The sequence below is a fragment of the Equus caballus genome, chromosome 10, assembly GCF_041296265.1.
Source record: "Equus caballus isolate H_3958 breed thoroughbred chromosome 10, TB-T2T, whole genome shotgun sequence".
NCBI classification, from domain to species: Eukaryota; Metazoa; Chordata; class Mammalia; order Perissodactyla; family Equidae; genus Equus; species Equus caballus.
The window spans coordinates 15,690,080-15,826,750 of record NC_091693.1 but is presented as its reverse complement, the minus strand read 5'-3'; the positions used below and the strand labels follow the sequence as shown (position 1 = coordinate 15,826,750).

At 55.2% G+C, this 136,671-nt stretch overlaps 6 protein-coding genes, 3 long non-coding RNA genes and 1 other non-coding gene across 24 annotated transcripts in view; 3 read left to right on the top strand and 7 right to left on the bottom strand.

The window, feature by feature from the left end:
- Positions 1–10,577, bottom strand: part of CBLC (Cbl proto-oncogene C) — a 15,319-nt gene extending 4,742 nt beyond the window's left edge. For 3 of the 6 annotated variants that reach the window (XM_023649871.2, XM_023649870.2, XM_070222999.1), the window contains exons 1-8: positions 9,940–10,507; positions 7,900–8,046; positions 7,474–7,630; positions 7,052–7,173; positions 5,504–5,641; positions 2,246–2,333; positions 1,480–1,611; positions 67–228 (exon numbers count right to left, since the gene is read on the bottom strand). In XM_023649871.2, coding sequence (XP_023505639.1) covers positions 67–228; positions 1,480–1,611; positions 2,246–2,333; positions 5,504–5,641; positions 7,052–7,173; positions 7,474–7,630; positions 7,900–8,046; positions 9,940–10,292 — 1,299 coding nt within the window. In that variant the 5' untranslated portion in view covers positions 10,293–10,507. Of the gene's footprint in view, positions 1–66; positions 229–1,479; positions 1,612–2,245; positions 2,334–5,503; positions 5,642–7,051; positions 7,174–7,473; positions 7,631–7,899; positions 8,047–9,939 lie in introns of all 6 variants that reach the window. The other 3 variants (XR_002810716.2, XR_011421878.1, XM_070222998.1) reach the window with 3 other exon arrangements.
- A 9,649-nt stretch (positions 10,578–20,226) lies between these two features.
- On the bottom strand, positions 20,227–30,213 carry BCL3 (BCL3 transcription coactivator). The gene is made up of 9 exons (XM_070222997.1): positions 29,726–30,213; positions 27,865–28,018; positions 23,558–23,666; positions 22,468–22,672; positions 22,275–22,363; positions 22,057–22,134; positions 21,396–21,563; positions 20,978–21,095; positions 20,227–20,834 (listed from the first exon to the last, which is right to left on the bottom strand). Exons 1-9 carry the CDS (start codon positions 29,979–29,981, stop codon positions 20,647–20,649), a joined length of 1,365 nt encoding a protein of 454 aa, XP_070079098.1. The 5' UTR covers positions 29,982–30,213; the 3' UTR covers positions 20,227–20,646.
- On the bottom strand, positions 27,979–28,123 carry MIR9094 (microRNA mir-9094). Its single transcript, NR_128118.1, has one exon. It is a non-coding gene; the product is annotated as a microRNA mir-9094 (primary transcript).
- Positions 30,214–52,983: 22,770 nt separating the features above from the next.
- Positions 52,984–60,596, bottom strand: CEACAM16 (CEA cell adhesion molecule 16, tectorial membrane component). Of its 2 annotated transcripts, XM_070222996.1 has the most exons (7): positions 60,431–60,596; positions 58,925–59,269; positions 58,342–58,617; positions 57,130–57,408; positions 54,835–55,161; positions 53,300–53,398; positions 52,984–53,204 (listed from the first exon to the last, which is right to left on the bottom strand). In XM_070222996.1, exons 1-6 carry the CDS (start codon positions 60,465–60,467, stop codon positions 53,334–53,336), a joined length of 1,329 nt encoding a protein of 442 aa, XP_070079097.1. In that variant the 5' UTR covers positions 60,468–60,596; the 3' UTR covers positions 52,984–53,204; positions 53,300–53,333. The 2 variants fall into 2 exon arrangements, with proteins under 2 accessions (XP_070079097.1, XP_070079096.1); XM_070222995.1 differs by lacking the exons at positions 52,984–53,204; positions 53,300–53,398 and having other exon boundaries at positions 54,570–55,161; positions 60,431–60,571.
- Positions 60,597–63,478: 2,882 nt separating this feature from the next.
- LOC111775213 (uncharacterized) lies at positions 63,479–67,080 on the top strand. Its single transcript, XR_002810715.2, has 3 exons — positions 63,479–63,875; positions 64,153–64,222; positions 66,886–67,080. It is a non-coding gene; the product is annotated as an uncharacterized lncRNA (long non-coding RNA).
- Positions 67,081–72,557: 5,477 nt separating this feature from the next.
- CEACAM19 (CEA cell adhesion molecule 19) lies at positions 72,558–86,698 on the bottom strand. Of its 3 annotated transcripts, XM_070222994.1 has the most exons (8): positions 86,215–86,692; positions 85,254–85,622; positions 79,042–79,192; positions 76,625–76,747; positions 75,823–75,869; positions 74,783–74,868; positions 74,109–74,162; positions 72,558–73,376 (listed from the first exon to the last, which is right to left on the bottom strand). In XM_070222994.1, exons 1-8 carry the CDS (start codon positions 86,657–86,659, stop codon positions 73,323–73,325), a joined length of 1,329 nt encoding a protein of 442 aa, XP_070079095.1. In that variant the 5' UTR covers positions 86,660–86,692; the 3' UTR covers positions 72,558–73,322. The 3 variants fall into 3 exon arrangements, with proteins under 3 accessions (XP_070079095.1, XP_014583853.3, XP_014583814.3); XM_014728367.3 differs by lacking the exon at positions 76,625–76,747 and having other exon boundaries at positions 86,215–86,681; XM_014728328.3 differs by lacking the exons at positions 72,558–73,376; positions 74,109–74,162; positions 74,783–74,868; positions 75,823–75,869 and having other exon boundaries at positions 76,185–76,747; positions 86,215–86,698.
- Positions 86,699–87,902: 1,204 nt separating this feature from the next.
- Positions 87,903–103,064, bottom strand: LOC100070567 (poliovirus receptor homolog). 6 transcript variants are annotated; one of them, XM_023649868.2, is made up of 8 exons: positions 102,689–103,064; positions 99,999–100,361; positions 97,816–98,124; positions 96,948–97,065; positions 96,093–96,241; positions 95,114–95,242; positions 93,338–93,369; positions 87,903–88,291 (listed from the first exon to the last, which is right to left on the bottom strand). In XM_023649868.2, the coding sequence occupies exons 1-8, from the start codon at positions 103,062–103,064 to the stop codon at positions 88,220–88,222; spliced, it is 1,548 nt and encodes a 515-aa protein (XP_023505636.1). In that variant the 3' UTR covers positions 87,903–88,219. The 6 variants fall into 6 exon arrangements, with proteins under 6 accessions (XP_023505636.1, XP_070080714.1, XP_070080716.1 ...); XM_070224613.1 differs by having other exon boundaries at positions 95,114–95,239; XM_023649867.2 differs by lacking the exon at positions 87,903–88,291 and adding an exon at positions 91,472–93,110.
- On the top strand, positions 103,009–108,089 carry LOC102147479 (uncharacterized). 2 transcript variants are annotated; one of them, XR_001377550.3, is made up of 5 exons: positions 103,009–103,147; positions 105,092–105,147; positions 105,774–105,857; positions 106,474–106,537; positions 107,824–108,089. It is a non-coding gene; the product is annotated as an uncharacterized lncRNA (long non-coding RNA). The 2 variants fall into 2 exon arrangements; XR_287831.4 differs by lacking the exon at positions 107,824–108,089 and having other exon boundaries at positions 106,474–106,704.
- Positions 108,090–114,947: 6,858 nt separating this feature from the next.
- Positions 114,948–115,990, top strand: LOC138915935 (uncharacterized). The gene is made up of 3 exons (XR_011422439.1): positions 114,948–115,083; positions 115,205–115,312; positions 115,653–115,990. It is a non-coding gene; the product is annotated as an uncharacterized lncRNA (long non-coding RNA).
- A 9,039-nt stretch (positions 115,991–125,029) lies between these two features.
- Positions 125,030–128,356, bottom strand: IGSF23 (immunoglobulin superfamily member 23). Its single transcript, XM_005596691.1, has 4 exons — positions 128,336–128,356; positions 127,386–127,563; positions 126,425–126,484; positions 125,030–125,145 (listed from the first exon to the last, which is right to left on the bottom strand). Exons 1-4 carry the CDS (start codon positions 128,354–128,356, stop codon positions 125,030–125,032), a joined length of 375 nt encoding a protein of 124 aa, XP_005596748.1.
- Between the last annotated feature and the right edge of the window lie 8,315 nt (positions 128,357–136,671).

Sequence of the window (136,671 nt, the reverse complement as noted above, 5' to 3'; positions counted from 1 at the left end):
GGAGTCCAGCCCCTCCTCCCTCAGACCCAGGGGTTCCAGTTCCAGCCTGGGCCTGGCCCCGCTCACCTGCCCCTGCGGCTCCTCCCTATCTTCTTGGTCACTGCCAGGCCTGGGGTCCTCAGCAGGGAGCCTGGCTTCCACTGGCCTCCCCTGGAACTGGTGGATACTCACAGCCTCTCGGCCCTTGATCTCGCTGCGGCAGAAGGGGCAGGTCTGGCTGTCCGAGTGCTGGGGGAGGTGAGGGTCGGTCAGGGTCTCCCTGTTCTCCACCATGCCCCACCCAACAGAGTGATCCCCAACCAACAGACGGAGGGAGGGGGATGGGGAGAGAGATGTTGAATGGGAAGCGGGGGTGGACCAGAGCCGAGGTCAGGAGGGGTTCACAAACGGGGAGCCCAGGGGAGCCCGGTGTCACGGGGGTCTCGGCCTATCTACAGTGACACCATGGGCTAGGAGTACCCGAGGCACCTGCTCGGGCCGTGCGCATTGTGGCCAGCCCCGCAGAACTTCCCCCAACCAGCGGGGCCAGTGCTGTGGCTGGACCGGCCCTGGTGGTTCTTATGATGACAGGACGCCGCTCAGCAACGGCCATCAGGGAATTGTGAGGAGCAAGATTTTTACTCACGGGGTCTGGAGGGGACACGCCCCATCCAGGCCACACGGCAGCCTCAGGCGGGGTCGCAGGGAGAGAGAGGAAGGGAGCACGGACTTGGGGCTCGGCCTCATCAGGGGCCGAGGGTGGTGCTTAGGGTTTCCTGGCTTTGCTCTTTATTGGCAAATTTAAGGCGTACGGAGCAGAACCAGGGTGCAGGAAAGGAAAATGGGGTCACCTAAGGGGCCAGTTTTCTAGTCCCCCAGGGCTTTCTCAAGGGGACCATCATGGGTGTGTGTGTCCTGGTTCCTTATCCCGCTGCTGCGTTAGGAGCCATGTCAGACCGCCGGCAATATGTTTATTGGAGATGGATGTCTTTGAAATGGAGGCCTTGCCAATCCAAAGCTTAATGTCCAACACTCACTTTACAGTGAAAAAGTTTCATGTCGGGTACCCACCCTGCACAGGGCAACAGCCCCCCTTTCCCAGGGGCCTTTGCTGAGGGCTTCGTGGGCGTGGATCCTCACTATGGCCCACGGGAAGTTACCACCATCAGCCCCATTCGCCAAGAAGGCAGCTAAGGCCCAGAGACGTGAAGCCACTGACCCTGGATCGCCCAGTGAGGGGAGGAAGGAGGCCTTGCCACACTCATATGTAGCTGGAGGAGGAGAAGCAGAGGTGACAGCTGCAGAGCGAGATGGAGACAGAGGCACAGACACAGACAGGCGGGCTGCCGGTCCTCACTCCTGTGTGACCCTGAGCAAGTCTCTTCTCTCCCCGGGCCTCAGTTTCCCTATCTGATGGATGAGGCATATGGGAGCTCCTTCTGGATTTTTACCGTCAGGAGGGGGAGACCGGGTGGGAAGGTGGGGTGGAGTCGGACCCACCTGCCAGGCGGCCAGGCAGCGACTACAAAGCAGGTGCCCGCACGGCTCGATCTTCACATCCTTGTTGCTCTCGGCACAGATCTTACAGAGTTCGAACGTGGAGTCCATGGCCCAGTACAGCCGCAGCTGCTCCTGGCCGGCACAGAGGTGGGGAGGATGGGAAGGGGAGGTGTCAGCCCGGGGGGGACCAGTTGGGCCCCAGGAAGCAAGTCCCAAACCTTTGCGCCAGCCCCAAACCCTCTCCCAGCTCAAGGCCCGTGGGTCCAGCTGCCCCTACATGAACACTTTGCTATGAGGCTTGTTCTCTGGGTGGCCTAACTCTGGGCTGCCAGATTTAGCAACTAAAAATACAGGAGGTCTTGTTAAATTTGATTTTCAGATAAACAAGGAATAAATTTTTAGGCATAAGTATATCCCAAATACCACGTGGGCTATACTTATACTAAAAAATTTATTTGTGGATTCTCTCTCACCCACGGGGCGGCTGTGGAGAGTAAGAGCTGGCACGGGGGCTGCCACTGGTGGATACCCAAGTGCATTAGTTGTTCTGATGACCTCAGCGGTATCGTTTCCTAGTTTAATCCCCACGAAAACAGCTGAGTAGGAGGCAGGAGGGGCCGTATTTTCCAGAAGAGGAACAGAGGCTCGGAGAGACTACGTGATTTATCCCAGGTCCCATGGCCACCAAGCGGGCACAGAACCTGAGGCTTCAGAAGCCGGGGTGGCGGGGGCTGCGGGCAGGGTGGGGGCACAGGCCAGGGCTCACCTCCGACACGTGGATGTGCTGCTGGGGTTCCATCTGGCGGAGTTCGGTCAGGTCCGGGTTGTGGTTCTTCCCGTCTGGGTAGAGGTAGCTGGGGGAGGGAAGAGAGGGTGCTAGGGGCCAGCCAGCACCCCCGACTCTAGACTGACAAGCACCCCCACACTGCCACGGGGCTGGGCTTCTGGGATGAGCATCTGGCCCAAATCCACTGCTGGCCTGGGGGTATTTTCCCTTCCCTCTCCTCAAATTGGGATTCTCCAGGGCAGGGCTGCGTCCTCTCAGTCCCAATAGAAGGACCATGTCCCCTAAGACCCCACATAAGAGCACATTAGACCTAAATGACTCAAGCTCTAGAAACGGAGGTCAGATGCGTGAGAACCAGGAAACCTCAGACTGAGCCCTCCCAAAGTGTCGCCGTCCTGGAGTCCTCAGGCCCGAGCAGAGGAGCATCTGAGAGTCACAGATGGCTGCCGGGACCAGATCCTAGCGTCTTAGACTAGCAGATCTAGAAGGACCCTCCCAGACAGTCTACTTGGCGCTTCCCAGATGGTGACGAGGTTCTGCACGGGCAAGGCGACTGCCCAGGGTCACACAGCAAGGCTTGGAGGGACCCAGACCCTGGGCTGTGCGCGAGGTCTGAGCACCGAGCTCTGAGAAGTGCTCTGCAACCCCCGGGGGACTCTCACCCAGGTCAGAACGGCACCCTCGGACCAACGGCAGGGCTGCAAGTCCCCCGAGGCTGGTGGCTCTGCCTTGGCCAGCCAGCTAGAGCAGTGCAGGAGCCCTGGCCTGGGCCCCCACGCGGCTCTCCCACAGACACACTGTGTGACCTGGGCCGGGCAGCTCTACTTCTCTGGCCTCAATTTTCCCTTCTGTAAAATGGGCATAATGCCGGCTGGGGCCAAGATGGGTGGTGAGGATTAAATGAGAGAGCGCTCGTAAAATTGCAGTGTGTGCCCTCCACAGTAAGAGAGAAGGCTGGGGTTGATGTTAGACCCAGAAAGTCGCCTTGCTGCGTGGTGGAAAGACCTTGGAGTCCCTTCCAGTCTCTCAGGGCCCGATCTTCCCATCTATAAAATGCTGGGTGTGTGTGTGTGTGTGTATGTGTGTGTGTGTGTGTGTGTGTATGGGTGTCTGGGGAGGGGGGCAGGCGGGTTAAGCCAGACTGATGGTGTTCACACTTATCTTAACTCTGGAATCCTCTTCTCCAATGAACTCTGACCCAGAACTCAGGACATTACGGTGGGTAAGGGTCCCTATTCTGAGCCTGGCTGCCTTAGCTCAGGAGCTGTGTGACCTGAGGAGCAGGCTCTGTCTCTGTGCCCCAGCTGTCCAATAGGGCTGGAACCGTCTGCCTCATTCAACAGCTCTTCGTTATTTGTGGATCCCATATTCGCAAATTTGCCTGCTCGCTAAAATCTATTTGTAACCCCAAATCAATACTCGCGGCATTTTTGTGCTCACTCATGGACATGCACGTAGAGGCAAAAAATTTGTGTTGCCCGACGGGCACGTTCCAGCGGAGGTCGAACAAGGCGACCGTTGGCCCTCTCGTTCCAGCTCCCGCACTGGAAACAAGTGTCCTTTTCGCAATGGTTGGGGTGCCAGGTTTTTCCCATTCTTATGCTTTTTGTCGGGGACGCAGCTGTTTAAAACGCCCCCTGGCACAAGCCGTGGTGCCATCCAGTGTCCTAAGCACAAGGAGGCTGTGACGCGCCTCATGGAGAAAATGCGTGTGTTACAGCAGCTTTGTTTGGGCACAGGTTACAGCGCGCTGGCCGTGAGTTGGGTGTGAATGAACCACCAGTACATGTTAAAGAGGTGTCTCTGACAGAAACACACGTAAAGGTTCCTGTGTAGTGACTGGTTGGCAAAAATGCGACCAGAGTCTTGCAAGAACCTAAACTTTTATTTCCTCTGGGAGCGATGTCAGTGTGCTAATTCAGTGTTTATAAAGACTTCATAGGACGTAACTGTCCTGAATAATGGAGACGGATTGCATATGTGTCTTGCTTCTATCTGTCTGTCTGTCTACCTACCTACCTACCTATCATCTATCCATCTACGCATCTATCATCTATCAATCTATACATCTATCATCTATCACTTATCTATCTATCCATCTATCTACCATCTATCATCTATCATCTATGCATCTATCATAATCCATCTACAAATCTATCATCTATGTATCCATCTATCTACCAATCTATCCATCTATGCGTCTATCATCTATCTATCCATCCATCCATGAATCTATCATTTATCTGTCCATCTATCGTCTATCTATCTATGCCTCTATCATCTATTTATCTATCAATCATCTATCCATCTATGCATCTATCTATCATCTATCCACCCACCCATCCATCTATGCATCTATCATCTATCTACCCATCTATCTATTGATCTATCATCTATCCATTTATGCATCTATCATTTACCTATCTATCCATCTATCTACTCATCTATCATCTATCTACCTATCATCCATGCATCTATTTATCATTTATCTATCATCTATATACCTATCTATCCATCTATCTGCCTATCTATCATCTATCTTCCTAGTATGCCTCTATCTATCTATTATCTATTTATCTATCTATCCATCCATCTATGCCTCTACCTACCTCTCTATCTATCATCTATCTTTTATTTATCTATCCATCTATCTACCTATCTATCCATCCAATGCACGTATCTACCTGTCTATCAACTGTCTATCTATCCATCTATCTCATATCGTATCACACAGTTATGACTGACAAGAAGTCTCTGGTTAAAGGTCCAGGTGAGTGGGGACCCTCACCTGCCTTTTTTCTTCCCTCCCCTCCTACCCAAGGCTCCTTCTGAAAGAGGGTCCCCGGGGAGCCAAGGTTACAGGTTGGAAACCCCAGGCTAGCCGTTCGCCCAGTTCTCTTTCTGCTTTAACGGTCAGATTCTGGAACAGGATATGGATATCTAGAAGCAAAAGCTCTTGAGTGCAATTCCAAGAATGGAGCCGTCGGGCTTGTGGGCAGCTCCACACACACCTCTCCCGGGGTTGCCTGCGCTTAGGGCAGCTTTGTGGGAACTAGAAAAGGCACCCCCTCCGAGCCTTGTCTGCCACCTGCTGGAATGCAGCGGTATTGCAAGTTTGTGAAGTCCGCTCTGTGAGCTGCGTGTCCTCACGTAGGGGTCTGGGGCAGTACTCAACATGGGCCACCTTTGGAGGTGTGTCCTGCTGACCCCCTACCCCTGGCCAGGGTGGGAACTCACAAGCCTTCCTTTTGTCCTTCCAGGAGGGCCTGGAACAGGGGTTGATTGGGAGGGATGGTCTGCAGGATGCTGCCGTCTGTGCTCACGTATCCAATGGCCCACTGTCCCAGGCGAGTGCAGCTGGGCCGGAAGATGTAGCTGGAGGAAGGGGAGGAAGAGGAAGGTAGGATGGGGTGAGGGAGCGGTCACCGCTGTCCATTCTGAGACCTCTCAGCCCCTCACCCTGTCGAGGATCCAGGTGTCCTTGCCCCCTTAGCTCCCAGCTTCTCACTCTTTTAGGTCCTTGTGGCCCACTAGGGGGGATGTCTATTGTTTTCACCTGATGGGCTCCTCCGCCTCCTTCACTGAGGTTTAGACAAGGCTGATTCTGGCTTGCATTTCAGGACCCCTGACCACAATAATGGGAGTCAACCCTGAGAATTTTGCTGAAAATATCCGGAGCTAGGTACCCCATTTCTGCAGAGGTGGCTAAGCCAGTAGGATGTACAGCTGGGGCATCTAGAAACCATTTGCTACCATGAAGAGAGACCATGTCTGAGGACAAAGCTGACACAGAGGAAAGCAGAGACAGGGACACACAGGAACCGATTCCTGACAACAGCACTTGAGTGCCTGGATCCTGCCACACCTGAAACCCCTTACCTGGTCTTTTCCATTATGGGAATAAATTCATCCCTTTTTCTTTCCCTTTAAACCAGTTTGCAGTGTAACTGGAAGAGCACTAACACACTTGCTGTCCTGGGGGTCCTGTACCTCAGCCCTGCAAAGACTCATGAATCTGACCTCCTATTCCCTTAACCTCTTGGTCTTCCAGGTAGCTCAGCCCCTCAATTCTCAGCCCTTTGGGGGCATCTAACAGCTCAAAACTCCTGGTTTATGGGGCCAGCCCTGTGGCTGAGTGGTTAAGTTCACGTGCTCTGCTTTGGCGGCCCAGGGTTCGCAGGTTCAGATCCTGGGTGTGGACCTACACATGGCTCATCAGGCCAGGCTGTGGTGGTGTCCCACATAGAGGAGCTAGAATGACTTACAACTAGGATATACAACTACGCTCTGGGGCTTTGGGAAGGAAAAAAAAAAAAAAGGAAGATTGGCACCTGATATTAGGTCAGGGCTAATCTTCCTCACCAAAAAACAAAAACAAAAACAAAAACACCACCTCCTGGCTTAAAATCATTTAATGACTCAGGTGTCTGGTTTCCCCATCTCCTGCCTCAGCAGGTGGGGGGGTCATATTCAAACTATTTAACAGATGGGACAGCATAGGCTCTGACCGATCAGAAATGGATCTTATCCTGGGGCAGCGTCTTCAGGCCCTCTGCCAGACTAGGTATTGTCCCTTTAGCTGCGAGTCTGTAGGAAGGTCCAGGAGGTCCCCGGAGAAGAGGCAGGAGGCAGGGGTACCCAGCATCTGACTCCCTGGGGTCCTGGGCGCCTCAGCACTTCAGTTCTCACTCTCTGAAGGGTGTCTGGGCTTCCCCCCGATCCCGGCCCAGGACTCAGGGCCCTGAGCCACCCCCCAGCCTCCCCTCCTGAGCCTGGTCCTCTTACCTGCCCGGCTTGTCTCTGCAGGCCTGCAGACGCGCTCCGACCTCGTCATAGGTGAGGAAGGCCATGTAGCCCGGGTGGTTGACCGCCAGGAGCTGCCAGTTCTTGAGGAGGGTTGGCCAGGGCTGGGGGGGCATGGCCTCGTCAGGGAGGGGCCACACCCCCAACGCCTCCCAGGGCCTAAGAGTCAGGCTCCTCAACACACCCAGAGGAGACCTCAGGGAGAACTCCGGACACACAAGATTCCAGACCCTTCCTTCCTCAGGTTCCCAACCCCCTCCTCCCTCAGACCCAGGGGTCCAGGCCCCAGCCCCTCCTCCCTCAGACCCAGGAGTCCAGGCCCCCAGCCCCTCCCCCCTCAGACCCAGGAATCTGTGCCCCCAACCTCTCCTTCCCCGGGGATTCCAGCCTTGGCCTTCCCTGACCTGGAAGAGCCTGGTGAAGATGTCAAACTCAAAGACGGACACGTGGCCGCTGCAGGTGAGGTCGATGGTGGAGCGCAAGGCCAGGGCAGTGGCGCCCGATTCCACAGGGTGGCAGGTGCACAAGATGGACTCAAACTCGGCCCAGGGCAGCACACACCTGGGTGGAGCAGGGTGGGGGATGCAGTTGAGGCCCCTGGGAGCCTAGGATGGGAAGACCTCTAGGAAGGAGGTAGCAGGGGCGGGATATTTCGGTCTGAGGGAGGAGGGGCTGGGGATGGACCCCTGGGTCTGAGGGAGGAGGGGCTGGGGGCCTGGACCCCTGGGTCTGAGGGAGGAGGGGCGGGGGGCCTGGACTCCTGGGTCCCTGGGCAGGGGCGGGATGAGGCTCCAGGAGCTGAGGGCCCCCGGGGCCAAGTGCCCACTCACCGGGCTCCGCAGCGCTCCCTCCAGAAGGCGTGGGCAGGGGCCTTGGTGAGCTGGTACGTGTGTCCACAGTACTTTCCCTGGGGGAAGAGCGCGCCCAGCTCTGCGTGCATGTGGCTGAAGATGAGAGCCAGCTTGGCCAGCTGTCGCCTGCAGGGAGGGACTCTGAGGACCTGGCTGGACTTGGAGCTCCCACCGACACCTCCACCCACAGGGACACGGCCCCGGACTCTCTCTCTCGTCTCAGTGTAGGGTAAAAGTCGACTCCAGCCCTGCCTGTTGCAACCCTGACGCCTATCCTCCCAGAACCTCGGTTTCTTCATCTAGGAAGGAAGGAGGTGCTGCCCAACAGCCAGGCCATCCTCCAGAAGACAAGTCCCACCCTCCGCCTGCAGTCCCCCGGGGGCTGGAGGAGAAGCCTTGCCGAGTGAGACGTGGGACCACTAGAGCTGATGGCATCGAGGGCGGTCTGCACACAGTTCACGCTCCAGCCTTCCTCTTGGTTTTAGCAGCGCTGGGTGGTGGACCCCCGTGCCCTCTCCTGCCATCCCTGAGGCACAGATCAGGATGGGGAGCAGCAGAGGGCAGCTCTGGCGATTAACTGTGTGATTTTTGACAAGTTCTTTTTTTTCCCCCTAAGTCTCAGTCTCCTTAGCTGTGAAATGGGCATAAAGACCCCCTGCCCCATAGGGGGAGCGACGAGGATGCTTCCCAGCCTTACAAGCATGTAAAATGCCTAGCACGCCCAGCGGACATCCGCGCTCAGGGCGTGTCCATTATTATTACTGTTCTTCTTATTTTATATGAGTAGTCTCCTTGGGCCAGGTCTGTAGGGTTCTGGGACCTTCTAGAAGGCCACCCCTGGCCGTTGCTAAGCACCCTCCCTCCCCAGAGTCTAATCTGCAGCCACTATCCAAACGGCGGGGCTGGTCCCAACTGAGGGGTCCTCTAAATGTGAAACACACCAGATTTCAGAAACTCGGTGCAAAAGAAAAAAAGTGAATGATCTCGTTCATCATGGCTTTCTACCGATTACAAGTCAAGAAGATAGTTTGGATACAAGGAATTCAAGAAAATGTTATTAAAACTCAATAGAGTGACTTTTGAAAAATTATGACTAGGCAGGTTATTGACCCTATGCAGTCCATTTCAGGATGAATTTAAGGAGATGCTATGAAATATTTGCTATAAGGAAGGGGCATGGGGTGTGGCAGGGTTGAGAGCCGCTGGTCCAGACCTCGCTCTGAGCTCTCAGCCTCAAACCTCATCTGTCCGTCACACGGCAGCCCCCTCCCCAGAGCTCAGAACCAGAGCCGGCAGCCGGCACCCAGCCCCAGCTCCTGAGCTGGCTGTTCCTCAGGAACCAGACAGGGGGTGCCGGGGAATCCCTGGGGCAGGGGCGTGATGCGGGTGTCAATCCACCCCGCCTCCTGCAGGAAGCTCCCTGGGGTCCCCACGATCCCAGGATGTGTCTCTAAGCCTCTGGGAGGGTGGGCCGAGGAAGCCGCTGCTGAGGGCCCAAGGAAGGGGGTTTGAAATGGGGGCCGAGGGCGCAGGTGTCCAAGGAAGGGAAAAGCTGGGTGGCCCAGTTTTCCAGGTTCCCTCAGGAAGAAGGGGTTGGGACCCTGACTTCCTGGTCTGAGGGAGGAGGGGCTGGGGGATGGACCCCTGGGTCTGAGGGAGGAGGGGCTGGGGGCCCAGATTCCTGGGTCTGAGGGAGGAGGGGCTGGGGGCTGGACCCCTGGGTCTGAGGGAGGAGGGGCTGGGGGCTGGACCCCTGGGTCTGAGGGAGGAGGGGCTGGGGGATGGACTCCTGGGTCTGAGGGAGGAGGGGCTGGGGGCCCAGATTCCTGGGTCTGAGGGAGGAGGGGCTGGGGGCTGGACCCCTGGGTCTGAGGGAGGAGGGGCTGGGGGATGGACTCCTGGGTCTGAGGGAGGAGGGGCTGGGGGCCCAGATTCCTGGGTCTGAGGGAGGAGGGGCTGGGGGCCGGACCTGGGCCTCACCGGTGGTCCCTCCCTGTTGGGGCCAGGGGCCCCGCTCACCTGAGCCTCGAGCCCTCCCGGAAGAGCTCGTCGTTGGCGCTCCTCCGGCCCCGCGGTGGCAGCAGTTCCGCCACCTGCCTGCTCTTGGCCTCCAGGTTGGCGAGGTAGACGACGAGGAAGTCCCCCGCGCCCCCGGGTCCCTCGGGGTCGCCTCCGCCGGCCGTCCTCCGGGTTTGGGCCACGTCGCGCAGCAGCTGCGCGGTGCGGGGCAGCAGGTCCCGCAGCGAGGGCGGGCTCGAGGAGAGTCGCGGGTCCCCGCACCGCTCCTCCAGGCGCTGCAGCAACCTCACCGCCCGGCCGAGCGCGCGAGGCTCTCCCCGCTGTCGCCCCCGCGGGGCCGCTGCCGCAGCCATGGTCCCTCGGGTGCCCTGGGTGCCGGGCGCGTTGGGAAAGGCACGGAGGGCCCCGCCCAGCCCGGGGAAGGGGCGGGAGAGGCGAGGGCGGGCCCGGGAGAAGGGGAGGGGACAGCAGGTAGCTGTGTCTCCAAAGGGGGCAGGGGTTGGGGGCTCTGCGACCTGACTTCCCGGGAGATGGGGTTCCGAAGTCTGATCCCCCAAGGGGAGCTGGATGGAGTGCCTTCGGGGAGTGGCGACAGGTGAGGGGCATGCCCTGCCCGTTCTGGGCGGGGCTGAGGACTGGGTCCAAGGTTGCAGTGGAGGAGAGGTTGGGGAGCTCTGGGACTTTTGTTGGGGGCAGGGGTCGGACTGGGAGCTTAGCTATCCAGACCCTGCAGGGAGGAGGGGCTGGGACGTAGCACGCCCGCGTCAAGGCTCAAGGTCCAGATCTTTTGTCGTGGCATAGGATTAGAGGCGAGCTGAACTTTCAAAGAGGAAAGGGCAGGGAAATAGGGCGACGTCTTTGTCCCTGAGAAGGAAGGCAGAACGTGACCAGACCCCGAGGTCCCCTAGGAGCGGAGTTGGGGAGGACGGTGCGTGAGGGAACAGGGATTTGGTGACCCCATTCTGGGTCTCCACGGCAGGGGCATGCGGGACATCACGCTGGAGATGAGACACCCAGATTTGCAAAGGAAGTGAGTCCCTGGGTCCCCAGGGGATGAGGCTGGAAGATGGGCTTCAAGAATGCAGGGCTCGAGGCACGGCTTGGGGGCGCAGGGCTGGAGAGCGGTGGTTTTCTCCCCCACCTGCGCGACCTGTAGCATCCGCCCAGCCCGGGCTGCCCGCCCGGCAGCCACCTGAGGGCGCTGTGTGCCCGGCGGTCCCTCCACCAGATGGCACCCAGGCCCCGCCCCACGGCATCCAGGCCCCGCCCCACAGCATCCAGGCCCCGCCCCACGGCATCCAGGCCCCGCCCCACGGCATCCAGGCCCCGCCGCAAGGCATCCAGGCCCCGCCCCACGGCATCCAGGCCCCGCCGCAAGACATCCTGTGCACCTAACTGGAAAATTTCGAATCAGAGAGGCACGAATAGCTGACATTTGTTGAACGCTCGCTCTCTGTGGGCCCTACGTGTCAGGCTTTACATTTTCTCCCTGAATTCTCAAAAACTCTTTGAGGCGGGGGGAGGGGGCGAGGGTTTAAGACCAGAACTTTCTTCCCTTCGCACCCCCTCCCCTCCTCAGCCCTCAACACCCATCGCTCAGAACTCAGAATCCTTAACTTACGGAATCTTGCACGTTGCAACTCAGACTAAGGGGAGAGCAGGTCTGTGCAGTCTGGATGGCGGGCTCTGCCTCCCAGCTCCTTGCAGTTCCTGCCCTTTCTGAGCCTCAGTTTCCTCCACTGGAAAATCAGATGAAAAGCCATTGGCCTGGCAAAAATTCAAATTTTGGGGTACGCCAAGTGTTGACGAGGAGCCGATGGGAGCGTGAACGGACAAATGATGTTGGAGAGCAGTTTGACCGCATCCGTCGAATCTTCGACGGGGCAAGCCCATTGCCAGCTCCATCCTTCAGAGCCGTGGCCTGTAAACACTTCAGCTCGCATTGGAACTTCATGCACCCAGAACAAAGTTTCCCAGGGCAATCCTTACCCCGACTATACGCATGCGCTCTAATATCTCCTGTCTAATAGGGTTTCATTGAAGGGAAGAATATGCTTGCAACCTCGAAATTGATTTCACAACCCGCTAATGGACGTTCGGACAGTTTGAAGAATACTCCGGGACACGTTTAGGGATGTGAAGTGCAGCCTTGTCGGAAAGGGACAAACCTGGAAACAAGGTGAGCGTCCATTAGCAGGAAGAGGGATGAATAAATTGCGGTCTTCCCTCAGCAAGGACGCCCACGCAGCAGTTCAAATGAATGAACTGGAGGAACATACCAAGGGCGTGAATGGTGAAAACGTGATGATGAGTCTGCTGGGTTCAACAGTGCCTCCTTCCACCCCCCGCCCCATTCATGTGTGCTGCACCTGTGAATGTGGCCTTATTTAGAAATAGTTTCACAGGTGTGACCAAGTTAAGATGAGGTCATGCCGAAGGAGGGTGGGCCCTAAATTCAATAGGAATGGGAATTTGGACACAGATGCAGGAACGCCCACAGGGGAGAAAGCCATGTGATGGCGGAGGCAGCGACGGGAGTGATGCCTCCGGAAGCTGAGGAGTGCCAAGGATTCCTGGCAAAGCCTGGAAGCTGGGAGAAGCGAGGAAGGATTCTCTCCCAGAGCCTTCCAGGAGAGCACAGCCCTGCCCACACTTTGTGGTTGGGCTCCTAGTCTCCAGGGTTGTGAGAAAGAATTTTCTTTGTTTTAAGCCACTCGGTTTGTGGTCCTTGGTTACATCAGCCACAAGAAACAAACACAATGAGCTCAAAAGGCAAGGACAGAAGGATTAGAACAGCACAAAGCCGTTTATACCAAGTTTGCAAACCTGCAGACCCAATGCTCTGTTATTTGGGGATGCATCTGCATAGGATAATAGGATAAACACACGGGTGGTCATGCTGAGGGTTAAATGCGGATGTGGAGGAGGAAAAGGACTCTGAAGAGGATACACTGGGACTTGAACAATGGCCTTAATGCTTTAATTTTAAAAATCTGGATCAAATACAGCAAAATGGTTAAAAGTTCCAATAGTTGCATACAAAAGAAGTGGATGAGGCCAGCCCTGGTGGCCTAGTGGTTAAGTTCAGTGTGCTCCACTCCCACAGCCTGGGTTCAGTTCCCGGGTGTGGACCTGCACCGCTCATCTGTCAGGGGTCATGCTGCGGTGGTGGCTCACATACAAAAAGAGGAAGATTAGCAGTGGATGTTAGCTCAGGGCGAATCTTCCTCAGCAAAAAAATAAAAAATAAAAAAAGTGGATAATCTGAAAAGATACTCAACATCATTATCAGATAGGGAAATGAAAATCAAAACCACAATAAGACCTTACTTCACACCCACTAGGATGGCTATAACCAAAAAGAGAGACAATAACAAGTGCTGGAGAGGCTGTGGAGAAATTGGAACCCTCATACACTGCTGGTGGGAATGTGAAATGGTGCAGCTGCTTTGGAAAACAGTGTCCAGGTCCTCGAAATGTTAAACATAGAGTTGCCATATGACCCAGCAATTCCACTCCTATGAATGGATATCCCAGAGAATTGAAAACATATATCCATGCAAATAGTTGTGGAAAAAACCTAAATGTCCATCAGTTGATGAATGGATAAATTCAATGCAGTATGCCCAGACAGTGGAATATTATTCAGCCACAAAAAGGAATGCAGTACTAGGGCTGCCCCACAGCTGAGTGGGTTAAGTTTGCACGTTCCGCTTTGGTGGCCCAGGGGTTCACAGGTTCGGATCCTGGGCGTGGACCTAGCACTGCTCATTAGGCCATGCTGTGGTGGCATCCCACACAGCAGAGCCAGAAGGACCTACAACTAGAATATACAACTATGGACTGGGGGGTCTGGGGAGAAGAAGAAAAAAACAAAAGATTGGCAACAGATGTTAGCTCAGGGCCGATCTTTAAAAAAAAAAATGAAGTACTGATCCATGCTGTGACTGAGTGAACCCCAAAAACATTATGCTGAGTGAAAGAAGCCAGTCACAAAAGACCACATATTGTAAGATTCCATTTATAAAAAATGTCCAGAATTGGGGCTGGCCCCGTGGCCAAGTGGTTAAGTTCGCGCGCTCCGCTGCAGGTGGCCCACTGTCTCGTTGGTTCGAATCCTGGGCGCGGACATGGCACTGCTCATCAAGCCACGCTGGGGCAGCGTCCCACATGCCACAACTAGAAGGACCCACACGAAGAATATACAACTATGTACCAGGGGGCTTTGGGGAGAAAAAGGAAAAAAATAAAATCTTAAAAAAAAAAAAAGTCCAGAATAGGCAAATCTATAGAGATAGAAAGTATATTAGGGATTATCTAGGGTTGAAGGGAGCTGGAACAAAATAGGAGTGGCTGCTAATGGGTAGAGGGTTTCTTTTTGGGGTTAGGGAATTTTTTTAAGCTGTTTTGGTTTTATTGTCAGTCAGGGTTTTTTGTTTTTGTTTTTAATTTTTTCCCGCCAAGGAAGATTCGCCCTGAGCTTACGTCCCTTGCGAATCCTCCTTTTTTTGCTGAGGAAGACTGGCCCTGAGCTAACACCCATGCCCATCTTCCTCTATTTTATATGTGGGACACCTACCACAGCCTGGCTTGATAAGCAGTGCATAGGTCCGTGCCCGGGATCCAAACTGCTGAAACCCTGGGCCGCGAAAGCAGAGCGTGCGAACTTAACCACTACGCCACTGGGGCCGGCCCCGTGAAATGTTTTAAAATTGACTATGGCGATGATTGCACTTTGAATTTAATAAAACCGTTGAATGACACACTAAATAGTTGAATTGTAGGATATATGCATTATAACTCAATAGAGCTATTTTTTTAAAAAGAAAGTGGACGCCAGGCCCCAGGGTGACCACGAGAGGGCGCTCTAAGCACAGACTTACCTCCTCCCTTGGGAACAGAATTTCTCAGGCCCCGTCCCAGACCCTGGCCACGCCCCAGGCTCTGACCACGCCCCCAGAACCTGGCCACGCCCCGGCTCTGGCCACGCCCCCACACCCTGGCCACGCCCCCGGCTCTGGCCACGCCCCCAGAACCTGGCCACGCCCAGGACATGGCCTGCCCCTCATCCCAGCCACGCCTCTAAGACTCCGGCCACACCCCCAAGGCCCCTGGCCTCTCTCCTGGGCCTTTACGACACCCTAGGGCCCTGGTCACACCCTGAGGCAGCGTCCTCAGCCGCTTCCCAACTTCCCAAACTCTGACTTCAGCGGCATGCACAGACTGACACCCTTACAGACACAGGGCCTCAAACCCATAGACTTTGAAACCACGCTTTTCGTTTGCAATCGTTTTTTTTCTTTTTTGAAATCCTTTTAAACTTACAGAAAAGGTGCAAGAATAGGACACAGACTTCTTGGATACCCCTCATGCGGGTTCCCCAACTGTGAAGCAAATCTTCCAATTGGCTTTATTGGGGGCTCTCTCTGGCTTCCACTCTCCCCCAACCCTCTGACAGTAGGTTCCAGACATTATGCTCCTGCGCCCCCGAACGTTTTGGTGTGTATCTCCACATAGAAGGACAGTGTCTTACTCGGTCACAGGACAGGCATCAAAATCAGGACATTTAGCAGTGACACAAAACTAGTATCCAACAGTGCAGTCTATAGTCAAATCACGCACTGTCTCCAAACTACTTTTAAAATTTTTTTTGGTGAGGAAGATTGGCCGTGAGCTGTCATCTGTTGCCAATCCTCCTCTTTTTGCTTGAGGAAAATTGGCCCTGAGCTAACCTCTGTGCCAGTCCTCCTCTGATTTGTATGTGGGACGCGTCCACGGCGTGGCATTCTGAGCCGTGTGAAGGTCTGTACCTGGGATGGGAACCAGCAAACCCCAGTACTCTTGCTCACCCTTTCTTTGCGTCTCACGAAGTTGACATATTTGAACCTCCCAGGCCAGTTCCTTTGTAAGACGTCCCCCTAGATTTGGGTTTGTCTGCGATTTCCTTGAGATTGGATCCCGGTGGAGGAATATCACAGAAGTGATGTCTTGTCCTTCTCGGTGCATCGGATCAGAAGTCGCACGATGGTGGTCGTCCCGTCGTTGCTGAATTCCATCCTGGGGTTCAGGTCCGTCATGGAATCCCGGACTCAGAGACTCACCAGGTGAGTTTCTTCCCTTTCTGGGTCTCAGTCTCCCTGTCTGTAAAATGGGGGCGTGGCTCTCATGAGGGTGCGCAAACACACTTAACGGGGGGTGTGTCCTGTTTGGGACTCATACTTTTAAAACCATTTTTTTGGGGGGGAGGAAGGGCACCCATGGTTACGACTGGGCGGGTTCTGTGCGTGCACCTGGGAGAGAGGTTCTCTGACTGGGTGTCTGGTTCACCCAGGGCGGTGAAGACTAGGGAAACTTTGCAACGGGGGCGGGGGCCCCGAGAAATGCAATGGGAGGGTGACTTCTGGCTTCAGAGCGCCAGGACTGTTGCAAACGAGGCAGTGGGGGAGAGATGCGTGTTGAATCTGCAAGGCCTTGTTGTGGGGGGGGGCGGAGACCCTGTGGCTGGCCCTCCTCCCCCTCCTCGGAGTCTGTCTCTCCGGGGGGAGGGGTGCGTGTGGAGGCGCACGCGCCCAGTCCCAAGGTCAGGAGCCTGAGAGGGGATTTCCATGTGTGGAGAAGCCAGATCCTTTGTTTTAGAGAAGTGACTTACCAGGGTCAGGGCCGCGTTCAGCTCTCGAACTCGGCGGTAGTTTCTCACACACGGAGAGGGACATCACCCACGGCCTGGACCCACAGGTCTGAGAAGACCCCCAGCACACACTCCAGCCTGCTAAGGGGCCAGGCCCGGTGCTCAGCGCCCGACACTGACACTCTCATTAAACCCTCATCAACCCCAAGAGGTGGGTATTATTCCCATTATACAGATGGGGAAACTGAGGCTCAGGGCGGCAACATCACTTTGCACAAGGATCACCTAGCCATTTGGCAACAGAGCCCCGGTGTGACAGATATACTCATTGCCCCACAATAACCTTTCCCACCTCCTACTTTTGTAGTGGAACCTTAGAGTTTTAGCTGGGTACGTGCTGCCCAGATCAAACTACATTTTCCAGCCTCCCTCATGGCAGGTGTGGCCACATGACTAAATTCCAACCAACTGAATGTGATGGATAGGACTTCTGAGTTGTAGCCTTAAAGGGCAGAGGCACACATTTGACTCTTACATTTTGTCTTCTTCCCAGTGGTTGCAAGGTGGATGTGATGGTGGGAGCTGGAGCAGCCATTTTGGACCATGTGGCAAGAGCAAAAGGCAACAGAGCAACTAGGTAGAAGGAACCTGGGTCTCTGACATTTTTAAGCTGTTGTTCTAGTCCTGAGCGTTAACTGGACCATTTTTACCGATGAAAAAACTGAGGCTCAGGGCCGTGAAGTCACTGGATCAAAGTCACACAGCTAGGAAGCGGAAGGGCAGGACTCGAACTCAGTTCTGATGCCAGGGCCGTGCTCTTAATGACACACCCGTTGTCTTACACCCTCTCCAGAAGCACAGATGTATGCACACGCACACACTCAAAATAACAGACACAACCACACACGACTTTCCTGCGAGGTAAGAGGGGGCCCCGCAATTATGAGCACGGGCTTTGGGAACAGCAGACCTGGGCTAGGACAGGAGACCCGCTCCCTCTGAGGCTCAGTTTTCTCATCCGGAATATGGGCGCCGTCATGTCGATAAATGACTGCTAAAATTTGTATCTCTCTTCATACCTTCCAGTCGCTCAGGCAGTGTAACACGAGACCAGACGCAGCCACAACGAATCGCAGACACCCTAACACAAGGGGGAGTAGCGAGGCTCCCTCACTCCCCCATCACTTCTCGGCGGTCTGCTCCGTGCCAGGTGGCGCGCTGGCTGCTGTGGGAAGGGTGGTGAGGGGGCCTGGCCGTCCCTGAGCTCTCAATCCACTGGGGAGACAGTCATCGTACACGACCTCACACGTGTGGCAGGATTTTCACATGGGAGGTTAGTACACAAGGCCGATTGCAGTGCCCAACGGTCACCCTCTGTAGAGGGTTGAACGGTGGCCCCCCAATGAAGACACATCCCCATCTGAACCCCCAGAACCAGTGAATGTGGCCTTATTTGGAAAAAGGGTCTTTGCACGTGTGATTAAGTTAAGGATCTTGAGATGAGGTCATCCTGGTCTATTTGGAGGGCCCTAAACCCGACGACTATTGTCCTTATAAGAGACAGAAGAGAAGAAATGGACACACAGAAGAGAAGGTGAAGACAGGCAGAGATCGGAGCGAGGCAGCCGGGGCCAAGTGCCACCAGAAGGTGGGAGAGGAAGGGAAGAGTTGTCCCTTAGAGGCTTCAGAGCGAGTGTGGCCCTGTCGACACCTTGCTGTGGATTTCCAGCCTCCAGAGCTGGAGAGTACACATTTCTGCCTTAAGCCACCTCATTTGTGGCTGTCGATGATGGCAGCTTTCGGAAACCAACGTCCTCTCCATGTCAGGCAGCTACAGGGACTCCGTAGCCCAGAGGCAGGTCAGAAACACTGGCACACGGTCACAGACATGCACAAAGACACATGGCCGCCTTGGAGGATGGCCAGGCGAAGACGGGTCACCCAGTCCGAGGTCGCAGGAAGAGCGTGTGCATGGATGTGTGCACGTGCACACGCACGCCTAGACCCCCAGCCATTCACGGAACCAACAGTGTCCCCCAGGAAGACATTAAGGCAGTGGCCCCACAGGCACAACATGTCACGGAGTGGTGGCAGCAGAAACGACCCCAATTGCCAAGACATTCGAAGACCCAGAGGCCGAGGGAGGCACACACAGATTCAGAAACCAGCCTTTACTTACCGTCCCTCAGAAACACAGGAACACGTGGTCCCTCATGAGGACCTGTAGTATGGAACCAAGGTCGCCAGCTGCTCCCGCAGGACGCCCTTCCGTCACGGCTGGAGGCGATGGGCACCAACGTGGGTCCCAGTCCTTCCTCGGGGGTTCCAGCTTGTCCTTGCTCTCCTGCACTCCGCCCATCATCCCTTCCTGAGACTCAAGTCCCTGTGACATCTCTCTTCTCCATGCGCCTCCTCCTAGTGCTGTTGCTTCTTGGATGGAAGCCTGGGGTGGGCTGAACAGAGGCTCCCACGGGTACCCGCATCCTCGTCTCCAGAACTCGAGAATGTTACTTTGTATGGCAAAGGGGACTTTGCAGCTGTGATGAAGGCAAGCATCTTGAGATGGACAGATGGTGCTGGATTATCCAGGTGGGCCCTGTGTGACCTCAGGGTCCTTCCAGGAAGGAGGCAAGAGATGAGAATAGGAGATGAGCAGATGGAAGAGGTTGGAGAGATGATACAGGGGCCACGAGCCAAGGGATACAGGCGGCCTCTAGAAGCTGGAAAGTCCAAGGGAACAGATGCTCCACCAGAGCTTCCAGAAGGAACCAGCCCTGCTGACGCCTTGACTTTGGCCCCAGGGAAACTGATTTCAGACTTCTGATCTCCAGAACTATAACAGGATAAAACAGGTCGCTTTAAGCCATTGACTTTCTAGAGCTTTGTTACAGTGGCAATAGGAAGGGAATGCAAACCCTGATCCATACATAAGAGTCAAAACACAGACGTTGTTTGTCAGGGGAACCTGGAGGCACTGAGTAAAATGTGACACCCTGGGGCCGGCCCGGTGGTGTAGTGGTTAAGTTTGGGCACGCTGCTTCAGTGGCTCAGGGTTCGTGGGTTTGCATCCTGGTTGTGAACCTACACACTGCTCATCAAACTATGCTGTGTCGGCCTCCCATATATGAAATAGAGGAAGATTGGCACACATGTTAGCTCAGGGCCAATCTTCCTCACCAAAAAAAAAAAAGGGGGACATGCCAAGTGAGACAGTCACAAAGAAACAATCACAATGACTGTGGGTCTCCATATTAGGAACACTCACAAGTGTTATCCACACATTGACCCAGAGACAATCGCAGCCACACATCGGTCAGCCATGGTACCACAGGGACCCAAACACCACAGAACCCCCCAGAAACACAGACACAGGTGCACACACTCAGGGTCACTAGGGAATCCCACAGGGCCCCCTGGAAAGATGTCATACACCACGTCATCCCTGGGAACAACAGCACGGTGACACAGTGACAGAACATTTATCACCAAACACAGTGGAAGTCCCAGGGTCACCCACACGTCCTTGTCAGTGTGAGACCCTCAGGCCACTCATGGAGTCAGCTGGATACAGCGTACAGGTGTGCACACGCGCGTGCACACACACACACACGAACACGCTCCCTCCAGGACTCACGAAAGAGATGCAGCCAAGCCAGGAATATGGTACAAAAATAGTTTATTACAAAAGAAATCCAACCAAAATGCCAATAATTTACATTGTTTTCAGTGTCCGGCTACAGCCGTCTCTCCCCGCTCGGCGATGGGGCAGAGGGAATGGCTATTTCCTGGTTCCACCTGCTCCGGCAGAGGAGAAGGAAGGAGACATTGGGGGACAATTCCAGACAGGGACCGGGGCCTGAGGGTAACGAGAGGAAGAGCCCTGCGTGGGGCTGAGGGGGGGGCCTATCTGTTCCGAAGAGGGGACTTCTTGGGGGACTTGTGCGCGGCTGTGCAAATCCTGGTCCCAAAGATTTGGGGGGGGGGGGCAGAGTGAGGTCTTCACAGTTTCCAGGAGGGCTGACCCCACAGGGCAGGGAGGTCTCTCCTCATGAGTCCAAGATCTGCCCCCCCCATCCCTCTCAGCTGCCTCCTGGAGCTGGAGAGGGGGGCACGGGCCGGCCAGGGGCTCGGAGGACCCCCGCAAAGGGCAGGAAGGCAGGTGGAGAGGAGGGAGGAAGGAAGAAACTGGGGGGAGCCATGGGGAATCCTGGGGGGTCCTTGGGGGGAGATTGGGAGGGTGAGGAGGATGGCGATGCAGAAAGAAGACCTGTGGAAAAAGAGGGAGGAGGGCGGAGCAGTGAGGGGCCAGATCTCGAGATGGGGGGTGGGGGGGCTGGGGGCTCCCCTTGGCCCCTCCCCTTGGCCCCGAGGGGATCTGACGGAGGAGAGGGCTGAGAGCCAGCTTCTCACCATTGGAGCTGAGGCGGCTGCTGCTTTCGGGGGACGTGGTGGCACTCCGGTCCGGGGAGGGCTCTGGCTGGGACGCAGGAGCAGGCCGCGTGGCCTTGCCCCTCAGGATGTCGATGACCTGGAGGAAGATTGCGGGGGGGGGGGGGGGCTCACCAGAGGCCACTAGGGCCCACACCGGCCTCCCTCTCTCCATCTCTCCTTGCTCATGGGGTCTGTCTCAGTGTGTGAAGGTGGGCGAGTCACTTCCTTTCTCTGTGCCTCAGTTTCTCCTCCTGTCTAGAATCCACGCACCCGGAGGCTCACCCGCTCCCCTCCCCGCCCTGGCACAGACACGCACGCCCTCACCTGTCACACCCCAGCGCGCCGGCGGTCCAGGACCGCCCCCATCCCCACAGCCCGCGCGCGCGCGCACACTCACCCGGCGGCTGCGCGCCACCATGAGCGGCGTGTCGTTGTGACAGTTCTTGAGGCCGCTGTCGGCGCCGCTGCGGACCAGCGTGCGCACGAGCGGGAGGAGCCCGCGGCCCGACGCCGAGTGCAGCGCCGAGCTGCCTGAGTACATCTGGGCGTTCACGTTGGCGCCGTGCTGAGGGGCGGGAGGGCGGGTCAGGGCCGGACCGGGGCAAGGTCCGGGGGATGGGGGTGGGGGGGCCCGCGGGACAGAGGCCAGAAGCTGGGACGGGACCAGATCCCGCCTCTGGGGTGGGGTGATCGAAGGGTGGGAGCTAGAACCAAGGGCGGGCGGCGTAGAAGCCACGGGACCTGGACTCCACGGCCCCGGCTGGAGCAGGGGCAGAGCCAGACAAGGGGAGGGTCCGGGGTCGCGTGGGGCGGAAGGCCAGCGCCGGGACAGGGCCAAAGCCGGAAGGCAGAGTCAGCCAGGCTATCTTGGGGCGGGAAAGGAATGGGAGAGGGCCCTGGATGAGTTCGAAGCCTGGAGGGTGAAGTCACAAAAGGGGTCAGAGCTGGAAGAGGGGCGAGAGCTGGAAGGCAGCGTCCGAGCCAGGGCCGGCGGGAGGTAGCTGGTTGGTGCCAGGGGCCAGGGTGGGCGAGAGGCGGGGGGCAGGGGCCGGACCCACCTGCAGCAGCAGCTGCACCATGCTGAGACTGTTGCTTTCCACGGCGTGGATGAGCGGGGAGCGGCCACTCTTGATGTCCTGCGGCAGCGAGGCAAGGGCTTGGGTCTCCCCGCTGGGCCCAAACAGCCGGCGCCCGCATCGCATCCCGCGGGATACCTCAAGCCCCACCCACTTGCCCATCCCGCAGGGCCCGCCCTCTTTGGCCCCCCGCCGCTCACCACCGCGTCGATGTCGGCACCGCGCTCCAGCAGGAGCAGCACGGCCTCGTGGCACTCGGTGTTCACGGCCACGTGCAGGGCAGTGAGCCCTGGAGGGAGAGAGCTCAGTTAGACCCGGGCCCGGGGCGCTGCAGCCCCAGAAGGATCCAGGTCCCGCCAAACAACCCCGCCCTGGGCCCGGACAGGTGCTCACCGTCGTAATTGCGGGCCTCCAGGTCCACCGTGCCAGGGGCCGCGCTGTCCAGCAGGGCCCGCAGGCAGGTGGGGCTGCGGTGCTCGCACGCCAGGTGGGCTGCCGTCTGGCCATGGCGGTCCAGGGCCATGGGGCTGGCACCAGCCATCACCAGGAGACGGACCACAGAAGGCAATGTGGTGATCACGGCCAGGTGGAGCGGGGTCTGGGGAACAGAGACCTTGAGGGACCCTGCTCTGTGTCCCAGTCCTGCCTCCCTCGGAGATTCCCACTCCTGACCCCCGCTGCAGTCCAACTCAAGAACCGGAAATCTGGGTCACCTCCTCCCTCAGATTCAGGAGTCCAGGCCCCCAGCCCCTCCTCCCTCAGACCCAGGGGTCCAGGCCCAGCCCCTCCTCCCTCAGACTCAGGAGTCCAGGCTCCCAGCCCCTCCTCCCTCAGACCAGGGGTCCAGGCTCCCAGCCCCTCCTCCCTCAGACCCAGGGGTCCAGGCCCAGCCCCTCCTCCCTCAGACTCAGGGGTCCAGGCTCCCAGCCCCTCCTCCCTCAGATCCAGGGATCCAGGCTCCCAGCTCCTCCTCCCTCAGACCAGGAGTCCAGGCCCCCAGCCCCTCCTCCCCCAGACCCAGGAGCCCAGCCCCTCCTCCCTCAGACCCAGGGGTCCAGGCCCCCAGCCCCTCCTCCCTCAGACCCAGGGGTCCAGGCCCCCAGCCCCTCCTCCCTCAGACCAGGGGTCCAGGCTCCCAGCCCCTCCTCCCTCAGACCCAGGGATCCAGGCTCCCAGCTCCTCCTCCCTCAGACCCAGGGGTCCAGGCTCCCAGCCCCTCCTCCCTCAGACCCAGGGGTCCAGGCCCCCAGCCCCTCCTCCCTCAGACCCAGGGGTCCAGGCCCCCAGCCCCTCCTCCCTCAGACCAGGAGTCCAGGCTCCCAGCCCCTCCTCCCTCAGACCCAGGGGTCCAGGCTCCCAGCCCCTCCTCCCTCAGATCCAGGGATCCAGGCTCCCAGCTCCTCCTCCCTCAGACCCAGGGGTCCAGGCCCCCAGCCCCTCCTCCCTCAGTCCCAGGGCTCCTGGCGCCTAGGCCCAGCCTCACCTGCCGGAGGTTGTTGTAGATGTCCAGCTCCCGGCCCCCATGCTGGAAGAGGTTGACTAGCCGATGCACAGCGGGCAGGTTGGCCTGCACCACGGCGATGTGGAGTGGCCTGGGGATGGGGGTCAGAGGCATTAGGGGCTGGTCACCTCTCACGCACTCTCTTAGCATCCCTAACTCCCATATGTGCTGGATACTCTGGAAGGATCTCCAGGATCCAGCCACTTCTCCCCACCCCCACTCCTTCCCTCCTGGTTCGGCCACCATCACCTCCCTCCTGGACTGTGTCCTCTCCGCTGGCCTGCTTGCTCCCACCCCCACCCCACTCTCTCCCCGCCCCACAGCAGCCTGAAGGACTCCTCAGGGCCAAAGTCCTCCCCACAGCTCACGGGCCCTAGGGGACCTTGTCTCCCCCTCTTCCACCCCTTTTGACCTCATCCCCGCCTACTCTCCTCACTCCGCTCTGGCCACTGGCCTCCTTGCTGTTCCTCGCACATACAGAGCCTGCTTGCCGCCTGTGCATGGGCTGTTCCCTGGGCCTGGAACAGCCTCCCGCCAGATGGCTGTGGGGCTCGCTCCCCTCACCCAGGCGCTGCGAAAGTGGTACTGCCTCCCCTGCTCCTCCCCCTGCTTTCTTTCCCTCCACATCATCACCTGATGTCATGCAGTTACTTGTTTCCTGTCTGAATCTCCCTGCTAGCACATAGTCTCCACCAGGGCAGGGCATTTGTCTGACTGACCACTGCCCCGTGTGTGGACAGGGCTGGCGCTGGGCAAGCACTCCCCAAATATACACCGAATAAATGACGCCATCTCTATGATCCCTGGCCATCCTTGAAGCTGGTGACCATGTCACCCACCCCCCCCCCCCCGGCCCCGCCACGGGCCAGTTTCTTATCTGTGGCATGAGGGGGCATGAACTAGATGCCCTTAGGCTCTCCATCCATTATGACTGTACGTCACGTTCAGCCTCTAACCCCAGAGAGCCACGGGTGGGGTACCTACGTGGAGAGAGTTTTGCCTGAAGGCAGGCGGGATAACCTGGAATGGGGGTCATTGTTCTGGACAACACAGATCCCCCTGCTCCCAGACTGGAGGACACATTCCCCCAGCTTCTGGGGAGGTTGCCAGCCCTCAGCTCTCTCTGGGGATCACCCTCGCTGAAAAGAGCAGCTGGTCCAGGTCATGAGCGGGGCCGTCGCCAACCAACCAACGGCAGCCAGTGACTGGTCAGGATGGGCATCGAAGGCCCAGCCTTCTGGCCCCAACTCTGAAGGCCACTGCAGCTTCAAGGTTCCCCGTGGGACAGCTGAGGCCCTGCAGAGACCACCCAGCAGCCCAGCTCCTCCCTCTGCCTGGTCCTGCTTCCTCCGTCCCCACAGGCCTTGATCCCAGAGCACACTGCAATAAACTTCCTGCCTGCTTCCCAGGGCCCCTAACCTGGAGGAGCCACTTAGAGCTCAGGGCCACGTGGGGTGACTGTCCCGGGTCAGGGGACTTTAGCACTGAGCACAAAGTTGACTGCATGGACCCAGGCGGCACAACCTTTCCTTCAATCCATTTATTTGCAAGGGCAACCAGGTTCCCACCCACGCCCGTCTGCTCGAAAACTGGGCCTTGCTAAGGCAGGCGAACAGCAGGTCTCCCAATCCTGGAATGTGCATCAGAATCCACATTTTAAACCAGCTCCCTAAGTGCTGCGGGCGGAGGCAGAGAAATCCTGCAGCCCACGAGGCTTTGGGGGCGCTGAGCAGGCCAGGGTTGCAAATTGGGCTGCAATCCCGCTAGCGGTGCGCGCCAGGGCAAAGTCATGTGGCCCCCTCGGGGCCTCGGTTTTTTCCTTTATAGTGCCCCCAATAACGCCCACCTCCCAGGAGGAGACTATGCAGGCGAAACCCGGCTCCTGAGCCGCGAAAGCCCAATTTAAAAAGCCAGTGTTGGGGGAGGGGAGGGACCTGGGCAGGAGGCCCCTGAGACGGGCTCCCCTCTCGCCCCGCGCCTCTCTGGACGCCCAGCCCAGGTCCCTCTCTCAGGCCGAGCGGGGTTAAGTGAGGGCAGAGGGAGCGATGATTTCAGAGAAACCGTCCAGGCCTGAGTTCCCATAAACGCGCGGGCCGCAGGGGGTGGGGCGGGGCTGGAGGAAGTGGGGACGGGAGGGGCGGCCCAGCCCTCGGACTTCCAGTAACAGGTCTGCGGGGCGGGGCTCCGCTTCCTGCTCCCGGGGGAGGGAAGCCGGTCCCGCCGGGGATCTACCCCGGCCACCCCCGGCACCCCAACTTCCATCCTCGAATGGGGCGGGGGAGGAGGGAGCCCAGCGCCAGAAGACCTAGCTTTCCTGGGAGGAGGGGGCGGGGGCGGGAAGGACCCCAAGTCCTCCAGCCCGGGGCCCCTCTGGAACTCCACGGCGCAGACTCCAGCTGGCTCCCTATCCACCCCCCATATCCCGGCATCCACTCCCAGGATCTCATGGGACCCACGAATACGGTGCCCTAACTCTGCACAGAGCGACCTCTCCGGTCCCTCTAAGTTCTAGATCCCCAAACGGCCCTGCGCCCTGTTCCTTACCCCCTCGTGGGTCAAGGAATGCAGGACCCCAACGTCTGCTCTCTGGGAGCCAGAATACGTTCCCCCCTCTCTTAGAGACCCAGATTCCAGCTCCCCAGTGCCCGAACTCTTGGGGGAGAGGGGGTCCAGGTGCCCTGGGGTTCTTGCTCCCCTGGGACCCTAGAAGTCCAGCCTCCCCACCCAGCTTTGCTGCTCTGGGGACTTGGCGTGTCCCCCTCCCCCGCCCCCAGGCTGCGCCGCTGCCCCATTCCGGTAAAGTCGGCCCCCAGCGGAAGGGGTTAAGGTTGGAGGGAGCGCCAGGAGGGGGAGGCTGCGAGTGAGTGACGGCTGCTGACGTGGGGGAGGCAGAGCAGCTGGGCTGCGGTCAAGTTTTGCGGGAAGGGATTTCCCCCACAGGCAGCTGAGGCAGAAGTGTTTGCTTTGGGGGAGAGGGGGGCGGCGCGGGGGAGGGCGGGTGGGGCGCGGGGCTGGAGGCCGGGGTGCCGCGTCGCCTTCTGCACCCTGCTCGCACAGGCTGCAAACAGCTCACCCCTGGGGACAGACACAAATGAAATCGATTTCACAGATGACCCCTGAGCTACCCAGGGCGGGAGGGAACTAGCTCGATCGAGCCTTTTAGACGTCTCGGGCACTTTCTCCTGTTTGGGCTCACACCCGTGGCCCATAACCACTCGGGAGGCAAGCTCTGTTCCAACACCGCCCCCCCCCCATTCCTGTGTATTGAGCACCGACTATATGCCCAGCCCTGTTCTAGGCACCATATGTGTGCAGATCATTGCACTGAATCCTCATTGTGATAGGTGCTATTCCAAGCCTCGATTTCCATATAGGGAAACTGAGGCTCGGGGATGCGAAGTCATCCAGCTGGTGGTCAGGCCTGTTTATCCCACCCCTCCCTGTGCTTTCCAGTCCCCAGTCCCGCAGATAAGCGCTTTACGGAAATCATCTCATTTCTGCCTCAGAGACCCTGGCAAACTGTGTGGTTCCTGTTTTTACAGGGGAAACTGAGGCAGAGAGGGGTGAGAAGCTGGCCAGCTGAGAGTCAGACCGAGGTGGACAGAATCATCGTAATCGTGATGGTCCAGCGTGTTGAGCGCTTCCCCACGTGCTGGACACGGGGCTAGACCCCTGGGGCAGGATTTCTCAGCAGCTTCAAGAGAATTTTCTTCAAACTGCAGATCAACCGTCGGATTTGCGAAATCAATTTACGGGATCCTGAAATTAACTGAGTGTGCTATGATCATGGAACGAGGAAACAGGCTCGAAAACACCAAAGTGGACCCCAGGTAGTAAGGATATTGTTTTGTTATGTGCAATTTTTATTTAAAGTTTCTAACTCTGTCTATGTGCTGGGCTTAATATAAAGTAGTAATGATAATAGTTAATCCTTATTGAGCACTTATAATCTGCCAGGCTCAGGGTTAGGAGCTTAGCGTGTATCATTCATATAATCAACCAATCAATGAAATTGGTTGCTCATTTTGGGATTGTGAGAAAAAACTTGAAGCCCCCAAAACAGTCCTAGGAGGTAGGTTCTCTCAGGGTGCCCATTTTTCAGAAGAGGAAACTGAGGCTCAGAGAGGGAAAGGACCTTGCTCAAAGTCACACAGCTGGCGGTGGAGACAGGATTCTAACTGGGGTGGATGGAACTCAAAAGCCCAAGCTGAGTGCCCCTGTGTGGTGGTGGGCGAGGTGGGGGGAGGGCTGGCTTCCCCACCCGCCATCAGTGGGGGCCTGTTACTCACGTGTCTCCGTCCTCATCTGCACGGGTTGCCATGGCGATGTCAGCCGACAGGGGATGTTCCATGGGGCACACCATGGGGTACAGGGGTGTAGGCAGGTTCAGCAGAGGAAAGGGGGGGCCCATGGCTTGGGTGGGGTACAGGGGCAGTATAGGTCCTAGGCAGAGAAAGGACACGGGTGAGGCCAAGCCCACAGACCCTCAACCCGCCCACCCTGCCTCCAGGTCTTTGCTCCTGCCGTGTCACCTGCTCTTTTTCCACGTCCCTTTTGCATCTCATACTGGGTCCTCAAGGGCCAGGATAATCTCCCTTCCACATCTATCATCTGGGCTCTAGCAGCTTCCCCCCCACCCCATCCCCTGCAGCCCTGGTCACTCTCACTGTCATTTAGCTTTTCTTGCATCCGACCCCATCTCCTACCAGGCCAAGAGACCCCCATTATCCCGCAGCAGGGGACCCCAGGGCCTGTTTGCTGAGTGAATTTGTGGCTGAGCGAGGTAAGAATGGATGAAGCACTGGGTGTAGGGTGTGGGGTGCATGCATAGAGAGTCCAGGGCGAAGGGTGGGACAGAAGGTGAGCGGGGCTAGTGCCAGGAACCTGCTCAGATCAAACTGCTGGAGGAGACCCTGGCGGCCATCCCATTCGTATCCACCCATCACAGGGATGGGAAAACTGAGGCCAGGTTCTCACCCAGGGAACGGGAGGGGGAGGAGGCAGTGGCAGCCCCTGATGCACAGCTCGGGGGCTCTCCAGCTCTGCTCTGATGGGCTGGAAGGGGCAGAAACTGAGCAGGGGTCTGCAGGCCCTGGGCATGGGCGCTCTGCAGCTCTGCAGCTCTGGGGGTCACTCGGGGTTGGTGAGGTGGGCACAACTGTGGGATGGAATGCCCCCTCCTTGAGATCAGGGGTGAAGATAGGATGGCAGGAGGTGTTTGGCCTTTGCTGTCATCTCCTGATCTTTGGGGGACCCCCTTCCTGAACCCCCAAGTTGCCAGGTCCCTGGATGGGCCTTCTGTTTGGAGACCCCTGAATCCTTCATCCTGGCCCCAAATCCTTGAGTCCTAGAACCCCCTAGTCCTGGCCACCATCCCTTTAACCCTCAGTCCCCAAGCCCCCTAGGGCCACCCGAGTTTGTGACCTCAGATGAGACCCTGACCCCCTGGGGCCACACATAGCCAGCTCTGTCCCGCTGGCTCCTCAGGACTCCCAGTACCTGGGTCTATTTCCTTGGATCCTGTGACCCTGGATATTGGGGTGCTCAGAACTCCAACTCTGTTCTCATTCCCACTGTTCCCCAATATCTTGGTTCCTGAGATCTTGACATCCTGAGGTCCCTATTATCTATCTCCTTAGAACCCCGGTCTCTCTTCCCCTGTCTCCTTGACCCCTCATATCTGGATGCCGAGAACCCCAGTTTCTTGGGCCCAAGTGCTAATTGCTCATAACCCTGGATATCTGGGTCCTTAGGAGCTTATAATTCTGGGTTCCTGGACTACGGCCTCTGCTCCCTTAATCCCATGAGACCCCATATCTATCCTGCTGGGCACTGACCCCTGGGTCCTCATATCTGTGGCATTCGGACCCTGGGCTCTGTCCCCACGGCCTCCTAATGCCCACTGCCTAGGACCCCCATCCCAAGACACCACTCTCCTCAATGCTCCCATATTTGGGCCCCTGGGACCTCAGCCTCTGCCCCTAGCTCCCCAGGAACCCCATATCTGTGTCCTTGGGACCTTGGATTCTGTCCCCGTGCCCCTCAGCTCCCTGTGACACCATATATTTGTGTCTGATCTTTGCCCCGGGCACTGGTAACCCTGTGCCCTGTCCGGCCCCCACCTGGCCCTGACCCGCAGGAGCCACTCACCCTGGTAGTAAAGCGCCTCTGGCCGGGCCAGGCCATGCGGGGGCGCGGGGACGGCCGGCGCGTCGGAGCCGCCGCGCAGGGGATCCGGGGGATCGAGCGGGCCCGCGGCGCCGCGGGGGGCGGCGGGCTCCGGGGAGGGCGCGCGGAGCGGGCGCTTGCGGAGCGGCAGCGCGGCGCCCGGGGGTGCGGCGGCCTTGGGCCGGGTGCGCAGGTCCACGGGCCCCTCGTCCATGGCCCCCGCGGGGCATCGGGGCATGGGGCCGCCGGGGACGGCGGCCGAGCGGGCGGCCGGAGCGCGGCTCGGCTCGGCGCACGGGCGGGTGGTTGCGCAGGGCGCCGGGACTTCCCCTGCCGCCGGCTGAACTGAAGGGACTTTTGTCGGCCGGGGCGGTGCCGGCCGCCCGCCTCCCCGCCCCCGGCCCCCCCGGGGCCACCCGTCCGCCCCAGGGGTTTCCTGGACCCGCCGCCGCTGCCGCCGCCGTGCGCCCCGCCCGCCCCGCGCCCCGCGCGCCCCCTCCCGCCCCGAGCGCCCGGGCGCCTGGGCCTCTGCGGGGGGCGGGGGCGGGGTGGGAAGGAGGCGGGGTCGGGGAGGGGGTCCCACCCCTGCGGTGCGGCCTCTCTCGGTCGCTGTCTGTTTTTCTGGCTCTGTCTCTACCTCTGAGTTTCCAACTTTGTCTCTGAGCCTGCTGTCTGGATGGATGTCTCTCTGAACCTGTCTCTGTGTCTCTGTTCTCACGGTCTCTGTATTGTCTCTGTGTGTCTCTCCATGTCTCTGTCTCTCGAATGCTGTCTGCTTCTCAGCCTCTCCCCCAGGGAGGCACTTCCAGGAAGCCCTGGGGTCGCTGGGACGCGGGGTCGAGTCCCGACTCCCACTTCCTCGCCGGGTGACCTTGACCAGGCACTTCCCTTCTCGGAGCCGCTTCCTCCAGTGCGAGGGCAGGGACTGCCCTGGCAGGCGCCCTGGCACCGTCCCTCTGCCTGCCCTGCCCCCACCTCTGCCCCCTCCGTGTGCCTCCAGCGTGGCCCGAACTTCGCTGGGGTGGGGGGCGGTGGGGAGTGCGCGGAGGAGCCGAGCGTGTCTCCCCGCGCGGGGTCCCTGCGCCACCGGGTGGGTGCTCTGTGCATCTTGGATGCACCGAGAGAAAGAGACGTGGCGACACAGCCATGCAGATCGTGAGAGACCAAGGACAAGAGAGACGGAGAGATAGCAAGAGACGCAGAGACACAGATCAGAGCCGGGCGACAGGAGCCTGGGCCGGGGGGGGGCGGTGCGCAGTGTGGCTCCCCCCGCTTCCCCCTCCCCTCCCGGGCGGGGTTGAGGGTGGGGAACAGGCCGGGCGGGTTAGGGGCATGACTCAGAGGCGGGCTGGAGCTGGAGGGGGGCGGCTGGAGGGGCAGAGGCGGGCCTCTCGCCGGCCCCTCCCCTCGCGCCCCTCTCCCCGCCCCGGGGAGGGGCGCCGGCGCGCGGGGCTTTCCCGGATTTCCCTGGAGGCGGGGCTGTCGCTGGGGTTGAGTCCCGGTCACCGAGTTACCGGAGGCGGAGGGGGAGGCTTTGGGGCCCTCGGGGATCGGGGGCTTGGGGGCTGCACCCCGGGTCTGTCCAGGCGGCGCGCAGTGTCTCCCTGGTCCTCTCTCTGCGTCGCCCCGGCCTCTGTCCCTCCATCCCTGGCCTCCCTCTCGTCGTCTCCGGCCCCGCCCCCTTTCTCGTTGGTCTCCCGCTCTCTGTGTGTCTGTCTCCCCGGCAGCGTCTCTCCGGGACCCTGAAAGTGGGTGTGGGACCCAGGTCCCCAGGAAGGGACTTTGCCCCGGGCTCGGGCCCCACCCCAGTGGATCGTTAACCCGGGATGTGGGCAGAAAGAGGCCTTACCCCTTTCCCCCCAAGCTCTCCTTTCTGCCTCTCCCCTGCAGCCCCCTGGATGGGGAAGTCGCTGGGGGCACACCCGGGTTCGAGTCCCGCCTGCACCCCTTGCTCCCTGCGGGACCTCAGACAAGTCTTCTCTCTGGAGACTCAGTTTGTTCTTCTGGCCAGTGGGGCTGCTGTCCACCCGTGTCCCAGCGCCGTGAGGAAGACGAGCAGGAATCCGGGTGGGAAGTCTGGGTGCCCGGCCTCTGGGGACAGTGACCACAGGGGAGGGGAGGGGTGGGACGCCGAGCGCCCGCTGTACAGAGAAGGAAGCTGAGCCTCAGGGGCTTGTCCAGGCCGGGACCCTGGGAGGTAGCGTTGGGAGGACACCGAGGTCCTCCCTCTCCCCATCTCCTCGTGGCGGGTGGAGCAATGGCTGTGGGCCCGGGCAGCACCAGGGAGGGGGAGTCTGCACTTGGCCCAGAGGGGACTTGGAAGGACTGAGGGAGAGGGCATGGTGGTTCCAAGTCCGAGCATGGAGGAGGGATGAAATTCTGAAGGAGGAGGATCTGAAAGAGGAAGACAGGTCTGAGAGGGAAGTAGACGGTCTGAGGGAGGAGGTGAGGGCCTGAGGGAGGAGGTGAAGGCCTGAGGGAGGAGGTGAGGGCCTGAGGGAGGAGGTGAAGGCCTGAGGGAGGAGGTGAGGGTCTGAGACAGAAGTAGATAGTCTGAGGGAAGGAAGAAGGTCTGAGGGAGATGAACAGGTCTGAGGAAGGAGGTGGGGGCCTGAGGGAGGAGGTGAGGGTCTGAGGGTGGAGGTGAGGGCCTGAGGGAGGAGAGAGGGCCTGAGGGAGGAGGTGAGGGCCTGAGGGAGGAGAGAGGGTCTGAGGGAGGAGGTGAGGGCCTGAGGGAGGAGAGAGGGTCTGAGGGAGGAGGTGAGGGCCTGAGGGAGGAGGTGAGGGTCTGAGGGAGGAGAGAGGGTCTGAGGGAGGAGGAGAGGGCCTGAGGGAGGAGGTGAGGGCCTGAGGGAGGAGGTGAGGGTCTGAGGGTGGAGGTGAGGGCCTGAGGGAGGAGGTGAGGGCCTGAGGGAGGAGGTGAGGGTCTGAGGGAGGAGGTGAGGGCCTGAGGGAGGAGGTGAGGGCCTGAGGGAGGAGGTGAGGGTCTGAGGGAGGAGAGAGGGTCTGAGGGAGGAGGAGAGGGCCTGAGGGAGGAGGTGAGGGCCTGAGGGAGGAGGTGAGGGTCTGAGGGTGGAGGTGAGGGCCTGAGGGAGGAGGTGAGGGCCTGAGGGAGGAGGTGAGGGCCTGAGGGAGGAGGTGAGGGTCTGAGGGAGGAGAGAGGGTCTGAGGGAGGAGGAGAGGGCCTGAGGGAGGAGAGAGGATCTGAGGGAGGAGGAGAGGGCCTGAGGGAGGAGGTGAGGGCCTGAGGGAGGAGGTGAGGGCCTGAGGGAGGAGGTGAGGGTCTGAGGGAGGAAGTGAGGGCGGAGTTGAGCATCTGAGGGTGGAGGTGAGGATCTGAGGGAGGAGGTGAGGGCCTGAGGGAGGATGTGAGGGCTTGAGGGAGGAGGTGAGCATCTGAGGGAGGGAGGAGAAAGTTGGGGGGAAAAGAAGGGCCTGAGGGAAGAGGAGTTTTGGAAAGGGTCTGAGAGTGGGGGTGAATTCTGAGGGGGGAGGAGACTTGAGGGAGAAGATCCGAGGGTCTGAGGGCGGAGGGCATGGTCTGAGGGAGGAGGAGCAGTGGGAGGAGGCTTCCTTGGGGTTGAGGGGAGAGAGGCTGCCAGGGAAGCAGCGGGGCCTGAGGGAGGGGAGAGAAGGGAGGCCTGGAGTCAGCCCCGCCCCACAGCTGCCTCTAATTTCCCAGAATCTCCTGCTGCCCAGGAAAGTCCCAGCTCCCACAGCCGCCTCCCTCGAGTGTCGGGAACGGAGGATGTGGAACCAGGATGGCTGCCCCCTCCCTCCCCCCGGCTCCCTGTGCCCCGGCCAGGAGCACCAGGGTCTCTCCTCTCTGGGCCCTGAGCGCTGGAGGCCCCTGCCGGCCGGGGCAGCCCCTGGATGAGTCCCAGAAACTTCCCAGAGAAGGCCCGGAAGGCCTGCCTGGTGTCTAGCCACTTTCCCTCGCGCAGGCCGCCCTTGGTACCTGCTCACGTCTTCTCCCTTCCACTGCTTCTCCCCCCCTCACCCCCAAACCCCCTGGGGAAGGAAGGGCCAAGATTGGACCCGTTCAAGGTCCTGAGAGGGAAATGGAGTCCTGGCTAGAAGGCTGTGGGCCTCCGGCAGCTTTCTTGCTTTGGGGGGCCTCAGTTTCCCCTTCTTAGAGATGATAGGGCTGGTCAGACCCTGAGCCCCATCGGCTTCACTCCTGGTTCCTCGTCCTGCTTTGCTTCCGGCTGAGGCCTCGGTGCCATCCTGTCTCCCGCTTTGTGACTTGCAGGCAGGTTTCTTAACTTCGTGGATCCCCAGCTTCCTCACCGATGAAACAGACTAAATCAAGAACATCACGCTTCCAGCACAGAGGGGCCTGCTGTATAGAAAGTGCCCGATGCAATGTGGCTGCTATTATTAGCATTCCTATTATAACCATAGGAATCATCATAATTACCATGGTCATCAATTAACCCCAATTTCCAGCAGTGGGACCCATTTCATTGAGGAAATTAGGATTCGACATGCTGGGCTTAGAGATGTGGCTTTGAGCCCTGGCTCTGCCGTGTGTTAGCTGTGTGACACTGGGGAGGTGGCTTTCCCTCTCTGTGCCTTGGTTGCAACATTAGCGTTGGGGATGGTGACAGCTCCTGCCTCGCAGCGTTGCTGAGCAGATTAAGTGAGAAGTGTGCAGAACGAAAGAAGGAAGGAATGAATGATGCCCATTCTTGTCTCCATAATGCCTGCTTTAACCCATCAGGCCAGGCCGTCCTCGTCACTCTTTTCCCCACAGGCACGAGACGGGACAGGCCCATTCACTCCGAGCCGAGCTTCCACTGGAAATTAGCCCACTTGATGCTCTTGACACCTTGTGAGGAAAAATTCAACTAAAAATCCCCATTTTACAGAGAAGGAAATAGGCACAGAGGAGTGGGGTCACTGCCCAGGGTCATATGATGAGGAACAGTGGGAGTCAAGATTTTAACCCAGGTCCCCTGGTTGCTGGACCCACTGCCCTGGGAAGGGTGGTCATCAGTCCCAGAGACCCCAGACCCCCCCTCAGCTCTAAGCTAGACCCTTACTCCCTGGGAAGGAATGGTGTCGATGGGGAAACTGAGGCACAGAGTCGCAAAGTCCTGCAGCCAAGGGCACCCGGGCGGATGAGCACAGTTTCCACTGTCTGCCATTCTCCAGCACAGGGAGGGTGGAGCCGATGGAGAGAAGGTCGCCTTGCAGCAGGAAGGAATCAAGTTAGCTTTCAAAGAGGCTCAGGGAGAGCGAGTGAATTTTGCAGACGGAGGAAAACAGGCTGTGAGCACGAGAAGGGACTTGCCCAAGGTCACGCCGCCTGGCGGGGCTCTGGGCTGGAAGTCCATGCTGGGTCTGCAGACGGCTCTGCTCCCCGAGGCTGCCCGGCCCCCCCCCCCCAACCCCAGGGCTGAATGCAGGCCAGCTTCCTGAAGCACGGTTGGCACCTCTTTGTCCCTCCCCACCCTGGAGCCTTGGCAGCTGCTGGAACCCCTGGCACCGGGCGGGATCAGCCCATCCGGGGCCTAGGCCAAGACTTAATCTTCCCCTTTCTCCCTCTTGCTGGGTCTGCACGCACGACGCTGAGTCAGAGGATTGCGACATTCCCTCTTGGCAGGCTGGACAGCCTCCCCCCAGCCCCGTGCCCTGCCTTCACCAGACGGCCTGAGTGGCTGGGAGGGCTCTGTGGACGTCAGCATCTGCCCTGGGGTATCTGGGAAGGTCAGGTGTAGGGCAGAGGGGCCCTAGCGAGGTGATGGGGGATGGTCAGGCAGTGCATTGCTGAGCTTCAGTGTCCTCATCTGTAAATGGAGCTCACTGTCTGGTTGTTTGAGGTTGCATCCCAGCTTTGCCACTTAGAGGCTGTGTGACCCTGAGCAAGTGACTTACTGTCTCTGAGCCTCAGTTTCCTCCTATATAAAATGGGGGCCAAAAAAGTGCCTGGCACACGGGATGGTTGTGAGGGTCGAAGGAGCCAACGCATGTTGGCACAGGCCAGCACAGAGCAAGTTCCCAGTAAATGCAAGATATTATTTTTAAGTGACAGCTATTATTAATAGAGATTATGGGAGTGGCTGCCACAGAGACATGCTGCCTGGATCCCCCTTCAAGAGAAGACCAGTGGCCCAGCTGGGGATGGCGGACAGCCGCCCACGGTTGTCTCCATCGAGGTCCCTCTCAGCTTGCCAGTCGGGGACACGGCCTCCTGGGCAGCCTCCAGCCATTGACCGAGCAGGCGGGGTGGGAGGTTCTGGCCATTTCTGGCCACTGTGGGATCCCTCTCATGGGCAGTCTTTGCTTCAGGGGCTCCCCCTGGGGCTGGCATCATGGCCGAATGGTTCCCCCTACCCAATCCTGCCCCCTTTCTCATGTGTGGTCCCCCCTAAACCTTTTGCCCTCCTGACTCAAAGTTTCTGCTTTCTGGGGGACCCACTGCGTGACACCGGGCTCTGGAATCAGACGCCCTGAGTGTGGGTCTCTCGGCTCTGCCTTTGTGGCTTTGGAGTGGCCTCTGATCTCTCTGGGCCTCGGTTTCCCCCTGTGAGTCATGAGAGGCAGAAAGGACCCGATGAGTCAGCTGTGAAGCCTCTGGCACAGTTGCCTGGCATGGGTCCCTCGTCCTCATCCATCAGGAGCGAGTCGAATCTGGGTCTACCTGCCAGGGGGCCAGTTTCCGGCTGTGTGGCCGCCAGCAAGAGCTTTGCCCCAGGGGAGCCTGGGCTGTAAGGTGGGGACGCGCCCCTCCCTCCTTCCTAGGGTGGGGCCCTGGTGAGGTCAGGCCTGGAAAATCCCCCAGGAGCCTGGCACCCAGGGATGCTCAGGAGCCAGGTTTGTCACCACTGTGACCTCCTGGTCAGGGGTGGGAGGTGAGCCTGGGGGTGGGGGGGGTGGGGTGGGATCTGCAGGGCAGGAGCGAGGCTGCATGTGTCCCTGGTCTTGAGCGGACAAAGAAAGGGAAGTCCTGGGCTGGGAAACCGTGGTGCCCTGTAGCAGTTGCCTGATTCTAGAACGCACCGCAGAGGTGCCCGGGGAAGCCCCTCGTCCTGCTCGCTCAGTCAGCAGGAAGGAGGGAGGATGGGCGAGAAAGAAGGCTGGTGGTCCGGGGCGGGGCGGGGGGAGGGGCGACGCGCGTGGGGGGCTGCCTCCCTCATCAGACTAGAGGCCCCAAGAGTGTGAAGAAGGCCTCTGCCATCAGACTGGGAGGTCCCCAGGGGTGGGAACAGGTTCTCCATCCGTGTGGGAGTGCCTTGCGGGTTTGAACGGCACACTTCCTCCTCCATCAGATCAGGGTGTCCCTGGGAACCAGGGTGTGACTTGTTCGCAGACGCTGTCTCTCCAAGAGTGGGCGAAGCCTCTCCCGTCAGACTCGGAACTCCGTCCCGGGGTGAGTGGCTGGGGCGCACCTCCTGTGAGACTAGGAGTTCCCTGGAGGTGAGGTGGGCGTGCCTCCCTCCTCTGCGTAGGACAGGGGTTCTCCATCGGGCTGGGGGGCGGTTTTGCCCCCTCCCAGGGGACCCTTGGATGAATATTAGACTGAAGATAGTGGGCATGCCTCCACCATCAGACTAGAGCTCCCCGAGGCTGGGGCTGGGTCCGCCCTCCTCCATCAGACCAGCTCACCGAGTTGGGTACCTTGAATGGGTCATGGTGCTGGAAGTGCGTGTGAGTGAGATTGTCTTGTCCCCAGAATTAAACTACGACTTATGAGTTACCATAACTGCCTCCGCCATCAGCCTAGCCACTCCTGGAGGTGGATGAGCTAGGAGGCCCCCTTCCCAGGCAGCCCCCTGCTCCGGGCAGCGCCCTGAGCCCAGCCAGCAGGACACGGGGACAGCCCCTTCCCTGAAAAGCCAACCTTATCCCTGGAAGTCGGCACCTCCCTAGCTTGAGGCCACCACATCCCCTGCAACCACCGGGACCTCAAAATACAGATGCAAAAGTCCCCAGGGCTCCTGGGAAAGCTGAGGTCAAGCCAAGCCCTTCCTCCTTGAGCCGTGGATTCACCTCCCTTGTCCCCAACCGCCGTCCCAGTCGGGGCCGCCCCAGCCCTCCCACACTTTCCCAGGAGAGTCAGGACTGGGAGGGTGTGTCCCCACCACCGCACCCCATGGAATCAGGTCACCAGGGAGCAGAGCCCTCCGCTGCAGCGTGCCAGCTGTGCAACCCTGGGCAGGCCAGTTTCCACCTCTGAGAACCGTGGGGCTGGGGAGAGCCGGGAGAAATGGGACGGCTTACTGTCACACTCTGCAGGAGGTGGGGGTGGGGAGGGGGTTGGCTGGTGGCACTTACTTTGGACATTACCCACCTCTGGACTTGTCACTTCAGTCTCCTGTGGTCACACACAGTCACAGTACTTTTTTTTTTTTGCTGAGGAAGATTAGCCCTGAGCTAACATCCACCGCCAATCCTCCTCTTTTTGCTGAGGAAGACTGGCCCTGAGCTAACATCCGTGCCTATCTTCCTCTACTTTATATCTGGGACGCCTACCACAGCATGGCTTGATGAGCAATGCATTGGCACCCAGATCCAAACCGAACTTAACCGCTGTGCCACTGGGCCGGCCCCTCTTACACTCAATTTTAAGTCTGCGAGGTTCATTCATATTCTTACGTCTATTGGCATGCCTTCATTTGCATTGCTGTGTACTATTCTCTTGAGTGGATATACCACAATTCATTAATCCATTCTCCTGTTGGTGGGCCTGCGAGTGGTCTTCAGTTTCCTACTCTTTTTTTTAATGCTTTTTGTTGAGGAAGATTGGCTCTGAGCTAACATCTGTTGCCAATCTTCCTCTTTTTTTTTCCTCCCCAAAGCCCCAGTACATAGTTGTATATTCTAGTTGTAGATCCTTCTAGTTCTTCTATGTGAGACGCCACCACAGCATGGCTTGATGAGTAGTGTGTAGGTCCACACCCAGGATCTGAACCAGTGAACCCCAGGCCACTGAAGCGGAGCTTGCAAACTCAACCACTCGGCCGCGGGGCTGGCCCCCCTCTGGCTCTTTTGACCAATGCTACATGCGTCTCCCGGTGCCCATGAGCACACGTGTTTTTGCCTTATCCAAGAGTGGGGTGGTCGGGGGGTGTGCCTACGTCCAGCCCTGGATCCCGCCAGACTCATAAAATACAAATCATCCTGGTGTGCGTCTGTGTGTGCACGTGTGTGCGTGTGTGAATCTCACAGTGGTCCTCATTTGCGGTTCCCGGCTCAATAACCAGGTTGAGCACTTTTTCCCGTGTCCATTGTGCACTTGAGTCCTGGCAGAACAGAATCTTCAGGACAGAATATTCTAGAGCCCTAGAATCTTAGGGACAATCAGTTCTAGAGTCCCAGACTTTTAGGAACGAGGTGTTCCAGGATCTGGGCCCCGGCTTCCTCAGTTTGCACTGGCGATCCCGCAGGTCTCTAACTCCCAGGGTTGCTGGCCCGACGGCATGAAACCGCCTGTTCACAGTGAGCGCTCAGTAAGTGTGCTTTCCCCTAAGGCAGGAATTTCATCCATTTTGTTGCCTTCTGTGCCCTTGGCACCTCCAACAGGATAGAGGCTTAATAAATATTTACTGAACAAATGAATTCTAGACTCAAAGGATCAAAGGATCAAAGAACTTGCAATTGTATGACTTTAGGAGCAACGACGAACAGAATGGCAGGGATGAAGTTTAGCAGAGCATCTTAGGGAGTCAAGAAGGAGGACAATGCCTCCTTGGCAAAGCCGAGACCCACTGGCTTCAAGTTTTAGAGACAAGGAAGCTCCATGGGCAAAGGCCTCCTCGCTCAGGGTCCGAAAGGTCCCTCCCTCTGCTTGTTGCCCCTTCGCCACGTGCCTCTCACCACCATCCCTTGCTCCCCTTGCTTTCCCTCGGCCTCCTGGCCTCCTCCCATCTCATCCTCCCCGCACCGCAGATGGATGCTGAGGAAGCCACTCCCACCAGGGTCATCAGCAGGAGAAAGTCCAGGGTCCCGCCGTGAAGGCCCCGCCACCAGGCACCACCTCCCTCCCGCCTTATCTTCCACCACTCTGCCCTTCCTCCCCACACCCCTGCTTTTAGTGGCCTCTCCCTCCTCCTTCCTGCCCACACAGGTCCCTTTCACAACGGCCTCAAGCGTGTGCTTCTTCCTCTAAGATTCAAACCAGGGCACACAGTAGGCATTCAATAAACACATCAGGGGTCAGCGCCTGCAACCTCTCCTCCAGGAAGCCCTCTCTGATTTCTCTCCATAGGCTGGGTCAGAAGCCCCTACCAAAGCCCCAACCATCCTGGGATGTCACTGTCTGGGGGCAGCCTAGTCCCCCTCTGGGAGTGTGCTGTGTGGACCCCAACGCTGTCCCCAACAGCCGAGACTTCAGGGAGCAGGTCTGCCAGGCCCACATGACTGTTGAAAAAGACTTTTAACAAACTCTGAATTGTGTCCCTGTGATGCCATCGCTCTGGGCCCTGGGGATGGCTCTACTCACTTTTCTAGGTCAACAAAGGAGTGTCCAGTGGTTCAAAGGGACTCAGGTAAGGCCTGACAGTGCAGCCAGGACCTGGCCTCCCGGGACACAGCAGCCATTGTCACCCGCCCAGGTCTCTGTTGCCAGTTCCACCCTAAAGGCTCATAAAGCCCTTCTGTTTTGTTTGTAAACGTTTCTTGCGTGTACCCAACGGTGAGATCTGAGGCCTCAGCATCCACCCCGGGCGCGCTTTCCTCTGTTCCCCATCTCCCTCTTCCTCCACTGGAAGCACAGAGAGGTTAGGGACTTTCCCTGAGGTCACACAGCCAGGGAAGGCGAAGGGAAGATAAGGTGTTTAAAATCAACTTTATTGAGGTGTAGTTTACACACAATAAAACGCACCCATTTTAAGTGTACACACTGGATGGCTTCTGATTAAAGTTTATAGCCGTATAATCATATCACCATCAGGATATAGAAGATTGCCAGTGACCTCAGACTATCCCTGTGCCCCTTTGCCATCATTCCTCCCTTCATCCCCAGGCCCCGGCAGCCACTGATGTGTTTTTAATCCCAATCGTTTTGCTTTCCCAGAGCGTCGTATCAGTGGGATCCTACAACATGTAGCCTTTAACAAAAATTCATTGAAAATTTGCACACGGTGAAATTCGCTCGCTTGGGTGCACGGTCCTAGAAGCTTTGTGACATGCATGTAGTCGGGTGGCCGCCACCAGAATGGAAAATACAGATGATTTCCATCAGCCCCAGGTCCCCTCATGCTGGCCCTCTGTGATCACACCCTCCCCCCACAACGCCCCCGGCAGCCACCTGTCTGTTTTCTGTCCCCATTGTGCAGCCTTTTTCATAAAGTCTTAAAAATGGAATCACAGAGCCTTTGGCTCTAGCTTCGTCCCCTCCGCTCAATGCCGTTTGAGATTCACTCGTGGAACGTGTCGCCCTTCTGAGCCGCGTGCTACTCCACGGCGTGGCTGGACCACAGGTTGCTTTTCCATCTCCGGCGAAGGCCATCTGGGTTGTGTCCCGTCGCCGGCGGTCGTAAACCGAGCTGCTATAAACAGGCACAGACAGGTTTGGGAGCGACCGTCAGTTTCCATTTCTCTTGGGTAAACACTCAGGACTGAAATCGCTGGGTCATCTCCGAAGTGTGTACTTAGCCTCAGGGCGAGATGGGCCGACCGTTTTCTGAGGTGGCCGCTGGGGCCGCCTTCCCACCAGCGCGACCCAGCAAATCCGGGGCTGGGAGACGAGGCCGCTCTTGAGCACCGAGCCACCAGCCTCCCGAAAAGTCACGATGGCGCCCAAAGTCCTCTCTGCCTTGGGCACCGTGCATATAGGGGCTTAAAAAAAAAAAAAAAGAACCAGGAAGCCTTTTCTGAGCGGATGCGGTGTGACCTCCCAGCTGTATCGCTCGGGGGAAAACAGAACCGGGATCGGTGCTCGCGCCCTGGGCGCGGAGAGGGGACGGGGAGAGACATGTAGGTACATATTTTCTTGGCGCACAGACTATCAAAGAAACCGGTAAAAGCGAAACTGGGAGGCGGGAACAAGACTCGGGGAAGGGGACGGGGTCACGGTGGGTGAGCGACTTCTCACTTCCATCTTGTGCCTTTTGGATTTTGAAACTTGGAATGTCTTACCTTTTGAAAACAAACACACGCAGCACATTCACTCCACCAACAGGTATTTTGGGCCTTGCTCGGGTCCGAAGCAAATAACTTCCAGGCCTTGGGGAGTCAGTCTAGGCCCCAAGATGGAGTGTCAATAAGACAGGGAGGATAGAGGCAATGGCAGGTATTTGCTGTAGAGAAAAATAAAGCTGGCAAGGGCTGGGGGGAGGTTAGGGGGTGGTTTAAAGTGTTTTTAAGTCCAGAGGCCAAGGGAGGCCCCTATAAGGACTGATATTTGGGCAACGACCTGAAGGAGCCACGTGGGAACATCTGGGGAAGAGTGTTCCAGGCCGAGGGCACAGCTAGTGCAAAGGCCCTGAGGTAGTCTGTACTGTGTTTGAGACCAGAGAGGCTGGAGCAGAGTGAGCGAGGGCGAGACAGTGGAAGTGAGTGGCGGGGGCTGGGGAGACAGGGGCATGTCAAGCAGGTGGCTTGGGTCTGGTGGGCGACGACAAGGACTCTGGCTTTTACTCAGAGGGAGATGGGAGCCGTGGGAGGGTTCTGAGCAGGTGGGACGTGAACTGACTTAGGTTTCAACAGGGTCCCTCTGGCTGCATGTTGGGGCGAAGGACGGAGGCAGGGAGCCCAGCAAGGTGTAGACTGTGATGGTCCAGGCGGGAGGTGATGCGATAGAGGCTGGACCAGGAAGGGGGCGTCGAGATGGGGAGAAGGGGCGGGAGTCAGAGGCTGTTTTGAAGGTGCCCCCCCCCACCCCCGTCCATCCTACTTCTCCCTGTGGTCGGGGCTGTGCAGAGCGGTACAGGGAACCGTGAGAGGGAGGAAGAGCACATTCTGGGGCCTGGATGTTTCAGCTGAGACCTTAAGCGGGTGGGGAGATGTCTGGAGGAAAAGAGCACAAGGATCTTTTAGAGAAACAGACAGGAGAGCGGAGATGAGCAGAGGTCAGGTCACACAGCGCCCAGTGGGCCTGTAGCCCTGGTGCAGCCCTGGGGCATTCTCCCGAGGGCACTGGGGAGCCATAGCAGGTTCTGAGCAGGGGGCAGCATTGGGTTTGGAAAGACCCCTCTGGCGGCGGTGGGGACCAGCCCTGGCTGTGGGGAGACAGCTGTGCTGCTGAACAGCAGGTGGCTGGGGTTAGGAGGGCGGGTGAGGGAGGAGCGAAGAGGATCAAGTCCACAGATTTAGGAGGAAACCTGGCAAAGAGGGATGGGGGGGGGGGCATCCAGGCTGCCTTCCGGTGCCACTCTTGGCCACGGTGGCAGAGGTTTCTCGGGCATGAACTCAAGAGTCTTCACCACCACCCAGACAAGGCTCCCCTTTCACAGCTGGGGAAACTGAGGCTGGGAGAGGCTGCAAAGGTCCCGGGCCGAGGTCGCCTGGTCGGAAACTACAGCGGAGAGATTTGAACCCACCGCCCACCTCCCTCTGCGAGGACGGACGCAGCCCTGTCCATCCCCCACCCTCCCCGCCTGAGGTCTCGACCTCCCGGGGAGTCCCGGGGTGGGGCCAGCCGCCATCCCTCCCTCTGGACTTTAACCCCAGGCCGCCACCCTGCCGATTAAGGCTGGCCGGCGGGCGAAATTCCCCTGCTCCCTGTGCCAGGGGAGTTACCCAGGGCGCGGGGAGGGCGGAGGGCGGGTGTGGAGAAGGGGGCAGACGGGGGAGGGAGCATCCGCAGCCCCACAGGGCCGTGCTGCTCCGTGCCTCAGTTTCCCCCTTGGTAAAACTGGCGCAGCTGCTTCTAGGCACGGAAGAAGGGCCTTCGAAAGCTTTGCAAGGGCCGAGGAATCTTCCCCTCGGGTCTGATGGGGAGACAAAGGTTCCCCCAGGCTGAGGGGGAGACAAGGGGCTCCAGCCCGACGGGGAAAGTAAGGACCCCTCCTCAAGTCTGAGGAGGGAGGCAGGATTTCCCGCATCCCGTAGAGATGATGCATGCGGGTTCCGCGGATGGAGGACCAGTGTCTGGTCTGGACTTCCGGTCTGTTGGGGGAGGTGCAAAGGAACCAGGCCGGGGTGTGAGATGAGTTTCTGATCTGACGGAGGAGACAGTGGCCCCAGTCTGTTGGTGGAGGTCAGACACACACACACACACACACACACACGTGCGCGCACACACACACCCCAGCTTCCGATGGGATGGGAGAGCTCAGCCGGCTCTTTCCCGAGCCTGGGAGTCTGAGCAAGCCCCGTCCCCTTGAAACCCCACCGTTGCATGTTCCAGCCCTGGAGGGGCCGGGACCCAGGGACAGAGGGCACAGGGCGCTGGGACGTGCATCCGGGCCCAGGGGCAGCTCTGCGGAGCTCCGTCCAGCCTGCCTCCCCTTGGCCGGCTCAGCCCGGGCTGGCGGTGTGTGGGCACCACCTAGCGGTGGCTCTGGATCAGGCCTCCCATCCGGGGCTGGAGGAGAGCTGAGATCCGCCCCGGACAATCTGGACCCTCTCTCCAGGACCTGGGCACCAGTCCCAAGCCCTCCCACCAAAAAAAAAAAAAAAAAAAAAAAAAAATCCACAAAAACCAAAGCCTGTGCTTCTGTGGCTTCACTACGTTCATCCTTCATGTGGCAGCCAGGAGAGATCCTCGTGACTTCCAAGCCCACCCCTGCCTCTCCTCTGCTCACAACTTTTCCGTGGCTCCCCAGTGCCTTGGAAGGAAGGCACACATGGGCTGCCAGGCTGGCCTCTCCAGGCTCTCCACAACCGCCCTATGCTTCACGAGCCATGAGCAGCTTCTGGAGCATGTCATACTCAGAACATACCTCCTGGCCTTTGCACAGGCTGTTCCCTCTGCCTGGAACACTGTTCCCTGCCTCTTGCCTAGCATCTCTCGTACTCCTCCTTCAGGTCGTGGAGCTGATGTCTCCTCCTCCAGGAGCCCCTCGCCAACCTCCTAGGTCACGGTTGCAGTCCCGCGGGGTTGTGTGGTCCCTGCTATGTCCCCACAGGGCCTGACACTAACTACATCCCCTTGGGAATGTTTGAATGAATGAATGAATGAATGAATGAATGAATGAATGCCAGGCTAAAGAGTTGGCGAGGGCAGCCACAGGAAAGTTTGCTCAGGGGAGGGACACAGTCACATTTGGAAGCCTGCAGGTTCCCTCTTCACCCCGGGCCTTTGCACATGCTGTTCCTGCTCCCTGGAATATTTGCACCGTTGCCTCCTGCTCATCCTTCAGGTCTCGATGAGCTGCCCCTCCTGCAGGAAGCCCTTCTTAACCCCCACTGGGTCGGGCCTCCTGGGGTCCCCCATCGCAGCCCTGACCAGTGCTGGGATGTCACCGTCTGTGACAGCTCCGTCTCCACCACTGGGCCCTGGAGGACGGGGCTGGGTTCTGTTCGCCCTTCGCCGTCTCCTCAGACCTTTCAACAGAGACGTCCTTCTGTCAGGACCTGGGTTTAAGGCCCGGCTCCCCGGTTCTCGGAGGTGAGAGTTCTTAGGGGAGCGGGGTCTCTCCTGGACCCTCGGTTTTCTCCTGTGAACCGTGGCGAGAGTTGGCGCTTCCTCCCCCAGCCTCCCAGGGCCGCGGTGTGGGGCATCAGGGAGATGAGCGCCTGGAGTGCTGAGGGGACCGCATGCCGGGTGACTGCGGGTGACCCACTTCCCCTTTCGGGGCCCATCTGGGCTGGATGAATGGGTGGCAGGGGCCCCGTCCTGCCGGGACATTTTAGGAGGCTGGCCCGGGGCTTCCCGAGGCGGGAGGGTCAGGGACGGGCAGAGGGAAGAGGTGTCTGCTGGGTTCGGGGAAAACCAGGCTTCCCCATCCTCTAACGGATGACAAGAGGGAAACAAACACGGCTGGCTCCACCCGGGCGTGAGGGGAAGTTGGGGAGAGGATGAGGGCCCCTCGAGGCGGGTGGAAACCACAGTCCGCAACTGGTTCCGACTTCCCTCCCGGGGCCGCCGGGCCTCGGGGTCCAGGCCGGCTCCCCACGCGCTGGCCTCTTTCCAGCCTCCCATCCCACTCCCCCCGCGGCCTTCCAGCCTTGAGCCCGGCAGATCCGTCCTCCGCCTGCTCGGGCCCCGAGCTCCGAGACCCCTCAGGTCCTCGCTTCCCTCACCCCACGTCCAGTCCCTCGGCAAATGCTGCCCCTGCCACTTTCAATGTCTCTCCCCACCTCCACGGCCACCACCCTGGTCCAGCTGCCATCACCTCCCGTCATCACTATCTGCCTCCAACCGTCTCTTCTAACATGTGGCCAGAGGGACTCAGCTAGGACCGAGACAGAGTCTGTCCAGCCTCTGCTCAGCGCCCTCCTGGGGCTCCTACCTCGCTCAAGGTGCCAGGCGAAGTCCTGGCTGTGGCCCACAAGGCCCTGCGCCATCCCTGTTCCCCTTCCACCGTCTCCTCCTCCGCTCTCCCCTCACTTACTCCGCTCCCGCCACGCTGGCCTGAACCCGCTCTCCTGCCTCCTGGCCTTTGCACGTTCTGTGCCCTCTGTTGGAAATGCTTTTCCCTGCCAACTTTGCATGCAGCTCCTCTGATGTTTCAGGTCTCACTCCCACCCCCCAAAGGTATCCAGGTCTGAATTCCTGGAAACTGCGGCTGTTACAACGTATGACGAAAGGGACCTCACAGCCATGATGAAGTTCTGGATCGCGTGACTGGGAGATCAACCTGCATGATCTGGGTGGGCCCTATGGGGGTCGCGGCATCCTTACGAGGAGGCAGAGGGAGGTCTGACTGCTCAAGACAAGGGGAGGTGAAGATAGAAGCAGAGCCCAGAGATGCGGCCCCGAGCAAGGAAGGCTGGCAGCCACCAGAAACCGGAGGAGGCAAGGGATGGATTTTTTCCTGGAGCCTCCGGAAGGAACCAGCCCTGTTGACACCTGAGTTTAGCCCTGTAAGACTCATTTCGGACTTCCGACCTCCAGAACAGAGAATGCATTTCTGCTGTTTTAAGCTGCTAAATTTGTGGCAATTTGTTATAGCAGCTGCAGGAAACTAATACACACTGTAAATGTCACCCCTCCGGGAGGCTGGTTGGAGCCTCCACCAAAATTACAGCCTCTGGTGTTTCTCTCCCAGAACGCACACTTTTCTGTCAGAGCTGCATGACACTTTTTTTTTTTTTTTTTTTTTGGTGAGGAAGATTGGCCCTGAGCTAACATCTGTGCCAATCTTCCTCTCTTTTGTATGTGGGATGCTGCCACAGCCTGGCTGGACAAGCGGTATGTAGGTTCATACCAGGATCTGAATCTGCCAATCCCGGACCGCCAAAGTATTCTGGCAAATAGAATATGGCAGAAGGGACGGCGTGTGATTTCCGAGACCAAGTCATAACAGGGATGTGGCTTCCTCCTTGCCCCCCCCCCCATTGGATCCCCTGCTCTGGGACGACCCAGCCACCACGTCATGAGTTCTCCGTGGAGGGGTCCATGTGGAAGGAGCTGAGGCCTCCTGCCAACAGCCACGTGAGCGAGCCGGGAAGCAGACCCTCCAGCCCCAGTCGAGCCCTCGGATGACTGAAGCCCAGACAACGTCTGAACGGTACCCTCACGAGACCCTGAGGCAGAACCGTCCGGCCGAGCCACCCGCAGCGTCTCGACTCACAGAAGTTGTGAGATAATAAAGCTGCTGAGTGTTGGGGCCATTTCTTACACAGCGATGAATGTGTAGTACAGGTCTCCTTATCATTACTACCACGGCTCCTGTTTATTGAGCACCCACTGTATGCCAAGCACTGACTGAGGTGACAGACACACCATAGTGAACAAAAGAGAGAAAGTTCTTGCCTCCTAGAGCTCACAGTCTGCTGGGGAAGACAGATAGTGAACAAGATAATGAACAAAGAAATACGTAGCATAAAGTTGGGTGTGTGTGTCGTAAAGGCCATGGAGAACAAAGCTAGACAACACCGGGTGTTCTGGGGGTCCCTCTGAGGAGGAGACATTTGAGCAGACACCTGCGTGGAGTGTGATTCAGGTATCTGGGGGGAAGAACATTCCTGGGCGGGGGCAAGGCCAGTGCAAAGGCCCTGAGGCAGGATGTTGTATGGTTTGTTCAAACAATAGCCAGGAGGCCAGAATGGCCAGAGCGGAGTGAGAGGCGGAGAGTATGGACTGTGATCCCAAGGGGAGATGATTCCAGAAATGTGACCTTACCTCTAGGGGCCCCTGTTTCCTCTTCTGAGGAATGGGCCGGCTGACACCTGCTTCTGACGGTCCCTGTGGGAGCTCAGGGAGCTCCTGCCTGTGGCTGCTCTGATCCTGTGCAACCTCGGAGGGCCAGAATGCCCTCTCTAGACTTTGCATTGGGCTTCAGGATGGGCTGGAGCCGACCAGACCTTTTGCTCAGTTCCCAAAGTCGGGGTGCCGAGGCACCCCCCCTTCCTCCTCCCCCTCTCCCTCCTCCCCCCTCCCTCTCACCCACCTCCCCTCTCTCCATCCAGAGTCAACATTCCAGCCCAGGGGAGAAAAATAGGGCAGGTTTCCTTCCTCCCCCTGGCGGGCCTCCAGGCAGTGACTGGGCCATTGTGTGTTCTGGCCTCAAGGTCATTCCGCCCCCACCCCTGCCCTCCCCACCGCAGAAAGGTTACTTGAGAAAAGGCTTCTTGGGGGATGGGAGAGGAATTCAGGCAGAGAAAGGCCGAGGCTGCCCTGGAGGCCGGCCCTGGCCCTCCACCACCCCCCCACCCCCCCCACCCCCCCCTCCCGTCCGCGGCTGGTGGAGCACTGTCCACCCCATCCGGGATTTGTGGCTCTGTTGGGGAGCTGGGGAGCCGCATTCAACCTCCTGGGGCAAAGGAGGGCCCCAGCCTCAGCCTTCAGTCTGAAACCTGCTGTGTGATCCTGGGCTGGTTCCTGCCCCTCTCTGGGCTAATTCCTGGCCCTGCTCCTGGAGTAACTTTGAGCAAATCTCCTCCATCTCTTGGTGCCTCGCTTCCTTTTTTTGGTCAAACAGTCCTCGCATCTGGATCCCCCAACTTCCCAGCTGACAAAAATCACCCCGGCTATTGATTTAAAAAATTCAGCTTCCAGGTCCCTTTCCCGGAGACGCAGATTTCCCGGGCCCAGGCGGGGGCCTGGGATGTGTATTTTTAACAAACAGCCAGGAGATTGGGGAAACGTGGTCCCATTTCCAAGGGGGCCTGTGAGGAGCGGATCGGAGAACCTGTGCTGAGGGCATGTCACCCCGGAACCCACGACCACCAGCGTCGCGACTCTCCAAGCTCATACGCATTTAGGATATTTTCTTATAAGCCATTTTCAGTGCTTCCAGTTTTCAAGAGCATCACGTGGAACAAGGCAAACCCGTGCAGCAGGGTGACTTAAGTGCCCCACGACGAAGGCATTGCAGAAAAACGGCTATTGGCGGCTTTTCCAACTGCCTCTTGCCAAAAGCTAACACCTTCGTGGGGGCCGAAAGTATTGATCAAGAACTTACGTACCACAGGCTGAAATCCTATCGACTCATTTAATCTTTTCAGCCATCCGAGGAGGGGGACACTGTTATTTTCTCCATTTTACACGGCGGGAGAAGCAACGTGCCCACAGCCCGCAGCTCAAAGCGGCCGACTGACTCTGTTCGAGCCCTCGACCTGCTGAGGACGGGAGGGGACTCACCAGCCAGCGCCCCCACCCCGCAGCCATGGGAACTGCAGGACCCCAAGCCGGGTTTCCGGTTGTCTCCCTGCCTCAGTTTCCCCACCTGTAAACTGGAGGGACTGGCAGGCACCCCTCATCAGGGTTGTCGGAGGAATTCATCGGGCGTGCATGCAAAAGGGCAAAAACGGGAGCTATTATTATTTTCTGGTCATCGTTGTTGTTGGTCTTTCTCCGGCTGTTAAAGAAGGCAATTGGACTGCGTAGAGGATGCAGTCAATGAGCCCAGAGATGCCGAAAAGGACGAAAGACTTGGTCCTGGGGACATCTGAGCCCCCACGCCCTGAGGATATGGGATCTGGCTTGACCTAAAAACCTGAGCTGCCTCCTCCCCACCTACCCCTCCCGCTGGCCTCATTCTGCTTCGCACAAAGGCAGCCCGAGTGGAACACAACCCCAGTCTTTCCCAAACTCTTGCTACTGTGGCTCTTTCCTTTGGGGGCTTAAGTGAGAGAGGCCATTCTGTCCAGCTCGGGCGGTCGTAGTTCCAAGTCCTGGTGTGGCAGAGCCCGCCAGCTGCCCACCTGGAACCCACTCTCCCTCTCTTCCTTGAGACCAGAAGCCTGATGTTCTCTCTGGGGCAGCAATATGCCGGGGAAAAGACTACGCATCCCAGCGTCCCTTGCAGCTAGAGTGGTCACATGACTAAGAGCCAGCCAATCAGCTATATGTGAAAGTCACAGGATGGGACTTTGGGGGAGGCTTCCTTAAAAAGGGACACAATCCATTAAGTGGTATGGGGCTGTTTTTGCCCTTTGTCCCCTTCTTTCTGCTTCCTGCCTGGAAGATGGATGAGGCAGCTGCTGCTCCAGCAGCCATCTTGGACCACGAGGTGATTGAGAGGATGGAAGCCCCAAGCTGAGAATGATGGAGCAGAAAGAGCTGTGTCCCTGAAGACACGTGGAGCCACCATTGCAGCTCTGAACAATCTGCTAATGGGCGCTTTTGATGTGAGAGAGAAATAATCTTCTCTCCGTGTAAGCTACTCTTACACATGCCAGTTTCTCTATCACATATGTTAGGCTCTTCTCTCTTTGTTTTTTTGTATTTTTTATGTTATTTCTGGTCTCTCTTACTAGCCTCTGAAGAGAAATTCTAACCAATATACTGAAGCTCTAACCCTATCTATGTCACTGACTCTTATGTGACTTGGAGGGGTGGGGAGAATATGGATGCCATTTCTCCTTTTGGGGCTGGATAGTGTTGGGGTTAACAGTATGGGCTCAAATCCACCCTCACTTCCTAGCTGTGCCATTGCCCAGAAATCTCGTACTGATGCCGCTGATTTAGGTAATGGCTTTGAAACTCTGTGGAGCTCTCTGAGCAGCCCCTCAGGTGGGGCGGAGTCAGTGGCCACGACTTTTGGGTTATATCTTTGGTTCATTGGCGAGAATGGGTCGCAGGGCCACCTGTAGCTGCAAAGCAGTCTGGGAAAGTGATTACTTGACATTTTCAGCTCCTTTCCTGGGAGGCATTTCCCACCACCATGGAAGAGGAGAGGGGAGTGGCTGCTGACGAGCTATCCACAGGGTCCACCACACCCTCTTCCCTCAAAATAGAAATTTATTGAGCATCTGACTCAGGATGAACCCTCTACTTCAATCGGACCAGTTTCTCTTTTATTTTATATATTGGTCTCCTCTGTCACTCGTTTGCAAAAACTTATCTATTTCATTGGCATTTTCAAAGAGCCAGCTTTAGGTTTTATCGACTAACTCTATTTTTGTTTTGTATTTCATCTATTTCTGCTTTTACCTTTCTTAATTCCTTACCTTTTTCCTTTAGTTTATTTTGTGGGCTTTTTCTAGTTTCTTGAGTGGAAAGCTGGTTTTGCTCATCTTCAGATCTTTTCTTTCCCTACTTTCAATGCGTCTAAGCCTTTAAGGCTATTATTCTCCCTTCAAGTGCGGCTTTGGCCATATCCCGCAGATTTCTATACATGGTGTTTTCATTTTCCTTTGATTCTGGTTGGTATTTTGCATTTTCATTGCCTCTGTAATCCAAGCATTATTTAAATTTAAGGAATTTTTTTTTTCAAGTGTGTAGACATATCGGGGGAGAGAAGGCTATAGCTTTTTTTTGAATTGATATCTACTTTGGTTGCATTGCTATTTAAAATAATACATTGGCCTGCCACATAAGCTTGCATTTGAAGAAAAGGGCTCTGAGGCTAATGAAACTGAGGCTGGGTACCTGAGGGTTACAGTAAATATTCAATAAGATTACCTTTCAACCTTGTTATGAAAAGAAGTTGATCTTGTGGATTTGCTATTTTCCTGTTCAACCTGAGGGGTGACTCAAGAGTCACAAGGGTTTAAGAGCTTGTTTCACAGAAAAAAGAGAACGCCTTCAAGGAAGTCACCATCAACAGACAACCAGCCCCCAGCTGCCCTTGACGCCCAGAAGTCAGACTGCCCGGGGACTTACCAGGAGTGAGAGAAACATGGATTATGCCTTTGTTTCTCAGAAACTCCTCCTGCCACACCCCTTAGCTTTATAAAACCCCCTGCTTTCTTCTCTTGTTAAGGCAGGTTGGAGAGAAACCATGCTGCCACCTTCTCGTCTTGGCCAATCCAAATAAACTTCTTGCCATCTGCAAGCGCTGATGTCTCAGTGTTTGGCTCACTGGGCATTGGGCACACAAACTTGAGATTAAGAGGTTTGGTATCAAAATGGTTTGGAAAACTCTAGTCTACTCTAAATCCAAACCTTGTTACCGAAGGTCTAGTCAATCCAAGGCAAATATAGGATTATAACCCAGCTTTTATAACCTTTCACCACCCATCAATCCCAACTCAACATGGCCATGCCAAGGAAGGCTCTATGTTGAAAGTTTCTGGGAAATCTCTCTTTCTACCCCAAGCCTGGAATTTGCCATCACCACTGCTGACCAACACCAAGAGTCTCTCTCTGGTAGGGTACCTGGGCTGGGTGGGGCCTGTGGCTCAGACTCTGCTAGTGAGAGGAATTAGAAGACTCATTCTCTCTGAGTCCCACCCCTCCGCTCTCCACCCCTCACCCACACCCCTGCTCCATTTGCATTCATTTATTCCCAGGGCCTTTTCTGTGGCCAGAGGAGGAGGGAGATATTTTTAAGGTTGTGCAGATCATGTTTGCGAGAGACCCAGGCTAGGGGGGAAATCCCAGGACAGTGGAGGACACACAGGGGCATCTGTGGTTAAATGGATGAGGGCCAGAAGTGCTGGAACTCTTCTTGAGAAATTTGGTCATTCCCTGTCCTATGTACAAGCAACTTTGCTTCAGGGCTCCAGGGATGGCATGAGGGGCTGCGTAGGGGTGGGCCACGTCCCACAGCTGTTTGGTGCCCCAGGGAGGGCACCACTTGACCCACTGGAATCAGGACCTCAGATGTAAGCTGGGGAGACGTGGGAGGGTCCAGGCCCTGACATTAGGCAGTGGGGGCTTGCAGCACTGTGATTTGGGTGTCCCTGTGCATGCTCGCACCCAGACTGAGAATAGCCTTGGGTGGGAAATGAAGCAAACGTGGCCGCTAGGAAACGGCAGGGCTGGCGGTCGGGGAAGGAGAGGCTGACACACAGGTGTGTTAACCAGGATGTTTATGGCCTCTGACGCTCCGACAGCTCAGCCAAGCAGTAGGGCCCTGTCATCTCTAAGTCTAGCGAGGAAGCAGGAGCACAGCAGACCACGGTCCAGCATCCTCGCCGGAAGCCAGTGGTCCTCCACTCGGGAGGAGGAGACGGGGAGGAGGGCGTGAAGAGCTCGTCTCTCTGGAGGGCTCCGGGGCACGCTGCTGCTCCAGGGCTGTGGGGAGGATGGGGCAGAGGGGTGGGGGAGGCCGTCAGGCAGGTGGAGGACCAACTCCCCAGTACCCCCACCCCTTCTGCTCCCCCACCCACCCCCGGCCTCCAGGCGGGCCCACCCGCCCCACGCTCAGCCTGTGCCAGGGTCAGGATCAGGAAGCTGGCGTTCGTCCTCACGCGAGGGAGGGAGCTGGACTGTGAGAAGAGAGACAGGGTGAAAAGGAATTCCGAGGGGTCTTCGGGGGCGGCCTGCTGTCATTGAACACCCCTCTCCCCCCGACGCTGACCCAGAAAACCAGGGTTTGATGAGTGAAGAGCTGAAGGACAGTATCTAGGGGTGGCTGGCAGTGATAGGGCCCCTGATTCTGGAAGCTTCAAGTCTGAGGGAGGAGGACACTGTCCTTGCCTCAGGGACATGACCTCTCAGATCTCTGGGGATGCTCAGTCTGATGGAGGAGACATGGTCCCTGACTCTGGGCACCCCCAGTCTGATGGAGGAGACATGGTCCCTGACTCTGGGAGCTCCCAGTCTGATGGAGGAGACATGGTCCCTGACTCTGGGAGCTCCCAGTCTGATGGAGGAGACATGGTCCCTGACTCTGGGAGCTCCCAGTCTGATGGAGGAGACATGGTCCCTGACTCTGGGAGCCCCCAGTCTGATGGAGGAGACATGGTCCCTGACTCTGGGCACCCCCAGTCTGATGGAGGAGACATGGTCCCTGACTCTGGGAGCTCCCAGTCTGATGGAGGAGACATGGTCCCTGACTCTGGGAGCTCCCAGTCTGGTGGAGGAGACATGGTCCCTGACTCTGGGAGCTCCCAGTCTGATGGAGGAGACATGGTCCCTGACTCTGGGAGCTCCCAGTCTGATGGAGGAGACATGGTCCCTGACTCTGGGAGCTCCCAGTCTGGTGGAGGAGACATGGTCCCTGACTCTGGGAGCTCCCAGTCTGATGGAGGAGACATGGTCCCTGACTCTGGGAGTTCCCAGTCTGATGGAGGAGACATGGTCCCTGACTCTGGGAGCTCCCAGTCTGGTGGAGGAGACATGGTCCCTGACTCTGGGAGCTCCCAATCTGGTGGAGGAGACATGGTCCCTGACTCTGGGAGCTCCCAGTCTGGTGGAGGAGACACAATTCCCACCACCTAGAAACCTTCATCCTATTGGAGGAGATTGTCTCTATTTCAATTTGAGAGAGAAATTACAGCCTCTGATGGTAGAAATTCTGTCCTCACTCTTACTGGGATGCACCCCCATTGTCTGGGATGACAGTGTGAAGAGAGGGGAGTGATCCACCCTCACTCTATACCTCTAGTCTGATGGGGGAGGTCAGCTCCCCTCGTTAGCCCATTCCCCCAATATGGTAGCAGGGGGAAATCTCCTGCGTCTCAGGGTCCACCCATCTGCATGGAAAAGGATGCCCTACCCTCACACTATGTGTCCTTGTCTAAAATGTTCAGTCTGGTGGACCCCATATGGTCCCATCTTGGGACCCCCTAGTCAGATGGAGGAGGCAAGGCTGATGGGTAGGCATATCCATCCTTGATCTGTGTCTCCTGGGAGGAGGCAGAGCCCCTTGGGGAGCCCCTGTCTGAACCAAGGCGCACGCCCCCGGCCCCTGCATACTCACGGGCCACCTGCAGCTCCACTTCCAGCGTCTCGGTCTTTCCCTGCAGGGTGACCGTCTTGAGAGTGTAGCGGCCGGCGTCGGTGACATTCAGCTTCTGCACCAGCAGCGAGCAGTTGGGGAAGCCCGCCTCCCGGCCTGTGTGTGCCGGGCCTGCAATCCAGGTCCCCGATGGCAGCTGGCTCAGCAGCCGGTTGGGCTCGGAGGCGGGCCCGCGGTACCAGGCATAGACCAGCAGATCCTTGGGGTAGCCCAGGACGGTCAGTGTCACGTCCTGGCCCTCCATTGGCCTGGCAGGCACGGGCACGATGGTCATGGCCACAGCTGCCGCTGGGGAGAGCATGAGGGAGCTGGGTCAGCTGGACCTGCCTGGGGCATAGCGTCCCCCTGCCACCCCCAGCCAGCTTGTCTATGCCTCCCACCAACCGGCTGGTGCTCCCCTGTGCAGGCTGCTGGGGAGGAGACAGAGGAAGGAGGTGACTTGAGTGGCCGTGGACGTGGGTTTTGTGTCCTGACAATACTTGCCAGAGAGCTGTGTGTCCCCCTGTTAGACGGGGAGATCCCAGGGGCTGGGGGCCATCTCTCCCCCACTAGACTAGGAATTTCCAGCTGTTGGGGGCTATCTCTCTCATGAAACTGGAAGACCCTAGAGAGTCAAGTCATGTCTCCTCCATCAGATTGGAAATTTCCAAAATATAGGGGCAATGTCTCCCCCATCAGATTGGAAATTCTACAATATGGGGGCCTTGTTTCCCCCATCAGATTGGAAATTCTGGATAATTGGGCTGGGTCTTTCCAATCAGGCTTGGGACCTCAGAAGTTGGATGGGGGCGTGTTTAACCCATCAGACTGGAAATTCCTAGAAAGTAGGGGGCTGGTACTCCCCCATCAGATTGGGAGTACTCCAAAGGTGGTAACTGTGTCTCCCCCATTAGGCTAGGAATTCTCAAAAAAAAAATGGGGGGGCCATATCTCCTGAAGACCATGTCTCCTCCATCAGAACAGAAATCTCCCCAAGTATAGCCGGAGGCTCCTCCATCTGACTGGAAGCTCTCTAAGGGTGGGTGTCATGTCTCCTCCATCACTGCTTGGAAGTCCATGGAGTAGGAGGTGTTGCCTCTTCTCTCTGACTGGCAGCTCCTTGAGTAAGGGGGCCAGGCTTCCCTGTTCCAGGACCCTCTCTCCAAGGGCAGAGACGTATCTACACCATCGGATCAGAGTCTCCCCTGGGGGGGGGGTCTCCTTTTCCTCTGTCTCTCCCCTGACACCTGCCCCAGGGTTGCTGACAGTTCAGGAGGCCCTGGGGGGCGCTGTCCGCACTCTCTGCACATACCTGCAGACCTCGGACACCCCCCATGTCGGCCTGCACAGGCAGTGGGTCACCTGGTCCACTCCCGCGTCTCCTGCCAAGACCAGCTGCCACGGCCCCCGGTGGGGTGGGGCAGGAGGTACACTTACCTCTGGGCATGCCATTTCTGCTTTGGGTGAAAGAGTGTCCACCCTTTTAGGATGAGACCCAGCCTGTTAGTAGGAGGGAGGGTGGAGGAGGGGAGGGAAGGACTGATGCCTCTGTCCCCAGGGGATGGTGACCACTTGGGAAGAAACCAAGGCAGAGTTAATGAGGCCCTCATGTTCAAAGCCACCATCCCCAGGGGACCAGAGAATGTCCCCTGAGGATCCTGACGGCTCTGAAAACACCAGCTGTGTCTGCACTGCCCCCGCCCCTGGGTCGTTCAAGGACAGAGGCAAGACAATGCTTTCCTGGCTGTGTTTTTCCACTTGCCAAAAATTGGCTGTGGTTTCCCGCGTATGTGTGCACTCGTGTGTGCGCAGGGACACGCCGTCATCCGGGCCAGATAACCGGGTAATCTAGTGGGTGGCACAGAAGCTCAGCTGTCTGCGTGGCAAGGAACGGGTCAAGCCCCTGGGCAGCTGGTGACCAAATTTAGAACAGGGGCACCCACGTGGAGGACCATCTCAACGCTCTCCCACTCTGCTGCCACACGACGTGGGACACGGGACCCGTTTCTCACTCTGCCACCCCTCAAGGAAGAGAGTCTGATTTGTTGTTTGTTTTCCAGGTGACATGGTATGGACTGTCTCCCTTTGCCACCCGGATGAAGAGGGGTCCACCCAATACGCCATTGGCCCTTGGCCGATCAATGGATCGAGAATCTTTGACCTTCCCCTTATCTGTTGGGCAGAGGGTGACCTAACTGGTGATGGAGCAGCCAAACCATCACGGTCCGACTGGGCCTCCAAGGGGAGGGGGTGGTGGCCAGGGTCGGGGCAACTCACCAGAGAGCTTGACCACCACTGAGGCGGACCCAGAAAGCAGGGTCTTGGGGTTCTTAGCAATACACGTGTACGTGCCCTCCTGGGCCGCCGTCATGCTGCTGATGTTTAGGTGGTCTTGCCCGTTCTTTAGGGCCCGCCCGTTGAAGGCCCACATGTACTCGGGCTCCGGGCAGGAGCGGGACGCGCACCACAGGGTGAGGGACGTGTTGAAGTCCACTTTGATGGTGCAGCCCGTGCGGGTGGTGGAATCCTGGAGGATGGCCACGCGTTCTGGGCCAACTGTGGGGCAGGAGGGAGAGAAGCGGGGTGGTCGAGGGAGAGGAGAGGCGAGGTGGGGGGGAACCCCGGGCTTTCTCTCCATCAGGCTGGGGGCCCTGAGAACATCTGGACCCAGCAGAGGGAGAGACAGCTCTGGCCTTTTCGAATCCCACATGGATCTCTAACTCGATCTAAGATCTTGAGAGTCACTTTCCCTTCTCACGGGATCTGTTTTTCTCTTCTGCAAAAAGAGGGTGTTGGGCCAGACAAGACTTCAAGCTATTTTTGAAATCTATGGCCCCGTTAAAGAAAAAGAAAAAAGAAGTCTAAACGATTGGTTTCTAACAAGCTGTTCTAAGAGTCTAGAATTCTAGGGCTCCGAGAGTCTAGGTTCTAGGAGTCTAAGATTCTAGAAAGCTATGGTTCTAAGATTCTAGAGTTGAGCAGCTCTAAGATTTTAGAATTACATTCTAGGATTCTAAGAATCTCTGCTTCTAGAGCTCCTAGGATTCTCAGTCTAGAATTCGGTGCTTCCTAAAGCCAGAATTCTCTGGCGGGAGGATTCTAGGCTCTAAGTTTTTCTACGTTGCCAGCCCTCGCGTACCTCTGCTTTATTTCCCCGGCTTCCACACTGCGTGTCTGCTGCCCCTGGGAGTGACTCCACGCTTTGGTTAATGGCTTTTATTGTGTCTCCCCTCCCAGTCCGCCTCTCGCTTCCAGCCAGTCCCGTGTCCCTTCCCTGTAGGTTTTGCTTCAAACCGAAGGATTATTCCATTTCGAAGGTGGTCTTTAGTCCTTAGGAGATGGGCCCCGTGCATTTAAAGAGGGATCCCTGGTTCCTAACCCCAGCTCGCCTATGATTCCCTGGGTGCCCTTGGGTGACCTCTCCCGGCCTCAGTTTCCCCATCTATGAGGTTTGGGCGCTGAGTATCTGGCGGGACCAGGAGGACTCACAGTACACCGTCAGGTTGACGGGCTCGCTGCGGCTGACACTGACCGGGTTCCAGACCTCACACTGGTAGGCTCCGGCCTCTTCCCTACGGATGCCGTGCCGGGTCAGCACCCGGCCGTCGGGGGACAGGCCGAGGCGCACGGCGATGGGCAGTGCATTGCCGTTGAAGAACCAGCGGACCTCGGCGGGGCTGGGGCTGCTGCACGTCAGGCGCAGAGTGTCCCGTCGCTCCACCAGCGCCGTGTCATTGGCCATGACCACAGGCTGGGTCAGGATCTCTGTGGGGCAAGAGGCAGAGGGGAGGGGGCCGGGCACCACCTGCTCCCGGGGCCTCCCTCTCCCCAGGCCAGGGGCACGGCTGGATCGTGGCGGTGCCCTTGTACCCTCAGCCGGAGGGGCTAACGAATGGAATAGGAGGCAGGTCTAATCCTGGAAGCCACCCTGAAGGAGGTGACCCCTTTAATGTTATTTTAGGTCTTTTGGAGGATGGTTTCAAAATATTTTAGTTGTTTTTTTTTAAGAGGGATGGGAAGGGAGGTGGAACAGCCCAATTGGGGTCGAGGGGGTTTCAGGGGGTTCTCTCACCATAGACCTGCAGGTGTCCGTAGCCCACCTCCGTCTGGAACTGCCTGTTGAGAGTCTGCAGGATGTAGGTGCCCGAGTGCCCGGGCACGACGCCCCAGATGTCCAGGCTGCCGTCGGGGCGCACAGCCTCCCGTCCCGAGTGGGCCGGGCCGGGGGTCTCGTCACCCGTGCTGACGATGTAGCTGACCACCAGGTAAGTCAGGCTGAGCGTGGGCCCCGCGTACCAGTTGTAAGCAAGCAGCTCCCCCGCGAGCCCCTGGACAGCCAGGGTGACGTTGTCGCCCTCGGCGGGCTTGGCGGGCTGGGGGGTGATGGAGATCTCGGCCCCTGCGCTCAGGAACGTGGCTGAGGACAAGGAGCCAGAGTGGGTGGGATGAGTAGGGCCTGACTGCTGCCCCCACTGGTGGAGGGGAATACGTGGGCCCCTGGCATACGTGTTCCTGGTATACAGTAAGTTCTCAATACATGTTAGCCAGGTGCAGGGTCTCAGTCTGGGGAGGGCAGGGGGTGTTCCAAGGGTCAAATCAGTGGGCTGTGCCAAAGATCTACATAAGGCCTTGCACGTAAGGTCCCGTGGGACCTCGGGATTTCGTGGGACCTGGAGGGTTTTCTGTGTGTTATAGTCACCAATCGACGCTCACAGAGCAGGCTGGCCCGTCCAGCCCCTGAGCCCGGCTCCCAGTCCAGTGCTCCTCCTCGGCCCCCGCAGCTCGACCACAGCAGTGAGGAGCATCATGACTAAGACACCCTACCCCTTTTCTTTGCAACCCCACAGATGAGCCCCAAACCTGATGAGCTGGTCGGGGCTGCCGGGGTTGACTCGAGTGTGGTTGCCTAGAATGGGTGGCCGTGGCCGCGCTCACGTAAGAAGCACTTACATGCCTGGCCCAGTTTCCGGTACTTTCCAGGCTGACAGAGCACCGCCGGGAGTGAGGGCTCTGGGGCTAGCCCTCAGCCCTGCCACTTTCTGGCTGTGTGACCCAGGCCAGAGACTTCACCTCTCTGGGCCTCAGGTTTCTCGTCTATGAAGTGGGGGTCGGGAGTGGTGGGTGACACACAGAGAGCACTAAGGCCGGCTCCCGGGGCACAGGAAGAGCTGCTTATTACTGGCTTTCCGACAGCCGTGGGGGTTCGGCCCATTTCATAGATGAGGAAACTGAGGCTGAGAAGGGGGAGGTCAAGACGTGGCCCTAGGCCACATCCTCAGGGAGGGGGAGAGCTGCTGGTCAGAATGAAGGAGCAGCAGTGGCTCCCTCGCCCCAGCCCACACCCTGGTCTTAGAAATCTCTGCGGTCTACCCCACAGAACTTTCTGGAAGGCTGTCCCCAGCCCGACACACGCTGGTACCTCTTGCAGGAGCAAACGATGTCAGCGTGAGACACATCTGCCCTCTCTACACAGCCTGCTGGACCTCTGGCTCACACCTTCCCTCCCCGGGCTGGGGGGTCCCCCTTCCCTGCGGCCATGGGGGGCTGAGGTTCCCAGGGGGGCACCATTCTCGCTCACCGCTGAGGAGGAGCCAGCCGCACCGGGCCAGTGCCATCTTTCGCCCCAAGCCCGGGTCTCGGGGACAGCGGCGTTGGCGTCCCGACGCTCCGAGGCGCTCCCTGGTCGGGACCCGGCTCTGTCTGGCGCGGGAACTGAGAGGGTTCAGCGATCTGGAGCGGGGGGAGATCACCTGAATTTGGAGGGATCGGGTCACCGAGGATCTGGGGCCCAGAGCGGGTGTGGCAGGCACGGGCCAGGGGCCACGACCCGGTCAGGCCTCCTGGGGCGCTGCCTAACCTTCTTTGTGCCGAGGGCCCAGGTTTGGTACCAGGAGGAGAACCAGGTCGCGGGGGAGGAGGGAGGAGGGCGGGGGGAGGTTCGAGGGCTTGGGCCCCCTGGTCAGCTTGGGGTCACGGAGGAATAAAACCCATAAGCAACCATCGCCCTTTCCCAGCCTCAACGAGGGGGGTGACCTTCGGGTGTCATCTCCATGGACGTCCTGTGAGGTGGGCACTGTCAGAACCCCCGTTCGCAGATGGGGAAACTGAGGCACCAGCAGGAGCTCTGACTTGCCCGAGTTCCTGCAGTGGGAGGGGATCCCCAGACCTGTTTCCAGAGCCACAGGGAAGGGAAGGAGGCAGGGGCTGCACGCCTTCATCGGGCTCCGCTCCTTGTTGGCCCCGTGCACCGGCCAAGAAAGCCACGATCTCTGTCGTGCCCTCTCAAGGCCTCGTTTCTCCCGTCTGCCAAATGGGCGCGTGCGAACAGTTCGCGGCCAGAGGGAGTCCAGCGTGGACCTTGGCTCTGCACTGCCCCGCAGTGGGGCCGGGGACGGCTCCTTGCTGAGTCTCCATTCACTGCTCTGGAGAACCCAGATGGTGTAGACCTACCCTGGGTCGTGAGGCAGGGGGATGCCACGTGTTAGGAACCCAGACAGCGCCGGGCAGAGCTGGGCCCCAAAAGCCCGGCCTGGTGGGTGTTACTCTTGTTAAAAGTGAAAGCACCGGACCGCGCTCCACTGTTCCTTACTTCCGTGACCCTGGGCAAGGGTCGGAGCCCGCTGGGCCACCGTTTCCTCATTTGCGAAATGGAAACGATGGGGGTACCCACCTCGTGGGGCTGTTGTAAGGCTTAAATGAGTAACTTGTGTGACATTCTTACAACAATGCCTGGCACGGAGTGAAGGCTCCGTAAGTCACTCATTCATCTATTCAACAAGTAGGGAATGAGCATCTACTACCTGCCAGGTGCGGTTCTCGGGGCTGGTAAATAAAATCCGTGCTCTTGAGGGGCTGACAGCTGACATTCAGAGGGAGATAAATACTGTTGGAGGGAAAAAATAAAGCCAGGAAGGGCGTTTGGGAATTTTAAATTGGGGGTGGGGGAGGGCCTCAGGGGAGGCGAGGGGGGCTCTGGGTGAACAATGGTCCTGACAGACGTGTGATTCTCGCCTTCTTACTGGTTTCTGGGTCCTGGTCCCTGTGAGGCCCTGGCAGCCTGCTTCTGGGCAGGAAGCCATAGCTGTGGCTCACCTGTCCTCGTTTGCTCCTCAGCACCGTGTCCTGAGCTGCCCTGGCAGGGCGGGGCTCTGAGCGGGGGTGGTGAGGAGGGGCTCAGGTGGCCTGGGGCTTGCTGCTCCCCACACCCCGCTTTCGACCTCACCTCACTCTCCTCCATCCTGGCCCAGCCCTCCCCTGGGAGCCCTGGGACCTTGCCCAGTGTCAGCAGGATGCCACCCCGGATGGCCCTGCTCAATCACCTCGTCCCAAACTGACCTGGGCATCTTCCCCCAGCCCCGCTCCTCCTCCTGGTCCTCTTATCAGGGATGGCACCACCATCCACCCGTCACTGAGACTGAGAGACCCAGGCCTCGTCCCCGACTGACGCCTCCCCGGCTCCCAGCACACAGCACCCGGTGGCGTCTGCCTCTTAGCTGTCTCTTCTGCGAGTGCCTTTCTCTCCCTCCCTGGGGCCCCCACCGTGGTCCAGGTGCCCCCCTGCCCCATGTCTAGATGCTCTCACAACTCCTCCTGGTCTCTGGCCCTGGTCTCGTCCCTCCGCCACTCATGGCATCCAGAACCTGCCATGGCTCCCAAGTGCCCTCAGGAGACAGCCCAGCTCCCCACAGTTGGCCCACGAGGCCCTGCCGGCTGGCCCGGCCTCAACGACTCCCTTTCCTCCTGGGAACCCTCGGCTCCAGTCATTCTGTCTCCCTTACACTCACTCCGCCCAGCGTATCCCCTGCTCCCCTCTGCTCTGTTTCATCACCGGTCCAACAACTCCTCCTCCTTTAGGAAGCCCTCCTGGACTCTCAGGCTGGGTTCCACGTGCCCTGGGGTCCCCAGTCCCAGCCCTGGCCACCCTGGGTCCTCACTGGCAGGGAGTGGGTCTGTCTCCCCGTGACCATGAGTCCTGGGAGGGCAGCACCAGGGCATCTGTGGTCACCACCGTGTCCCCAGCACCGGGGCCCAGAGGGTGTTTGTGGAACTGGACACCGGGTGTGGATGACACAGAAAGAGGAGTCTCCAGGGAGGGCCTGTGATTTGCTGTCCGGCTGAGGAGCGGGCTGGGCTGGGGCTCCAAGGGGTGTAGGGGTGGGGGTGGGGGCAGATCCCGGCTCTTGTCCGGACCCCGAGGGGGCTCCACCCCCACAGTGTCACACTGTCCCTTCTCTGTTGTCCTTGCGCTTCCCCGTCCGCCCCCATCCCTCCCGCCCCTCCTCTGGTGCTCCCCGATCCTGGGTCCCATCGACACCTCCAGTTCCTCAAGCACCTACTGTGCGCTGAGCGCTGTGCTCGGTGCTGGGTGACCACCGTGAATGGGACAAAACCCCCTGCCCCAGGGAGCTGGCCTTTCATTTGGGGAGACGGTCAATAGGCGCATGAACACAGACACGCACAGTATGACAGCAGGTGGACAATGCTGGGGGAAGATAAAGCAGGGGAGGAACGGAGGCCCCGGGGCGGCGACAGTGGAGTAGAGACTCAGGAAGGGAGCTGTGCTGACTCCGGGGGAAGAGTATTCCAGGAGAGGGAACAGAGAGTGCAGAGGCCCCGAGGCAGCCGTGTTTTGGTGAATTAGAGAAGGAGCAAAGGGGCCAGCGTGGCCGGAACAGAGTCAGCGAGGGCAGAGAGGGGAGAGGGGCGGGTCCAGCAGGGCCTCCTGGTCCTCGGAGGGCTGTGGCTTTTCCTCTGAGAGGGGAGCCAGGGGTGGGCCTCGCTCGAGCTGAGACTGGATGGGATCTGACAGTGTTAACAGGATCTCCTGGCCGCGGGTGGGGAACAGACGTGGGAAGGGAGGGTAGATGCTGGGCGGCTGTGAGGAGGCGGCTGCGATGGCTTACTGTGCTGCCCAGCACGGTCGCCGCGAGCCACTGGCGTGTCCGAACTGAGATGAGCTGTGAGGGAAAAACACACCAAATATTGAAGACTGACTGCAGCCCCCCAAAAAGAATGCAAAACAGGTCATTCATCTTTTCTATCAATTCCACGTTGAGACAGCATGTGTGGGGTTAGACACATTCCTTGCACCTGCTTCTCTTTACTTTTCTCCATGTGATTCTAGAACATTTGGAACTGTAGACACGGCTCCCATCACATTTTTACGGGCTGGCGCTGGGCCCGCAGGAGGGGGCGGTGGCTGGACCAGGGAGGAGAGAAGACCTTGGACGGGGGATGTATTTTACCAATGACGCTGCGATGCATTTTGACATTGTCGGCTTTACCTGTTTTCTCATCCAGCACCACCTCCCTCCCCGAGGACCCATTTTGCAGACGGGGAAACTGAGGCACGGGGCCATTGTCTGGGGAGGTAAGAGGGGGTGAGTCTTATCTTCTCTGCACAGCTAGCCGAGGGCAGGGGTCTCTGATCTTGTTTTGTCTGCTCTGTCCCCCACCGCCAGCCCTGTTATTTCACCAGCCACGTGGTTTGCCACTAGGGAGCAGCTCTTTCTGTCTCATTGCTAAGACCCTGCCCGCTACTGACCTAATGGGCATTTGTTAGATGGGAACCTTGGCCTGGGCCCCGTGGCTGAGACCTCGAAGCTGAGGGGCTGGCCAGAGGGAATTGCTTCCTGGGCTGAAGCAGGTTTGTGACCGACCCCCCTCCCCGCCCCCCACCACCACCCTGACCTTTATCTCGCTGGGCGAGGCCAAGGGTGCTGCAGTATTTACTCATGGGATCAGCAGGGTGTGGCTTCCTGTGGCAGTGTGGCCAGCCCTGGGCTCGGCCCTGGGAAGGCTGTTCCTGGGGAGAAAGTACCCCGTGTCCCCTTAATGCCTCACCCTGGGAAAAGGACCTGGGCTACCGTGCAGGAGGGGACGGCCGATCGGAGGAGGGAGCCTCAGACCTTCACACAGCCTGTTTCCTTTGCCTGGATACTCCACCCCACTCATTCATCTGGGTTTTTCCAAGCCATTGAGTCATTTAACAAATATTTGTTGAGCACTGACTATCTGCCAGGCTACGTTGGGGATACAGGCAACGTCCCTTCCCTGGTGGGGCTAAATCCTGTTGGAGGGAGATGAGCTGTAATCAAAAAACTGATATAGCAGGAGAGATAAGTGCTACCAAAACCCAAAACAGCGTGAGAGGAGAGGGAGGGACAGGGGCTTCAGCTGGGGAGGTCGAGGAGGGTCTTTCTGACAAGGTGACGTTGGGGCTGAGACCTGAAGGAGGCGACCCAGGGGGTGTGTGAACATCTGAGGGAGGAGTGTTTTTTGCAGAAGGCACAGCAAGTGCAAAGGCCCTGAGGCAGGAAGATCTTTGATGAGTGCGAGGACAGCAAGGAGGCTGGTGTGGCTGGAACCAAGTGAGGGAGGGGATGGGGGAGGAGGTGGTCGCAGAGGGGTCAGAGGACCCAGAGGGCAGGGCTTTGGAGACAAGATGACCCATTATAGACATTCGGGTGATAGTAAGGCCAAGCTTGGGGGAGCCAGTGAGGGAGAGAAAGGAAGGGTCTAGATAGGAGCTGCAGGGGCTGGGTTGGTGAGTGTGAGGGGCTGGGCTTTTTCTGGAAAGTGGTCCACGGGCAGGAATTGAAGGGAGCTAGGGAGATGGAGGGGCACAGAGAGAGTGCCAGGCTTCTTTGGGGACCCCAGGAGGTCCAGAAGGGTCTGGGAGGGGGGACCTGGCTAAGTGCCCTTCCTTCTCTGGGCCCCTTTTTATCCATCAGGAATATGCAAAGGGGTTAGACTTGGATTTAGAACTATGGTTCAAAACAATTCAAAACCTGCTTTGCCTTCGGGGAAACTGGCAAATTTCACACACTGGTCAAAAGCAGAGGGAAAAGCAGCGTCCTCTCCCGTCCCCACCGCCCAGCTTGGGGCCCCCCAAGCCCTCTCCCATATCATTTGAAAGCAAATTCCAGCCACCATACCACTGTGTTCATAGATGCTTCAGCCTGTCTTTCCCAAAGACGAGGACTCATTAAAAAAAGTACAATGTCATTATTTCACAGTTAATGAGAGTAAAATGAACAACCAAAAATTCCTCAGTATCTTCAAACACCCAGTGTTCAAATTCCTCATCATCCCAGAAATGTCATAAGCTCTTTCTCAGCTCCACTGGGGCATACAGTGGTCCCTCGGGATCCGGGGCATTGGCTCCAGGACCCCCTTCTATCAAGTCCCTTATAGAAAATGGCCTAGGATTTGCATATAACCTATACATCTCTTTCCGTATTCTTTTTTTTTTTTTGAGGAAGGTTAGCCCTGAGCTAACATCTGCTGCCAATCCTCCTCTTTTTGCTGAGGAAGACTGGCCCTGAGCTAACATCCGTGCCCATCTTCCTCTGCTTTATACATGGGACGCCTCCCACAGCATGGCTTTTGCCAAGGGGTGCCATGAAATTTTTGCTGTGACGGTGGACCGCTTTCCTACAGCTGAATCTCCCGTGACACCGCGCTGCAGACTCGTCCCCTCCTGCAGGCTCGGGCAAACGCCTGCACCCCGTCAATGGCATGGAGGGGTGGGGAGGGAGCACCTCCACCTCTCCTGCCCATCTACCCTGCGACCTGCCACTTTTCGGGAGAGTGAAGACCTTTGGTGCGTCAAGGAGCTGCAGTGCGGAGGGAAGGGTTTTCCCCATGAATCATAATCACTCTTGGTCGCGGCCCAGCACACTTCCTTCCACGGGCAGCCACTTCCTCGTTGGCGCTGCAGGCAGCCCTGAGAACCCGGGGTGGGGGGGCGGTGCTGGGCTGGACTGTAGGGAGCAGGTGGTGGTGGCAGGCAGTGACCCCTGCTGAGCAGAGTTTAGGACGATAGAGCAACGGAGCCTGGGGGGCCTCCTCCCAAGGATATTAGTCTCTTCCAAATTGGGCTGAACACTGGACCTGGTGCCCAAGATTCCACCATCAGCAACACTCGGGTGATAGTAAGGCGGAGCTTGATAGTAAGGCAGACCCCTCTGTTTGACTGCACAGACCCCACCATCCTCGTCAGCGTGGATTTCATCTCCTTCTTCCTTTCAGACTGGAACGAGCAGAGGAGAAAGTCTGGCTGTTGGAAAGACTTCGGTTCCTTTCCCAGTGGCCCATTTAGGCCCCGTGTGACCCGACCGGTCTTAGTCTCGGGTTCCTCATCTGTAAACCGGATGTAACCACAGAACTCCCCTCACGACACTGTTGTGAGGATGAAAGAAGTGAATAAATGCAAACTTCTGGTTTATCTTCCCGTCTCCGGTGCCCAGTTGAGTTCATTCAATGGAGCTTGGTATACAGTAGTTGCTCAATAAATGTCTGTCAATGGATGAATGGAGACTGTTAGTACAGGAAGGGGAGGATACGTATTATGAGAATCCGCATACATTCCCTGAGCCCCTGCCCTGTGCCTGCCCCATGCTGGGTGGTGGTGGGACCTGTCGGTGACCAAGACAGCCCGCGTCCTGCCCTCCTGGGGCTCAGGGTCCAGCGGGGAGAGAAACCCGTCTCCAGACAGTGATGACCCAGAGTGGGCAGGGCTGAGGTGGATGAAGCCAGAGGGGGACATGACCCAGCTTGAGGTCAGGGAGGGCTTCCTGGAGGAAGAGGTGTGTGAGCTGAGACCCGGAGGGTGGATGCGGGTGAGGGAGGTACAGTGAGGCATGCTCCAGGCAGAGAGAACAGAACGTGCAAGGGCCTGGCAGAAGTTCAGGCCAGTGGACCATAGACCACGGGGGGCAGGGGCGGGGGAGGGGGGACTGCTGAGAGACCCTCAGGAGCCAGACCTCTCAGGGTATTGAAGACTATGGTGAGGAGCCTGGACGTCAAGGGCACTAGGGAGCCATAGATGGTTTTGAGCAGGGAGAGGCAGCATGAGTCTGGGCTTCGGAAGCTCCCTTGGGCTGTCTTTTGGTGGGAGGATGGGAGGGGGTTGGAGAGCAGGTGGGAGGCTGGGGAGGCAGGGGGAGAAAAAGCCCAGCTGGGACCCAGGGCTGGGCTGTAGAGACCAGGCAAGGGGGAGCTCAAGAGACCTAGGCGGCGGGTTCCTGAGCCTGCCCCAGTGAGGCCGGGGCGGGGGGAGAGGCACCCACGGACACTCTGGGTGCCCCGAATGGTAACGACAGGGGCAGGTGCAGAGGCAGGTGCATGAGGCAGGTGCACGGAGCAGGTGCAGTGCGCAGCCCGGGCGCCTGCCGGCGGGTCTGCGCGGTCCTCTGCTGCCCCCTGCTGGCGCCGCGTTGACTCCCGTCCAGCCTGCGAGTCTGGTCAAAAGGTCGGACCGGAGAAGCCCAACCCCAACCAGGGATAAAAGATGACATTTCTGGGGCGACCACGCTGCAGGGGGCACTCACGTTCGCTGTCCCCACTCCCTTACCCCCGACAGGGGTCTCCAGCCGCCTTCTCCTGCCAACGCGGCTGAACCCAACTCAAGACTGGCCTCCCAAACTCTACCCTCTTTTTTCTTTTCTTTCTTTTTTTTTCCCCCATTAATGGGAATTTCTTTAAAAATTTTTTTAAATTAATTTATTTTATCAAAAAAATTTTTTATTGAGATAACATTGGTTTATAACATATATAAATTTCGGGTGTAGATCATATATATTTCAGTTGCTGTGTGGATTACATCATGTTCACCACCCAAAGTCCAATTACAGCCCATCACCACACACGTGTGCTGATCACCCCTTTCCCCCTCCTCCCTTCCCCTCTGGGAACCACCAATCCAATCTCTGTTGCTATGTGTTTGTGCGTCATTGTTTCCATCTTCTACTTGTGAGTGAGATCATACGGTATTAGACACTCTCCCTCTGACTTATTTCACTCAGCATAATCCCCTCAAGGTCCATCCATGTTGTCACAAATGGCTGGATTTCATCATTTCTTATGGCTGGGTAGTATTCCGTTGTGTATAGACACCACATCTTCTTTATCCATTCGTCCCTTGATGGGCACCTAGGTTGCTTCCAAGTCTTGGCTATTGTGGATAATGCTGCGATGAACATAGGGGTGCAGGTATCTTTATGCCTTTGTGTTTTCAAGTTCTTTGGAGAAATACCCAGCAGTGGGATAGCTGGATCATATGGTAGATCTATCCTTAATTTTCTGAGGAAACGCCATACTGTTTTTCGCAGTGGCTGCACCAGTTTACACTCCCACCAGCAGTGTATGAGGGTTCCCTTCCCTCCACATCCTCTCCAACATTTGTTGTTTCCTGTCTTGTTATTTATAGCCATTCTGATGTGAGGGAGGTGATATCTCATTGTAGTTTTGATTTGCGTTTCCCTGATAGTTAATCATGTTGAGCATCTTTTCATGTGCCTGTTGGCCATCTGTATATCTTCTTTGGAGAAACGTCTGTTCAGACCTTTTGCCCATTTTTTAAATTGGGTTGTTAGCTTTTTTGCTGTTGAGATGTATGAATTCTTTATGTATTTTGGATATTAACCCCTTATCAGATATATGGTTTGCAAATATCTTCTCCCAATTGCTAGATTGTCTTTTCATCTTGTGATGGTTTTCTTTGCTGTGCAGAAGATTTTTAGTTTGATGTAGTCCCATTAGTTTATCTTTTCTATTGTTTCCCTTGCCTGGTCAGACATGGGACTTGAAAATATGCTGCTAAGAGAGATGTCAAAAAGCGTGCTGCCTATGTTTTCTTCTAGAAGTTTCATGGTTTCAGGTCTTACATTCAAGTCTGTAATGTATTCTGAGCTAATTTTTGTGCATGGTGTAAGATGACGGTCTCCTTTCATTCTTTGGCATGTGGCTGTCCGGTTTTCCCAACGCCATTTACTGAGGAGACTTTCCTTTCTCCATTTTATGCTCTTGGATCTCTTGTTGAAAATTAACTGTCCATCGATGGGTGGGTTTTTTCTTGCTTTTTTACAAAACAGCTTTATTGAGATACAATTCACATACCATACAACTCAGCCATTGAAGTGCACAATTCACTGGTTTTTAGTATATTCACAGAGTTGTGCGGCCATCACCTCCACCAATTTTAGAGCCTATTCTTCATTCCTAAAAGAAACCCTGCATCTTTTGGCCGTCGCTCCTTAATTCCTCTCTCCAGCCCCCGGCAACCACGAATCTGCTTTCCGTCTCTATGAGAGTGCGGGCTCTGGTCTGAATCTTGGTGTGTCGATGGAGCTGTTCATACATATTTCGGTTCTCTCTAGTCTGGGTACCTGGTGGGATTGGACCCACGCAGCCCTCTTGACATCAGATTGTGCCATGTGACTTGCTTTGACCAATGAAACACAAGTGGGAGTGTCACGTCCCAGCCGAAGTCTTTAAAAGCCAGAGCTGGCTTTGCCCTGTTGCCTCCCTTTGCCCTGACAGTGACCGGCTCTGTCAGCCCGGCTCCTGAATGAGGAGATGTGAAGCAGAGCTCTCCTGACATTGGCCTGGAACTAGTCACCCGACCACACCCAGCTGCAAGGGAAGCTGGGAAATGTAGTTTTTTATGCAGGGCAGCCATATGCCTGGTTAAAAATCCTATTACTGAAAAAAAGGACAGGATGGATATTAGGGTTTGACAAGCAGTCGCTGGTATAGAGGAGAAGAAGGCAGGCTTGTGGGTCCTCCTCGTCTAAGTTGGGGATGCCTAACTGAGATGGACATGTAGCATGAACAAGAAATAAACCTTTCGAGGTTTTAAGACACCAAGACTGTGGGGTTGTTTGTTACTGCAGCACAACCCAGCCCATCCTGACCACGACGTTGGCCCTTCCTTGTACTTGGTGTGTGACCCTGGGACAGTCACTTCTAAATGGGAGATGATAGTTCCAGGCTCCAAGGCTATTCTGAGAATTCAGGAAGTTCACATGTGCAAAGGCACAAAGAACAGCCTCTATTCACTGGAGCTCCTGTTATTATTACTATATCATCTTGTGCCGCACAACAACGTTTCAGTCAACGATGGATGGCATATACAACTGTGGCCCCAAAGGATCAGTACCACAGAGGCGTGCAGTGGGCTCTACCATCCAGCTTTGTGTAAGTACGCTCTATGACATTTGCACAACAAAATCGCCTAATGACGCATTTCTCAGAATATATCCCCATCATTAAGCAATGCACGACCGTATTCGAATCTGGTTTTGTCGTGGTGGAGGGAGAAGACCCCTTTGGCACCCCCATTTCCTAGGGCTGGAGTAGGAGGAGCCTATATTAACGCGCTGGGGCTGCCATAACAAAATACCACACACTGGGTGTCTCAAACAACAGAAATTCATTTCTCACGGTTCTGGAGGCGGGAAGCCCAAGATCAAGGTCTCGGCAGGGCTGGTTTCTCCTGAGGCCTCTCTCTTCGGCTTTAAGACGGCTGCCTCCTCTTTGTGTCTTCCTGTGACTTCTTCCCCGTGCACGTGCATCCCTGGTGTCTCTTCCTCTTCTTATAAGGACACCAGTCCTATGGGATTAGGGCCCCACCTTTGAGCTCATTTAATCCCATTACCCCTTTAAGGGCCCTGCCTCTGAAGACAGACACATGGGGGGCCAGACTTCAACAGACAACAGTGGAGGGACACAATTCAGTCTGTATCGGTCACAGCCGGTGTCAGGTGAGCTAGAAAGCGTGCCTCTCTCTAACCTGGCTCTGTGCTGCCCTCCTCGGCGTAAGCCCACATGGCTCCCGCCACCACATCTTTTCTCCAGCCCAAGGGGAGGGCGAACCAGAAGAAGGAGGATCCTTCCCCTTTAAGGGCGTGACCTGAGGGTTGTGTCTATCACTTCTGCTCACACCCATTGGCCAGGAATCAGTCACATGACCATACCCAGCTGCAAAGGCAGCTGGGAAATGTAGTTTTTATGCTGGGTAGCCATATGGTTGGTTCAAAATCGTGTTACTAAGGAAAAGGAGAGAATGGATATTGGGGGTTGAACAGAGTCCCCCCCACCCTGCACTCTGCAGCCAGTGCTGGGGCTGAGCCCTGCCCATGTGGCTGGCCTGATTGACTTTCTCGGCAGGCAGGAGGTCAGAGGACCCTGGCCTGGGGTGTCCTGAGAGGTCTGGGGATGGCCAAATCCCTCACAGTGAGTATTTGCATCCTGAATTTCGAGAGAGGCAACTTCTCTTCCTGCCAATTCTTCCTCAGCCTCTCTAATAATTTCCTTTGGCTGCTGTAACAAATGGTCACGAACTGAGTGGCTTAAAACAACACGGATTTATTCTCTTACATGCTGGAGGTCAGAAGTCCCAAATAGGTCTCCCCGGGCCCACATCAAGGTGTCAGCCGGGCTGCATGGCTTTCTGGAGGTTCCCTGGGGACAATCTGTTTTCTTGCCTTCTCCAGCTTCTAGAAGCTTCTGCTCCTGGCCCCTTTCTGTCTTCAAAGCCAGCGAGGGCCAGTGGAATCTCTCTCACACCAGATCCCTCTGACTCTGTGCTGCCTCTGCTTCTGGTCCCTTCCTCCATCCACCCCGCCCCATCTCCCTCCCTTTCCCCTTTCCTTCCTCTGCTCTCTACCACCTTGGCCTCCTTGAACACACCAGGCACACCCCTACCCCAGGGCCTTTGCACTTGCCATTCTCTTTGCCCAGAATGCTCTCCCTGGATCCCCACATGGCTTCCTCCTCTCCTCCTTCAGGTCTTGGCTCATTGTCCCCTTCTCAGTGAGGCCTTCTCTGCCCTCCCTATTTAATAACCTCCATCCCCCAACACTCCCACCCACCTCCTCTCTTTATTTGCCCAGTGCACTTATCACTACACAACACACCACGAAGGTTATTGATTTATTTCGTTTCCTGACTCTCTCTCCTGCCAGAGTGTCCGTCTGGGAGAGCAGGAGGTTTTGTCCATTTCCTTCCCCGGCTAAGCTGTGGGATCTAGAATAGTGTGTGGCCCACAGCCTCTTTGTTGCTGACTGAATGAATAAAGTAAGGGGTGGCAGACTGGGCCCGCATTTGGGAGCAGGGGTGGGGGGAGTAGAGAAGGGATGGATCTGCCCAAGAGGGGAAGGGGTCTGGCAGCCGGGGTCACTGGCGGACCTTGACCTCTGGGGCGTGTGTGGTGGGGGCGGGGGCTGCCTCGTCCCTGGGGAAGGGGCTCTGAGGGCAACCGGCAGAGTCGGGGTGGAGTGTTGTGGGCCAACAGTCGGGAGCCCAGCCAGGTGGGCGCCTGTGAGGCCCGGCTGGAGGCAGGCCCAAGACTACCCTCCCCGCCCCGAAATAGCTGGATGCGGGGCTTTGGGGCGGGGGCGGTAAGAGCTGGCTTTTTGCAGGCACGCGGCCCAGGCCAGGGTGCTGGCAGGACCAGTCTGAAGGGCGAGTCGCACACTCAGAGGGGGAGCGAGGAGCTGGGCCCGTCACGGTCTCCTGTCCCTCACCCAGGACGCCTGCCCAGTGCCACACTGAGTCTCTGGCCGGGTCCACCTTGTCAGCCCCACAGCCCCGATGGCCTGGTCCTGTTGGGTCTGCAGTGTCACTTTTCTGCAGGTACGAGGCCACCAGGGGATGGCCGAGGCTTTGCCTGGCCCGGGACCCCTTCAGGGGGCTGGCACCAGCTGGCAGTAAGGGGCAGGGTCGGGGTTCAGCAGGTCCTGGGGGGAGAGGGAGGGGAAAGAGAGAGAGGGATTGTTACTGCGAGGGGAGAGACGGAGAGGACCCAGGTAGAGACAGGGAGAGAAACACACACCGAGGGAATGGAAGATCCAGGTGGAAAGCGAGAGGGACACTCGGAAGGACCGACAAGCCAGACAAAGGGGTGGACGCAGAGGGACAGAGATGAAGAGACAGCAGAGACAGAGACACAGAAAGGGAGACAGGATGAGAGAGACAAAGAAACAGAGATGGGAAGAGATGCAGAGAAAGAGAGAGAGAGAGAGGCGAGAGGACCTAGGGAGCCAGAGAGAGAGAGAGACCCCAGAGGGGAAGAGAGACCCACAGAGACAGGTGGACAGTGACAGACAGGGACACTGAGAGGGAGGCAGAGATCCAGGGGCAGACAGGAGGGGCGAAGCAGGGCTGAGACCCAGGCCCAGGAACGGGCCCCTGTGGTGTGATGGGGTTCAACTCGGGCCCTGACCTGCTGTGTGACCCTGGGCCCCCCCCCCTCTGGGCTTCGTTTCCTGCTGTGCAAATGCACAGCCTTGGCATCCCTTTACGAGGAGGAAAGTGCATCCCCAAGAGGGGAAAGGACTTGCCCAGGGTCCCTCAGCGAGGCTGGGATGGCTCCCCGGGGAGCTGCAGACCCCGAGGGGGGTCAGTGACGACCCCTCCCGCCCCGGCTCCAAGGGGTCCCCCACCCGTCCTCCCGCCTCCCAGCTCCACACCTGGTAGTGGTGGCTCTCTGGCTCCGGTGGTGGGGGCAGGGGGACGGCTGGGGGCTGTAAAGGAAAAACACAGGTGAGCCAGGCCCCTGGCACCCCGACACCCGCCAACCTTTGACCTTTGAGGTCAGGACAGACCCGCACTCCAAGTCCCCATGGTCCATCCCTGCCCGGGAGGCCTCTGGTCAAAGGGACTTAACCTCCCTGTGCCTCAGTTTTCTCTTCGGAGAAATGGGTCTGCGGGCGCTGCATTGTGGGAGGCGCGGCCCGGGGTCAGACAGTCACTCCATTATCGCCCCACCTGCCGTCAACGCCTGTGGCTCTAAGCTTGTAGTCTCAGCTTCTTAAATTTCTCTTCTGATTTAATTCTTATTTTTATCCACCCTTGATATTATACCCCGATGATAAGGGGAATATCTGCTCAATGCAGAACGTGCGGACACGGACAAGAGGGAAATTAAAGCCGAGATGTCTGCCGCCGCACCCAGACACAAAGGCTCTTCCTGGTGTGCTGGTCCCTTCCAGATCTTTTCCTGATGGTTTTTTGAAATAGAGAGCATCCTCGAGAGAGAGTCGGTTCCCAAACTGTGTGACAAGGCACCCTGGGGCGCCCCAGCCACCTCGGAGGGGAGGCCCAGGGTGGAAGTGGGATGTAGGGCAGAGGGCCGGGGGCTCACCGTGGCCATGTTCATGAGCCCCGTGTCACTGAGGGGGGACACCAGGAGGACCGGAGACGGCATCACTTCATAGATGTTGTTGTCACCTGAAGCAGAGGACAGGAACTGGCTGACAGGTGGCTCACTGGCCCACTCTGGCTGCTGTCAACATTCACTTATTCATTCAACTAACATTTGTGCAAAGCCCTCTTCTCGGCCAGCCCCATGCTGGGCACACAGCAGGGACTGAGGGGGCGCTGGCCCTGTCATCCTGGGGCTCGCCGTCCAGGGGGGAGACAGACCCATCCCCAGGTAGGGACGGCCCAGAGTGGGCAGGGCTGGGACGGGGGAGCCCAGGAGGCTGCTGGAGAGAGTCAGGGAGGGCTTTCTGGAGGAGGGGACATCTGAGACTGGAAGGAAGTGAGAGCTGTGCAAAAGCAGGAGTGGGTGCATCCAGGGGCCTGGCGGCGGGAGAGCCGGCCGCATTTGAGGAACCATAACTTGTCGTCTGGTCTGTCCGAATCTCGTATATATAAAAGTTTCGTTTCCCAGGGTGGGAGTGTTACGTGGGAGAGATGAAGCCGGGAAAGACAGTGGGGACTAGCGGACGGGGGGGCCCTCAAGAGCCGCGTTAAGGAGCCTGCACTTTGTCCTAAGGGCGCTGGGGAGCCATGGAGGGCCTTTGAGCAGAGGAGGGCCAGGGTCAGAGCTTTAGAAGCACCGTGCCCAGGGATGGGTGGGAGGCCAGCCTGGGGGCTGAGAGATGGGCAGGCAGCTGGGTGTGGGGATCCAGCTGAGATGGAGCCTGGGGTGGGTTGTGGCCTGTTGGTGGACAAATGTCACCTGTGACTGGGGACGGGAGTGCCAGCCACTGAGAAAAGGAGGAACTGTAGGTTTGGGGTAAGCGCTGACATGCCCGCAATCTGTGGGCAAGGCCTGGGTGGGGCGGGAGATGGGGAGGCCCGGAGTGGGAGGCACCAGGGGGTCTGTGGCTTGTGGGGGGAAGAGGAGGGAGCCCCCGGGGAGGGGGCTGGGTAGTGAGACGGGGAGCGCGGGCTTACCAGGGTTACGACGGGGGCCCAGCTCCCGCTTCTCCGTTGTCGTCATCCTGGGGGCAGATGGAGGGGCCGACGTCAGGCGGGTGGAGAGAGACCGGAGCAGCTGAAAGCCCCTCAGACCCCAGAGCAAGAGATGGCCCCTGCCCTCCCATCTCCGCCTCTTCTCCCATCACGCCAGCCAGACGGCCCTTCCTCAGTTTCCCCGGCCGTCGCCTTACGCCACCTTACGTTTCCCTGCCATCACCGTTTACACAGACCATCCAGATTCTGCTCCATCCACCCGTTTCATGATTCCCTTCCTATTTCTCTTCAAGTCGGCTCTTTTGAACCCTTATTTTAAAAGGACAGAACAGCACTACAGCAAATTCGTTAATTCAGTAAATAAATATTTACGGAACCCCGACCGTGGGCATCGTTGAAGGCACTGGGGGCACAGCCGGGAACAAGGCCGACAAAGACCCCTGGGCTCCAGGAGCGGATGCTCTACTGGGGGGAGACAGAGAGAATTCGAATAAACGATGGGATGTTTATTCGAGCATCCCCGGGAAGGTGATGTTCAAGCAAAGGCCAGAAGCAGCCAAGGGGACCAGCCGTGCAGAAATCATGGAAGAGAATTCCAGACAGAGGGAACAGCCTGTGCAAAGGCCCTGAGGCAGGAGTGGGAATAGCAAGGAGAGGAGTGTGGCTGAGGCGGAGAGTGTGAGGGGGAGAGTGGGAAGAGGTGAGGTCAGGCAGGTGGAGGGGGCAGTAGACTGAGCCGGGTCTGGTGTCCACGGTGAGGACCGTGCCCTTGCCTCGGAGGGACCTGAGCTGACTGATTTTCACAGGATCTCTCCGGCTGCTGAACAGGGAAAGACTGTGGTGGCAGGAGCTGAATCCGGAGACCCACCGGAAGCTGTTACATTGTAAATGGAAAGAGGACTCCTTCCTACAAGACATAAGCAGAAAGTCTCCGGGAAATTCAAGGAAAGTCAAACAATGGTTTCAATTTGTAACTCGATACTCTTGCCGATTTTCTCTTGGCAAAAGCTGGCGAGTCTTCAAACCTCCTTACAGGCTGGCTAGGACCAGCTGGAGACTTTCGTTTGCCACAATCAGCATAATACCAAGAGAATAAAAAAAAGGAATTTTTGCATCAGGTGATTCAAAGACTTGAAAAATATCATAACCATTAAAAAAACCTTTCTATTTGGAAGTAATTCAAACTTATAGAAACATTGCCAAAATGGTACAAAGAACATCTGTATAATATTTACTCATTGTTTTTCTTGCCCATCGTTTTTATTCCATTTACTTTATCGTTTGCTGGCTCGCTCCTTCTTTCTTTCTCCCATGCATATGTATTATTATGATTATGATTATGATTATGATTATTGTTTCGTGTGTGAGGAAGATTGTCCCTAGCTAACATCTGTGCCCATCTTTCTCTATTTTACGTGGGACGCCGACACAGCATGGCTTGATGAGCGGTGCCAGGTCCGCGCCCAGGATCTGAACCCGTGAACCCTGGGTGGCTGAAGTGGAGCCCACGAACTGAACCATTGCACCACAGGGCCGGCCCCCATATTGTTTTCCCTGAACCGTGTGAGGGTAAGTTGCGCGCATCACGGCCCTTCACCCCTAAATACTCCCACAGATTTAAATACTTCCATTTTGTGTTTTTTACACCCCAGGGCCCAGAATGCCACAGTAGGTGGCCTCCGGCTCCATCCGTGCTCGAGAATCTTCGAGATTCTTGGAGAACCCCTGGCTGCAGTGGGAAGGAAGCTGGTCAGAGGGGCGGGACACATGGAGTCTAGCTCTGGCTCTGGAGCTTACAAGTCACTCAGGTCTGGGCTTCTATCCCGGGAACCCCTTGCCATTCACGGGCCAGTTCTATGCCATCTGGCAAATGACTTCATGTCTCTAAGCCTTAGTTTTTTCTAGAGACCATGGCAAACTATGGCCTGAGGGCCAAATCCACCCCAGCACCTCTTGTTGCACCACCTGTGAGCTAAGAAGGACGTCTACCAGGGATGGCTTACGTGCCTCCACTACCTTTGATATGACCATGGCAGACATTACTAATCAATCACAGCATCTTCTCCCACCGAACTTGGACGTGACCTCCAACTCCTTTCTCACCAAGCTCTCTAGCGCCTAGAACGGTGCCTGGCACATAGTAGGCCCTCAACCAAGATGTGTTGACTGCTTTACTGATCAGAATTGGGCTGGGAGGCGGAAGCTGTTTGCCACCCCTACAACAGAGCATGTCGGGAGAAAGACAAGGAGAATGATGAAGGTCAAGAAACCACCACACAAGAGCTGAAAGGAGGAGACAGGATTGCTGCCTTCATTTTCCGGGGATGATGGAGTGGCAGAAAAATTAGACATCTTTTTTGCAACAGGCTCCGAACCAAGGTCAGGAGAGAACGTTCTGAAGAGGCTGGTCTCATGAGGAAGGAATTTTTCTTGAGTGGACTGTCCCTTGGGGAAACAGAGCCCCCCAATCTCCCCCCACACAGAAGTGGGCACCATCTGATGGCTCTGCCTGCCCACCATCCACCCCACTTCTTTGGGAATAGCATCTGGCTTTCCTTTGGGGAATCCCTCCCCACTCTCAATCCCTTTGGTCATGAGGAGCTGGGTCTATTTCTAGCCCCGGGGCTGCACAAATAGCCCAAGTTTGGCCAATCAGAGAATCCCAGCACCCAGCCACAGTGATTGATCCATGTGAGGACATGTGATTTAAGTTAATCCAGGGAGAGGCAGCCCCTGGGCTTTTGTTGGAATGATCAGGAACAAGGTGTAGTCTTTCCTCTGCTGTGGTAAGCTGGTGGGATAGAAGCCTGGAGGCCCTGGGAGCTATCTTGTCATATCACAAGGGGAGAACCTGCCCAAGGATGAAGCCACCATAGAGAAAAGCAGAGTTGAGAGGTGCATGGAGGACTTTCTTGATAAAATCGAGTCCCTGGATCCAGCCATACCTGAAGCTCATGCAGGATCAAAAGAACTTCCTAATTTTTTTGTCAGCCAGGTCATGGGTAGGGTTTCTGTCCCTTGAAATGCAGAATGCTGTCTAATACAGGACAGAAATATTCTTTTCATCTCAGGAGTTCCAAGATTTGATGAGATTGTGTATGAATCAGATGATGTGACTCGTGGAAGAATCAATCAAGGAGACCCAAGACAGGAGGGGGAGGAGAAAGAAGGGAAGGAGAGAGAGGCCTGGGGCCCCTGTACCTGTGGCTCTGGCTCCTCCAGCCTCTTGTCACCAGGATGTAGGCAATGATGCCAATGAAGAGGGACCCGGCAGCAAGAGATCCAATGATGATGGCGGCCATGATCCCAGCACTCATAGGCAGTTGTGTAATGGGCAGTTCCTGATGCTTTTCTGAGGGGTACGAAAGAGAGAGAGAGAGAGAGGACTATGTGATGTCTTGGGGGCCTTGGTGAGGAAGACTGGCTCTGAGCTAACACTTTTGTTGCCAATTTTCCTCTTTTTGCTTGAGGAAGACTGGCCCTGAGCTAACATCTATGCCCATCTTCCTCTATTTTGTATGTGGGACGCCTACCACAGCGTGGCTTGATGAGCAGTGTGTAGGTCCACACCTGGGATCCAAACCCGCAAACCCTGGGCCGCCAAAGCAGAGTGCACAAACTTAACCACTGCGCCCCCAGGCCCGCCCCTCAACATATCTTTTTTGAGGGGACACCATTCAACATACAACACCTCCCAGGCCTGGTTCCCTGTCGTCCTGGAGAGTCTTTGAGCTCCTCAGCATCCTTTGGTCTGTTCCTTTTCTGCTTAAATCAGCCAGAAGCAGCTTCTGCTGTGGCAGCAAGAACTCTTCCAATTTACACGATTAAGCATCCTCTTTTGAGGACTTGTTACATTTTCTGCTCCTTATGATAGACGGCGAGCTTGTAAAGATGGGGCCTGTCAGTCACTGCATTTTGCAAAGTTGACCTCAACAGAATCTCCCTCCCCACACGCTCCTCTGTGACGTGATCTGTCCTTCTCTGATCCAGCAGACGGGTCCGGTCCCCTCCATCGAACCTGGGCCAACCTTACTGACTCACTTGTAATCCAAAGAATGCAGTGTAGGCGACACGGTGTGACGTCCAAGACCAGGTCGGGAGAAGCCATACAGTTTTTGCCTTGGTCTTTTGGGACATTCGCTCTCCACCGGCTCTCCCTCGGAACCCGGCCGCCACGTTGTGAGGAAGCCCAAACGGTCCCACTGGCGAGGCCATGTGACAATGGTCCCGTCACAGCGCCGGCCGACAGCCAGCACGAGCCGCTGGACGTGTGAGCGGAGACGCCTCTGGACGTCTGCAGCCTCCGGCATTCGAGCCAAACTCAGCCTTTCAGTCTTCTCCTCGGGGACCCCAGACATCACGAAACAGGCCAACCATCCCTGCCGTGCCCTGTCTGAATTCCTGATCCCAGAAATCCTGAATGGAGTAAAAATTGTTGTTTTCTATCACCGAGTTTGTTCCGCGGCAAGAAGTGACTAGAACAGAGCCCCAGCTTCTGTTTCTTCTTCCAGGATTGACGGTTTTCTTTCTGGCTCTTCTCTTCGCCCGTCTCTGGGGCTGCCGACACTCAGTTCGACTAATAAGCCATCCTCCGGGCTTGACCAGATTTATCCCTGTGGATCTTTGATGGGACGCAGCCACATGTGAAAAGTGCCAGACCGTGTACAAAAATAGAATTCTGACCCGCGGCCTGCAGCCAGCTGCCTGGGAAACCAACCCTCCGACACAGCGCAGGAAGCCAGGCTGCTGTAGGAAGCCAGGTGTATTTCTAGTTCAACCCAGGAAGCTAAAGGGTAATTTTGGTGACAATCAGCACCAAATGGCCAGGACTTGGTTAATAACTGATAGCTCCCCTAATTCTTGTCCCTGCTTCTAACTTAGGGCCAACCAGAGGCGGCTAAACGTGGACCCTCACGGATCACACAGGACGCCCGGCTTCTAGGCAGCCCACCTGCCCCTTCCCCACGCCGACAGCCTCCGATCAGGGCACATCTGAGCCTCCCCTTTCCCACCGTGATGATCCCATTCCCCTGCCTGCATTTAAGTCTCTCGACAACCTGCTTTGCTTTTCTCATTTGCTCGTCTTTGTCCATCTCCACAGCTTCAAAGGCAGCAGCTCCCACAGATTTGTCAAAGCCACGTGCACAACGAGCCTGTGGTGGGAGGTGTCGCTGGGGCCCCCATTTCACAGACGTGGAAACGGGGGCTCTGGGAGGTGTGGTCTTCTGCTGAAGGTTGTATTGCTGGCAAGGATGAAACCCCGCGACACCATCTAGGATGAGTTACTTAAACGCTCTGTGCCTCAGTTTCCCCACCTGTATAGTGGGGATCGTCACGCCGTGGCTGGTAGGATGCAGAAGGTAAATGCGTGTGAAGCATTCCGCACATGGTCAGTAAAGGGGAGTCGGGCTCTGTAATTAGCCGCCTTGGGTGTCAGAGGGCCCAGAAGGATTTGAGGAGCCCGTGCAGGTTGCTTGAAGGCCCCAAATCTCCCAGACCAGATTTACAGGACAATAGCCACCCGCTGTGAATGACTGCCAGGGCAGTTCCCCGCCCCCATAGCTTGCTGTTCTCCACGGGGACCCCTCGGTGCTCCCCTGGGCGTCCCTGTGAGGATCTGAGGAACAGCCAGGTGGCAGAGGGGCCAGGGGCCCAGTCCCGGCTGGAGCCTCGGCTCCCCCGGCCCAGCGGCTGCCTGCAGGGTTCCTGTGGGGATGGAACGAGGTGAGGTTGGCAAGGTGCGTAGCCTGGAGGTGCCTGGCATGTCATTCGTGCTCCCCGGATGGGAGACGGCGGGACGGACACTTAGGACGAGCACCCTGCACCGGGCACCAGGGGATTCCTGGTGAACAAAATGAGAATGAAGATCTGTTGTGGTTATAAAATAGAGACGGCAGGTGCTGAGTGCTGGCTCGTCTTCCCAGCCCTGATCCCCAGGCCCCAGCTCCCCATCCTGTGTGTCCTGCGTCCCATCCCAGTGGACAAGGGGTGGACGCTTGACACCAGGGGAGGCAAACCTCAGGCCAGGCTGGGCCAACCGGATCCTCTCTCCTTCTGTCTGTCTGTCTGCCTCTCTCTCCCTCCAGCTCCCTTTCTTTCTGTCTCTGCCTTTGGAAGAAGACATTCAGAATAGGCAAAGAATCAGCAACAATCTTCCTCAAGGACAAAGAGGAAGATTGGCAATGGATGTTAGCTCAGGGCCAATCTTCCTCACCAAGAAAAAAAGAAAAAAAAAGGAATATGCAAAGAAGCCTTGGCTGGCACCCTGCTTAGTATGGGCCTCTGAGGGTCCACAAGGTGCCCCCCACTTGGAGCCAGTTGTAAGCCAGTCCTTACAGTCTGAGCCTGTGGTGCCGGCCTCCTGGGGTGCTCCTGCTTGCTCTCCTGCCTCACTCACGCTGGCCTCCTACCAGCTCAGCTCATAGGCCCCACAGCTTCCTGCCACAGGCCCTTTGCACAGGCTGGGCCCTCAGCCCGAACACCTCCCAGACCTCCTTTCCCCTCAACTTAGCACTGCTGTCATTCAGGCTCGGTTGAAGGATCGCTTTTCCAGGGCACCCTCCCTGATTCCCCGGACGGCTCTGCTATTTACAATCTCATAATCCTGTGCTTTCCTTTCCTCCACAGTCCTGTCACTGGTCACAGTGATCTATTTTTGCGTGTGTGGTTATTTAGTTAATATCCATCTCCCCCCCTGGGCCGTGAGCCCCTGGAGGGCAGAGTCAGGGCTGCCTGGGTCCCCGCTGTGTCCCCAGCCCTGCTCAGTCCAGGCCGGACTCAGAGGAGGCTTGAGGAGGAGGCCCTTGGGGAGCATTTGCTGAAAAAATGAGTAAATGAGCAATTTAGCACCTGCAGAGCCCAGCTCTGCCACGGGTCGATGAGGCGCCGCCTGACATTCAGGAGGTGCCTTAACCACCGAGCCTCAGGTTCCTCCTGGATAAAATGGAGACTCTGCCCGTCCTGCGCCCCGTGGGTGTTAGGCTGTGAATCAGATCCTGCCCCGTTTTAAACCCTCTAGTGCCTTCTTGTTAGCTTCTCCACAGCCTACAGGCCTGGCCCCTGTGTGCCTCTCAGACCCTCCTCCTAATACCCACCTTGCTCACTGCCTGACAGCCATGGCGTCCTTCTTTCTACGCTTTGAACACATCGAGCTAATCCTGCCTCAGGGCCTTTGCACTTGCTATTTCCTCTGAAAGGAGCTCTTGCCTCACTGAAATCTGCAGGGCTCCCTTCCCTCCCTCGGCTCAGATGTCACTTCTTCAGCGAGGCCTCCTTGATGACCTTCCATCCCAGATCACATCATCCTGGTTAAATTTTTTTTTTTACTGGGCAAGTCATAACCTTCCTGTGCCTCAGTTTCCTCATCTGTAAAATGGGTCTAATAATATCACTCACCCCCGCCAAGCCTGCAATAAGGATTAAATGAGTCACTATAGGTAAAGCTGGCACATGACAAGCAGTGAATAATGTTAGCTATGACTATTATTGTCACTGTCTCTCTCTCTGAAACACGGTCTTAATTTATGATTTGCATGTTCATTGTCAGCAGCCCACATCGGAATGAAGGGAGGGAGATTTTTTCCCCCTTTCTCTGCTTTGAAAGGAAGTGGTCAAGCTCCCAGACTCTGGCACGGTGATTTCATGGCTCAAATCCCAGCTCTACCCCTTCCTTTGCCTCAGTTTCCCCATCTGTAAAATGGGGATGATGATGGCGTTTGTGTCGTGGAGCGTTTTTGTTTTTTTTAAGTTTTCATTATTTACAGTATTTGTTTATTCAACAAACATGGCTTGAGAATGTATCATGTCTCACACTGTGGCTGATGAAAGGATGTCGTTAGTTCCATGGAGTCAATTCCGACTCCTGGTGACCCGTGGACAGCAGAGCGGAGCCTGCCTGGTCCTTCTGGGCCACCCTCTCCCCTTCCAGCGCTCGATCAGACACTCCCTGCTGCTGTTTATAGGGTTTTCATGGTCAATTTTTTCGGGAGTGAGTGGCCAGGTCCTTCTTCCTGGTCCATCTTAGTCTGGAAGCTCCACTGAGACCTGTTACCACGGGGGACCCTGCTGGTGTTTGAAATCCTGGTGACACAGCTTCCAGCATCGCAGCCACACGCGGCTGCCACAGCGTGACAACCGACCGACAGAAGGGTGGTGTGGTTCCCTGACCGGGAGACGAACCCAGGTCGTGGTGGTGAGAGCCCCAAATCTGAACCACGAGCCCCCCAGGGCTGGTGATAAAAGGATGACCATGTTCTATTTCTCTCACTTTGAAGAAATACTGTTCTCATGAGACCGAACTGTGAACTGATGACTTAGATCACACTGTGGACATCACACAGGTCAAGGGCGAGCAGAGTCCTCGGGGCACAGACGCGCTGAGTGACAGGTCAGCGGGGGGCGTTGAGAAGTGATGGCTCCCCCCTCGGCTTATCAAGATATAATTGGCACGTAACGTTTCATGGAGTTTGTAAAGATACAGATGAGTTCACAGAGGGCAGGGGTGACATTTGGCAACGTCTGGAGACATTTTTAGTTGTCACGACTGGGAGGGACCCTGCCAGCCTCTAGAGGGCAGAGGCCAAGGATGCCGCTAAACATCCCACGGTGCACGGAACGGCCCCCTACTCAGAGGATGAGCCAGTCCAAAACGTCAATAGTGCCCGGTGGAGAAACTATGCTCCAGGGCCAGTGTTCAGAACACTTGCTAGGGGGGCCAGCCCGGTGGTACAGCAGTTAAGTTTGCACACTCTGCTTCGGTGGCTCAGGGTTCACCGGTTTGGATCCTGGGTGGGGACTACACAACGCTCATCAGGCCATGCTGTGGTGGCGTCCCACATAGAAGAACTAGAATGACCTACAACTAGAATATACAACTATGTACTGGGACTTCGGGGAGAAAAAAAAAAAAAGGAAGACCATTGGCAATTGATGTTAGCTCAGAGCCAATCTTCCTCAGCAAAAAACAAAAACAAACAAAAAAAACCACTCCCTGGTCCAAGAGATGTTGACTATTGTTCTTGTCCACCCCCTCATCTCTAGTTTCTGCCCAAAGTGGATTCATCAATAAATACTTGACTTATGAACATAAAGATTGAATGATGCAGGACCAGGCACAGCATAGGGGCTCAATAAATATTTCATTAATTAATGCAGGCAAGGAGTAAATGAGACGGCACCTTCTCCAGGGCCGGTTTGGTGTCTGGCTCAAGGTAGGCATTCAATAACATATCATGAGTTAATGCCGGTGAGGAGTAAATGATGTCCCCGGGGCCGGCACGCAGGAAGTCCTCAAGCAAGGTGTGTTGGGGGGACGAAGGAGAGGATGGAATGGGGTGTTTGCACAGGGTCCGGCATGTCGTAGCTGCTTGCGATACGTCAGCCGCCCCACTGCCTCCCCCAGCGCCCACACTCACCGGCCACCTGAACCTCAGTCTTGGCCCGCATGGTCCAGGCGGGGTTGACGGTGACAGCGACCTGGTAGGTGCCGCTGTCACCGGGCTGGATGCGACGCAGCAGCATGGAGCCGTTGGGGAAGCCGACGATGTCTCGTTGCCCCATGGCGCTGCCGTCCCTCTGGGGCCGCTGCAGCCCCGGGATGTAGGTGAAGAGCCTCGTGCCGCCGTAGGCGTCCTCCCCCAGGTACCAGTTGAAGTCCTGGAAGGTTTCTGGGACGCCCTGGACAGACAGGAGAAGATCCTGGTTCTTTTGAGGGTGCTCTGGAATCTTCTGGATGTGGAGGGCAGCCCAGGAGCCTTGGGGGGCCCAGAGGACCAAGATGGAGGCTGCGAGGAGTTACAGGGGAGGCCTGAGATCAGAGATGTCAGACGGGGACCACGGTGTTCTCCTCCCTATAGGTTCTCATCTGGGGGCAAGGACTCTGCATGCTGAGATTGATTAGTGATGTCTGCCCTGGGTACAGGAGTGGGAACCCAGGCACAAATGCCACAGATTTGCCATCCCCTTCCTTCAGAAGGTTTTTCTGCCCTGAGATGCCATGTGGCCCGCTTCTAAATACATGGACTCTCTGAATTCATCCATCCATTCATTCATCTAACCAACGATTATATGCATATTTATTATTTATGCCATAATATCAATTGTGTATATGATATGTCTAAAGTTTTCCAGATTTCTAGGCACTGGGGATACAGCAGGCAATCAAATACAAATAAATTCCTGCCCTCATGGTCCTTACATTCTAGAACATTCCGTAGGTAAAATGGGGATGGGATTGTGATTCTGCTGCCCCCCCTCCCCCCGCCATCTTACTCTCATAATTTTGTCTTTCCTGACAGTCCCTCTCCTCTTCCAAGAGGAGACCTCAGCGTCCTGGCTAAGTCCCACCTTCTCTCGGAGGGTAGGTTTCCTCCTTACCTGAGAGCAGGAGGCCCTTTGAGAAGCAGCACTGGGCCCCCACGGGAGTCTCCATCTTGGCGTCCTGTGGAGATACCAAGGGGTCACCTGCTGGGCACGGAGGGGGCCCGAGGGCTGGGCCCTGGCTGTCTGCAGTGGGCCAGCTCAGCGGGAACCTTGGGGGTCCCTTGGAGACATGGCCGAGGCCGGCCGAGCCCCAGCGCCCACTTTCCACAGGCTCCCGAGCTTCGCCCGTGCTGCCCGGGACGGACTCAGACACCGGCTGGACCAGTTTTCCAGGGTGGCTGTGAACTCCTTGGGGCTTCCTGGACTCCCTCAGCCTCTCCTTCCCACTCGGATGACTGGCAGTAGCAACAGCAGTAATTAGGACAACAGTCCGGGCGGCGTCTGGTTGAGCAACCCCCACAGGGCAGGCAGGCCCGACACGTGCCACCTTGTCCAGCATCCACCGTGCAGAACTGTTCCCACTTCACAGATGGGGAAGCTGAGGCTCAAGGAAAGAGGCAAGTCTCCCAGTAGGTGGAGATGGAAGTTGACCTGCGGTGGGCTCCCTCCAAAGCCCTTAGCATAGTTTTTCAAAAGCATCCCTTCATTCATTCATTCATTCATTCAGTCAGTCATTTCAACACACACTCCCTATGCGTAGCCCTGAGCTGGGAGGTGCTGGGGAGACAGTGATGATTGGGACAGCTCCATCTGGGCCCTCAGGACACAGTGGGGCTCACAGTTCTCTGTGCGGTGGTGGGGGACAGACCCATCCCCAGATAATGATGATCCAGGGTGACCAGCGCTGGGAGGGAGGAGGTGGGGGGGGCGGGGCCTGGGAGGTGTCTCACTCAGCCTGAGGGCAGGGAGGGCTTCCTGGAGGAGGGGATGTCTGAGACCTGGAGTAGGATGAGGCAGATGGTGGGGTGGGGTGGGGTGGGGTGTTCCGGGCAGCGTCAGCAGCACATGCAAAGGCCTGGAGGCAGAGACGGCCATTGAGGGGCGTTGAAGAAGCTGCAAACTCCTGGCCGAGTGGGAGGGGATGTGCGGGGGTGAGGCTGGAGAAGCAGGAGGGCTCCATTGCGGTTTTGTTGAGCCGGGGCCTGGGTGATGGAGGGTCCAAGGTTTTGCCAGTACCATAGCCATGAGCCATGTACGCCTATTAAAATACAAATTTAAGTTAATTAAAAGTCAATGCCTTAAAAACACTGACTTCCTCAAACTAGCCACTTGTGAGTGCTCAACGGGCCCCCCGTCTCGGGACCCTGCTCGAGGTTATTTTCCCCGGAGGTGTTTCCCATCCCCCACTTCCGAATGGTCCCTAACGCCTGGAAGGTTCCATGGCGGTGTTCACGGGGTCAGAATCCCTCCAGGATCTACCCTCAGTCCTTCTTGCTGCAGTTTTCAGACTTCCTCTGTCTGTCTGCCGAAGAGAGGCTGTTGCCAACCCTGCAATTATTTCCAAGAGTAGCCGCCCAGGGGAGAGAGCCTCAGTTTCCCCACACGGTCCTCGTTCTGATGGGAATTCCGTATGCGGCAGGAGCGGAGTTCAGCCCTCAAAGGGATTCTGATGGGATTCTGATGAACCCCAGGAGCAAAGGCTTTGCCAGCAGCGCGAGGCAGGGCATGGAGCAAAGCCGGTTATTCTGGATTTTCCAGTTCCTAAAGCTTCTCTCCCTCTCTCTCAAATAATGACTGATTCCTTTTGCGTTACTAAAAGAAAAGTCGAGGTTTATTAGAGAAAATTTAGACAGTGTGGACTCAAAGTAAGAGCGTAAAATTCAACCCTGTTCCAACCACGCAGAGAGAGTCACGGCTCATACCAGAGAGCCGGGCTCGCATCCTCCGACCTGCAGCCTTCTTCCTCCCCAGCCCCAGAGGGCAGCTCTGATTGGTCCAGGCCTCCCAGGCGGTCCCACTCTTCTGGCCAGGGATTGGTTGAGCGATGGGCGGTGCTGGCCAATGAGACGCGAGGAGAGGCTGCTGGGGAAGCTCCCCGGGGATGCAGCGGGCTGTTTCTCTAGGTCTGGATCCGGCTGTGATGCTCAGCACGCAGCAGCCGTCTTGGCACCAGCCTGAGGAGGATGCCAACCTGTGGAGGAAAACAGAACAGCAGAGAACCAGAACCAGACCATCCAGTTTTTGGTTTTTAATCCCAGCCTGGGGAGTGGGGGTGGGAGGGGCTTTCTGCTCTTGGCCCCTGAAGCATCCTCGCCACCACGTTTTTATATACTGACGGATTCTCTCATTGACTGGACCCTGCTCAGGTTCTTCTGAATTGTTTTCCCACTACCCCCGCCTTTGAGATTTCTGTGCTCACCTCTGCGTTGTTCGATTTTAGCAAGAATCCTCCTGAGCCAGTTTAACCAGAACCCCCTACCCTTGATATGGAATCATCCTCCATATCTGATGGGATTCCTGACCCTCCACCAGGCCCCGGATGATGTCTGATCACCCTGGCCTGCCTCCAGCAAGATCCTGTTAGGTTGGTTTAGCCAGAATCCCCCCTTATCTTTGATGTGTCATCTTAGTAATTTTCCATCGACTGACTCCACTCTGCTCCTTGGCTAGACATCCCCACGCGCCCGTGCCTCTTCAGAGCTGAGCCCCAGCTCGCTCCCTCGCCCCAAGACCCCACTGTGGTGGTCCCTATACTCTGGCAATGCCCCTCCCCTCGAATAAAGCCTGCCGTCTCGTGCTTCAACAGGTGCCATTGAGTAATTTTTGTCTTTACCACTTAGAATATTATTTTTTCCTTTAACAATTCACCCATTCGTCCCTTCATGAATTTAACTGGTTCCTGAAAATCCTGCCACAGAGAGTTGGGGAAATGAAAACACTTTTTTTCTATAAAAATCTTAAATTATTTTTTTTCGTGGTGAAACACACATGCATTTACCATTTCAACCATTTTAAAGTGCACGGTTTAGTGACATTTAATACGCTCATGGTGTTGTGCAACCATCACCTCTGTCTAGTTCCAGAACATTCTTATCACGCCAAAGGGAACTTTGAACCCATTAAACAGTCACTCCCCACTCCCCCTCCCCCCAGGCCCTGGCCACGACTAGTCTGCTTTCTGTTCTATGGATTTACCTATTCTGGACATTTCATGTAAATGGACTCCTACAGTATGTGGTCTTTTGTGTCTGGCTTCTTTCACTCAGCAAAATGTTTTCAAGGCTCTTCCACATTGGAGCCTGGAGCAGCACCTCGTTCCTTTTTATGGCTGTATAATATTCCATTGAATGCACACACCCCATTTGATTTATCCGTTCACAGTGGATGGACATTTGGGTTGTTCCCACTTTTTGGTGAATTGGGCTGCCCTGAGCATTCGGGTCAAGTCTGTCCGAGTTCCTGTTTTCTGATTATCTACCAGGGAGGGGACTCCTGGCCCACTTCTTCATTTTTTACTAAGCTGGATTTCAGTAGCACAGGCATCTCCACCCCCCCAGAGCAATCTGTGGCCCGGAGGTTTCTGAGATGTTGCAGCAACTCAAGGTGGCTTGCGCCCCCCTTACTCTGGACAGCAGTGCAGGGGGAGGGTTTGGGGTGGTTTTAGCCCCTCCACCATCTCCATCAGAGCCTCCCTCCCCATTCTCCCATATGGGTAATGGTGGTTTTCTCCACCTTATGTGAAATTTATACAACACTTGTACCAAAACTCTGTCTCCTCGCTTGGCTCCCAGCGCCATGGAATTCACAGATCCGTCCCCCCCAGACAGCTCGTCGCACCCATGGCTGGTAGGAACCGAGATGGCCAGGACTTCTCTGGGGGACCGTCTGTCAATATCCACCACAACGACAGGGGAACACGCTCTCTGATCCAGCGGCTGCACCTCCAGAGTGTGTCCCGATACCGAGGCTGAGTGTGCAAGGTCATTCACCATCACACCGTCACAGGAAAAGGGCAGAAACGGTACAGAAGTGCGTCCACAGGGACCTGGTCAAAAACGTCCTGGACGTCCCCCTCTGGAGTACCACGTGGCTCTAAAAAGACTAAAGAGACTCTCTCTGAATTTCCAGAAACCTTCAGTAACGAAAGCAAGGTGCAGAACAGTGTGTATATGTTACCTACCATGGGAGAAAAAAAATATATATATATATTTGGTGTCTGCGTCAATAAACTTGCCCGAAAGTAGTGCCACAGTTCTCCTCGGTGGAGCAGGAGCCCAGGATGGGAGAGGCAGGTGGAAGAATGGGTCCCCTAAGACATCCAGGTCCTACTCCTGGAACCTGTGAATATGTTCCCTTACATGGCAAAAGGGACTTTGCAGGCATGGTTAAGTTAAGGATCTTGAGTTGGGAGGTTACCCTGCACGGTCCCGGTGGGCCCTAAATGTAATCACGTGTCCTCAAAAGGGAAAGAGGGAGGCAAGGAGGTCAAAGGAGGAACGAGGCCCTGGGATGCTGGGCTGTGAGCCAAGCAATGCAGGCAGCTTCGAGAAGCTGGAAAAGGCCAGAAAGGATTTTCCGCTGGGGCCTCCAGAAGGAACACAGTCCTGCCCACACCTTAAGTTTAGCCCTGGAAGACTCACTTCAGATTTCTTTCTTTCTTTTTTGGTGAGGAAGATTGGCCCTGAGTGACCATCTGTGCCCATCTTCTTCTATTTTGTATGTGGGATGCGACCACAGCGTGGCTTGATGAGCCGTGTGTAGGTCCGCGCTCGAGATTTGAACCCGCAAACCCCAGCCCGTGGGAGCGGAGGGCGAGAACTTAACCACCACGCCACTGGGTGGGCCCCTCACTTCCGATTTCTGATCTCCAGAACTGGAAGAGATTAATTTTGTGTTTTTCAAGCCACTAAGTTCGTGGTAGTACAATTCCCCCATCGAAAGCGTACCTTCTAATGGTTTTTGGTGTATTACATTATTAATTTTTAAAAATTGTGGGGAAACAGAGATGACAAAAAATTTGCCATCTTAGCCCATTTTTAAGTGCACAACCTAGTGGCATTAATTCCACTCAGATGCTGTGCAATTATCCCCTTGCAAAAGAACGGCGCTGGACCCTTAGCTCATATCCGATGTGCAAAGCAACTCAAAATGGGCCCCTGACAATTTTTCCTAACTTTTGACTCGGGGATGCTTATCTATTACCTAGTTAAAAAAATGAAAAAGAGAGAGAAAAATAAGATGCGCTGGGGACTCGTGTTCTCCTTGCCTTCTTGATTCAGGTTCCTGCCTCCACGGCTCTGATTCTGATCCATGAGGTGGCCAATCAGCCTCTCCCCAATTCCCCCCAAAAGACCCCCTCGCACGCAACCACTGGAGGTGTAATAAATAAAGTTTAATGGGGCGTTTGGGGGCTGAGAACAGACAAACGGTCGATGCGGCAGCTATGGTAAGTAGTACCCCCACTCATCTCCCTTGGCCTCCCGACCCCGAGGAGACCCACCGGCCTTGGCGCCCCTCCCTCCTCCTTCCCATCTCTTCCCTGTCCTTTCTGGGATCCGCAGTCTCTCATCTCTGTCCAGAGCGCATCCCAAATCCTTCTTTTTCTTGCAGAACAGCTCCTGCCTGGCTCTCCTGTCTGGCATCGTGGCCACAGCTCTTATCTTCCTAAGGCATTTCCTCCAGCAGACAGCTGTGTGAGCGGAATTCTGGCGCCTGCCCCCAAGCTCGCAGGCCGTCTTAAAGGGAACACATCAGGTGTATCTGAGCGGCTCAGCCTCCGGGTCCGGGGCCGCACCCATCCTGGTCTGAGGGCACCGTGTCCCCCACACAGCATCGCTTCCTCCTTGTTTCGGAGACGACGTCTTCCTTTCCTTGGCAGGTCCCGGCCCCCACTCTCCAGCATCGTCTCGGTCCCAGGACACTGCAGATGCTCTCCTGGGGCCCCGAGTCTCGGTGGGAGGAGGTGTCTGGAACTGACAGCCTCCAGGAGCTGCTCCTGTTCCTCCGATGGCCCTAGGCAGCTGAGTTCCAGCCTCTGGTTCTCTTTTAGTGACAAATCTCGTGACCACAGAGATTTGACAGATACAGAGATTTAGACGCTCGAAGGCCAGAGCTCAAATTCTTACAAAACTTCTCCGGCAGTTGGAACATCCCGTGTGGCCCCCACTATGCAGGAGAGGATTAACTTTTGCCCAAAGAGAGATTTCGTCCTTTGCCCCTGGCTCCCGGGAAGTAACCTTGAAGTCCCTAGAATGTTCTGGCTGCCGGGAGTCTTTGTTTACTGGGGCCATGGACCACACCAAACAGTTTACACCAACAGTGCAATTGATGGTGGTGACCTTGGGCCACACAATATCGGCTCAACCCCTGGAGATGCCGGACACTAAGGTCAGCTACGTGAATGGTCAGCCGAGTCTACCTGATTGACCCCAATGACAACTCCCGAGACTGAGGCTCAGCGGGGCTTCCCTGGCCGCTAGCAAGTCGGCAATACTCTGTGTGCTGTCACACGTCACTGCCGGGAGAAGTGAGCGCTGCCCGTATGACACCACTGGGAGTGGACACCTGGGAGCTCACGCCAGTGTCTCCTGGACCCTGCGGCCCTATGTTGGGGCCAATGAGTCGTTTTCCCCTTGCCGATCTTAATCTCATCCTTTCATTTTAATAAACCTAAATGTGTGTGTAACAGCTTTTCTGAATTCTGGGAGGCCTTCTAAGGAGGGACAGAAGCCGAGGGTGGTCTTGGGGACCCCTGAACTTGCACCCGCTCACTGCGTCGTGAGGTAGAGGGGACGTTCCTGAGGTCTGGCACTGGGAGAGTGGCCAGTGTCTTTCAAGGGAGTGAGGCTGCATCCACTGGCGTGGGGGGGTGGGTTCTCCAGCTGTGAGGCCCACGTCCCCACCAGCTCCAGTCTCTCTCCCACTCAGGCCCGATGCTGTCACCTTGTGCCCTCTGTCGGGGTTTCCTGGGGAGAGCTGGCACCACAGTTCACAGCTGAATAGGAGACAGTCTGGAAGGGGGACATTCAAACCTTAGCCTCCGGATCCTTTGGAACACAATCTTCCTGAGAAGCCCAGGGTGCAGAGAGCGCAGGCCCGGCCCCTCCCCATCCCTAGAAGCCAAGGCAGCACTTCCCAAGGTGCGGGGGGCGTGAGTGGGGGGAATGCAGACCCCCAGGCCCCAGGGCGGACTCCCCCCCACCCCACACACCCTCCTCAGCTCCACCATCACACTTACGCCATTAGCGGAAGGGTTGTAACTGGCCTGACCTGCGGAGACAGGAGGAGGCGTTGTCAGGAATGATGACAATACTCAGAGGCACAGGAGGAAGACACACGGGGGTGTCAGGGCCCCTCGAGCTCTAAGTCCCCACTCTGCTCCCGACGTGGGGAGCCACTTCCCTTGGTGGTTTATACACGTGTCAGACAGGACCGGGGTCTCTTCTTCCCCCACTTATTCATTCAGTTATTAAGTATAAATAAATAGTTATTGGGCACAGGCTTTGGAACCAGATGGAAGGGTTCAGGTCCCAGCTCTGTCTTTCGGGAGCTGTGTGACCTTGGCCAACTGACTTAACCTCTCTGTGCCTCAGTTTCCTCAACCATCAAACAGGGATTGATTCAGCAAACAGGGAATGTCTACTTGGCCCCGGGGGCGTTCTACGTGCTGTGGACACAGCTGTGAACACGACAGACGCAGACTCTGCTCTCATGGAGCTCATGTTCATCATCATCATCATCGTCGTCATCGTAACAACAGCAATAATAATTACAGCTGATATAGATCCAGCAAGTGTGGCTTAGAAGGTGCCAAAGGCTGCACCTGTATCACCAGGCACAGTTATTCCCCTTGCACAGATGGGGAAACTGAGTCACAGAGCGTAAGTCACCCGCCCATAGCGACATAATTAATAAGGCAGCAGAGCAGGGGCCCACATCCCCCGGAGATGACACATTCAGCAAACACTTCCTCCAGCGCCTCCTTCGAGACCGGCCCAGCGCCCCATGGTGCTGGGGACGCAGCTGTGACTGTGACGGCCGCAGCTGTACCCTCCTGGGGCTCCCAGCCCACTCGGGAGACGGGCAAGTCCCCACGTGGTGACGACCCAGAGTGGGCAAGGCTGGGGTGGGGGAGCCCAGAGTGGGCGCTTGGCTCATCCTGGGGGGTCGGGGTGGGCTTCCTGGAGGAAGGGGTCTGCAGCTGGGATGTGATGGGGCAGTTCCGTGTAGCAGGTGAGGGAACAAGCTTTGAGGTCAACAGAACTGCCTTCCACTTCTGCCTGCCCAGCTGTGCACTGGCAGGCAGGGAACTTCACCTCTCTGAGCACACACTTCCTCATGTGTAAAATGGGGTCATGTCGGGACCCGCCTTGCAGGGGGGCTAGGAGCCTTGGAAGAGCTGTGCACAGACCGTGCTGGCCTGCAGGAAGGGCTCAGCAAAATACGGCTCTTTGGGTTACAGAATGAGCCGGATGACTTCGCCAGAAGGAGCCACGGGAAGGGTGTTCCAGGCAGGGGAACAGCCTGTGCAAAGCCCCAGAGATAAGAGACCATCAGGCTCTTTTCGAGTCGGGGATCAGGGTCCCAGTCCCCACCCCGTCCTCCTTCCCGTGAGAGCAGCTGAGCGGTTACTCCCGAGCCGGGCAGGCGGAGGAGGGCTGGGCGGCTACGCTCACTCCGCCCTCCATCCATCCCGCGGGGGCATCTGTGTCGCCTGAATTAAAAGCCAAAGTCCCCACTGTGCCCTTAAGCCCTGCAGGATCCGCCCCCACTCCCTAAATATTTATAAAATGAATCAAGGATCCAAAGGACAAGACTCCCCGGTCTTGGTGTCCTCGTCTGTGAACGGGGAACCTCATGGTGTGGGGGTGAGGAGGTGGGGAGAGGCTGCCACCTGAAGGGCTTGGCACAGAGCCTGGCGCATAGTAGGTGTTCAATGATGGCGACTGTGGGGATGCTCATTCAGGACAGCCACGGGGGTGGGGGGAGATGTGCCAAAGAGGAGGGGACTCACGGGAGTTTCTGGACCACAGGAAATAAATGAGGAATGCGAGCAGGGCCACCCCAGCCACGATTACCACAGTCAGGACGGCGATTGTCGTTGGGGACCAGCTTGCTGCTGACGGCTCCCCGGAAGGTCCTGCTGGAAGAGAGGGAAGCAGGACTCAGGTTCTGAGACTTTTGGGGTTTTTCACCTGCCTCACAAACATTATCCCTCATTCCTTTACGAAGCTGCCATTCTGCCTCCCTTAGTCCCTGTGATGGACGTGTCCCCACTCTCTGGTTCCTCAGATGGGACTTTGACCCGGGTGTGGCCAGTCGGAGCACTCCATTCTCCCCGGCTGCTGTGATTGGTTCATAAGGGGCTGTGACCTAAGTTGAGCCAATGAGAGCCAGCCTTGGGACTTTGGCTAGAGCTTTTGAAAGTGGTATATTCTTTCCCCTCGGATTACTAAACTGGTGGGATGTGAGTCTGCAGATGTGGAGGGCTAGCCTGCCTTCCTGAGGGGAGAGTCTGCCTGAGAAGAAAGGCAGCTTAGAGAAAAGCAAAGACAAGAGAGGTAAAGAAAAGTTCTCGGGTTACACAGTCGGAGCACCTGGATCTAACCATACCTGAAGGTGAATTTTCAATAAAATATTGCTCTTGCTTGGACTATTTTGAGTTGTGTTTCTATCAATTGCAACTGACAGAGTTCTGTCTAATGCACTTAGAAAGGCCTTTCTGAGTCCCAGGGAAAGAGGCATTGCACAACTACCCCAGCCTGGCTTTGCAGGGGGGTGCATCCAGGCAGCTGTTCCAATGGTACAGATGTTGAGTTAACAGAGAGTAAAGCTGACCCCATGGGTCCTTTCATGAGGGGGCCTAGGGGAAGGATGGGAGTAGAGAGCATTCCTGTGGCTGAGGGACCTCCTTCACCAGGGACCTCAGACGAAATCCTGCTGCGACCTCCTCCTTTGGTCCCTCTGTTCTCCCCACCCAGGTGGCTCCTCACCTCTAACCAGGACAGTCAGTTCTGCCTGGCTAGTCCCCAGGGTGTTGGTGACACGGCAGATGAAAGTCGTGTTGATCAAATCATCCACTGTATGAATCAGGAGCCGGCTGCCCTGGGCCACAGCAGAGGGTGGCAGGGGACCCCTGGTCCTGAAAGAGACAAATGGGTGAGAAGTATCCTCTGCTGGAGGCCTAGAGTGACAGGGGGGTTGAGCAGTCACCAGATGCCAGGAACTCAGGCACCCTCACAGCACTTGCTCCATCAGAGACGACTGAGCAGGTTGTGCAAGGTGACCAAGGAGGCGGCACAGCCCAGAGGTTAAGGGGACCCAGTGTGGGGCCAGATGCTGATTCGAGAGCTGCCTGTGTGGCCTCGTGTGACCTGGGAAAATGACGGCACCTGTGTGGGCCCAACTGATCTTTGACCCGGGTGTGGCGAGAATGTTGACTGTGCCCAAGTGTGGGGACCACACGGGATGAAGGTAAGTCCTGGGCACTCAGCAGGCACATTGCAAAGAGCAGGCGTGGGCACTCGGACTAAACCACCTTGGAAACCATGTGTGCGGGTTGGGAATTTTGCTGGAGCCCAAAGACGACTACTCTCTTTCTTTCCACTTTCCTGTGCACCCCTCCTCCCTCAGACCCAGGGGTCCAGCCCCCAGCCCCTCCTCCCTCAGACCCAGGGGTCCAGGCCCCCAGCCCCTCCTCCCTCAGACCCAGGGGTCCAGGCCCCCAGCCCCTCCTCCCTCAGACCCAGGAGTCCAGGCCCCCAGCCCCTCCTCCCTCAGACCCAGGGGTCCAGGCCCCCAGCCCCTCCTCCCTCAGACCCAGGAGTCCAGGTCCACCCGGGACTCACGTGCTCCAGTCATAGCCTGTGGGCTCCGGGTTGCTGCGGACGTCACAGCTCAGGGTGGCCTCACTACGGCCGAGGTACCAGTTGTCATCATAGCCAGAGATGGAGACTTCAGGGGGGTCTGGGGGAAACAGATGCAGGGGCTCAGAGACTGGGAGCCTTCAGAGCCACCTAAAGATGTGTGAGATTCCTGTCACAGCAGGGAAAGGCCTCAGCGGGTTTCTGGAACAGCCTGAGCTGGAGAGGCCTGTGCGGCGTCTGCAGCAACGGGTTCACTCCAGGAACAGAAGCCTGGGCAGCTCGGCAGAGTGGGAGACAGCGGGGCAGAGACGGCTTCTCAGGACCTGGCTCTCTCTACTTTTCCCGGGTAGCCAGGGCCTGGTGTTCTGGGAATGTCCTCTGAGAAAAGGCCTCTTGGACCCCCGTAACACACAGGAGAACATTCAAGGCTCTTACAAGTCCCGCAGGAAAGAATTCCTGATGACCCCGCCTCAGCCTGCTGCTTAGCCATCCCAAACATGATTGACAAGGAAGACTTTCCAAAGCCCAGAGGGGGAAGGCCAGTGAGACAGTGTTTTTTTGTGGGGGGGAACCAGTGTACATCCCCTCCTCCCTCAGACCCACTGGCAATGTTGAGGGGGTCCAGTGTAGACAGTGCCTGAGGGGATCAGGGAGGGAGTATTCAGTACAGACAATGATAGGAGGACAGAGCCCCAGACAAGCCAGAGTAGACAATATTGTGGCAGAGGGGGGTGTAGACTGCATGGTGGGGACAGTGTAGACAGTTCTCCAGGGGGATCAGTGTAGACAATGAGGGGCGGAGGCAGTCTAGGAGCGGGTCCCGTCCTCGCTCACACTTTGGCACACTCACGGAGCACGGTGAGTTTCACCGGCAGCTGGACGGGCTCCTCGAAACTCTCGTGTTCCACCTGGCAGGTGACATTCTTGCCGTCCTCCTGGCTTGAGGATGTCAGGGTTAAGAGGCTGATGACAGTGGTTGTGCCGGGCAGGGGTCCCGGCACCTGGCTCTCGTTGGCCTTCTCGTTGAGGGGTGAGGGCCAGGAGATGCGGGCGGGCGGGCGGCCCCCTTTGGAGATGCAACGGGCCACGGGCACGGGCTCCGGGCTGAGCCACCGGCTGAGGGGGACCTCCAGGCTCTCAGCCTCGTTCTGGGGCTGGGCTGGGAGAGGAGCAAAAGGGACGGGTCACTCCTGGCCTGCAGTCACTCAACAAACATCTTGGCAGCCGAGGAAGGCAGCGAACGGAGGGGATGGGACGGCTAGGTTCAAACCCCAGCTCCGTCCCTGAGTGGTGGGGTGGCCTTGGGCAAGTCCGTGCCTCGGTCTCCTTGTCTATCCACTGGGGATCATGAGAGGATCCCAGGCAACGAGAAGATGCAGGCAAAGCTCTGAAAATGGGACTTGGCACAAAATAAGTCCTCACTAAATATTAGTCTTATTGGTTAATTGACAACATTGCCTGGCTCTGGGATGGGCAACGTGGGGGACCCAGGGAGGACTGAGACAGCCCAGCCCTGCCTTCACGGGGTGCACAGGCCAAGCGGAAGACAGACTTCCCCAAACAGTGATGACCCAGAGTGGGCGAGGCTGGGATGGGGGAACCCAGATGGGGTGCCTGAGTCTGGGGGTGTCAGGGAGGGCTTCACGGAGGAGAGGATGGCCGAGCCATGCCCCGGAGGTTGAGGGGGAAGTGACGGGCTCAAGGTCACAGTCATAGACGATGGAGTTGGGTTTTCACACAAGATCTGTCTGACTCGAAAACCATCTTGAGGGGCCGACACCGTGGCCGAGTGGTTAAGTTTGCCCGCTCCGCTTTGGGGGCCCAGGGTTTCACCGGTTCAGATCCTAGGCGCGGACATGGCACCGCTCGCCAGGCCATGCTGAGGTGGCGTCCCACATGCCACAACTAGAAGGACCTACAACTAAAATATACAACTATGCACTGGGGGGCTTTGGGGAGGAAAAAAAAGGAGGAGGATTGGCAACAGATTTTAGCTCGGGGCCAATCTTTCTCACCAAAAAGCACACTTTAAAAAAAAAAAAAAAGATGATGTAATCTAATTCTTAAAGAAAAAAAAAAAACCAAAACCATCTTGACCATCTCTTGTCCACCATTCTGGGGATTCCCTTCCCCGTTATCACCTGGGCTACCGTTTACTGAAGATTTCTCTGTAACTTGACTCACTCCTTCTGTTTTCCTCTCACCCTAAACCGGAAGTCCCAGATTTGCCGAAATGACAAGAGCCGCCTCTGCTTGGGCCCCAGGTGCCCGGCACCAACCCAAGGATCCAACGTTGCGCGAGTGCCTCCCGCAGGGCCTGGAGTAGCTCTGGGCACAAGAGCAAAAGATAGATGCCAGCTCTCAGGAATCCTCGGAGTGGTCTCCATTTCACAGATGAGGAAACTGAGGCACAGAGACTTCTTAGTCTCCCAGAGGAGGGCCTGTCCCGTTCTGCCAGGATTCCGTGACAACGCCAGAGCGCATCTGGGCTCCCGGGGATCAGCGCGGCTCTCCTTCCAGCCTCAACTCTCGCTTCCTCCCCGAGGTCCCACCGACAGCCCACAGCTAGGAGGAGCCCACGCGCCCTCTGCTCCAGGCGCGTCCCCTGGATCAACCCCAGGGAGGCCCCGGACCACGTTCCCAGGGCTGCAGGTTCTTCCTGACGCTCTGATGGAGATGGGGGAACGCGGATCCGAAATGAAGCCACCTGCCCGAGCTGGGAGTGAGTGGCGGAGCTGGGATGCAAACTGCGGTGGCCCCACTTTCCAGGCGCCCCCTCATACTCAGCGCCCCCCTCGCCCCCGGGATGTCCTGCCCTCGGGCTCCAGGGTCTTTACCTCCCTCCACCATCTTCCGGGCCTCCAGCCCCTCCTCCTCTGCACCCCACGCCCCATCACTGCTCTCCCTCCTTCTTTCGTCCCCATCTCTGCAGGGCGCCCCCTCTCTCCCTCCCGGGCGCGCCCCCCTCTCGGCTCGCCCGTCCTCCCCCCACCCCCTGCGCCCTCCCCGCGCCCTCCCCGCCCCCTAGCTCACCGAGTACGCGGAGCCGGGTGCTCGCGCTCCGGCTGCCCTCCGGGAACATCGCGAACTGGCAGGTGTAGTTGGCCTCGTCCTCCGCGCGCAAGTCGCGCACGGCCAGCGACGCGTTCCGCAGCTTCTCGCCCGGCCTGGCGGCCACGAACTCCAGCCGCCCGGGCTCGGGGAAGCTGGGGCCCTGCGTGGGGTGGAAGACGGCCACGCTGCGCGCGCCCCCCGCCGGCTCCCGCCGCAGCCACGTCACCAGCGTCACCAGCGCGTCCTGCTCGGGCGGCGGCTGCAGGTGGCACGGCAGCGTCGCGGTGTCGCCCAGGAAACCGCGCACCTGCGCCGGGGCCAGCACGCCCACCGTCCCGGTCCCTGCGGGGAAGGCGAGGCCGGTCACCCCCGGGCGTCCCCGGGGCGGATGGGGCTGGGCTGGGTCTGCACTGGGGTCGCCCCCCTTCACTGGCCTGTTAGCACCCTATTTCCTCCATCTCAGCATCATCGATTTTTTTTTTTTTTACGCGGTGGTAAATATTGTGGTTTAAAAAAAAGGAATTTGCCATTTGAACCATTTTAAAGTGCGCGGTTCAGTGGCATTAAGGACATTCACGAGGCTGTGCAACCATCTGTCTAGTTCCAGAACTTTTTCATCACAGTGGGGAGGGGGGGAGATTATAGCTCAAGGATTTTGGGTCCCTTCGGCTCTGCTGTGAAGCGTCAGGCAGGCTCCTTAACCTCTCTGATTCTTGTTCCTAGTTTGTAAAATCACACATCTCTCAGCATCTGGTCCTTAAACAGCTCCTGAAGGCCTCACTTTATAGATGGGGAAACTGAGGCACAGAGTCGTTCGCTCCAGGTCACCCAGAGGGGAAATGGCAGAGGTGGCATTTGAACCCCGGGCAGTCTGCAGCCCAGAGTCCTGACATCGGCTCCACCGGCTCCACGTGAAATCCTCCTGCCTAGAGCCCAGGCGCAGAGTAGGCCTCCATACGGGTTGGCTCTTAGTGGCGTCAATAAACACGATGCTGTGCACCCCTATTAGTAACAATAAGGGTAATGGAGAAGGTGGGAGGGGCCAAGCTCATTGAACCCAGGCCTGCCACTCACTGGCTGTGTGCCTTCAGGCAGGTGGCTTCACCCCTCTGAGCCTCAGTTTCCTCATCTGTAAAGTGGGGTGGTTGTAATTTAACAGCGTTGTTGGGAGGACTAAATGATGAAATCTAGGTGAACAGATTCCCACACGCCAGGCACTCGATATAGACGAATGATTCCTGTCCTTACGGGGAAGAGGAAGCTGGGGGGCAGCGGGCAGGGGTGCCGCGTGGCAGGAAGGCACAGTCGGCACAGGGGACTGGGGAATGGTGAACGGTGTAATCTGGGTTCGAATGCCACCTCTACCGTTGATGTGCTGTGCAGCTCTGGGCAAGTGAATCTCCTTCTCTGGTGGTTTCCTCCACAGAGGGCAAGGTCCCCTCCCAGGCAAGGCTGCCATGAGGATGAAATTGGATGAAGTGGCCTTTCTCTTGGTGGCGTGTTCCCCATGGAATAACCACACCAGGCACTGAGCTGTCCCTTATGTGTGGCCTCCTCCGACCCTCCCCACGGCCCCATGAGATCTGCACCCACATTTTCATCCCCCTTGGACACAGGGGCCAAGGGAGCCTCGGAGGGGCAAGCCACCGGCCTGGGCTAACCAGCAAGCGAGCGGCAGAGCCCGGGGTGAGCCCCAGGCCTGAGCCACTCTGTGCCCAGGCTCTCCTGCCCTGGTAGAGGGCGCTCTGCTACCGCTTCCTGCTGGGCGCCCTGGGCCAGTTACTTCCCCTCTCTGTGCCTCGGTCTCCTGGTCTGTCACAATCGGACCCAGGATGGGGATGTCCTTAAAGGGCTTTAGATTGGTGGCTCTCGGTGACCTCCTCAGCCTCGGCACCCTCTTTTCTGGAGAAGTGCCCAGCGTTCTGATGATGGCCTTTGGGGGAAGGCTGAGATGAGGGGCTCCGGCTTCATCTGGTATGGTTATCGCTCCCTTGAATTAGCACTATTATCGTCGTTGCCAAGGGCATCTGACGTTACTCAGCATCTTCCCAAGACACGGTCTTCCAAGGTAGGCAGGATCCCCACCCCCACCCCCACCCCCAGCACTTGTTACAGAACAGAGAGTTTAGGGAACTTTCCTGACCTCACACAGGAATTACAGGCTGAAAGCAGTTCTGAACCCCGGGGCCTTCTGACCTCAGAGCTGGATCCCCAGTACTCAGAACCCTGCCTGACACACAGAAGATGCTCCACAAAGTGTCTGGGATGAATGCATGCATGAATGAATAAATGAATGAATGAATGACCACGCCCTTAGGGCCAGACATTTGGGGTCAGCAGGTGAGCTGGGTTTTGTACCACTGCCCCCTTTTCCCCCCCATCCAGCGCCCTCCGTGCCACAGCAGGAGGACGAGGGGAGCAGCATGAGTCAGCCTCCGCGACGTTTTTCTTGGAGCCTGACTCATCCTTCGAAAATGTCCCCAGAGAGGTTTCCAGGAGACCGACGGGAGAGTCGGTGTCCCAGGTCCTTCAACCCTGGGGCGGGGGAGGGGGGGGCAGTGGGGGAGCGAAGGGCAGTGCGCCCGGCCTTGGGGAGGCCGAGGCCGAGCACGCGGCTGGCGGGGAGGGAGCGGCGAGCAGGGGCCGCCCTGGGGCGCGGGGTCACTCACCGGCTCCCGGGGTCGCCCAGCACAGCGGCGACAGCAGCGACAGCAGCAGCGGCGGCCACGCCGGGCGAGCGCGCAGGGCCATGCTCGCGGTGCTCCGCGCGCTGGGCGGCCGGGCAGGGGCGCGCCGCCGCCGCCTCCTCTTGGCTCCTGAACTTGGCTGCACGAATCCCTGTCCCCCCGGGGGCCGCGCGCCGCCGCCGCCAGAGCCCGAGGGCGGGGAGGGGACGCCCAGCTCCTCCGCCTCCTGGCTGATGGCGAAGCAGGAAGGCACCCGGCGGGAGTCCCCGGTGGTGTCTGCGCGCCCTCTGCGCCTGCGCTGGCACCTGCCTCTGACGCCGCCGCCGCCGCCGCCCCGCAGAGCTTTGTGTGTGGGCATCCCGGTTTGATGGGCGAGGAAACTGAGGCACGCGACTGAGAGAGGCGGCGACTTTCTAAAGCTCGCGGCTGGAAGTGACAGAGGTGAGATTCGAACCCAGGATGGGGGACAGATGCTGCGTTCTCAGCCACCGGGCTGTCCTTCCCCTCAGTTTAAACCTCCGGGCTCGCCATAAGAAATGACGAAATCCGGCTATTTGTGACAACATGGACTGACCTGGAGGGGATTATGTTGAGTGAAATAAGTCAGAGAGAGAGAGTCAAATACCATATGATCTCAATCATAAGTAGAAGATAAAAAACAATGACAAAAAAACCACACATAGCATTGGAGATTGGACTGGTGGTTACCATAGGGGAAGGGGGGAGGGCTAAAGGAGTGATTAGGGTCACATGTGAGGGGATGCACTATAATTAGTGTTCGGGTGGTGAACATGATGTAATGTACACAGAATTCAAAATATGATGTACATCCGGGAAAAAAAAACCAAAAAAAAACCTCCGGACTTTGGAGCCAGACAATGGCTGGACTCATATGGGGCAAGTTGCTCATCCTCTTGGGGGGGAGCTCAGTTTCCTCATCTGAAGAAGAGACGTAATCATAGGACTCACCTCACAGGCTTAAACAAGCCGCCGCTTAGCCAATGCTGGGTGTACGGTTTCTACTCAATAAACAGCAGCTGCGACAATAACAACACTAACAGCTACTATGGCGGCTTTACAGTTATCCTCAAGTAAGGAGGTTGATGAGAATGGTGGTCCATTCAGTCTTCATTCAACACACAGTTAGGGAGCCTGGTGGTATCGCAGGCACAGGGGATGCGGCAGAAAATAATACAGACAGAGGTCCCTGCCTTCACGAAGCGGTGTTCTATCCGAGGGAGATGGGCCATGAATAGATTAATACGCAGAATGCCATCGTGTTGGGAGGTGATAATGGTTAGGGAGCAACATAGAGCAGCAAGAAGGATGAGAGACAGGGAGAGACAGAGAAATGAGAGAGCAATGGAGAGAGACACACACTCAGAGATAGTGCCTGGGAGATAGAGAGAAATAGACACCAAGATGAGAGAGACAGAAACACAAAGATAGAGCGAGATGAGAGGGACACGAGAAGTGACAGATCCGGAGAACTGTAGGCTCAGGTATAAGCCTGGGAGACTTCCTGGTCCCCAGCCTTGGCCATCCTGGCTGTGCCCCCCACCTCGACCCACTAGTAGCATCCCCCTATCTTTCTAGAAAATTCCTCCTTTGGATACTGGCCAGTTTGGAGCGTCCTGTGCCCTGCTGCCCCCTCTGACATGGACCCGAGGCCCACTCAAGGCACACAGCATGGGTGCCCTGCTCTGATCTTGGCGTCTCTTGTCCTGGGTGTGTGTAGGTGGATTTCTGAATGGAAACATGGAGGCCGGTCTCTGGGAAACCTCAGAATTTTCTGGCACCCTTGTTCTGGGCAACTGAGTTCTCTGTAAATCTGGAACCTGCGGTTGCTGCTATGTTCCTCTTCTGGACCATGCCGTCACCCTCCGGGGTTTCCCCCTCTTCCCAGGGCTTCCCAGCCTCCGTGACTCCAGCAGCCTCCTCTGAGAGCTCTGGATGGTCAGAGGCTGCCCCCCTTCCCTGTTGATGCTTGGGCTTCAGATTTGGGGTCCGCCTCACCCCATACTCTGGGCATCTGACTCCTCGGTGATGGGAACAGAGCCTCTGTCTGAAAACAAACCATTGGAGCCTTGGCCCTGAACAATTTCACGTCACGGGAATGATACAGGCTGCCTGCCGCTGAAGCTCCAAAGCGGGGGTCAAGGCAGGGCCAAGGGTCAGGGATGGGGTGAAGGTTAGGGATGGAGACTGAGATGGGATTCAGAAAAGGGAGGGTCTCAGAGATGGAGCTAGGATGAGGAGAGGGTCAGAGGGAGGGGAAGGACTTCAGTGGTTGGCATTCCCGGGCCAAAAAAACCCCAAAGTTGAGTCAATAAATACTTGGGATGCTGTCAAAATTGCTGAATTAAACAAAGTGTCTTCACTCAGGTCTGCTGAGGCTGGGTGAGGACGCGATGGAAGGAGATTGGTGCCAGCTGGAAGAGGTGGGTTGAGCCAAGGTGTTGTCTGGTTCCCCTGGCATCCCCTCCGCCGGCCCTCCCCGCCTCTGAGCCCTGCTGGGTGGCCTGGGGTCTCATTGAAACCGCCCTCCTCTGGTTCCCACAGCTCCCCGGGCTCCTGCACGTGGCCCTTCGCTGCTTGTATTCATTCCATCCATGTTGAGGGGCGTTGAGCGCCCACGAGGGTCTAGGCTCTGTCCCTGGTGCTGAAGATACAGCCGTGAGCCAGAGAAAAGTTCCCTTCCCGCCTGGGGGTCCTGTGCGGGATGGGAGTTGGGGAGAGAAAGATAACAAACACGTAGACAGGTGCGATGCCGGGGGATGGTAAGAGCTAGGGAGAAAAATAAGACAGGGCGAGGAGACGAGGAAGAATTTCTCCAAAATCCCACCTTTGGGGCTGCCCAACACTTCTGACTCTCCCTCTCTTTCTTCCCCAAGGCAGAAACCAAAAAACTCACCATCTTAGGGTTTCTTGCAGCACGTGCAAGAACTGGGTTTCACTAACCGACTTGCATTTGGAGGGGACAATGCGTCTGAGCAGATGTTTTACAACGGTGGCCTGGTTCATCCCATTGTTCTTCGTCTTTGGTCCCCATAACTTCCCGTCCCAGATGGAGCTGCTCCTTCAGCCATGATCGCAAAATGAAGATGATGTGTGAAGAAGAGCCACAGCCGACCTGTGGTCAATGTGTAAGGTGAGTGAGAAATTGACGATGCGAGTCCCCAAGATTGGGGGGTTGTTTGTTATCGGATCAAAATCTACTGAAAGCTGACTGATAGAAGAATCATCTCTGAGGTGGTGAGTTTCAGCAGGGACCTAAATGAAGGCAGCTCTGCAAATGCATGGGGATACATCTTTCGGGCATGGGGAAACAGCAGTGCAAAGGCCCTGAGGCAGAAACCTGCTTGATGACTTGAGGACCAGCAAAGGGGCCAGTGTGGCTAGAGTGGAGTGATGGGATGTATAAGGAATAGTTCAGAGAGGCGTGAAGGGGCCAGATATCATTGGGACATGGTTAAGTTTCCATCTTATGGAGATGGGAAGACTTTAGAGGGTTTCCAGCTGAGGATGTGACTGGACTTGTGTTGAACAGGATCCCTCTGGCTGCCGCGGGGGAACAAGCTATAGGGGGGCGAGGGTTGACGCAGGGAGCACAGTGATGAGCGACTGTAGTGAGCCAGGGGAGGTGACAGAGAAACGTTCCAGGGTGGTGGGAGGGGAGGAGAGAGCAAGTGGTTGGATTTGAATGCATTTTGAAGATTGGATGTGGGGCATGAGAGAAACTTCTCTTTCTCCCCGATGACCCCAAGGACCTGGCCTGAGGGAAGGAGGAGGCACCTTTGACTGAAACAGGACCAACAGCAGGAGCAGCAGGTTTGGATGGAGAAGCAAGTCTGGGTCCGGACCTAATTGCTCGCTTCTGTGTGTCTCGCGGTCAACACACTAAATTTCTTGAGAGTTGGGACCAGTTCTAGGCACTTTTTTTCACTCAAGGGCTGAAATATCTGTTGAAAGAATAAATAAGTGAATGGATAACTCCAGTAGGCCTGTTACATTTCCTTGGAGTTCATCCCATTGATGCTACGGTTTTCCAACTTCTGGATCCAAAAGAATCACCCGGAAGCTGGTATAATTCAGCCAATCTGAGTCTGTTCCTTGTTCTTCCCTCCCCCACTGAAAACATAAATAGTAGCATTGTTCTGCCTCCTTCCTGTTTTTTTTACTTTGCAAGATATCCTGGTGATCTTTCCACAGAAGGACATAGCAAGCTTCCCCACTCATTCATTCATTCATTCATTCATTCCTTCATTTATTCACAGCCGCGCAGCATTCCATTGCATGCACACACCATGAATTTTGAACCTGTCCTCAGGGCATGGGCCTTTACAGTGTTTTCACCTCTTTCTTGCAAACTGTACTGCCCTGAGTGGCTGTGTCCGTGCCACTCCCCACGTCTGTGATGGTATCAGTTCCATACATTCCTAGAAGCTGACGTGCGAGGCCAAAGGGCATGCACATTTGTGCTTTTAGGGGATGTTGCCAAATGGTCATCCAGCGCTCTTGCCAGCAAAGGAGGGTGGTGGCCGTGCTTCCTGCCCACAGACGTTCGTGGTAGTGACCTGAAGCCTTTAACATTTCAGATGCGAAGCTTTGTCCAAAAGGGTCTGATGTAGGAACCTGGGGTCTGGGGGTGGGGTGGGGAGAGGAGGGAGGGAGGGAGGGAGGGAGGTAGAAAGAGGGAGAGAGAGAAAGAAGAAGAAGCAGGAGGAGAAAAAAGAAGAGGAGAGGAGAGAAGACAGAGAGGCGAGAGGGAGGGAGAGGGAGGTTGGGAATGGTGGGGTGGGGGTGGGGGCTCCATCGTGTGACTCCCTTGGGTCAAATTCCAGTTTCACCAATTAATAGCTGGTGATTCTCAGCAACCTGCATGGATACTCTTGCCTCCTTCTTCTCATCTGTAAGATGAGGAATCATAAAAACGTGGTGATGGTTACACAAGTTATTTAGAAATAAGTTATATGGCTAAAAGTTATTTATTTTGCTACTCAACAAATGGTAGCTATTATTATTATTATTATTATCATTTTTTGGTGAGGAAGATTGGCCCTGAGCTAACATCTGTGCCCATCTTCCTCTATTTTGTATGTGGGATGCCGCCACAGCATGGCTTGATGCGTGATGTGTAGGTCTGTGCCCAGGATCCGAACCTGCAAACCCCAGGCTGCCAAAGTGGAGCACGCAAACTTACCCACTATGCCACCAGGTCCGCCCCTATTATTACTTTTTTATTGAATAAATTTGATGTGTAACATTGTGTAAGTTTAAGGTGTATAACGTGTTACTTTGATACATTGATATATTGTAATATAATTGCCGATGTAGCGAACTTTATCACATTACATCATTGTAATACAATATTATGTCTATATTCATTATACTGTGTGTTAGAGCTCTGTGGCTCATTTACTACTTGTTACAAGTTGTACCCTTAAACACCATCACTCCTATCCCCTCCCCCATCCCCTGGTGACCCCCATTTTACTCTCTGTTTTTCATAGATTTAACTTCTTTAGATTTCACATATAAGTGAGATCACACAGTACTAGTCATTCTCTCTCTGACTTATCTGGCTTAGCAGAAAGCACTCAACGTCCATCCCTCTTGTCACAAATGGGAGGATATCTTCCTTTCTCATGGCTGAATAATATTCCATTGTATATATATATAGACCACATCTTCTTTATCCATTCCTCCGTTGATGGACACGTAGGTTGTTTCCATATCTTGGCTATTGGGAATAATGCTGCGATGAACGTGGGGGTCCAGGGATCTCATTGAAATCCTGTTTTCATTTGCTTTGGATATAAACCCAGAAGTGGAATTGCTGGATCGTATGGTAGATCTATTTTTAATTTTCTGAGGAGCCTCCATATTGTTTTCCATAGCAGTTGGACCAATTTACAGTCCCACCAACAGTGCACAAGTGTTCCCCTTTCTGGACATCCTCGCCAGCCCCTGTCGTCTCTTGTCTTCCTGATGGCAGTCATTCTAACCGGTGTGAGGTGGTTTCACTGTGGTTTTGATTTGCATGTCCCTGATGATTAGCGGTGTCGAGCATCTTTTCCTGTGTCTGTTGGCCATTTCCATGTCCTCTTTGGAGAAATGTCTATTCAGGCAGTGATGTCTAATGGGCAGAGAATGCGGTGGGGGTGCTGGTGAGGGCTGAGCTCTCGTGTTCTGTGTTCTGAAGCCAGGCGGGAAAAGGCTGACGAAGAAAATCCCCGAGGCCCCACCCCAACTGCCTGTCCTTCCCTCGTAACTGCCGGGGGGGCACTTCCTCTGTCTCCTCTCCCTCCAGCCCCCACCCCACATCCCCAGTCCCACCCCTGGTGCTTCACACAGTTGTTCCCCTCCTCTAACCCCCCACTCCCAAATCCCCAGTCCTCTCAAAGCCCAAGAAAGGAAACGAAACCTGCCCTCTCCGGCCCACGTCTACACACCCAGGACTAATCAGGGAGCCACTTCCTTCTGCGGGTCCAGATTCCAGAGCCCGGTTTACCAGCTCCTGGGTGTGTCCGCCCCTGACGGCAGCACCAACCTCTCTTCCTCTCCAGCTTTGCAAGTCAGCAGACGGAAAGCCTTGCAGTCTCCCCAAACAGACCATGTTTGGTCATCTTCTGGCCAGAACACTTTTCCTCTGTTCTTTTTCTGGCTAATGACTGCTCACGCTTTGGTTCTTGGCTCAGCCATCCCCTCCTCCAGGAAGCCTTCCCAGACTCCCAGGCTGGGCCACCTTCCTCTGGTCCCCCCTGGAGCGCCCTAGGCTCTCCTGTCCCGGCCCTGCCCACTCTGCGTTGTCACACCCTCTTACACACGCCGCGCTGTGAGTTCCAATGGGCCCCGGGGCCGTGCAACTCACAGCTAGGCAGGGACAGTTCAATTTCCTCATTTGTAAAATGGAGCTAAAAATAGCTTCCACTTACCAGGGTTTGGGGAAATAAATGGAAATGATGCATTAAAGCCCTTTGATGCAACGTCTGGGAAATCTCACCTGCCAGAGACATAGCTGCTCCCCTTGTTAATCGTCTTACTGTGTTCTCCGGTTCAGTGCACCCCTCCCCCAGGAAGGCCTCCTGGACTCTCCCAGGTGGATCGAGAGCCCCCTCTGGGCTCCTACATCCGAGGTATGACTACTCCGGGTCGTCCCTATTTGGGGATGAGCCTGTCTCTCCAACTGGACCGTGAGCCCTGGGACGGCAGGGCTGCAGCTGTCATGTCACCTCTGGGTCTCTGGTACCACCCAGCAGAGGGCTCCACACAGACCAGGCGCCGGAGGAAGGCATGTTGAATGAATGAATGAATGATGAACGAATGACTTCAGCGATTATTCGATCTCTGGTTGTTATCTGTCCATTAGTCATGCTGCCCGCTCCAGCATATACTTATTACATATTTTATTATAGCATAAACGTGGATTGTTTTCTGTAAATACTGGAATTTAGAGAAAACTTACTCATGAAGCTGTGTGTGTGTGTCTATGAGAGAGAGAGAGCAAGCTCGAGAGGCAGCCTGAGAGTTTGAGGTTTGTTTGAAAGGGGTAAGAGGGGCTGCCCCATGGCCATGGTTAAGTTCACGTGCTCCACTTTGGTGGCCCAGGGTTCACTGATTCGGATCCTGGGTGGACCAGAGCACCGCTCATCAAACCATGCTATGGCGGCCTCCCATGTAGAAGAACTAGAATGACACAACTAGGATATACAACTATGTAGTGGGGCTTTGGGGAGAAAAAAAAAAGAGGAAGATTGGCAACAGATGTTAGCTCAGGGCCAATCTTCCTCATCAAAAAAAAAAAAAAGAAAGAAAGAGGGAGGAGTTGGGGGCAGGTGGGAAGCGGGGAGGGCAGAGGCCTTGGGCAAGGAACAAGCTACCCCCTGTACATGGAGTCTGTAGGCTCGGTGAGGGCAGAGACCATGTCTGTCTGGTTCACGGCTGCGTCTCCAGCATCTAGCACAGAGCCTGCCACCCAGAAGGTTCTCTGGGAATAGCTGTTGGGTGAATGAATGAACCAGACAGTGCTAAAGTAGCCCAGGGATCTTGCTGGGCCTCTATGACTGTGGATCACAGGACACTCTGAGCAGGCCTTGGACCTGGAGTAAAGTCCTTTTGGTCCCTCTCAGGGAGTAGAGAGAGAATGACACTTGGCTAATGAACAGGGGAAGCAAGTATCTGACTGTCTGGCCACCACTCTCCATTCCAAGCTCTCAGCAGACATCAATAATCGATGCAGGTGCTCCTTCCCAGCAAGAAGGCCAGCAGACATCAACAATGGATGCAGGTGCTCCTTCCCGGCAAGAAGGCCAGCAGACATCAACAATGGATGCAGGTGCTCCTTCCCGGCAAGAAGGCCAGCAGACATCAACAATGGATGCAGGTGCTCCTTCCCGGCAAGAAGGCCAGCAGACATCAACAATGGATGCAGGTGCTCCTTCCCGGCAAGAAGGCCAGCAGACATCAATAATCGATGCAGGTGCTCCTTCCCGGCAAGAAGGCCAGCAGACATCAACAATTGATGCAGGCGCTCCTTCCTGGCAATAAGGTCAGCAGACATCCACAGTTGGTCAGGCGCTCCCTCCCGGGGAGGAGCATGGATGGGGTCCCCGAGCTCTCAATACAGCTCTTGGAGCCACGGCCAATTTATCACAAATGGCGGCTGAGAAGAAATGTATTGGTCAACCCTGGACAATGGATGTGAAAGACAAGAGTTGGGGAGAGAAATTATGGCCAGAGGTTATAGCTGGAAATCCGCTGTGCATTTGGCTTTTTGCTTATTCACCTGCCCTTAGGTTCTCGAGGCCTTGGCTCGCCCACAAGGACAGAGGGAACTAGGTCAGTGTTCCACTCCATGCTGCAGAGCTTCCAGAGCTCAGAAAGTGTTTCACTTTCTCTCTCTCTTCCATTCATTCAGTCATTCAACAAGTGTTTGTTGAGTGCACTGTTGTGGAAGGAAGACACAGTTCCTGCCCTTTGAGACGCAGAGCCTATTGGAGAGACAGACGTTATCAAAAGATCACCCCAGCACTTCAAAATGCAATTTTTGATGCCTAATGAGAAGGAGAGGTTTGCTGGCTGATGAAACTCAGGCAGGTGTTTACTGAGTTGGGACTTTTAAATGAGTAGGAATTAACTGGGTGAAGAGAGGAGAGGAAAGCATTCTGGCCACAGGGGATGGCATGTGCAAATGCCCGGTGGCAGCAGAGAACTGGGTAAGCACAAAAGAACGAGGGAGACTGGCTAGCTGTTCACTAAACCCATTTCCTCTTATTTCCAGGAACTCCGCTAGATTACATTTCTTAGAAGTTCTCATATCACTTGTGATCCTGTCACCCAGAGCAGGGCAGAGACACAGGCGAGAAGGAGCATGGGTGCCTGAATGACGACACAGAACAGAGTCTGGGTCCCCAGTGACCTCCACTGGACTGTACATGGGTGAGAAACACACTTTTACTGGGTTAAAGGTATTTATTGCAGCAGTTAGCCAACTCTGACTAAAGTGAGAGTGGCTGCCCAGGGGCAGCACGAAGCCAAATCCCCCCTCCCCCTTCTTTGCTTCCACCTGTGGTCGCCGAGCGCCTCACGACAGATACGGCCACCGGGGAGGCACAGAATGCCCGCGTGATGTAGGGAAGTTCCAGTTTTTCTTTACTTTTGTCTCCTATCTGGGTACACAGTGTGTGATGTCTGCGTGGTCACAGAACCACCAGAACAGCTGCAGGGCTCTCGGTTTTCTTATCTAATGTCTCTTACTTTTGACAAATTGGTGGAAGTTTCCCTTTTTCCCCGTGGGGGATGCTGGGACATTATTTTGTCTGTTCCCAGCTCACGCTTTCTCGGTGGCCCCATTCGTTCACGCCCACCTGTGGTCACAGGCTCCCTCCTCGCCATTGGGCCTTGGTTTGGCCAAGCGGCCTTTAAATCTTCGACTTTATGGCTTAAATCTCGGGGTTCGCTATCTCCATCAGGGCTGCAGGGAAAGCAGAACTAAGACAACAGGGGTTTAAGTAAGACAGAGCTTTGTTTCTCCTTTCATCTCGAAGGAATCCAGTGGTATTTAAGACAGGGCTGGTTGGATGGCTTCACGGAGCCTCCAGGCTCCCATTTGCCAGCAGTAAATCAGCTCTTCCCCCAAAATTCCTGACTTGCAGCGTTTTCCAATGTTCACAGTGTAGACGTCACTACCATAGGTGGTTTCCAGCTATCAGTGTGTCATCATTACACGCAGACTTGGGAGAAGATGTGCACAGTGAGCTCTTGTGAGCCGGCACAAGCCGAGTGCAGCACACCTCTGTCCTCCTCCACGTGCGACGTTCACCTCATGATCCAACATGGCTGCTCAGCTCCAGCCATCACATTCCCATTCCCACCGAGAGGAAAGGACGCCCCCTCCTTTTGAGGGTACATTCTGCAAGTCACACATGGCACTTCTCACATCTTATGACGATATAGGACTTTTCCCCTTTGGACATCAGGTGCCCAGCTAAAAATCGAGGATCCGGTTACTATGGAGGGAGGAGAGAATGAGTTCTGGGGCCCTGAGGGCAATCTCTACCCCAGCTGCCGTCCACACTGGGCTGTTCTCCCGTGGTGAGATGACCATTTATCCACCAGAGGTCAGGCCAGGGGCCCCCGACGCCTGTTTTGCTGACCGAGAGAGTGAGGGGAGCTTGGGTCGAGTTATTCCAGTGAAACTCCAGCTCAGAGAAGAGTCTGGGCCGTGGCCAACGCCTCCACTTCGGACCCTCTGAGTTTTCCCCGTGGTGTGGTTTTCGTCTCTCATTCATTCACTCAACAAACATTTCTGGAGCACCTACCGTATGGCAGAGACGGGTCTTGCGCTCACGGAGCTGACAGTCTAACGGATGCGATAAAAGTTAAAATAACCCCAAATGTGAGATATTTAGGGACACGACGTGACAAGTGCTGCAAGCCTGGCAGCACCCCGACAGCGCTCAGCCCGGGGCTGGACTTGTAACCAGAGGGGCAGGAGGCCTCTGGGAGGAAGTCGGCCCGGTTTACTGGAGGAGGAATATCGCGAGAATTCTCAGCCGTCCCGAAGGACGGGGGTTGCGGCTGGAGCCTCGGCCGGAGGACAGCTGGACGCTGGTTGGTGGCCGAGGCGGTGGCTGCAGTGTCACCTCTGACCCCTCTGACTGCAGGAGCCGGCTCCTCTCCTGTCACTCCCCAGGTGGAAGCGACTCACTTCCCCCAGGAGGAAAGGGCACAGCAGGACATCTGGGGGGGGAAGGAGCTGGTTAGATATTAGGGCCTTCCGAGCAAATTGGGACCCTTGGACAGACCAGGGCGAGGACCCCAGGACAGCCACAGAGTCAGCGATCTACACTTGGGGGTCTTTTATAGTTATTATTTTTGAGAAAGATTAGCTCCAAGCTAACATCTGCTGCCAACCTCCTTTTTTTTTTTTTTTTTTTTTTTTGCTGAGGAAGATTGGCCCTGAGCTAACATCTGTGCCCATCTTCCTCTATTTTGTATACGGGACGCCTGCCACAGCATGGTGTGATGAGCAGTACGTAGGTCCGCGCCTGGGATCCGAACAAGTGAACTCCGGGCTGCCAAAGCGGAGCACGCAAACTTAACCACTGTGCCACCAGGCCAGCCCTGGGATTTATTATTTTTAACAATTTAACAATTAGGATTTAGAGTTGCACTGTCTGGTACAATAGCCTCTAGTCGCAGGTGGCAATATATATTAAAATTAATTAACTAAATTAAAAATTCAGTTCCTCAGTTACACTCTCCACATTTCAAGGACTCAAGAGCCACAGGCACTGGACGGAGCTGAGAGAGCACATTTCCACCACCACAGAGAGTTCTGCGGGACACGCTGGTCTAAGGGGTAGGCTTGGGAATTGGGCAGACTGGAGTTGGCATCACATGTGGCTGTGTGACCTTGGGCAAGTCGCTTGCCATCTCTGAGCCTCACCTGCTTCGTCTCTAAGGTGGGGCTGGCTTCTCTTTCCCTCAATGGGTACAGTGAGGATACAACATATGAGTCCCATAAGGAACGTAGGGAGGTGGCTGGGACGCAGACAGCCCTCAACGGCCGAAACCTGAAGTCGGTCTACTGCTATTATTACTAATCACAGTGACGTGGTCGGTGGCTTTGTGTCGGTCACAGCAGCACTGACCGTTCCTCAACTGTTGCATAGATTCACACGGGGGTTTCATCCACGCTCGTTTCCCCATTGCCTGCCGCCCATCAGGATTCTCCAGGGAGAGGAAGCTGTTGATTTCCGGGGGTCGTGACCGCTTCTGCCACTTCTCTGTGTGTGGAAGTTCCTTTTTTTAAAGCAGCAAAACCAAGCTGCATGTGTAGAAGACATATTTTTGGGGTGTCTTCCCAGCAGGTAAGGCAAAACCTGCCCCCTGTTTTCTGAGCACTGAGCCCCCCCAGACAGGTCCGAGGCCCCCGGAGATTTGAGCAAGGGGACTGAGGCTGACACCAGACCCACTGGACGCCTTCTCCAGGGTCATCGGAAATCCAGCCACAAGGCAAAGGATTCTGGGCCAGTTGGCAGGTCCCTCGAACAGAGGTGCGGTGGACGTGGAAGCCACGGGATGGTGGACGGAGAAGCGGTGAGCGCCCATTGGCATGGAGACAGAGGGAGAGAACGGTGGGTCCCACGACCCTGGAGAAGAGGATTCCAAGGGGTGAGGGATGGGGCTGAGGGTCAGCGAGCAGGTGCCCTGGGCCCAGCAGCTTTCCTGCTCTCCGACCACACATCCAGCCTTTGGTGCCAGATGGCAGAACCAGCCATGGGTTCTTCCCCTCCCGTCCGTGGGTGCAGTCAGCGTCCCTACCCCCTTGCCTCTGGCTGGCCGTGTGACACACTTTGGCCGACTGAATGTGGCAGAAGTGATCACGACCTTGGCTCTGCGAGGCGTGTCGACTTCTGCCCTCACTCTTGGAATCCAGCCTCTGTCATGAGAAGAGGCCCGGGGCCGCCGGCTAGAGGATGATCGATGACGTGGAGGAGAGGCCACTCGTCCCAGCTGAGGCTGTAGAAGCCCACTCAGGGCCCGGAGGACCTGCCGGCTGACCACAGACACGTGAGGGAGTCCAGCAGGGAGCAGAAGAGCTGCCTGGCTGAGCCTGGCCCCAGTGGATAACCCGCAGAATTGCAAACTAAATGAACAGCTGTGGGTTCAAGTCATGAAGTTTTGGGGGGTAGTTTGTCAGGCAGCAAATGCTAACTGATACACCCTTGGGTTCCCAGATCCTCATATTAAATTCTTCCTTTTGTTTTTTATTGAGCCAGTTTGGTATGTCTCTTTTGCTTATAGCCCAAGAGTTTGGTGAAAAATAGGCTGCTCGTTTAGGTGGCTTCCAGGGACCTAGTGAGCTGGGCGATGGGGTGTTGGCAGCTGGTGAGAGGAGAGGAACGCAGGCCCCAGGGCTCACAGCAAGATGGGAGCATCCCGCAGACGAATGATCAGGAAACTAGGAGGGAGGAGGTCTCAAGGGAGCCCCTAGGAGCTTCCTCTTCTGCCCGGCCCCATCATTCTCTTCCCGCCCTTCCAGGTATCACCTCTTGGACTGACAGATAGGTGCCCACACAGAGAATATCCATATTCTCTGTCAGTCCTACAATGAAAGAGAGAGAGAGAAATCATCATCATCACCATCATCATCATCATAATCCATGTGGCTGACATTTATCAAAGGCTCACCACGTGCCAGGCACTATTCACAGTGCTGCACTCCCGCCATCTTGTGTAACCCTCACACCTACCCCTTGAGGTCGGTGTGACCATTGACCCTGTGCCAGGTGGGCACAGAGCCATTCAAGGACTCACCCAAAGTCCCACAGCCCCCAGGGTATGGCCGAGCTCGGATGAACATAAGTAGCCCGGCTGTGGGATCCATGGCCTTAACTGCAAACAACAGGGGTCCCCCTTGGCCCTTGGCGGGTGTGGCAGATGTGCATAGGGCCCCCCTCAGCCCATACCCACCAGGAGGGTCAAGACAGCCATGCCTGTCCTCATGACCTCATCTCCAAGGTCACAGCCAACTGCACAAGGCTGGTTCCTTGGCTGACGTCGGCATTGGTCTGTCTTGAGAATCTGTTGTCTTGGCCAAGATAGTGGGAAGACAAGAAGTGACTCCCCCCATCCGCTCATGGAGGTAAGGACTCGGAGCGGGCTGGACGATGACTTTCACGCCAGCCTGATTTCTCACACTTCCTCTCTATCACCTGGCATTGGAATTGAGTTTGCTTCAGGCTCAGCCATTTGTCAGCTGTGTGTCCTCGGGCAAGTTGATGAGTTTCTCTGAGCTCTGGTTCTACACACTTGGAAGATGAGGACGAGAACAGGACCCAGCCCTGGGAGCTTTGAGACTCGAAGGTCCCGGCACGGATGGAGGGCCCAGGAAATTGGAGCTGCCCCAGTGATGAAGAGGACGCGGGTGACTCAGGTGGCAGCCTGGCCCTCCCCGGGCCCTAGAAGGTTCCACGTGGGACTTACGGACTGGAGACCCTTCCCTGGTCCCTCCCAGCTGGTCCACCAGGCCCTTCCAAACCACTTCAACCCGCAGATTCCTCATCCTCCGTGCATAAGGCTGGTATTGTTAATGGTGGAAAGAGGCAGTGTAGGTTGGGGGCTGAACAAGGAGGGAGGCAGGGTTATGGGTTCGAATCCCTCCTCTTAACTGTGATGTCTGAGGGCAGTCACTTCTCTCTGAGCTTTAGTTTCCTTTATTTTTTTTTTTTTTGAGGAAGATTGGCCCTGAGATAACATCCATGCCCATCTTCCTCTATTTTATGTGGGACACCTACCACAGCATGGTGTGACTGATATGGAACCTGAAGTGAGTTCGCTCACCCGTTGCACAGCAAGCCGATCTCTGACACCGGGTGTGGTGGAAGAAAGTAGGAACTTTATTTTTGCACAGCACTGAGCAAGGAGAGAGGGCAGCTAATGCTGAAATCCCAAACTCCCCGAAAAAGCTAAAAGGAAGGGTTTTTATTTGGGGCTTTAGGTAGGGGAGGGGGAGCATATGGCCTTGCTGGTCGGAGCTTTCCCACCAGCCTGTCTCTGGCCTTGAGACACTTGCAGACAGGAGGGAGTTCATGACCTTGCTGGTCAGAAGCTTTCCCACCAGTCTGTATCTCTTTGTGGGGAGGAGATGGTCCAGGTGCTTGTCTTTGACGGTGTCTGTCTCCATGGAGGATAGTGGATTCTGGAGCCAGGAAGCCAGAGAGTAAGCAGGGAATGAGTGTTTGGGTTTTAACCCCATATATGCTGGGTTTAATGTGGGGAAACTGATATCAGGGTCGATATCAACTCCCCCCTATTTTATGTCCGTCCCTCAATCTTGAGGGATTTGGGGTGGCAACCGATCTAGCTACTTCCTGCTGAAATGGGGCATAGGTCGTTTCATCTCATTGAACCAGTCTTTTAATAAGGCGGTGATGCTGGTGGGCTCCTGAAGTTAGGCCTGTATCATGTAAGTAAGTAACCAGGTATTTAATAAGAAGTTTTTCTGTAGAAACAAAAAGAGAAAAACAAAGTTAACAGTTGGAGCAAATTATAAACCAGTTTCTGAGCCCACGGGGCAGCCAATCAAGATTCCTAGAAGTCAGGGTCGAAGCATCTTTTGCAGTTTGAAATGTCTCTGATGGTGTCATCAGGCACTCAGGTAGCTTTCTGAGTGGCTTACACAGCAACAGACATGAATCTCTCTTAAGTTTATATTGGGTCCTCCAGCTTCAGTTTGCAAGGCTTCAGGAAAAAGGGCAGATTTAGTTTTCAATGACTCCAAATGAAAATGATGGGGGGAAAAAGCCCTGAAAATGTTAGTTTGGAGGTTTGTAGCCAGATAGTTCATGAGACTAGAAGAATTCAGGATCCAGCCCAGTTAACAGATGTAACAAAAATCTTAAAGACAATTGACACAACCAAAATCCAGTATCCACAAATGTGTATTATAGTCTCTATTGAAACACCATCTTTCTCTCTAAAATCACCCTCATTTTTATAAAGATAGCTAAATTAAGACTAACTGGTTTGCAAAATCAGTCTAGTTTTAACAAATTTGTGCATAAGTACAGCAAGAATAGTAATTGATTACATAGGCTCTTTTAAATCTGCTTTGCTGGAACCTTATAAGGAATCTCAGGTTGAACTTTAAAGGCCTCTCTAGCCCAGGAAAGCCAGACTAAGAGCTTGTCATCAGATTCCACCTGCAATACCCAAAGATTTGGGTGACTTCCTCTCTTCATGAGGTCCCCGAAATATTGGGGTTCCTTGTACCTGCCAGAGGGAGCGACATTCTTTGCTCAACCTTACCAGGTTACTGAACCCATAAGCACAGTACCAGGCCAATATTTCCAAGTGGCTTTATTCCAGAAAGTCAACCTTGGTTCCTCAAAAGCTGTCTCATCATATCCGAGCTTGTGTGTTTTTCTCAAATATGATGTCCCAGTCAAAGCCTTGGTGTTATAACGAGTGTTTCCAATTGTGTCCTGTTATAAGAAAACAGATTCTTATCGGACGTATGCAAACAACCATATTGCCGTGAGAATAAGAATACTTACTCATCATGAGTTTTTATGTTTTGGAGGGGTCAGATAGGGAGAAAAAGATGAATGATTCAATTTTGTTTACATTTGTTATATATCATAGTTCTTAAGAGAATAGAGAAAAAGGTTTTCTTAAAACTGGAAAAAAACAAAACATCAAAAATCAGCAATATCTCAATGAAAAAGCCATAAAAATTATAATCATCCCTATGTGTAATTGGTTCTTGACTTAATCTTGTGTCAGCAGTTTGCGAGGTCATCAGTTCCTCTGTTAGGGTTCTGTAATTTCTACCCAGTTTAGTTTTACAGTCCAAACGTTTATCAGAACCTGCACTCTAGAGTAAGCGCCAGGGTCCTCTCCATGAATTTCTCTAAAGGTGAAACACATTTGCAAAAACGTCAAATAGCTGTCTGCAAACAACAAAACATCCAAAAGTGGCAATTGACAAAGACATCTGACCATGTCTGTGACATATAATACTTTGAGATAATAACCAGAATTATGGCTGACAATCAGAACAGATCAGAATTTTAGATAATTGTTTAAATACTTGTATCAATAACACTCACTCACATAATACCATTTAAGAAAGTTTATTATTACTTTATTTGACAATGCTTCCCATATAGTCTAATACGTCAAACAAGCCTAATTAGTTTAGCATTTTTTTCTTATAGAAAGAGAGCAAATATTTCTGAGAAGTCCCAGGGGCCCTCTGAAAATCCCCAGAGAAACTCTCCCTCCTTTTCCAGGTCAAAAGAAAGCTTTTATTCAGGACTTGAATATTTTTTCGGGGGGGGGGGGGAAGATTGTCAAAAATATTAAAAGCTTTAAAATATTTGTTCAGATAGGAAACAAAACTCACTGCGAAACCATGTTCAGGTATCTATTCAAAGTGACAACAGAAACAGTCAAGGGGAAACAGTGTTACAATAGTGAAAAAAACCCCTTTTAATAATCTTTTTATCAAAAGCAGATTAAAAGTTTAGGAAAATTATCCTTTTAAGAAAGGGGAAACCAAGTTTTAATTTTGTACCAGTTGACTTTTGACATATAAGTTTATTTACTTAATTGGATTCATTTTAGTCTTAGCCAACTTGACCATGCACAAAATTCCACAGGGTTTCACTTTCACAAACCTTTCGTTACTTTCTTTACATTCGGAATTTGTCCCAGTACTTTAGGACAAATTATCTTTCTGAACTCAAGAAACAAAAATATTTTCATTTTTTATATTTTTATACTGAAAACATATATTTTAACTTCCTTGTATACAGACCTTTTAGAAATATGTTTTCTCATAGAAAATGCCTCAGCATACATAAAACGTTTATCAATAAACCTAAGCACTTTTCAGTTTCTTTGATATAAGAAACCAAAGGCAGACAAATCTATGCTTAGTAGTTAACCTTTAATATTTTATCTTATGTGGAAATGACCTAGATACCCAATAAACTGTTATTATTTAACTTAACTTAGTAAAGCTATAAAGTTGAAGTTTCCAAAAAGATTTTTGGAAGCTGTTTTTTAAGTATGTAGTCTCTAAAACATAATTATTGTACTTCAAACTCTTACCCAGTTTTAACAATTATGTTTAAATTACTCTTAAAAACTTCATGTGACATGACAGCATTAACCATCATCTTCAGTTGTTTTAAGCATATACATCATAATACATATAATTATTATTAAAAAGTTTTTCCAAAAACTTTTATCCTTTTATATTTATTTATCTGTCTTTAACAATTATATTTAGATCATGTACAAGAACCTCATGAGACATTAAACAAAATTAGCTATTATACTGAGTCGTTAGTTTTGCTGATAAATTTCGTGGCAGAGATGACATGAGCTCATTTGACCAGTAAACCCAGGCTGTGTGTCTGCATCATAGCCAACGCGGGTAAATCTGAGAACGTGTCTATTTTAAATCAAACCAGCAAACTTCAACAGGCTTATTCATCAAAGATCATTTTATATCATGTTAAATAACTTGGTCTTTTAGAAGTTTTGACTTGTTAATCCAAGACTGCATTCCATTATGAGAGTTTTTGAATTCTCTCTTTTCTGAAACAGGTTTTCAGAATGACCATTACAATTCCACATTATCTCAAAAGTTGATTTCTTTTTACTTGTTCAATTTTAGATCAGGAATTTCGGGGGAGTTGAAGCGAAGCTCAGCTTGCTGGGAAGGTCAGCAAGAGAGAAGAGAAAAGCCCCAGATTTGGGTTTGGCTGCTGGCATGTTTCTTTCTTTAATTATTTTCTCTTAAAGAGGCAGTAAAGTATTTCTGATTTTATTTAGAAGCCTCAAAAGATGAAAACAGGCTTCCCGTCGTAGCTGGCTTTTCCAATTGCATACATCAGTTTGGGTAAACTGAAATTGGCCCATTTTGGCCATTTTAAAGTGGGCTCTCCTTTAGCATGTTTAATTAACATAGCCTGAAAGGTAGATTTCTATGTTCTTACAATACCAGGCAGGAAAAATGTTCCCCAGTGAGACATAATGTTTATCCCCGTAACGTAATTTACAATACAATCAGACAAAAGAGATGCAATCATTTTACATAAAGCCCATTTAAATATACCAATTTCTACAAATTTTTATCTTAATTTTTCAACTCTTATACCCCTAATTATAACTTATATTAGAATTCCATTCACAAGCTTTGGGATGACAATATTATGTAGGGAAAGCATTCCCAGTTAGACATAACATTTATTCCCCCTAAAAAATCCAGGCAAAGTTGGCACAACCTCTTCATCTAATATTAGTTTAAACACTTTAATTTTTATAGTCTTATCAACCTTAGTAGCCTAACTGTTGCCCCAAACAGTTGCTGGTCAGGTTTCTCACTCTGATTTCTGCCTCCTGAACTTTTAAAATTTTTCAAACTGGGGTGAATAGGACAGGTTTGTCCTTTAATGTTGGGGGGCCAACAGAGGGGTCCCTTTAGCCCGTCTGACCTTAAGCAGTGTTTTATTAAAACCTTTGGTTTAGTTTTATTTATGTCTGTTCCGTTTATCCCATTTTTTTAAATAACTAGCTAAAGATTTCCATCCTCTTGGGATGGGTCCTCTGGCTCTTCCCGTTCTGATTTCTCTGTGTTAACGTTTTCATTAGCGTCTGTAAGACCAGAGGAAGAAGCTGAGACCTCAAGTTTGATTAGGTTCTCAAGACTAGTCATTATAGTTTCCTTTTAATTTGATCTTTTCATAGGTACCCATAAAACAGCTGTTGATGATGAGAGCTCTCTGAAAAGTTTCCCCACTTAAAGATCCATTGTTTGGCCATTTTCTCTCTGGAGTCTAAAGAATATTGTGGCCGTGTGGTGTTAGAAAAGAAAATCATCCCTCTTTAGACATTGGCTTATAACTATAGGTCGACCAGTCAGCCAGAGTTTTTCCCAAGGGGCTCTTAGGTGGAATAGATGAGGCACCTCCCATGTTAACACTTTTAAAAGGAAAGACAAACAACAAATACCAAACGAATGTGCTGTCCCCAAAACCCTCGGCCACAAATGGAAGCCAAAACAAAAAACCAAAAACCAAAGTGCTTCCAGTCGCAGCTTAGTCCGTGTCCTACACTCGGGGGCGCCCAACAAATGAGGATCCACCATCCAGATCTTCCCAAATGAGCAAGGACAAGGGACCTCGGTTGTGCACACCCGGGGGACTTACCAAAATTTGGCTAGGGCGTGGCGGCAACTTCCAAACAAACGGAGCCCAGAGGGCTGCCAGGTACCCATTATTTCCAGCCAGTCCTGTTGGAAAAGTCAACACAAAGACAAAAACAAAAACTGCCGGCGACTTACAAGAGACGTCTTCTCGGATCCCGAACCTAGTTTCTTCCACCACCATAGCAAAAGCGCCGTGGGCCAACGACGTCTGGTCAGCAGCCAGTTGCCTGGGGCTGTCCCTGAGACCAGGGGCTCAGGCAGCTGCAGGACAGCTTCCAAGAGAGGCCTTTAGCTGGAGGCCAGTGTGCCACAGGCGAGACATCCACTTAGGACATTGTCCCATCTGGGTCACCAAATTGATAGCAAACCTGAAGTGAGTTCGCTCACCCGTTGTGCAGCAAGCCAATCTCTGACACCAGGTGTAGTGGAAGTAGGATTTTATTATTGCACAGCACTGAGTAAGGAGAGACGGCAGCTAACGCTCAAATCCCAAACTCCTTGAAAAGCTAAAAGGAAGGGTTTTTATTTGGGCTTTTAGTAGGGGAGGGGGAGTATATGGCCTTGCTGGTCGCAGCTTTCCCACCAGCCTGTATCTCTTTGCGGGGAGGAGATAATGAATCCAGGTGCTTGTCCTTGACGGTGTCTGTCTCCATGGAGGATGGTGGATTCTGGAGCCAGGAATCCAGGGATTAAGCAGGGAATGAGTGTTTTGGTTTTAACCCCATAGATGCTGGGTTTAACGTGGGAAAGCTGATCTCAGGGCTGGCATCATGACGAGCAGCACTAGGTCCATGCCTGGGATCTGAACTGGCGAACCCCAGGCCGCCAAAGTGGAGCGTGCAAACTTAACCAGTACGCCACTGGGCCGGCCCCTAGTTTCCTTTTAGACAAAAACGAGATCTTCGTCCTTGCCTACTCCCCCCACCCCACCGACTCTTATGGAGATTAAATAGAATAATATTTAGCAGGTGCATAACAGGCACTCAATGCATAGTAAGGTATTATAGTGTTAGAATAATAGGTAACATTTAGGAAGAAAATGTAAGTCAGATCCCGCCCCCCCCCCCCTCAGCTCTAAACCCTCCATGGCTCCCATCTCACTCAGAACAAAAGCCAAGTCCTTCCACTGCCCACAAGACCTTATACCGTCTGTTCTCCCCACCGCTCCCCCTCCCGCCAGCCCTGTTCCCTCTCTCAGCTCATTTCTTACTTCTCTCCCCAGTCTTCACACCACTCCAGCCAGCCACACTGGCCTCTTTGCTGTTTCTTGAACACACCAGGCAAGTCCCACCTCAGGGCCTTTGCATGGGCTGTTCCCTTGGCCAGGTATGCCCTTCGGCCAGATGGCCACTGGCTCCCTCCCTCCTTTCCTCTGTTCAGATGTCTCTTTCTCAGGGAGGCCTTGGGTGACTTGGTTAAATTGCACCCCATTCCCACACTCCCTGTCCCCCTTCCTGGCCTTACTCCTCTGCTTGGCACTCATCATGACCCAATGTACTATGTCTACTGTACCCGGCCATCCCGTGGATCGCCAGTATCTCTGACTAGGATCCAAGTTCCTGAGGACAGGCACTTTCCGTCTTTGTCCCCCAGTAGCCCCAGTGCTCAACCGATCTGTGTAGGAGGAATGCATATGGCGCTCACCACGTCCCAGACACCACTTTAGGACTATTAGTCCATTTAATCCTCAGGACAGCCCTGTGGGCCAGGGGCCAATGTGATCACCCCCATTCTGCAGATGGGCAAACCGAGGCACAGAGAGAGGAAGGGACTTGCCCAGGGCCTCCTGGTGGGTGAGTAACAGAGCCGGGATTTGAATTCACGCAGACCGGCTCCAGACACTCCTCTGTCTCATTGCTCCCCTAGGGTCATTTTGGGAACCGATGAATTGGACAGGTACATCAGGGGCCGATGTCATCCTTCTGGAATGAGCCTGAGGCTCCTTGGGATGAGGCTGTTGGTCTGGCTGCTGTCTTGCTGCCGAGTGAGCTCTGTGTCCCGTGGGGGCCGAGGGGACGTCGGTCAGTGGACGGGGCTGAGGGACAGGATGTACCTCTGGCTCCAGACGATGGTGAAGCCCACACCTCTGGTCAGCCCACGACCTCCACAGGTCCGGCCAGGAGGAGGCCAATGGCCAATCCTCCTGACAAGGGGAGGATGGGGGCTGGCTCAACGGGCTCAGTGCCTGTGGGACCCACGGTGACTTCTGGAGAACAAGGCGGGACGAGATGAGCCGAGCCATCCTGCTTCCACACCCCTACTCCCGCCATTCCACCTCCTGAACGTCTGTTCCATGCATCCCCTCCCCCCCTCCTCGGGGTCTCCGCCCCAGCCCCCTCGCTCTACTCCTGCCTCAGTCTCCCCCACCCATCTCCCCACCACACAGGAACCAGGTCTTTCTAAAGCTCAAACTTGACCCTGTTCCTCCCCCTGCTCAGAGCCTTGCCGTGGCTCCCCAGGACCTGGCGAGGAAGCGTCACTCATCTTGGCCTTCAAGGCCCTGTCACCTGGTCAGCCCCATCGCTCACCTCTCTCTCTCTCTCCTGCTTTCTGGCTTTTGTCTGTGCCCCTGGAATCCCACTTAGGCCATTTTCTCCCCTTGGCCTGGATAATTCTATGTATCCTGGTACCAGCTCAGATGTCCCCTCCTCCAGGAAGCCCTTCCTGACTCCCTTGCTGGGTCAGGCACCCCCTTGGGTCCCACTGCCCTCTGGGCCCCCCCGTCCCATCCCTGCCCACTCTGGTCATTACTGTTTGGGGACAGGTCTGTCCCCTACTGCACTGGGAGTCCCATGAGGGCAGGGCCAGGGCTGCCCCCGTCACCAGAGTGTCCCCAGCACCGCCCAGCACGGGTCGGTCACCTAGAGGATGATCAATAAACATTTCCAGAATAATTGACAAATGAGTAAAGGGGGTCTTGGAAGTATTGTCACTCTCAGTGAACACATCAGAGTCACCAGGTGCTACAAGATTTAGTTTTTTTTCCCTCGCACTGAGAGGAGGCAGCTCTCTGGGACCCAGTGAACCAGTTTCCCCCTCACCCTGCCCTCTCTGTGCTCTGGACCTTTGCACATGCATGCCCTGCTCCCCAAACACCTCCCCCTTCCCACCAGCCAGCTCCTCCGCGTCCCTCTAGCCCACTCCAAGCCACCGGTCCTCCGAGAATAAAAACGTGACAAATCACATTCACGGCCATCGCTGCTACTTAAAGCATCTGCCGGCCTCACACACGTACCATCTCAGTTCCTTACAACGGTCCTGCAGAGGGGGACGCCATCACCCCCGCTACACAGAGGAGGAAACCGAGGCTCAGAGAGGGTGAGTCCCTTGTCCTAAGCCACCCAGCCAGGAAGGCACGGGGCAGAAATTGAACACAGCTTCAGCTGGCTCCTCTTTTTATCCCCAAAGCTGGCTGTTCTTGTTATTGTCGCCCGGGCTCCAGAATCCACTATGCGCCATGGGGACAGACAGCCAGGGTCGCCCACCAGCAAATTCCCTTATCATCTCCTCTCCATAAGCAGCCTCCTGAGGCTGAAAACGCAGGCCTGTGGGAAAGCGCCAGACCAGCCAGGCCGCGGACTCGCTCCCCATCCCCCGCTACAGGCAGCCACATTCCTTGCAACCTTTAATACCCCTCGCCTCCCATCTTTCGGGGAGACGAGACGAAATGAATCGGAGGGCTCACTCTCGTCTCCTGGCTGATGTCACCCAAAATAAAAACCCTTTACTTGCCATAAGCCTGGAGTCCCAGTTTTTATTTGGCCCCTCTTGTGTGGCAGATAAGGAACCTATGTTTGTAGCTGATAGCAGTAATCGTCACAAAATTAATAATAATATGGATAATGCCAATCGCAGCAATGATGCTGGCTTATGTTTGTCCAGCACTCGCTTGGGTTCAGAAGTGCTGCTATTGTGAGCTGCCCATCTGCTTATATCTCATTGAATGCTCACAATTACACTTTGGGGTGGGCACTATTATTTTCCTAATTTTATAAAGGAGGAAACTGAGGCACAGAGAAGTCAAGGCACTGGGCCAAAGTCACACAGCCAGGAAGTGGTGGAGCCAGAATTCAAATTCCAAAGCCCACGCTCAGAACTGCTGGTTATATCATCACCTGCACTTTTTTGCAGGCATGTGCTGAGACTCAGAGAGGCAGAGATGCTAGCCGAGGTCACACAGTCAGCACATGGTTGGAGCCGGGGCCCAGGCAGCTGGCTCCAGATGCTGGGCTGAGCTTTCGAGTTCATCTCTTTGAGCTGCAGCCTCTCAGGTGTAAAATGGGTTAGAATCCCCACTCTGCAGGTGGATGGAAGAACGGGATGGCGTCTTGGCTCTGAAAGGTCTTAGAGGGCACTGCTCGTAGAAGGTGGCTCCAAGGAACCAGGAAAGCCGTCCTCTGACCGGCAAGGGTGCAGGGGTCTGGGGTGGGGGGCCGCGGGGCTCACATGGCAGCGAGGTGGTCACAGGCTGAGAGAAATACTGTCCCTGGCTGTTCCTGGTCATGCACACCCAGGGGTCCAGGTGCTCCCAGGACAACTCCCAGATGATCAGCTTGTCCCCGGTCCCACGGGGCTCCCCGTTGAGGGTCCAGTGCAGCGCAGGGCTGGGGTTGATGGAAACCACCTATGACAGGACCCCGAGTGGTTGAGGCCACTCTGGACGAGGCGCTGGATTGTCCCCAGGAGTGTCAGCAGCAGCATCCAGTGAGAGCTGGCTGTGCGAGCAGGGAGCAAGGCCACATGGATGGAGACCACTCAGAGAGGCTGAGCACTTCCCTCCACCACAGAGGCATTCATTCGTTCACTCCTTCATTCATTCACTCACCAACAGATGTGTGTGGCACGCCTGGTCTGGGCCCGGTGCTGCTCAGACACCGGGTGTAGACACGGTGGGTGCGCCCACCCCAGCCCCTATCCTCACCACGTCCAGCTGCCAGCATCTGTTGTCCAAGGGCCTTCACTGGCTCCTCTGCCCTTGGAGGTGCAGGCCAGAGCGCCGGAGGGTGGGGACACTCGAGCACAGCCTCCCACAACGACTGACCTGGGCCTGTATATAAAGCCCCCAGCGCCCCCGCCCTCGGCTGGACCAGGGTGAGGCTGAGGAGCTGGAAGGAGCGGTTGGATTCTGGATTATTCTGAAAGCAGAGCCCGCAGGATTTGCTGATGGATTGGACGTGGCAGGGAGAGAAAGGGAGGCATCAGGGGGCCTCGAAAGCTTGGGGCCGAGTCACCGGCTTCGGGAATCGCTCTTTACCGAGACGGGGCAGACACACCCCCACCACGCTTCTCTTTCCAGGTTTCTTTCGGGTGAAAGACTCTGAGGCCTGGGGTTTCTCAGGGCCAGGCCTCGTGGTCAGAGGCAGACACGGTGGGAAGTTGAACTTGCAAAAACTGACATCGGGGCCGGGAACCTCCATGCCAAGCGGATTTCCGATTTCGGTGCAATATAAGCGAAAAGAACTTTAGCCCAACCAGAGAGGTCACGGAAGGCTTCCTGGAGGAGGCGGTGCCTGAGCTAAGCTTCAGGAGGAGCAAGACTGGACCAGGTGTAGAAACAAGAGTCAACGTAACAGCCACCTGGATTGGCCTCTTCCTACGAGCCGAGGACCATGCTGAACACACGTTAACTCAAAGCTTTTAGACTGTGTGAGACCCGCGCCTGGCGAAACCATTTAGAAGGTTGTAATCAGCATTTACACACGAAATGAAATGTGATAGAAAACATCAGAACGCCTCCCTCAGAGCAACAACTGCTCTCTCATGACATCCGTCCCTCGGTTCCTCGTGGCGCGTGTGTGACACGCTGGCTCATGACGTGGAATGCGTTTCTCACTGTGGGTCATGACGGAAAAAGCTCGAAAAAGCTACCGGATTTCCTCACCTCATCCTCACAACCACCCTATGTGTTGGTTCTCCTGTGACCCTGCTTTGCGGACAAGGACACCGAGGCACAGAGATGGGGGCGGGGGGGTGACTTTTCAAGGACACGCAGCTGGGAGGCGATGGAGCAGGACTTTGCACACTGGGGGCTCTGGTTTCAGAGGCTGCACAAGTTCCAGGCTGAGAGACAGCCCGGCGGACGGGTGGAGGTAGGACTTCAGAAGAAGAATGGGCCCTCCAGTCGAGAATGAACCGTGAGTGCCCTGGGGGGGGGGGGGGAGGACCGAGCTTTCCTCCTCCACAGGCCAAGTGAGGGAGGCTCCAAGGGAGTCCATGGGAATTAGACCGGTAAGTCCCCAGGTGAGGGATGGAGGGAAGAGGTCCGTACACCTCCAGGGTCTGGTGGGACGGCAAAGATGTGCACGTGTTTCCCATGAGCCAGTGGGGGATGCCTCTGAAGGGAGCCAGTGGAGGCCGTCCTGGCGAAGAGGCTCCTGGGAGAGGGCTTTCTGGGTGCAAAGAGGCTGGAGGGGCCGGGAGATGGCGGGCGAGTCTTCAGTGGGCTCACTTCATGGAAGCTTCGGGAATACACTCTCCAGTGACAGGGGTCCCCAAAGAATCACCCCACCCAGAAAGATGCAGCAACTGGGCCTCAGCCACACGGAAGGCCTTGTCCCCACCTTACAACTATAGGGGCCAAGGAGATATTGTCCTGCCGGCTTCCTTGCCTTCCTGTGGACCACAGCTCTGGGCGGGGAGAAAGGATCCAAAGAGAGAAATAGGGATGAGGCCCACGTGCCCCAACATGGCCTCACTGCACTCTGACCCAGGCTTGAGCTGGCGTTGAGGCAAAGCTTGAAACTGGGTGGAGCTGGGGGTTTTGAAATCACAGAGAACTGGATTTTTTAAGACCTGGAAAAGGAGGCAATTCATTTACTCTCAGAGAAGCGGATGTGTGTGGTCTCAGTAGCCAGACCATCTGGGTTCAAATTCTCATTCTGCCACTTCCAAGCTGTGTGGCCTGCAGAGGGCACATAACCGCTCTGTGCCTCAGTTTCCCCCTCTGAGAAATGGGGATCTTATAGCCCTTGTCTCATAGGGTAAGGAGGAAATGTTGCTACGTGAAAGCACTTAGAACAGACTGGCTTGCGGAAGTAACAATGACCTTTTCTAAAAAAAATTAGGATTGTTGTTATTATTCATTATTATTATTGTTTATATTTTTATTAGGTGTGCATAGCTGGGGTGAGACAGGGTGCTCTGGTGGAAGCTCCGCTGGGGTCCTGAATTCTGATTCTGCCCTTGTGGTCCCTACGATCTCGGGCAGGTAACCCCGCCTTCCTCTGCGCCTCCCCTTCCTTCTCTGTAACAGGGTCAAGAGCAGAGCGTCTTCGAGATGCCAAGAGCTCCCGGGCGTCGGGTGCCTGTGCTGCACGGGCTCCATACTGACCAGAGTCGGGGCTCTGAGTGGGGGGCCCTAGATACAGACTCTCCCCGGCTGTGTCCTCTCCTTGTCCCCAACCGGTGGGTGAAGCCCCTGGCTCTCATGCACCTGGTAGGAGCAGCCTATGCCAGGCAGGGCTGTGGCCGGAGCGGGTCCTCACGCCAAGGTGCGTCCAGGGGATGCGCATGGGAGCTCGCTCTGTGAGGAGGGGGGGTCTTCCAGACCAGCACTGACAAGCACGTAGGCTTGGCCCCGCCCACCCCGCCCTGGCCACGCCCACCCCGCCCTGGCCACGCCCCCAGGCCTGGCCCCGCCCAGGCCTGGCCCCACCCCACCCCCAGCCTGGCCCCGCCCCCAGCGGTGGCGGGCCGGGAAGTCACCCCCAGACCTGCCCTGTTCTCTCCCACGGGTTGGTGGTAGTGGTGGGTGGGGAGCCGGCGGGAGCTGGGTTCCTGGAGAAGGGGCTCGGGGTTTTGCTCTCTTCCCTCTCTGCCCCTCTCCCGGCGCCCCACACCGGAAGAATGAAGAAGATGGTGGGGAGCAGAATTGTCTGGCCTCTGTCACCCCACGTTGGGGGCAAGGAATGGCCGAAGGTTATTGGGCAGGAGGTGGCGGGGCCTCGTGCTGGCTTCCTCACTTTCCTCCAGACTCCCTGACTACCAGCTCAGAGCCTGAGTTTTTCTCCTCTGTAAAAGGGGCATGTTAATAACAGCGCCTCCTGCAGAGTCAGAGAGGCCTCTGGACAGGAAGTGCCCAGCACAGGGCCTTGCATATAGGAGGCGCTCCATGAATGGCGGTAGCTGTTAGAATAATGCTAATTATTTTTACAGAGATCCAGGGTGTCCTGGGTGCATGCTCAGAAGCCCTTTCTTAGGGCCTTGCTCACGCTATCTTCTGAATTTTGGATTCACCCAGCTATTCACAGTGGCTTTTGTCAGTTCTTGGAGGGAGCCACCTCAGGGCCTTTGCACTTGCTGCTCCCTCTTCTTAGAACCTTACACAAGTCGTCTCATGGCTGACTGCATCTCATTATTCCCGTCTCAAGTGACATATCACCTCCTCTAAAAGGCCTTCCCTAATGCCTGCTGCATGTCAGGCCCCCGCTCCTTGCTAGCATGTCACACGGTTTTGTTTTCTTTCCAATATTTCCTACTATCTGAAATTATTTATTTCTTTGTCCACTTGTTTATTATCGGCCTCCCCTCCCCCACGCCCACCTCCCTAACTAGAATGTCAGATCCAGGAGGGTAGGACTGTGTACCAGTGATTAGAACTGTGCCTGGCACGTCACAGGGACTCAATAAATGTCTTTTTAGTGAATGAATGAATAAGTGAATGAGTATAATGGAAGCGTTGGGATTTGAACTCAGATCTGTCTGACTCGGAAGCTCACGCTTTTCCCTCCCAGGGAGGTCCAGGTTCCACCCTGGGGCAAAGTGTCACCCATGAGTTTCTAAAAATAGTCCTTATCGAGTGACTCTTTGTGACTTTATTAGCGTTAGCCATACAGCCTCTTTTATGATTTTTCTGAAGGCCGCTGCTAGGGCGACTCGCCAGGCCCAGGGACCACTGATGGGTGATAAGCAATATTTGCGACTCGATTGACGACCATCGTGTGGACGGGGACCCTGTGGTGTCCGCTCGTCCAGCATCATTCCCTCTCTTTCCTTTGGGTACCAGCATCTGGGGTCCCCTTTGAGAAACCGGCCTCCTCCTGCTCCCGGGGCAGTGGGAGGGGCCCAGGGCTGGCCAATCAGAGCACTTCATCCTCCAACCACAGTGATTGGGTGAGGGCTGAACATGTGACCCAAGCCTGGCCAATCCGAGCATTTCAACCTTACGTCCCGGTGATTGCTCCAGAGCTGGCACGTGACCCAAAGCAGGCCCTAGGGAATAAAGCGTCTCCTTTCCGTTGGGCTTGCTAAACTGAGAGGATCTGAGTGTGAAGCTGCTGGGGGCCCTGTTTCTACCATGAGCCAACAGGCTGCCTATGAATGATGCCAACACATAGGAAAGTATAGCTAGTCGATGGACAGAGATTTCTGATGACATCATTCACACACCTAGATTCAGCTGTGCCTGAAGTGGGCTCTAGTCCTTCAGATTCTGTGTTAGGTGAGCCTGTATTTTGTTTTTCCCAAACCAGTTTGATTTGGGATTCAGTTACTTGCCTCTCAGAGAACTTTGATGGAAAGGAACAGTGAAAAACGTTCAGAGCCTATGACTTGCAAGCTAGCCTAGTCTGAGGACAGAGGGGAAAGAAGCCCCATGGGGAAGAGATGGTTAAACGGAGTCCTGGGGGAGGAGGAGGATGTAGCAGGTTGGTATGTCCCCAAACCTCAGACTTTCTTGTACTACGTCATAATTCCATCCGTATGCATACTCCACCTACACTTTTATTTACTTAATATTTTTCCTTAAAACGACTCATCTAAGATAAGCTCAACTCGGTTTTTAAATAATAACATCCACGAAATTGTATACCAACATGCTAATTATATCAATACGGATGAAAATAAAAATACAATGAGGAAAATGAAACATATCCAGGGTCAGCCCTGGTGGCCTAGTGGTTAAGTTCAGCATGCTCCACTTCGATGGCCTGGGTTCAGTTCCTGGGTGCGGGCCTACACCATTGGTTGGCCACCATGCTGTGGCAGTGACCCACATACAAAATAGAGGAAGATTGGCACAGTTGTTAGCTCAGGGCCAATCTTCTGCAGCAAAAGAAGAAGAAGCAGCAGCAGCAGAAGAAGAACTTTCTGTCCACGTAACTGCAAAAACTTTTGTTTCTGTCACCAAAAGGACATGAGCCCCAGTCTGTTGCAAAACAGTGTGAAGATACCAAACACAACTAGATTGTAGCTTAAAAAATGGTTAAAATGGTCAATTTTATGTCATGAGTTTTTTTAACCACAATTAAACAATTTTTAAATTATTTTAAAAATGAGAGGGAGGACAGGAACAGGAGCAAGTGTGTCCACAGCTCGCCTTCACAGTCCGACCGAGGTAGGATGAAGATGAAATTAACCCTTGCTTATACTCCAAGACAGATGTAAGTCACGGACGCGGAAATCCTAACAACCTTCATTGAGTGCAGGGACACTGGGGAAGGGACAGACTGCTTAAGGAGGAAGAAGGCAAGCCAATGGCCCATGTGACATCTAAGGAGTCACTTCTCTTTCATTTGGCTCAGAAAACTTAACCAACTGAGGAAGTTTAACATCGCTAGTGACGTCCTGTGGGTAGTATGTAGCCCCTGAGATCATGTGACAAGCAGGCACCTCATCTCTGTGGTATTTTTTCCCTCAAAACCCAGAAGCCCAGTCTAAAGATGAGAAAAACTAGGACAAAACCCAAATGGAGAAACGTTCTACAAAATACCTGACCAGTATTCCTCAAAATTGTCCCAGCCATGAAACACAAGTTTCTCACTGAGAAATTGTCACCAAGGAGACTCAGGACACATGACAACTAAATGCAACGTGGCATCCTGGAAGGGATCCTGGAACAGAAGGAAATTAGTGGAAAAATTGGTGAAATTTGAATAAAGTCTAGAGTTTCATTAAAAACAAACCAACGTGAGTCCCACTTGGAAGAAATAGTCGTGACGATTGCTGGCATTTACAGAGACCTCGACTCTGAGTGGGGACTGCTCTAAACACTTTGCGTATATTAGCTCATTTATCCCTCAACAGCTGTGTGAAGCAGATGCCGCTATTCTCCTATTCCAGAGGAGGAAAACGAGGCACAGAGAGGGTAAGTGACTTATCTGAGGCCACACAGCTCGTGAATGGCTAGGCAGACCCAGGCACCGAGCTCTGGAGTCTGTGGTCTTAAGCATTACATGCAACAACCTTTTAAAGTCATTTGGGCTTTCCTTTTTGTAGTTTTTTTTTCTTGTTTTTTTAAATTGTGGTAACATTGTTTTATAACGTTATAGAAATTTAAGGTGTACATCATTATATTTGGAAATCTGTGTAGATTACATCATGTTCACCACGCAAAGGCTAATTACTATGCATCACCACACACGTGTGCCTAGTCACCCCTTTTTCCCTCCTCCCTCCCCCCTCCCCTCTGGTAACCACCAATCCAAACTCCATTGCTATGTGTTTGTTTGTCGTTGTTTTTATCTTCTACTTATGAGTGAGATCATATGGTATTTGACTTTCTCCCTCTGACTTATTTCACTCAGCAAAATACCCTCAAGGTCCATCCATGTTGTCACAAATGGCCAAATTTCATTCTTTCTCATGGCTGAGCAGCATTCCATTGTGTATAAATACCACATCTTCTTTATCCATTCGTCCCTTGATGGGCACCTAGGGTGCTTCTTGGTCTTGGCTATTGTGAATAATACTGCGACGAACATAGGGGTGCAGGTATCTTTATGCCTTTGCATTATCAAGTTCTTTGGATAAATACACAGCAGTGAAATAGCTGAATCATATGGCAGCTCTATTCTTAATTTTCTGGGGATACTCCACAGCTTTCCACAGTGGCTGCACCGGTTTGCACTCCCACCAGCAGTGTACGAGGGTTCCCATCTCTCCACATCCTCTCCAACATTTGTTGTTTCCTGTCTTGTTAATTATAGCCATTCTGACCGGAGTGAGGTGATATCTCATTATAGTTTTGATTTGCATTTCCCTGATAGCTAATGATGTTGAGCATCTTTTCATATGCCTGTTGGCCATCTGTATATCTTCTTTGGAGAAATCTCTGTTCAGATCTTCTGCCCATTTTTTTATTGGGTTGTTAGTTGTTTTGTTGTTGAGATGTATGAGTTCTTTCTATATTTTAGGTATTAATCTCTTATCAGATATATGGTTTGCAAATATCTTCCCCCAATTGTTAGGTTGTCTTTTCGTTTTGTTGATGGTTTCCTTTGCTGTGCAGAAGCTTTTTAGTTTGATGTAGTCCCATTTGTTTATTTTTTCTATTGTTTCCCTTGCCTGGTCAGTCATGGGACTTGAAAATATGCTGCTAAGACCAATATCAAGGAGTGTACTACCTATGTTTTATTCTGGAAGTTTCATGGTTTCAGGTCTTCACATTCTGTCTTTGATCCATTTAGAGTTAACTTTTGTGTATGCTGTAAGATAATGGTCTACTTGCATCCTTTTGCATGTGGCTGTCCAGTTTTCCCAGCACCATTTATTGAGGAGAATTTCCTTTCTCCATTGTATGTCCTTGGCTCCCTTGTCAAAAATTAGCTGTGCGTAGATGTGTGGGTATATTTCTGGGCTCTTGATTCTGTTCCATTGATATGTGTGTCTGTTTTTGTGCCAGTACCATGCTGTTTTAATTACTATGGCTTTGTAGTATATTTTGAAATCTGGGAGTCTGATCCCTGCACTTTGTTCTTTTTTCTCAGGATTCCTTCAGCTATTCAGGGTCTTTTGTTGTTCTATAGAAATTTTAGAATTCCTTGTTCTATTTCTGTGAAAAATGTCATTGGAACTTTGATAGGGATTGCATTGAATCTGTGGACTGCTTTAGGAATTATGGATGTTTTAACTATTTAATTCTTCCAGTCCAGGAGCACGGAATAGCTTTCCATTTCTTTGTGTCTTCCATTTCTTTCAGCAATATTTTGTAGTTTCCAGTGTACAGATCTTTCACCTCTTGGTTAAGTTTATTCCTAAATATTTTATTCTTTTTGTTGCAATTGTAAATGGGATTGTATTCGTAATTTCTCTCTCTGCTACTTCATTGTTACTGTATGGAAATGCAACTGATTTCTCTCTGTTGATTTTGTATCCTGTGACTTTATTGTATACATTTATTATTTCTCAAAGCTTTTTGGTGGGTTCTTTAGGGTTTTCTATATATAAAATCATATCATCTGCAAATAGCGACAGTTTCACTTCTTACCTTCCAATGTGGATCCCTTTTATTTCTTTTTCTTGCCTGATTGCTCTGGCTAGGACTTCCAATACTATTTTAAATAAGAGTGGTGACAGTGGGCATCCTTGTCTGGTTCCTGTTCTTAGAGGGATAACTTTCAGTTTTTCTCCATTGAGAATGACATTAGCTGTGAGTTTGTCATATATGGCCTTGATTATGTTGAGGTGTTTTCCTTCTACACCCATTCTGTTGAGAGTTTTTGTCATTAATGGATGCTGTATCTTGTCAAATGCTTTCTCTGCATCTGTTGAGATGATCATGTGATTTTTATTCTTCATTTTGTTAATGTGGTGTATCACGTTGATAGATTTGTGGATGTTGAACCATCCCTGTGTCCCCAGAATGAAACCCACTTGATCATGGTGTATGATCTTTTTAATGTATTGTTGTATTCGATTTGCTAGTATTTTGTTGAGGATTTTTGCATCGATGTTCATCAGTGATATTGGCCTGTAATTTTCTTTTTGTGTTGTCCTTGTCTGGTTTTGGTATCAG

Bases quoted from the DNA above. Each gene is read 5' to 3' on its own strand.
- BCL3 (XM_070222997.1), bottom strand. From the start codon at position 29,981: ATGCCCCGATGCCCCGCGGGGGCCATGGACGAGGGGCCCGTGGACCTG. The intron at 22,364-22,467 runs GTGAGCACCTGT...CTCTCCCTCCAG, and splicing joins GGAGGCCCGCAATTACGACG to GGCTCACTGCCCTGCACGTG. The intron at 21,564-22,056 runs GTGGGTCCGGCC...CCCGCCCCTCAG, and splicing joins TGGTGCAGCTGCTGCTGCAG to CACGGCGCCAACGTGAACGC.
- CEACAM16 (XM_070222995.1), bottom strand. From the start codon at position 60,467: ATGGCACTGGCCCGGTGCGGCTGGCTCCTCCTCAGCG. The intron at 59,270-60,430 runs GTGAGCGAGAAT...CCTTGTCCTCAG, and splicing joins CGGCTGGCTCCTCCTCAGCG to CCACGTTCCTGAGCGCAGGG. The intron at 55,162-57,129 runs GTGAGTTGCCCC...TGCTCTCCCCAG, and splicing joins AGTGGTGGTCAAGCTCTCTG to CGGCAGCTGTGGCCATGACC.
- CEACAM19 (XM_014728328.3), bottom strand. From the start codon at position 86,659: ATGCTGGACAAGGTGGCACGTGTCGGGCCTGCCTGCCCTGTGGGGGTT. The intron at 85,623-86,214 runs GTAAGGAGGAAA...AACTCCTCGCAG, and splicing joins AAAGGGCCTCCTGCTCTCAG to CCTCCATCTTGGTCCTCTGG. The intron at 79,193-85,253 runs GTGAGTGTGGGC...CGTACCCCTCAG, and splicing joins GACTGAGGTTCAGGTGGCCG to AAAAGCATCAGGAACTGCCC.
- LOC100070567 (XM_023649868.2), bottom strand. From the start codon at position 103,064: ATGCCCACACACAAAGCTCTGCGGGGCGGCGGCGGCGGCGGCGTCAGA. The intron at 100,362-102,688 runs GTGAGTGACCCC...CCTTCCCCGCAG, and splicing joins CTGGGCGACCCCGGGAGCCG to GGACCGGGACGGTGGGCGTG. The intron at 97,066-97,815 runs GTGAGTGTGCCA...TGTTTCCCCCAG, and splicing joins GGTGAAACTCACCGTGCTCC to ACCCCCCTGAAGTCTCCATC.
- IGSF23 (XM_005596691.1), bottom strand. From the start codon at position 128,356: ATGGAGGTTCCCGGCCCCGAT. The intron at 127,564-128,335 runs GTCAGTTTTTGC...GTCCTGTCATAG, and splicing joins TGGAGGTTCCCGGCCCCGAT to GTGGTTTCCATCAACCCCAG. The intron at 126,485-127,385 runs GTGAGCCCCGCG...GCTTTCCCACAG, and splicing joins TGTGACCACCTCGCTGCCAT to GCCTGCGTTTTCAGCCTCAG.